This window comes from Solanum lycopersicum, chromosome 4, assembly GCF_036512215.1.
Source record: "Solanum lycopersicum chromosome 4, SLM_r2.1".
In the NCBI taxonomy this organism is placed as follows: domain Eukaryota; kingdom Viridiplantae; phylum Streptophyta; class Magnoliopsida; order Solanales; family Solanaceae; genus Solanum; species Solanum lycopersicum.
In genome coordinates this window covers 13,831,244-13,975,422 of record NC_090803.1, presented here as the reverse complement: position 1 = coordinate 13,975,422, position 144,179 = coordinate 13,831,244, and the positions used below count along the sequence as shown (strand labels likewise).

The window sequence follows — 144,179 nt, the reverse complement described above, 5'->3', positions numbered from 1 at the left end:
ATAAGCATGTGGATTACTATGATAGGGCTACGTATACGTACTCTATCAATGAATTATTAATTATTAATGATTAATGACCCCTACTTATTTATGCCTATATGAATATGTGATTAACTAATGTTAGGAGTATTTGATGTAATGTGAAGTTATCTTGTCTCCCATACTAAATTGTGATGTGTGGTCTATGCATGGATGTGAATTGTGGTCTTAAGAGGGTGGCATCCTCAATATTATGTTCATAGACATTATGTGATCATGTTGACAACTGTATACGTACTCACACCTCATGCTTTCTTACAAGTAGTATAGGTTCATGGTGTCTGCTAAAAGGATATTCGTATATGAACTAATGTCTTCTACTATACATGTAAAATATATGTCCGTGAATTATGTTACTTATCCATTAACTTGGAGGACTTGATAGGTGCACTAGTATGGACAAGTGTATAGGACCTTGTCTATGCATTGCACATGTGTGCCTTGATGGGATACTTCCTAGGGTTGTAATCAATGTATATGAATATGACTACCTGATTGAGATATGAACATGTATTATATGGTATAATAATGTATGAATATGCAAAATTTCTAAATGTGTTTATCTGAATGGATTGCTCATATAGTTACACCTATACACATGCATGAATAAAGTACAAGTATGAACGTGTGTGGTCAAAAGTTGTTTATGTGAAATGTTTTCTCAGATATATGTTTACATAGACACACATTAAAGCATTTCTATGAGGCTTGATGATGATCTAGTAAATAGTGGGTCTCTTCAAAGGTGATCTCAACTATATCCTAAACTAGATGGTTCTTGATTATTCTATGTCCATGTTTATAGTTTTCTCACATGATTTAGGTTGATCAAAGGACTCTCTCATATATGACCTATGAGCTAAGAATATAAGGGGTTAACTCTCCTAACATCTATGTTCTATCAAGTAATTATAATAAAGGCTTTTGAATAAGGGGAACTAAGGTTAGAACCAAGTGAACTTAGATGAGGGGTGCTCCTTCCCAATGTGGGAAGGATTGTTCATTATAGTCCTCACTAGGTGGATAACTACAATACTTCAGAAGGCATTAGGAGGGTTTACATATATGCCTCCAAGTTCCTTTGCCCCATAGGATCTCGCAAGTGATAGCACCTACTATCCTAGCATGATGCTAATGTTTTGCCTTGACAAGGTAGAGCACCTCTTTAGGGTGTGAGGTTCTACAACACATGATTCTATGTTTTGCACCCATGGTATTTGTGTCATTTAAAACTATAGTTTTCTTAAAGTAAAATGGAAAAAGTAAGTAAAGTAATGAATCCTTACTAGGATAACCTAAGGAAAGTTGCTTAGAATAGGTAAGAGTAATGAACTTACCTTATGCATTGCACAAGTAGCTCTTTATGTTCCTTATGCATGATATGGTAGTGTTATCTACTTCTTGTTAGGATATGCATGGTATAAGTCCTATTGAAAAATATGGCTAAGGTCCTACTTGGTATGCATGTAGTTTACTATAGCATCATGGTTGATGTATGAAGTACATGTTAAGGCTTGTAGTCTCTGTTAGATTTACTTAGTATGTTTGAGGTTATGGGACTTCACATGAAAATTTCACTAGTAGGCTTTGAATGAGATAATGATTAGGGTTCTATAATGTCTCTGTGAAGTGAAGTACAAGTATGTTAATGTTGACTACTATCTTACTATGATGATGTTGGATGTCTTGACTTATATATGGTATTGTAATAAGTTCTTCTATGTGGTCCATAAAGTATGTTGGATAATTTTTGAAGTATATGTCTTATTATATGAAATGGTTTTATAAATGTATGTGATGGGTTAATGAATGTCATATGTATGAGTACCTAGTGTCTCTAAGTGATGTTTGAGTGTTTATAGTGTAATGGGACATTATTAATATATTGCACCAAGTATAACTAGATGTTTACTTGGAAAGTTAAGGAATTGATAAGAAAAAGAGTTTACTGTAAAGTGAAAAAAAAAGTTACTATAAAGGAAACATAGTTACTGTAAAGTTATGTTAATTATGCCTTAAATTCAATATATGGGTTTATGTGATGTTATGACTACTTGATATGCCTAAATGAAGTATGTGTATGTTATGCTTATGGTCTCAAAGTTTTATGAAGTTTTCACAAAAGGCTTGATGCATGATTTCAAAGAAAAATATCCTCTTTAAATGAATGTTTTTGCATGGTTTCCATACTTAGTGCATTCTTGTACAAACACCATTTTTTCACCTTTTTACACAAAGTTTAGGTTATAGATGCTTAAAGGATGACTTTAAGGTGAAGGGCTTGATATGTGTTTCCCATGATCAAGGAAACAGATTCTTATGTTTAAAGGATTTCCTATATTATGTTTATGTAAAGTTAATAGATTAGTAATATTTTATGTTATAATGGTCGTGACCCTAATGTACTCTAAAGATGTTCAGTCAATGATGTCAATGAGACTTAATGTCTAACTATGTAAATACGATATTTTATCTACATAATGGAAGTAATGTTCTAGCATATGATGTTTAATGAATGTTTTAAATTTTGTGCTAAATTTACCTATGATAATGCGATGAATCATAATTATCGGCTTGTATAAGACCTTCGAGAGGTCAAGTTCATTTTCTTATATGTCTACATGGAATATAGTCTACATATCTTAGCTTATGTACTCATGTATCATGCTATGATATAGTCCATTGATACATTCCTAGAGTTCATTCGGTCACACGTTACCTTATAGCTTGTATGCACATCAACACCATGTATTCATATATCTTAATTTATGTATAACTTTTACACTCCCTTTTGGTATAGTATGCCTATATGTCATGTCCAACATGACTTATTCATCTGTATACTATGCCCTTGTGCTTATTCATTTGAGTTCTTAAAATTTTGCGAAAACATTTCCTTGTATCATTGTTATAAGGAAGATATTTACCAGAAAAGGTTGGACATAGATATGTAAATTTAATCAACCATAGGTATATAACTTAGCATAATTCCCTATTCGAAGGTGCGGCATAAAAATTTAGAGATTATATTAATAGCTATGCAATTTTATAAGATGAGCCTCGAAAAAGCATTATGAGATAAAAAAGAAGGGAAAGTACTACCCCAATAGGTTAGGCCTATGACTTTAACCGTCCATTCCATATTCAAAAAATTGGGAGTTACTATATTTATTCTTAATTGTTAAGGCCCAGAAGCTAAACTCAAAATGTGTAACCTCTATTGAAGTATTGGGGATGGATTAGAATATGACAAAATATACTTGGGAAAGAAGATGGTAGTGATCCTAATTAACCCTCCTCATTCAAAATATCAACATAAGGATGTGATATCATGTGGTCCCTTTATATGATCATAAGTCCTGCTACCATTTGTTTATTTGATATGTCATTTGCATGTCTTGTGTTTAGTAGGTGTATTAAATTCCTTATTTCTATGAGTTCTATTTGTGTATCATCAATAAATTATATAATTAATAAAGCGGTTTAACTTGTCATTTTAATACTTTATGAACCATATCTATTGAGACTTCAAGCTAGAGTTCTCAATGCATGTTTTAGATTAGTCTATGTAATATGCATAGTCTTATTTATGATGCGAACACTGACAAATCTCCAAATCAAATTCCTTGGTTAACAAAACAATAAGCTTCACCCATCATTCGAGGATGAATGATAATAAGGAGGGGAGGATGTAACACCTCTTATTCTACGTGAACTTGTTCTATGTATATTCGCTTAAAAATTTCCTTGTGGTATAGTTATGGACTCGGTTTCCTACGCGAGTGGTGATAATAGAATTTGTTTGAAGTTGTATTACCCCATTCCTTCCAACACATAGACGAATCAATGAAATCAAAGACAATTTGAACTCGGGATGGTAAAATGTATTATTCGATATAGAAGTCAAAGTGGTCAAGTGTGTATTTAGTGCTATGGTCTTGTAGAGAACTTAAGATGGGGAAGATGGTATAAAACAATTGAGGTGCTTCCTTGACTAAACTATGCTAGTTGGTGACCAGTAGGTGACACACCTACTCAGAACTAGTGGACTGCATTTTTGGTGAAAAAAGGAAGTAGGTGATGCACCTATTTAGAATTAATGGACTAAATTTTATGTTAAAAAGAGCAAGTAGGTTATTCACTCCTGTAGAATAAGTGGATTGAATTGAAGTGAAAAGCCAGTGCTCCCCAAGGTGACGTACTAGGCCTGATGAAGCCCTTTTCTAGGAAATCCCTCAATTGCTCTTTAAATTCTTTAAACTCAGCAGGTGCCATTCTATAAGGAGGTATAGATATAGGCTGGGTATCTGGCAGTACATCTATAGTAAACTCTATCTCTCGTTCTGGAGGAAGGCCTGGAAGTTCCTCTGGGAATACATCGGGAAATTCATTAACTACCGGGACTGATTGAAGAGTCGGTGTCTCTGCCTTTATGTCATGCACCCAAACTAGATGATAAATATAGCCTTTTCTAACCATCTTCCCGGCCTTAAGGTATGAAATGAACTTACCTTTCGGCGAAACTATACTCCCCTTCCACTGTATAATCGGTTCCCCTGGAAATTGAAATCGAACTATCATTCCTTTGCAATCAACATTAGCATAACAAGCAGCCAACAAATACATGCCCATGATAATATCAAACTCAATCATATTCAACTCTATTAGATCTGCTACGGTACGACGACTATATATAACCACTGAACAATTCTTATATACTCGCGTAGCTCTGACAGTATCTCCTACAGGTGTAGCTACCTCAAATGGTTCTGTCAACTAAGAATCTATTCCAATCCTACTAGCAAGGAAGGGAGATATAAATGATAAGGTGGAACCTGGGTCTATCAATGCATACACACTTCGGGAGAATAGTGATAATATACCTGTGATCACATTAGGTGATGCCTCCTGATCCTGCCTATTAGTCAAAGCATATATACGGTTCGAGGGATCACTAGAACTAGAAGCTCCACCACATCCTCTACCACGGCCTGCTGACGCCTGAATACCCTGCCCCGTAGGGAGCATAGCCACAAAAGAAGATGAACTAGAAACGGACCCGGTAGGCTGTGCCACACCACCTGCACTACCTCTAAGGTGACACTCCCTCATAGTATGGCCCTGACGGCCGCAAGAAAAACATGCACCTGTAGCCCAATTACATTCCCTAGGATGGGACTTACCACAACGAGAACACCGAGGCAAAGGTGTCCTCGACTGGCTCAAACCCCTGCCCATCTGTGACCCTGACGCCCTAAAGCTCTAACCAGCTTCCGAATATCCCATACGATCAAACCCCCTACCCATGAAACGTGGGGGTTCACTCTATGCTGGCTGGGAAGAAAATCTAACATGCTGCTGAGACTTCCTGCTTCGAAACTCGTCAGGATAACCTGTTGATCTAGCCCTCTTATGCTGGCCTCTATTATAATCCCTATCTGGCTAATATCCTTGGTGCCGTTCCTCTACCCTCTGTGCATATGCCTGCACCCGAGCAATGTCCATACTTGGCTGAAGAGTCACTGCCATACAACCGACAATCAGATAACGATCCAATCCCATCACATAACGATGTACCCTGTCTGCCATATCAGCCACAATAGTAGGCGCATGCCTAGCCAATAAATCAAACTCGAGGCTATACTCTCGAACGCTCCTGCCATTTTACTTCAAACGCAAGAATCTATCGACTTTAGCTCGCTTCATCTCTGGAGGCAGGAAGTGGCCCTGGAAAGCCTCCACAAATTCATCCCATACCGCGGAGGATCACCCTCACCCCTAGATAACTCCCAAGACTCATACCAATTAATAGCTACATCCCGCAAACGATACGTAGCCAACTCAACAGACTTAGTCTTTGAAGCCCTGATTATCCTTAATGTGCGCTGCATCTGACGAATAAACTCTTGCGGATCATCCTGGGGCTTTGACTAATAGAACTCTGGAGGATTACAACTAAAAAAGTCACGAGCCCTTAAGCTATTAGATCCGTCCGCATGATCAACTCCTAGTCCATGTCTGCGAGCCTGACATGCCACTAATCTAGTCAGAATCTGAACCGCATCTCTCATGGCCCTATCCTCCGCTCCTGGCTGAGGAGCTGAAGGTTCAGGTGCTGGGGCCTCGGGTGCTGGTGGTGGTGGTGTAGCAGAGCTCTCCGACTGGAGCATAATACCAGTCATAGACTGGACACGGGCCCTAGTAACTATCTGGGTCTGACTAGTACCTTCTGCTACCGATTTGCCCTTCAAGGCGACTGTCGCTTTCTTTGGAGGCATAGCTAAAAACACAGGGATTCGTTAGAGAGGGATTATCCTGTTAATAAAGCTCTATCGCATGCTCTAGAATAAGAAGAAAGGATGACATCCTAAATGTCCTGTAGCTTCCTATTTATAGATGTGGTGCACAACACACCGATAAACAAGACTCTACTAGACACGGTCTGTAGACACTTCCGAGGAAGAATCGCTCTGATACCACTCTTTGTCACGACCCAACCCTATGGGCCGTGACTAGTGCCCGTTTTGGACACCCACATACAAACCTGCTAAGTATAACCAACTGAAACTAAGACAATATGGAATTTAATCAAATCAAGCCAACCCCAACGTCATATATATATAAAGAGGACCTGTCTCATAAGGAGTCATAACCATTCAACCATAACAACATACGCGAGCCGACAAGGCCGCCACTATTCAATGCATAATAACATACGTAAGCCGACAAGGCTGCCCCTGTACAATTGGACATCCCAAACAAACCATGTCCAGACCATTATCCAAAACATATATATACAGCCCACATAATGTCCACAGACCTCTAAAAGTACATTAGTGAAACTCGACGGGACAGGGCCCCGCCATACCCACAGACGAGCAAAAGACTACACAAAAGTTATGTACCAAAACGACTGGGCTCCGGAACAGTGGAGCTCTCCCAATCAGCAGAATAGATATCCTAAGTGGGAGGATCACCGAACTATGCGTCTACACCTGCAGGCATGAAACGCAACCCCCCGAGGAAAGGGGGGTCAGTACGGACAATGTACTGAGTATGTAAAGCATAAGGTAAATGATAAATGACTCTATGCACGAGCAGAATATTATGAGCAACCATATGCAATTAAAATCATTTCTTATAACTCAATAGAACAATCAACGTGAACCAGCAAGGAGTATTACCAAAGATTAACGTTTTATCAAGATTATGAACCTTTAATACGATATGGAAACGTAAAATCTCAATGACTCTAAGAAGCACTACCATAGATTTGAGAAATCATTAAGCCTTAGACATAACCGATATATAGAGGAATAGTTGTGGAAGCAAGAATATACGTCACCTAGATGCTCTAGAAGTAAGTATCAAACCTGTCCGTTATTCGCTCATTTTTAAAAGTCACGCCAAACAAAGAAAGAAAGGATAGCGTTACATACCGTATAGTCGAGCTGCACGTTTAATATTTACTGCTCAAGCTATTAATCTATAACAAGCAACAATCGTGCCGCAATTAGATAAACGTCGCGCTTTACTATCTTGTAAGCAAGCTAATAATCTAACGAAAATCTGGCAGCACTTTCTCTATTTTCCTTTCTTCGTCCCAATCCGGCAACAACCCAAATTATCCATAGCAATACCAATAACACATATAACTCAACGAATCATATTAAACTTCCCCCTCCCAAAAACAGTTCCGTTTCGGCAACGATAGCAGCGAAGCAATGACACACCGAGCGATAACTCATTTTATAATTCGCAATACATCTACCTTATCGTATTCATACTTTTGAGTATATACTCATAATCACATTTAACATATACAACGCCAAAACAGAATTTTCCCACAGTTTGCTTTACTCAAAACAACCCAAGCACCAACAAGACACCACTAATAATCCGATAATGGTTTCCGTTCATACTTAACACATTCAATAACTAAAACAAACTTCCTAAGCTACTGGTCACGCCCCCTTCTTAATATTAATGGGTAATTAACAAGGTATTCTAAAGAATTAACACACCAAGCAAGGAGATTACTAACCAAATTATTTGCAACTGCTGGCCAAGAGTTGCAGGGTTGGTTTCTCCATTTCCATGGCTGCCTAAGCCAAGTGGTGAAGAAGATGATATGTTGCAATGCATTTCACCACCTCATTTATAATATGAAGTGGAGGCAGCCCCCTCTACATGTGTCCCACTAAGGCCAGCTCCCAATTTGACTCCTTTTAATTTGCCTTGAGTGGTGGGGCCCACTAGATAAATTTAATCGTTAATCAGCCACTAATTAATCCCACACTTAAAGTTAATGGCACTTACATCAGCCAAATCATACATAATATCACATTTGGAATTAACATCCTTGCCTAATATTTCTTTAATCACTTTGAACTTAAATTAAAATCTCATTCCCCGGACTTACGTTTACTAGATCATGATGCGCACTACGTATAAAAAAATACGAGGCATAACATCAAGCTTCTCAATACATATCAACATGAACCTCATCATTATCACTTCATTTAATACCTTACGCCTTCAAAGAAATACTCACAACACACACACACACACACACACACACACACACACATATATATATATATATATGTATGTATGTATGTATGTATGTATCCAAATATATCAAGTAAATACAGCCACCAAGAAGGTGGACCATACCACTCAAGAGAATTTCAAAATAAGAGTTATATAATAAAACAAACTCACTCTTTAACCAAGCTTTCATCACCTATAACTAATTCTTCAGTATTTCATTAAAAATATGGCCCTTAGGGCAGTACATAAACCATAATAAAAACATAAGAAAACCAAAGTTCATACCCTACACAAAAATGGTCATTTATCCCATTTTTTAAGCTAAAAGTTTGAAATAGGCATAAATTTAGTTCATTAGGGTCTTGACATTAAAATCATCAAAAAATTACTAGGAACAACATATTTGAACAATTAAACACTTTTACCTGAAGACCTATTCTTATGATCAAAACAAGGAGAAGATAAAGTTTTAAAATGCTATTTTAAATCTTTTATAAATGGAATAGGGTTCAAGGATGACTGCCTTAACTCAATGAAAAGGATAACCACTAATTTTGATGAAGAAACACTTCCAACAATCCCTCCTAACTCTTCCTTGAGTCTTATTTCTAATGGTGACTTGGGAGAGTTTGTCTTTAGAGAGAGAGTTTGAATATTTTATGTGAGGCGTCTTGTCTAGGTCTAGGACATAAATATAATCTAATATAACTTAAAAACACTAAAAATATCATTCTAGGTTCATAAAAGACTTGTGGAAAATTTCCAAAATACTCGAAGCTAAGGCTGTTGTATCCAGCAGCTTTTACGGGACCACCATCGACTCCCATCAAAGAACGATTATCGATGCATTGAAATCCCATTGGTGTGGTCTCGTGGTTTGGTACAATAGCTCCCAGATTGTGCAAGATGCAGGTCCAATCAACAGACCAAGTCAACAAGCCGTCGGCGGGTTTGTTGGATGACAGTGTTTTTGCAGTTTTTGGTCCAAGTCTTGGGTCCTTCTCTAGGTCCCCTCGTGGGTCCTAAGTGAAGTTCATTCAAATGTTTTCAATAAGAATTCATGATGAAATTGTCTATCTTTAAATATATCCGTGGGTTCCTTGTAAAAATAATTTCAAAACAATACTTATGATAAATAAAGGTTTAGCTACTATTTTTAAAGTGAATTTCAATCCTATTCCATGATGAGGCTATGTCCCTCCCAAATCTCAATTTAGCCTATGTGATGGTTATTATGACTTGATGTTAGGATGATTGTGATGTGATTCAATTATATTAAATTTATTATAGCTACTTCCTATGATGTAAATTGATGGTGAATTATGTGTAATTGATCAATTAGAATCATGGTTTGATGATTTGGTAAAATTGACCTATGTTTCCCCACTTTCTATGAATTGATCATGTAGTGTACATAATGTTATCTTTTTTATCATATAGTTCTAATCAAGATTTTGTGTAAGTGATGATACTTTTAGATACTACCCTAAATTGAAATGTGGATGAAATATTTGTACTGATCAATGATGATCAAAGCTTTGAGAAATTGTAAGTTGGCTTTAATCTTTTTATTGCTATATAGAAATGCTAGTTTAATTGGCCTTTTATGACATTGTCTTGTAAGGTCCACTTATGGTGGAGGTGTTTACCTTATTATCATATATATATGTGATGTGAACATGGCCTTGAAGGAAATTGTATTATGAAGGCTTAGTGGTTATGATCACCAAATATGAAGTATATGCCTAGTCTTCCATTCTAGTTTTGATCAAGGTTGTGTTTGTAATGTTATAAGCTTGTGGATTACTATGATAGGGCTACGTATACGTACTCTATCAATGAATTATTAATTATTAATGATTAATGACCCCTACTTATTTACGCCTATATGAATATGTGATTAACTAATGTTAGGAGTATTTGATGTAATGTGAAGTTATCTTGTCTCCCATACTAAATTGTGATGTGTGGTCTATGCATGGATGTGAATTGTGGTCTTAAGAGGGTGGCATCCTCAATATTATGTTCATAGACATTATGTGATCATGTTGACAACTGTATACGTACTCACACCTCATGCTTTCTTACAAGTAGTATAGGTTCATGGTGTCTGCTAAAAGGATATTCGTATATGAACTAATGTCTTCTACTATACATGTAAAATATATGTCCGTGAATTATGTTACTTATCCATTAACTTGGAGGACTTGATAGGTGCACTAGTATGGACAAGTGTATAGGACCTTGTCTATGCATTGCACATGTGTGCCTTGATGGGATACTTCCTAGGGTTGTAATCAATGTATATGAATATGACTACCTGATTGAGATATGAACATGTATTATATGGTATAATAATGTATGAATATGCAAAATTTCTAAATGTGTTTATCTGAATGGATTGCTCATATAGTTACACCTATACACATGCATGAATAAAGTACAAGTATGAACGTGTGTGGTCAAAAGTTGTTTATGTGAAATGTTTTCTCAGATATATGTTTACATAGACACACATTAAAGCATTTCTATGAGGCTTGATGATGATCTAGTAAATAGTGGGTCTCTTCAAAGGTGATCTCAACTATATCCTAAACTAGATGGTTCTTGATTATTCTATGTCCATGTTTATAGTTTTCTCACATGATTTAGGTTGATCAAAGGACTCTCTCATATATGACCTATGAGCTAAGAATATAAGGGGTTAACTCTCCTAACATCTATGTTCTATCAAGTAATTATAATAAAGGCTTTTGAATAAGGGGAACTAAGGTTAGAACCAAGTGAACTTAGATGAGGGGTGCTCCTTCCCAATGTGGGAAGGATTGTTCATTATAGTCCTCACTAGGTGGATAACTACAATACTTCAGAAGGCATTAGGAGGGTTTACATATATGCCTCCAAGTTCCTTTGCCCCATAGGATCTCGCAAGTGATAGCACCTACTATCCTAGCATGATGCTAATGTTTTGCCTTGACAAGGTAGAGCACCTCTTTAGGGTGTGAGGTTCTACAACACATGATTCTATGTTTTGCACCCATGGTATTTGTGTCATTTAAAACTATAGTTTTCTTAAAGTAAAATGGAAAAAGTAAGTAAAGTAATGAATCCTTACTAGGATAACCTAAGGAAAGTTGCTTAGAATAGGTAAGAGTAATGAACTTACCTTATGCATTGCACAAGTAGCTCTTTATGTTCCTTATGCATGATATGGTAGTGTTATCTACTTCTTGTTAGGATATGCATGGTATAAGTCCTATTGAAAAATATGGCTAAGGTCCTACTTGGTATGCATGTAGTTTACTATAGCATCATGGTTGATGTATGAAGTACATGTTAAGGCTTGTAGTCTCTGTTAGATTTACTTAGTATGTTTGAGGTTATGGGACTTCACATGAAAATTTCACTAGTAGGCTTTGAATGAGATAATGATTAGGGTTCTATAATGTCTCTGTGAAGTGAAGTACAAGTATGTTAATGTTGACTACTATCTTACTATGATGATGTTGGATGTCTTGACTTATATATGGTATTGTAATAAGTTCTTCTATGTGGTCCATAAAGTATGTTGGATAATTTTTGAAGTATATGTCTTATTATATGAAATGGTTTTATAAATGTATGTGATGGGTTAATGAATGTCATATGTATGAGTACCTAGTGTCTCTAAGTGATGTTTGAGTGTTTATAGTGTAATGGGACATTATTAATATATTGCACCAAGTATAACTAGATGTTTACTTGGAAAGTTAAGGAATTGATAAGAAAAAGAGTTTACTGTAAAGTGAAAAAAAAAGTTACTGTAAAGGAAACATAGTTACTGTAAAGTTATGTTAATTATGCCTTAAATTCAATATATGGGTTTATGTGATGTTATGACTACTTGATATGCCTAAATGAAGTATGTGTATGTTATGCTTATGGTCTCAAAGTTTTATGAAGTTTTCACAAAAGGCTTGATGCATGATTTCAAAGAAAAATATCCTCTTTAAATGAATGTTTTTGCATGGTTTCCATACTTAGTGCATTCTTGTACAAACACCATTTTTTCACCTTTTTACACAAAGTTTAGGTTATAGATGCTTAAAGGATGACTTTAAGGTGAAGGGCTTGATATGTGTTTCCCATAATCAAGGAAACAGATTCTTATGTTTAAAGGATTTCCTATATTATGTTTATGTAAAGTTAATAGATTAGTAATATTTTATGTTATAATGGTCGTGACCCTAATGTACTCTAAAGATGTTCAGTCAATGATGTCAATGAGACTTAAAGTCTAACTATGTAAATACGATATTTTATCTACATAATGGAAGTAATGTTCTAGCATATGATGTTTAATGAATGTTTTAAATTTTGTGCTATATTTACCTATGATAATGCGATGAATCATAATTATCGGCTTGTATAAGACCTTCGAGAGGTCAAGTTCATTTTCTTATATGTCTACATGGAATATAGTCTACATATCTTAGCTTATGTACTCATGTATCATGCTATGATATAGTCCATTGATACATTCCTAGAGTTCATTCGGTCACACGTTACCTTATAGATTGTATGCACATCAACACCATGTATTCATATATCTTAATTTATGTATAACTTTTACACTCCCTTTTGGTATAGTATGCCTATATGTCATGTCCAACATGACTTATTCATCTGTATACTATGCCCTTGTGCTTATTCATTTGAGTTCTTAAAATTTTGCGAAAACATTTCCTTGTATCATTGTTATAAGGAAGATATTTACCAGAAAAGGTTGGACATAGATATGTAAATTTAATCAACCATAGGTATATAACTTAGCATAATTCCCTATTCGAAGGTGCGGCATAAAAATTTAGAGATTATATTAATAGCTATGCAATTTTATAAGATGAGCCTCGAAAAAGCATTATGAGATAAAAAAGAAGGGAAAGTACTACCCCAATAGGTTAGGCCTATGACTTTAACCGTCCATTCCATATTCAAAAAATTGGGAGTTACTATATTTATTCTTAATTGTTAAGGCCCAGAAGCTAAACTCAAAATGTGTAACCTCTATTGAAGTATTGGGGATGGATTAGAATATGACAAAATATACTTGGGAAAGAAGATGGTAGTGATCCTAATTAACCCTCCTCATTCAAAATATCAACATAAGGATGTGATATCATGTGGTCCCTTTATATGATCATAAGTCCTGCTACCATTTGTTTATTTGATATGTCATTTGCATGTCTTGTGTTTAGTAGGTGTATTAAATTCCTTATTTCTATGAGTTCTATTTGTGTATCATCAATAAATTATATAATTAATAAAGCGGTTTAACTTGTCATTTTAATACTTTATGAACCATATCTATTGAGACTTCAAGCTAGAGTTCTCAATGCATGTTTTAGATTAGTCTATGTAATATGCATAGTCTTATTTATGATGCGAACACTGACAAATCTCCAAATCAAATTCCTTGGTTAACAAAACAATAAGCTTCACCCATCATTCGAGGATGAATGATAATAAGGAGGGGAGGATGTAACACCTCTTATTCTACGTGAACTTGTTCTATGTATATTCGCTTAAAAATTTCCTTGTGGTATAGTTATGGACTCGGTTTCCTACACGAGTGGTGATAATAGAATTTGTTTGAAGTTGTATTACCCCATTCCTTCCAACACATAGACGAATCAATGAAATCAAAGACAATTTGAACTCGGGATGGTAAAATGTATTATTCGATATAGAAGTCAAAGTGGTCAAGTGTGTATTTAGTGCTATGGTCTTGTAGAGAACTTAAGATGGGGAAGATGGTATAAAACAATTGAGGTGCTTCCTTGACTAAACTATGCTAGTTGGTGACCAGTAGGTGACACACCTACTCAGAACTAGTGGACTGCATTTTTGGTGAAAAAAGGAAGTAGGTGATGCACCTATTTAGAATTAATGGACTAAATTTTATGTTAAAAAGAGCAAGTAGGTTATTCACTCCTGTAGAATAAGTGGATTGAATTGAAGTGAAAAGAGCAAGTAGTTGTTCCAACTACTTAATGCTAGAAAATAAGGAGGTGATGCACCTACTTGCTTTAAAGTAAAGGACCATATTATTTCACCAATTGATTAAGTGAAAACGTCAAAAAGGGACCTCGAAAGCACTCAAGCTTATCACCTCTCCCTCATCACTTATTTTCAAGAAAATAACTCCTAAGGAAATCCATAGAAGCTCTAAAGTGTTTTCTTCTACAACTTCACAATTAGAATCTTAAGGAAACAGGTGATTTTGAAGTACAAGTTGGTAGAACATCTCCATCTTAAGGAATTAAGTGAATAATATAAATAAACATTAAGGTAAAGGGAAGAGGACAACCTAAACCTTAAAGAATCCAGGTCTTGGTAATTGAGGTTTCTGTCTAGAAAGGTAAGAGTGGAAATTTTCATCCCTCTTTTGTTCTTACATTATTTGAAAATTTTTGTTGTGTTAATGAAATGCTGAGTGTTGCCTATGTATGGTGTGATTATGGTGAATGTTCAGGTTGGAGGTTATTGTTCTGATATACATGGAGTGGAGTCCCTTTCAATTTTGATAATGAGCTTGTTTGAGAATCAAAATGTTAGTTGGAATTTACAGGATGTTTATCTGAAGTCATGAGTTCATATTGTTATTTCAACATTGTGAGGCTTAGGGACTGTTTTGGGTACCATAAAAAATAAGAGGATCTGGCTGAATATGTAGAGATGTCATGAAAACTAGTTAGAGGATAGAAAATTTTAAGTGTAGTGATACACAACTTCATTAAGTGTTGCATTAGATTACTCCCTGTAATTTCTTTAATACTGTTTTGTAGACGTGATGAAGCCTGAGGGGTTTCAGAGGACCTTATAAAAGAGATTAGGGGAAAATGGATGGTAAGAACTCTGTATGGGATCAATTATATATATACTGCCAATTACTTTTTGGTGTGATCAAGTAGCCCAAACTTGTATAGAAACTGATATTAGTTTTTATTATTTACTCCATAGTAGATAAATAACCTGAATGAAGGCGGTTAACTCAGTATGATATCTATTGTTGTACAGGATATTTGATTTCCAATTTTCTTTGGATGAATCCAACACTTATTTCTTAGTGCTCTACTATGACTGTTACTAAATGTGTGTTTTTGCTCTACCAAGTGTTAGCATGAAAGGTTTAAACTTGTTTCAATGTCAAAGTACTCCTGGCACGTATTTCCCTTATTTATGTCAAAGTGATCCTAGATTACACATGGTACATATGTTCAAAGGATGGAAACACGATCTGCCCATATCTTACCAACTTGCTTCAACAGTCTATTCCATTATATATGTCATCTTTTCACATGTTCATGTGTTTCGTGTATTAGTTATTACTCCCATTGTGTTAGACAACTATGTTACCTCACAAGATGTCTACTTATTCAATTGTACATTTATATGTATGTACTTACTTGGAATACGTATTCGTCTTTAAGTTGAAATTGTCCACATTCTTCCTTGGTTCCACATTCATGTATGCTTTATCTTTTATATTAGTTGGTGCATATTTGGCTATGATAAAGAGTTCATACCTCTTGAATGAAATTTATCTGTCTTCACTACTTATATGCTTCAGTTTAAGATATAAAGAATGCGTACTGAGTCATAGAAGAAGTATTATGTTAGTGTCACATTTGATTCCCAAGTCATTGTCATTATCGTTACTCCTTATTCGTATGCCTTCTACTACTGGTTCATAGTTCCAAATCTCAACAATGATTATAATCACCAAAACATCAATCCCAAATGAGTTATTATCGACAAAAAAATCTCAAAAGAGTTATTATTATACAAAGTATAGTCTTAAAAGAGTTATAAACATCAAAGAAACAATCTCAAAGATTAAAAAACATCTAAGTGCAGCAATTTGTTTAACTATGGGTGGCAGCCTAGGGGCAAATCCTAGTGTATAGAAGGGTGGAAGCTAAGGGGCGAAAGTGTAGCATGGTACGATCTCAATTAGTATGGAAAGGTGGAAGCTCAAGGGATAAAGCCTAGTATTGGACAATCCAAATTGGTATGGAAGGGTTGCAGCTCAGGGGCGAAAGTCTAGCATGGGCCGATCCCAATTTGTTGAATTATGAGGACATCATCCCAGGGGTTACAATGCCTAGAATTAGTCCTCCGCTCATACCATTGATCAACTTTTCATTTGTAGCGTATGACTTACAAAAATTATAAGGCGCAGAAAAATAAGAAAAGAATGTAACATACAAAATTCCACAAGTATAAGCAAATATGGTCTCTAACCCTTATCTATTGATATTTAGTTTCACTTGAGCCTTCATGTCACGCATGGTTGTATTATTCCTTACATATTCAATACATTCTTTCGTACTGCGTCCTTTATTGGGGCTCTTCATTTCATGTTGCAGGTTTAAATATTCAAAAGTAGATCTCCCCGATAGAATAACATGATATTCAACAATTTTTGGTGAGCTCCAAGTTGATTCGGGTCTTTGCCGATCCTTTACTATGTGTATTTTCATAGCACAGATTCCAATAGAGGCTGTGTAGACATTGTAAAGCTATCATCTGTATTCATAGTTTAACTTGTCACACATGTGTTGGTTCAGCAAGTCAACATGTGTTGTATATAAAGTTTCTCATCAGTAATCTACATAGTAGTTTACATTCTCATCATATGTTACTTGTAAGACATTTTTCATAGGGTACTTGTCCGCCTCACCTAGGGTTGGGGTCTGACATTAGCACATTTACAGAGTCACATCATAAAAAGGCACATTTGTAAGTTATCACCACCCTTATAACATTTACATCTTAGAAAACAACTCACAATCCATAGTTAATACTTTTTAATTCAACAATACACCAATCCTATCAATCTTAATATAATGTATACTTCAATACTGTCATAGCCGACGATTACATCCCAGATGCAACCGGCATCATCGTCTTGTCAGAGGACTCAGACAAGCCTCTTAACATTCGTCATAACATGTCATCAGTTTGAAATTTGTGGAAAATTAAAAACTTTTACAGAGTTATGTGAAGTGTACTTATACTTCCTACCTAACTTTCATAATAGCATACGATATTCTAAAACTTCTTCTTACATGTATAAAACCATCTAAAGAGTGCAAATGTGGACTTAGCCAATAAATAGTCAATATGTCATATAGGTCTTAGTAAAAAAGAATCCAAAAAATATACTGGAAGTCGAGTACTCTTAAAATCTACTAAAGTCATCGTAATCTAGAATACGAAAAGATAGCATCACGGAACATGAGGACCTACCAACACTTTGAGAAAGAGTTCGAAGATTCTTTAATTGACCTTCTTAATCTTCAATGGCCGGACCCTACATTTGTAGTAATATAGAGTAATGGTTTTAGTATGCCACATGTACTAAGTATTGATATATGCATATAAAATTTAAGGACATGCAAGAAAAAGGATCATTTATAATTTGTTTGGAAAGCATGCTCAGTCATATGAAAGTCTTCAGTGCACATACCATAGAAAATATACAAGTTAAGGATTCAATCAACATATAACATGAACATAATCAAAGACATATTATCATAGAGTCATGTTAATATTTCATATCCAAAGATCATATAAAAATAACATACAAAACACTTACCAAGGATCCCATCCCCAACCTACAAGTGCAATGGTTATGCGAAGCCCCATAACCCTATACAACCAAGTAGATAAGATAGGAGATTATAATTAAAGCTTTGATTCATATAAAGTGTAACATGGTAGACATCATCCCACATAGAGATATAGACTAATAAGATGTTCAGGAACATAGTCAACATTATAAAAGAGTAAAATAATTTAACATAAGCATCATACCTTTCATGTTATTATATTACATGAGAACAATCTCCTAGGACATCCCTTAGAGTCAACGTGTGCATTGTCTTGTTAGAGACCCATACCCCTACCTATACTAAGTAATTTCCTCAAGTGGACCTAGTTAATGTACACTTACTTACTTGTATTTCATTTTACATGAGGGAACATTCTCCTTAAATAACATAGCCATGTTAGCTGAACATTGAATCCAGTGTATAAAACCCCACATTGAAAGAAGGGGGTCTACCATCTAAAGTAGAACCAAACATGACATATCTTTCTAGGTGGATCCACTAGCTAATACTCTATGGTAGAAACATAGTTTAAGAACTAGAAGATGTAACAGAGACCCATAATTCAACATTACATGGCAGCCTCAATCTCATGAGGGTCATTGTGACCTACCATCCAACAAGGGAAGGAAAACATCTCATATCTAGTTCGCTCAGTGCAAAGCTTAAGTCCCTTTTCTTGAATGACGATTAAGTTATCTCACACATCCAGGGGCCACCCCATAGAAGTAACATGGAGTACTTGACCTCTCAGAGGTTTTATACAATCCCATAGTTATCATTCACTACATCAACATAGTAAATATAGCAGAAAATTTAACACTTTTCATACCACATCATATGCTAGAAACTTTACTTCATATACATATAAAATATAATTCATAATACATATATAGACTCTAAGTCTCTTTGTCATCTTAGACTCAACGACATTAGAATACATTAGGGACATGACCCTTAAGACATAATACAAACCTATACAATATTTAATAGACTATACAATAAGTACACATTAGGACATCCTTGGACTTAAGGATTCCTTTCCTTGACCATGTCAAATCACCTATCAAGATCTTCACCATTCAAGACATCCTTTAAGCATCCATAAACTACACTTGTGTAAAAAATAGAGAAGAATTAGATTAGGACAAGAATGCACAAAGTATGGAAACCATGCAAAAAAATGCTTTTAAAAGGGACATTTTCTTGAAATCATACGTCATGACTTTTTGAGTAAATACTTATGAAAACTTTAAGAAATAGCATTTACATCATTTTCATACTTCATAAAAGTACAATCAAAGGACAACTATCATAGAAAAACACATATAGAATTTAAGTCCAATTTAAGGTCACTTTACAGTGAGCTCATTCCTCTTTACAATGAACTATTTCATTTAATTTATTAGTGTCCCAATTAATCCTTTAGGGATACTTGGTGCAATGTATCACCTTAGGACCATCATACATATTATCTACACAAGGAAACACATACCATCATAAAAGTATAATACATCATAAACATAGTTATTTGAAGACCTTCATCATATAGTCAACAAGATCAACATCATGTATAAATACTCATATCATGCACATCTTCATAACAAGTAGACAAATACTACAATGTCATGCATATGGAACACATACATAGTTACATACATCAAAACACCTTCCTAGAACTTCCTAAGGATCTACTTGTGCAATGTCTAGATGGGTTCATTACTTCCACCTATCCTAAGTAACCTCCATGAAGTTATTCTATTTACGGTCCTAGTCATTTACTTCTATTGTCCATTTTACTTTAGGGAAACTATAGCCTTAATCGAAACTAAGACCATGGGTTCTAAACACGGAATTTGGTGTTGTAGAGCCTTACACCAAGAAAAGGTGTTCCTACGTAGACAAGGTAGAACATTAACATATATCCTAGCATATTAGTTGATATCACTTGCTAGATCCTATGTGGCAAGCATAGTTTATGTAACTAAGATATATATATTCCCTATACATACCATTTGGTAATTGGGGCCTCACCTCATGAGAAAACATAGGTGAATCTTCCTCCGAAGAAAGTCAATACCTCATGTGGATCCGTAGATGAGTATTCCTTTAGGAGAAGTCAACACTCTATAAGGGACCAATGGTGAATCTTCCTCCAAAGAAAGTAAAAACCTCTCAATGTCAAGTTCACTCAGTACTAAGATAAGTTCCATTTATTGAAAACCCTTTATTATAATTTTTTATGAAACATAGGCTTACAATATTTCATTGTCATATGCTTAAAGAATACTCAAGCACCTATCTAGTTTAGAGTATTCTTGGGAAGACCTATAAAGGCCCCTCTACTTACTATACCATCATACATGTGCGTGAGTCTATACATGGATGTGAACAACCTTTCACATAACACATTAAAACTACAAATGACCATACATTCATATTCATGTACATATAGAAACCAAAACTCGAACTATCCTATCAAGGTAAACAAGTGTAATGCATAGGCAAAGTCCCATACGCTTTCCCAAATTAGTACACCTAACAAGTCATCCTAACTAAGGAAACACATATCATGCTTTCATAAGCATCATGTTAACATACATAGTAGTCGACACTAGTGAATTATGAGAACTACCTTTCATTTAGGCACCATGACCTATACTACTTGTAACATGCATGTGAGTGAGTTTGTGTGTAAATTGGTCTACATGATCACATAATGGCTATAAACAACATATTGAGGCATCCCTCCTATTAGAACATAATACTCTTTCAACCATAAACCGCAAAACACACAATAGCATAGGAGACAAGTAGACTTCATATTATAGTTAGGACTCCTAACTTGTGCTATTCATGCGTTCACATAAGGGTACACAGGTAAGGGATTATTAACTATTTTAAATTATCAATTCCAGAACCTATACTTTACCCTAACAAGGATATATATACATGCTCATGCAATAGCCATACACCCTAGATAACAACTAGAACAGGAAAGTAGTTATAGTCTTCGCATAGTAGCATCACAAGCATATGTTAATATATTCATCAATTTTCATTCACGGACATGGTCAACACATATAGAATTACAATAAAGTAAACACCGACACCATAAGTGGACCATACCACGCAATTCCATACAACGGTTTATCAACTACAATACTATAAGGAAAGTAGAAGAGATAAGCATTTTTAGAAATTTCTCACCCTTTGATCATAATTCTCAACACCTTTTTCATCAACAATTCATATATAGGACAGTATCTAAATTTATTTTAATCATAAAAGAAACCATGTACAAGTCACCACAAGATCATACTATAACATAATACAAGGCATCTCACATGTACTAGGAAGTAGAAGAACATAGACATTATCCAATTTCTTTTATATGGATTATAGATTATATTTCACAAATAAAGTACATTCTAGGAAATAGCTAATTAAATCATAGTCCATATGGATCCTTCATCATAAAACCATGATCAGTTCATGTAAATGACAGTAGATATATCAACTTCAACGTAATAGAATCATAATTCAATGATAAAAAATCAAGATAACAAAGCCATACATAGGTTAAAATTGAGTTTGTGAAAGAGCATGGTTTAATCATGCAATATGTTTGAAAATCACATAAAATCAGTAAATAACCATCAATACGTTCATATTATGATATTAAAATCAATTTAAGAAAGCACCCATGGCTAGAATGAAGAAGAAGCACTTGATCATATTTTTTCTCTTTGAAAACTTTGAGATTAACTCTCTAGATGGAAGGGTAACTAGAGATGAAGGATCACCAAAACTTTGTCTAGTTAAAAACCTCTAAAATTTTATGATTCATCCATATAAAAACCATATCCATGCAATTCTTGAGGTTCAAAAATAATGGAGATTTGAAGGGAAATATTTTAGGAGGGAAAGGCTTCAATTGTGTAAGAGGATTCTAGAATAAGGTGATCACGTTTTTGATGACTTATATACACCAATAAATATGTAAATAAACCTATCAGGGTAATATTAGGACGTGGGGTTAATTTCCCATTCAGCCCTTTTTTTTAAATAAACATAGGCTACAGATTGTAGGCCACCATCGACGGACCAGCCTACTGGCCGTAAGTCAGTGAACGGGCCTTGCCTTGCTTCCGTCATTGGGTACATAGACAATTTGTTTATTGAGACCTTCCAAAGGTGAATTCTAGTCGATGAGACCTTACCAACGGGCCGTTGGTTGACCAACGAGCCATCATTTGGTCCGTCGATTGACAATGCAAGGAAGTGTCTCTTCAAAGGTCATACCCTGACGTTTGAAACGTAAAACAACCCTTAAGAAGTTGTAGCCCTTCCAATTAAGTTTCACCTAAACATCTGCAAGTTGTCCAAACAGGATAAGTCCCAACAAGACACACATTGAGCTCTTAAGGGTATCTTGCGAATGACATGGGCGTTCTTGACCTCCAAACTTCTCGAAGTTACATATAACACCATTAGAAATCATTATCACAAATTTAAAGATTGACAATATCATGAAAAGGAAATATAAGAATGCATAGACCCATGAGGCACATAGGTGACTAGTCATCGAACGTTTTGGTCGTCCTTTGATGTTCGACTTCTAAATCACCTCAAAGTTTACACACTGTCCATATAAAATACTATAAAATATTTTAGGACCTTAGAACCATGAGACACACATGTTAGGCTCTGGACACCCTAACTCATCTTGGGGTCTTACATTGTCAATTTTCATAAACATATCATATGTCATATGAGATTAACTAGTTATATAAGCATGATCATGATATATTTGGGATTATATTAGAATTTCCTTTAATTCTCACCCTTCTTTTGTGAGATTAACATAACATAATTATCTTATGTAAAGCATACACAAGAATATCATAACTTGCATTTATAGTTTTCTTATCATGATCTCAGAAGTAAAATGTTCATATCCCAACATATACACATATATAAACATCATACATACTTCAATAACCTAGCATCATGATTTATAGTCTAACCTAAACATTGTATAGAAATCACAACTTCAAAAGACTTACCTCTCGCTTCCAAGTTCCTTATTCAAGAATTTAGGTTCAACTTACCACATTCATAACCATAATATAGTGAAATAATCAATAACATAACCAAGAACCACTATTAAAATCATATACAAGACCAATATGTAATGTAGGATAAGGGAAGGGGTCATTTAAGAGTTCATTCAAGCTTTAATTCCAATCTCAACGTTTTCATTTTATTCAGTAGTAGGTATAAACCATTTGAAACCATAAAATTTATAATAAACATACTTCACACGAAAAATGTATCATTATAAGTCAAACACTCAACAATACATGCATAATTAACCATAGAAAACAATTACATTTCATCGAGAATCATAAATTCATAGTTGGGAAGAAAATCCATTATGTAGAGTAAAAACCCTGCAGTTGAATTTATTAAAAACTTATCTTTGAAAGGACCTCCTGGGGAAAGGAATCCAAGAGTGAAAACCCTAAATGAATAATCCACGAATATTTGGATCAAAACTTTGAAGTCTTCATCTTCTTCCTTAAACCCTTCTTGTTCTTCAATGGAGTTTGGAAAAAGATAGTGTTTCTTAAGAGGGATGGGAAATTGGTTTGAATCTGATTTACGGTGTAAAAAGTGGTCCTTAATTGCCCTAGAATATATATATATAGTCGAGCTATAAAATACAGAAAATATCCTCCCCTTAAATGGGTCTTTTTATGAAGTTAAATTGCAAAAAATACGATTTTAACAATTTTGGGAAGTGGTTGAGCATCGCGGGGCCAAATCCTATCATTTTCTGAAAATTTTGGTTGAGACAGTGTGGTGCGTGTCAAGCTCGCGTCTCGAGGCTGCACCTCGCAACTTGAGGCAGAACGCCCTGTGAAGGCTGCTAGGAAGCCTGCTCACCCATGTTATGGTCCTCCACAAGGACCCTTCGGGTTTTCGTTGTGGTGTTATTACCAGACGTTTGGACCATTTGTAATACATAATTCCTATCCAAGGTATTTTTGCAAATGTTGTACCTCATTTCAGTCTTAGAAACCTCCCAAACATAGGGATGTCAACTAGTTCAAATTAGCTAGTTTCCCGACGTCAAGGTCCTTGGGGTGTCGTTACAAGACGTTTGGACCCTTCGTACTACATACTACCTATCCAAGGTCTTTTTTGAAATTTTGTACCTCATTTTATACTTCGAAACCTTCACCAATCATAGGGACGTCAACTAGTTCAAATTAGCTAATTTTCGGATGTCAAAGTCTTTCTTTGTTGTTTTTGCTGTATCCTTTTCTAAATGAACTTATTACATTGTTATAGGAATGGAACATAATTTTTAACATTATTTAATAGATTAATATGTAGTCTCAGTAATGGAATATCTGGAGTTTTACAAATACAATAGCATCACTTAATCACAAGTAACCAAAATTGAAATAAGGAATAAAGATCACAAAACTTTCTCTTTCACAATGACATCATTAAGATCTTCTCATCAAACCTCAAATTAACACAACAAGGGTGTATATAAACGCACTATAGTATCAAACATGATAACAAATCCAATAAAATCATGATACAACAACTCATAACTAGGTCATAGCCTAGAATTAGAACTTAGATCAAGTTCAAAATCTACTTTACAACCTGGATAAATTACTCAAGAATTAGCATGGTCGGACTACAATTAATATCAATCTATTTAAAAATTGGTACAATAACATCATATGATAGTAATTCACATATTAATCAAGACAATTACATCAATACATGATAATTCAATTCAAGATCACAACCTAGGGTTAATGGGAATCAGTCATCTTCTACAAGCTAGACCAATACATAAAGAAATCACATAATTGAGTCATAATACATGTTAATTTACTCACAATATACAAAATAAATCACAAATAAAACAATTCACAAGATCAATTTCGTATTGGATGAAACCCATTTGAATTTCATGTTTTGGAAATCATTTTGATGGAACCTGTTATGCCTCGTATTTTTTATACGTAGTGCACATCATGATCTAGTAGACGTATGTCCGGGGAATGAGATTTTATTTTAAGTTCCAAGTGATTAAAGAAATATTAGGCAAGGATGTTATTTCCAAATGTGATATTAAGTATGAGTTGGCTAATGTAAGTGCAATTAACTTTAAGTGAGGGATTTATTAGTGACTGATTAGGATTAATTTAATCCAATAGGCCCCACCACTCATAATTGGTGGCTGATTAGGATTAATTTAATTCAGTGGGCCCCACCACTCAAGGCAAAAAAAAGATCAGATTGTGAGCTGGCCTTAGTGGACAGGTGTAGAGGGGGGCTTCCTCCACTTCGTACTATTAAATGAGGTGGAGAAATCCACTCTATGCTAAATAAAGTGGTGAAATGCGTTGCTGCATATCATCTTCTTCTTCACCACTTCTTTTGGGCAGCCATGGAAATGGAGAAACCAACCCCGTAACTCTTGGCCAGCAGCTGCAAATAATTTAGTTAGTAATCTCCTTGTTTGGTGTGTTAATTATTTAGAATACCTTTGTTAATTATCCTTTAATTTTAAGAAGGGGGCGTGACCAGTAGCTTAGAAAGTTTGTTTTAGTTATTGAATGTGCTAAGTATGAACGGAAACCATAATCGGATTATTAGTGGTGTCGTGTTGGTGCTTGGGCTGTTTTGATTTAAGCAAACTGCGGGAAAATTCTGTTTTGACATTATGTATATGTTAAATGTGATTATGAGTATATACTCCAAAAGATGAATACGATATGGTAGATGTGTTGTGAATTATAAAACGAGTTATCGCTCGGTGTGTCGTTGCTTCGCTGCTATGGTTGCCAAGACAGAACTGTTTTGGGGAGGGGGCTATTTAATATGATTCATTGGGTTATATATGTTATTAGTATTGCTATGGATAATTTGGGTTGTTGTCGGGTTGGGACGAAGTAAGGAAAATAGGGGAAGTGCTGCCGAATTTTCGTTAGATTATTAGCTAGCTTACAAGAAAGTAAAGCGCGATGTTTATCTAATTTCAGCACGATTGTTGGTTGTTATAGATTAATAGCTTGAGCAGTAAATATTGGACGTGTGGCTCGATTATACGGTATGTAACGCTGACCCTTCTTTCTTTGTTTGGCATGACTTTTAAAAATTAGTGAACAACGGACAGACTTGATACTTACCTCTAGAGCGTCTAGGTGACGTATGTTCTTGCTCCCCCAATTATTCCTCTATATATCGGCTATGTGTAAGGCTATGATGATCTCTCATATCTATCGTAGTGCTTCTTAGAGTCATTGAGATTTTACGTTTCCATATCGTATTAAAGGTTCATAATCTTGATAAAACATTAATCTTTGGTAATAATCCTTGCTGGTTCATGTTGATTGTTCTATTGAGTTATAAGAAATGATTTTAATTGCATATGGTTTCTCATAATATTTTGCTCATGCATATAGTCATTTATCATTTCACCGAGTCCCGGGCCAGGTAATTTTCATGCGGAGTTTCTTGCATATGTCACCGAGTTCCTCACTAGAGGGCCGGGTATGTATATTATATATAAGATTGCTGATGAGAATGGTTATGATGATGATGATGACGGAGATGACGTGATGATTTTTTTGCCGATCCCCTTACTAGGGAAGCTGGGCACCTTATATGTTAAATATATGCATGATTTTCACTTAAAGGGTATATGTGTAGCGATATTTTGTTTCGACTTGACATATTGGAATCCTGTCATCTTTACCTTATGCTTTACATACTCAGTACATTGTCCGTACTGACTCCCCTTTCCTCGGGGGGGGGGGGCTGTGTTTCATGCCCGCAAGTGTAGACGTGCAGTTCGGTGATCCTCCCGTCTAGGATATCTACTATGCTGATTGGGAGAGCTCCACTGTTCCGAAGCCCAGTCGTTTTGGCACATAACTTTTTGTGTAGTCTTTTGCTTGTCTATGGGTACGACGGGGCCCTGTTTCTTCGAGTTTCACTACTGTACTCTTAGAGGTCTGTGGACATTATGTGGGTTGTATATATATGTTTTGGATAATGATCTGGACATGGTTTGTTTGGGATGTCCGCTTGTACTGGGGCAGCCTTGTCGGCTGCGTACATCATTGTGTGTTGTGTAGTGGCAGCCTTGTCGGCTTACGTATGTTATCATGCTTTGAATAGTGGCGGCCTTGTCAGCTCGCGTATGTTGTTACGGTTGAATGGTTATGATTCCTTATGATACATGTCCTCTTTATATATATATCACGTTGGAGTTGGCTTGATTTGATTAAATTCCATATTGTCTTAGTTTTAGTTGGTTATACTTAGCAGGTTTGTATGTGGGTGTCCAGAACGGGCACTAGTCACGGCCCATCGGGTTGGGTCGTGACAAAGAGTGGTATCAGAGCAGTTCTTCCTCGAAAGTGTCTACAGATCGTGTCTAGTAGAGTCTTGTTTATCGGTGTGCTGTGCACCACATCTATAAAAAGGAAGCTACAGGACATTTAGGATGTCATTCTTTCTTCTTATTCTAGATCGTGCGATAGAGCTATATTAACAGGATAATCCCTCTCTAACGAATCCGTGTGTTTTTAGCTATGCCTCCAAAGAAAGAGACAGTTGCCCAGAAGGGCAAATCGGTAGCAGAAGGTACTAGTCAGACCCGGAGAGTTGCTAGGGCCTGTGCCTAGTCTATGCCTGGTATTATGCTCCAGTCGGAGAGCTCTGCTACACCGCCACCTTCAGAGGAGCTTAAAGTAGCAGCAACTCCAGTTCGGGGGACACCACCAGCCCCTGAGGCCCCAACACCTGAACCTCCAGCTCCTCAGTCAGGGGCGGAGGATAGAGCCATGAGAGATGCGGTTCAATTGCTGACTAGATTAGTGGCAGATCAGGCTCGCAGGCATGGACTAGGAGTTGATCATGCGGACAGATCTGATAGCCCCAGGATGATCCGCAAGAGTTTATTCGTCAGATGCAGCGTACATTGAGGATAATCAAGGCTTCGGAGACCGAGTCTGTTGAGTTGGCTATGTGTGTTTGCGTGATGTAGCTATTAATTGGTATGAGTCTTGGGAGTTATCTAGGGGTGAGGGTGCTCCTCCAGCGGTATGGGATGAATTTGTGGAGGCTTTCCAGGGCCACTTCCTGCCTCCAGAGATGAAGCAAGCTAGAGTCGATAGATTCTTGCATTTGAAGCAAAATGGCAGGAGCGTTCGAGAGTATAGCCTCGAGTTCGATTCATTGGCTAGGCATGCGCCTACTATTGTGGCTGATATGGCAGACAGGGTACATCGTTATGTGATGGGATTGGATCGTTATCTGATTGACGGTTGTATGGCAGTAAATCTTCAGCCAGGTATGGACATTGCTCGGGTGCAGGCGTATGCACAGGGGGTAGAGGATCGGCACCGGGGACGTCAGCTAGATAGAGATTATAATAGAGGTCAGCATAAGAGGGCTAAATCAGCAGGTTATCCTGATGAGTTTCGAAGCGGGCAGTCTCAGCAGCATGTTAGATTTTCTTCCAAGCCAGCACAGAGTGCACCCCCACATTTCATGGGTAGGGGGTTCGATCGTATGGGATATTCGGAAGCTGGTCAGAGCTCTAGGGCGTCAAGGTCACAGATGGGCAGGGGTATGAGCCAGTCGAGGCCACCTTTGCCTCGGTGTTCTCGTTGTGGTAAGCCCCATCCTGGGGAATGTCGTTGGGCTACAGGTGCATGTTTTTTTTGCGGCCGTCAGGGCCATACTATGAGGGAGTGTCACCTTAGAGGTAGTGCAGGTTGTATGGCACAACCTACAGGGTCCGTTGCTGGTTCATCTTCTTCTGTGGCTATGCGCCCTACAGGGCAGGGTATTAAGGCGCCAGCAGGCCTTGGTAGAGGACGTGGTGGAGCTTCCAGTTCTAGCGGTCCCTCGAACCGTATATATGCTTTGACTAATAGGCAGGATCAGGAGGCGTTACCTAATGTGATCACAGGTATATTATCACTATTCTCCCGAAGTGTGTATGCATTGATAGACCCAGGTTCCACCTTATCATATATATCTCCCTTTGTTGCTAGTAGGATCGGAATAGAGTCTGAGTTGATAGAACCATTTGAGGTAGCTACACCTGTAGGAGATTTTGTCATAGCTACGCGAGCATATAGGAATTGTTCAGTAGTTATATATAGTCGTCGTACCGTAGCAGATCTAATAGAGTTAAATATGATTGAGTTTGATATTATCATGGGCATGGATTGCTTGGCTGCTTGTTATGTTAATGTTGATTGCAGAGGAAAGATAGTTCGATTTCAATTTCCAGGGGAACCGATTATAGAGTGGAAGGGGAGTATAGTATCGCCGAAAGGTAAGTTCATTTCATACCTCAAGGCTGGGAAGATGGTTAGAAAAGGCTATATTTACCATCTGATTCGGGTGCATGACATAAAGACAGAGGCATCGACTCTTCAATCAGTCCCGGTAGTTAATGAATTTCACGATGTATTCCCTAAGGAACTTCCAGGCCTTCCTCCAGAACGAGAGATAGAGTTTACTATAGATGTACTGCCAGATACCCAGCCTATATCTATACCTCCTTATAGAATGGCACCTGCTGAGTTGAAAGATTTGAAAGAGCAATTGAGGGATTTGCTAGAAAACGGCTTCATCAGGCCTAGTACGTCACCTTGGGGAGCACCGGTACTATTTGTGAGGAAGAAGGATGGGTCGTTGCGGATGTGCATTGATTATAGGCAGCTGAACAAAGTAACAATAAAGAACAGGTATCCCCTCCCAAGGATTGACGATCTATTTGACCAGTTGCAGGGTGCAAAGTGTTTTTCAAAGATAGACTTACGGTCAGGTTATCATCAGGTGCGGGTAAGGGAGGTAGATATTCCAAAGATGGCATTCCGGACCCGATATGGGCATTATGAGTTTAGAGTGCTGTCTTTTGGGATGACTAATGCTCCAGCGGTGTTCAGGATTTAATGAATCGAATATTTAAACCATTCCTTGATATATTTGTTATTGTATTTATAGATGATATTCTGGTCTATTCACGTTAGGAAGAGGAGTATGCAGACCATTTAAGGACGGTACTTAGGGTGCTTCAGCACCAGAAGTTGTATGCTAAATTTTCTAAGTGCGAGTTCTGGTTGACTTCAGTGGCATTCTTGGGGCATATTATTGGAGCTGATGGTATTCGGGTAGACACGCAGAAGATTGAGGCGGTAAAGACTTGGCCCAAACCTATGACACCTACTGAGGTACGCAGCTTTGTGGGGTTAGCTCCTTACAGGAATTTCATAGAAAAGTTTGCCTCAATTTCAGCGTCTTTAACAAGGCTAACTCAAAAGGCAGCCAAGTTCCAGTGGACTGATGCTTGTGAGCGAAGCTTTCAACTATTGAAAGACAAATTGACTACTGCTCCAGTCCTAACTCTTCCGGATGGACCAGACGACTATGTTATTTATTGTGATGCTTTGGGTGTTGGGCTAGGATGTGTATTGATGCAGCATGGCAAAGTTATAGCCTATGCCTCCCGACAACTTAGGAAGCATGAAAAGAACTATCCTACTCACGATCTGAAGTTAGCGGTCGTGGTTCATGCCTTGAAGATATGGAGACATTATTTATATGGTGTCCATGTGGACATCTGTACAGATCATAAGAGTCTCCAATATATCTTTAAACAGAAGGAGATGAACTTACGACAGAGACGGTGGTTAGAGTTGCTAAAGGATTATGATGTTGATACTTTATATCATCCAGGGAAGCGAATGTTGTAGCAGATGCTCTTAGCCGTGAGTCCATGGGTAGCTTGACAGATGTACAACCAGAAAGGAGAGATATGGTTCAGGAGATTCAGCGGCTATCCAGCCTTGGAGTCCATCTAGCTAATTCAGAAGATATTGGAGTTTCTATTCGAGAGGTTGCTGAGTCCTCAATCATAGATGAGGTAAAGAGACACCAATACAAGGACCCTATTCTGGCACAATTTAGAGATGCAGCTCTTCAAAAGGAAAAGACCTCATTTAAGGTTACACCTAATGGAGTGTCACGATATGAAGGCAGATTGTGTGTACCCGATACTGCAGGCTAAGACGGTAGGTTATGGGAGAGGCACACTCTGCCCATTATTCTATTCACCCAGGGTCAACGAAAATGTATCATGACCTCAGATGCTTATATTGGTGGGATGACATGAAAAAGGACATAGCGGAGTTTGTTGTTCAGTGCCCGAATTGTCAACAAGTCAAGATCGAACATCAAAAGCCTGGTGGATTATTACAGGAGATAGAGACCTCGACTTGGAAATGGGAGATGATTAATATGGACTTCATTACAGGCTTACCTCGCACTCAACAGAAGTATGACTCTATATGGGTTATTGTAGATAGGTTGACGAAATCGGCCCATTTTCTTCATGTCAGGACTACCTATTTGGCTGAAGATTATGCGAGGTTATATGCCAGGGAGAAGTGAGACTTCATGGGGTTCCCACGTCCATTATATCAGACAGAGGAGCTCAATTTACAGCCAACTTTTGGAGATCATTTCAGAAGGGATTGGGGACACATGTGAACCTTAGCACAACATTTCACCCTCAGATTGATGGGCAAGCTGAGCGTACTATTCTGACATTAGAAGATATGTTGCGGTCCTGCATTATTGACTTCAAAGGTAGCTGAGATGACCACTTGCCGCTCAAAGAGTTTGCCTATAACAATAGCTACCATTCTAGTATCCAAATGGCACCGTACGAGGCCTTATATGGGAGGAAGTGCAGATAACCTATTGGTTGGTTTAATGTTGGCGAGACTACGTTAATAGGCCCGGATGTGATTCAGCAAGCTGTTGACAAGGTGAAGCTTATTTAAGAAAGATTATTAGCAGCCCAGAGTCGACAGAAGTCATATGCAGATAATCGGCGTCGAGATTTGGAGTTTCAGATTGGTGACTGGGTATTCCTGAAGGTATCACCCATGAGGGGTGTGATGAGATTCGGCAGGAAGGGGAAGCTCAGTCCGAGATACATTGGGCCTTATCAGATTGTTCGTAGGATAGACAAGGTTGTCTATGAGTTGGATCTACCATCTGATTTGGAGGCGGTACATCCAGTCTTCCATGTATCGATGCTACGTAAATGTATTGGTGATACTTCTAGAGTATTCCCCGTAGATGATGTTCAGGTAACAGAGGAGTTGTCATATGAGGAGAAACCCGTAGCTATACTTGATCGCCAGGTTAGAAGGTTACGTACTAAGGATGTGTCTTCGTCAAAGTGTTGTGGCAAAATAACAATAGGGAGGAGATGACTTGGGAAGCGGAAGACGAAATGAAGAATAAGTATCCTTACTTGTTCCCCGTACCTGCACGTAATTCAATTCCTAGCTTGACTACATTGATAGATAAACAAGATTATGTAGCTGTGAGGCATCTATAAGTTACGAAATGCAGGTTGATAGGTATAACTTTTAGAGAGACCTCACTGGAATTTGTTTTTACAAGACGCTAACTTAACATTCGAGGACGAATGTTCCTAAGGGGCGAAGGATGTTATGCCTCGTATTTTTTATACGTAGTGCGCATCATGATCTAGTAGACGTAAGTCTGGGGAATAAGATTTTATTTTAAGTTCCAAGTGATTAAAGAAATATTAGGCAAGGATGTTATTTCCAAATGTGATATTAAGTATGAGTTGGCTTATGTAAGTGCAATTAACTTTAAGTGAGGGATTAATTAGTGACTGATTAGGATTAATTTAATCCAATGAGCCACACCACTCATAATTGGTGGCTGATTAGGATTAATTTAATCCAGTGGGCCCCACCACTCAAGGCAAGAAAAAAGATCAGATTGTGAGCTTGCCTTAGTGGACAGGTGTAGAGGGGGGCTGCCTTTACTTCATACTATTAAATGAGGTGGAGAAATCCACTCTATGCTAAATAAAGTGGTGAAATGCATTGTTGCATATCATCTTCTTCTTCACCACTTGTTTTGGGCAGCCATGGAAATGGAGAAACCAACCCTGCAACTCTTGGCCAGCAACTGCAAATAATTTGGTTAGTAATCTCCTTGTTTGGTGTGTTAATTATTTAGAATACCTTTGTTAATTATCCATTAATTTTAAGAAGGGGGCGTGACCAGTAGCTTAGGAAGTTTGTTTTAGTTATTGAATGTGCTAAGTATGAACGGAAACCATAATCGGATTATTAGTGGTGTCGTGTTGGTGCTTGGGCTGTTTTGATTAAAGGAAACTGCGGGAAAATTCTGTTTTGGCATTATGTATATGTTAAATGTTATTATCAGTATATACTCCAAAGGATGAATACGATAAGGTAGACGTGTTGTGAAATATAAAACGAGTTATCGCTCGGTGTGTCGTTGCTTCGCTGCTATGGTTGCCGAGATAGAACTGTTTTGGGGAGGGGGCTGTTTAATATGATTTGTTGGGTTATAAGTGTTATCGGTATTGCTGTGGATAATTTGGGTTGTTTTCGGTTTGGGACGAAGTAAGGAAAATAGGGTAAGTGCTGCCGAATTTTCGTTAGATTATTAGCTAGCTTACAAGAAAGTAAAGCGCGATGTTTATCTAATTGTGGCACGATTGTTGGTTGTTATAGATTAATAGCTTGAGTAGTAAATATTGGACGTGCGGCTGGATTATACGGTATGTAACGCTGTCCCGTCTTTCTTTGTTTGGCATGCCTTTTAAAAATAAGCGAATAACGGGCAGATTTGATACTTACCTTTAGAGCGTCTAGGTGACGTATGTTCTTGCTCCCCCAATTATTCCTCTATATATCGTTTATGTCTAAGGCTTTGATGATCTCTCATATCTATGGTAGTGCTTCTTAGTGTCATTGAGATTTTACGTTTCCATATCGTATTAAAGGTTCATGATCTTGATAAAACATTAATCTTTGGTAATACTCCTTGCTGGTTCACGTTGATTGTTCTATTGAGTTATAAGAAATGATTTTAATTGCATATGGTTGCTCATAATATTCTGCTCGTGCATAGAGTTATTTATCATTTCACCAAGTCCCGGGCCAGGTAATGTTCGCAGTTTCTTGCATATGTCACCGAGTTCCTCACTAGAGGGTCGGGTATGTATATTATATATATGATTGGTGATGAGGATGGTTATGATGATGATGATGACGGAGATGACGTGATGATTATTTTGCCGAGCCCCTTACTAGGGAAGCTGGGCACCTTATATGTTAAATATATGCATGATTTTCACTTAAAAGGGTATATGTGTAGCAATATTTTTTTTCGACTTGCCATATTGGAATCCTGTCAGTTTGTATGTGGGTGTCCAAAACGGGCACTAGTCACGGCCCATCGGGTTGGGTCGTGACAGAACCTCTTTGGGAAGAAGTCCTAAAGGTTAAAGCAATCCCATAATTTGTTGATTGGTGAAGTTTGATGGAGAAACTTTACCTTTTGCATCCCTACAGCCCACATCTAGCTTGGTACTGAACGATGTTTCTTTGGGAGAGAGAAAGATGAGCTATTTGGGTTTGGGTATTATGAGGGATTAAATTAAGTAATTATAAAATCAAGGCATTGGGGCTCGATCTTGGGTCCCCAAGTCGTCTGGATCAAACCATAATAAAATTTTTTTTAGTGTTGTCCAAGGTTTTGAAATCGGGTTCCCTTCCCAAATTGCATATTGATACATAAGTCATACGTGAATAAAAATGTTCAAAATTAATGTTGTGGTCACAGGTATGTGATACGCAAAAACTTACTACTCAAATAAGAAGTAAAGCGGTCGTATCAAGTAAAGAACCCAACTAATGAGGTTGGGATCGTTCCAATGAGGAAAATATTTCAGACTTAACTTTATTCTATTATTACTATTATGTAGTCAATTATTTTCCCAAAAAACAAAAGACAATAAAGGGGGATTTTTATATCTAAATTAATGAAAATAATTAACTAAATTAAAATAAACAGCTAACAGATAAATCTTGGAGCTTAATGAATTAATAAAAGTAACTAGGGCTTAAGTGTTCCCCACATGTTCCTAACTTAATAATCCTAACTATAACAACTCTTTCAAAATATCTTTCATGTAAACTGATAGGTTATGTATCTTTAACTCCTTGGTCTTGCATCTAGAAAATTTCACTTTGCACCTTGGTCCGGCTACGTGTGTTGCTATACTAACCTTTACCTTTACCTCATATTAAGCATTGTATTTGACATTTGACTATGTTATTACCTCGCACCAATCGACACTAGCCTATTAGATAGTGTACACTAAATCTATGTTGATAATTGTTTTCATATAATCTACCTCCTTGGTCCGGCAAGTAGCGTTCAGACGAGTTCAAATGTTGGCCATCCGTTAAAAAGACTTCTAAACGAAAAATTATTAATATATGCAAGACACTATTCTAGAATTGCTATTTTGGTTAGATTTTACCTTTTTATTAACCCATTATTCCCACAACCCTAGTTATGGACTTTAATTACCCATAGTCATAATCACACTATTCATATATTTAATATAAGAATTCATGCACTTACTTTAATAATAAAGAATAAAATCAAGAAATTTACTTGATTAATCAATAGAAGAATCAACAATTAATTCCAGAATAAGTGTAACAATAACTGAAATTAATCCTTCAATACTTGAACAAAAAAACTAAAACATATCCAAAAGTCTAACTTTTGAAAAGTCTAACCCAAAAATGAGGTTTTATGAACTATTTATAATAAAAACAAAATCCTAATAAAAGAAGGATTCTAATTACTGAAAATCTGTCAAAATGCATATGGGTCGACGGACCGTCGTAGTCACGACTAGCCGTCATGGCCTCCGTCATCCCATACTTCACAAATTTTTCTTCTACTATCTTCATTACCCTCAATGGACAGTTATGATGGACCGTTCCAAGCACAACGTTCCGTCGAGGTCTCCGTTCCATAATATTTAACTTGTTGCAATTTGGGTACTGGACTACTCTATGATCATCACGACGAACCACCAGGACGAACTGTCGGGCCTATGACTGTCCGTAATCCCACACTAGGTCAGACTTCCCCATCTTCCTTCAACAACTTCACTATGATGCCACCTATGGACCGTCACAAGCTCGACGGACCGTTGTGGGTTTCGTAGGTGGTCTCTTCTGCATTTCTCTCTCAAAAACTTTGTTCATCTTTGGATAGATTACCTGCAAATAATGAGAAGCTTACATAAAAATCAATACCAAAAAGCTTTTGGACAAATACTAAACTTAATGAAAAAGCATTACAAATACCGTGAAACCATGGGTACATCAACACCCTCAATTTAAAATCGTTCTTTGTCCTCAAGCGACACACTATGACTCACTACAAATATTTGTGCAAGAGTATCTATATTTTATATTTCTCAATCATTTGGCTATGAATCCCGATCATTCTCATCATGTTTATGAATGTTATTACTATTAGGTTTGAATTATGTGGAATCAGACCATGACATAGACTCACCATGCACTGACACCTATGCTCTTCAATTTCTTACCGAGGTTCTAATATTTCCGGTATTGTAACTAGTATCCTCACTACAAAACATCATCCTCATTTTTCACACAATGATTTCAGTTTGAGTATAAGGATTATTTTTCAACACTCACTCTCAGAAAAAATTCACAACTCATTCATATATATTGCCATAAGCTTGTCCTTATTTTCACTGCTTTAAGTTTGCCATACAACTCTTAGGACCACAATAGGACTTTCTTAGCTTCTATCATAGGCTCAGGGTTAGGTAGGGTATATTAAGGTATACTTTAGTGACTTTTTTCCCTCCTTGACATATCGGTTAAGCGTCCTACCTTTTTATCATTTTATTCCGCCCTTTTTCTCATATTCTTTCACCTTGCTATTTTCCCTTTTTTCTTCATTTGTGTAAGTGAATCTTTTCTTTTGTTGCTTGAATTTATTAAATTTTTTTATTTCACTTTTCTTTCAACTGGTTCTTGAGTCACTTTACTTTTTTTCTTTCTATATCTTTGTTCTTTCAACCCCACTTTCCAGAGCATTCTTCATAATAGTCACCCTTAACTCATGGCTTTGTCACGAGTCAAAGTACATAATACCCAAAGTTGGGGCAGGGCCACGAAAAGGTTATTTTATTGCATTAGCCACCCTCAACTTATGCTTTTGGCATAAGATGAGGTCAACATGTCCAAGGAGGGACCAGGGCCAACACATTATTCTCTGAAAAGATGAGTTGGGTTGAAATAAAAAGGTCTAATTTAAGCTCAAATCATTTGGATCAAAGAGGGATTAATTTCATTTTTTTTATTTTTAGGCTAAAAATTGGCTATATTGAACAAGGTCCTATGATCCTTTCATAATTGTCTATTACATATAACTTTTATCAGGACTAACAAGGCAAGTTCTAGCTCAGTACAAATAGTGGACTATTCAAATTTTCCTCACACTCACTTTACATCTCATTACTCTACCAGATTATCAGACACCTAGTTTGAGTCTTAGACTTAGGGCCATGTAGTTGTGTATCTCTATATCATGCTTAGAGCAACATATTTATCAATTACTGTGCCTGGCAATGCATCATTTTTATTACATCAGGATATCATTTTTGTTTTAGCCATCATGCGTCAGTGTTATACTATGTGCACAAGATATAGACATGTCACTTCAACAATAAAAATAACCAGCCTCTTGGGGAAAAAACACAGACAAGAAAACCCCAAAAGAGATCGTGAATTCGGCTTCTCAGACTTCACCCTAGCACTCACTTTCCATTTACCCCACCCCCAACAAAAATATATGCAATTGTCCCCAATGCATAAAAAACTAAAATACGAGAGTGGTAGGTGAAGAAAACATGGGGAGCAAAGTGCTGGTGATCAGCAAGTTGGTGGTTCCGGTTCCCCGTAACCCATGACATATGTAGTCTGGACATACTTAGTTGTGTCCTCATCTACAACAACACTATCAGTAGTGCCTCCCGCTGACTCAACATTTCTTGAGCTAGATGCCCCAGCAGCTGACTCTACAACCCTAATCCTACGTGCCCCCTCATCATCAATCGAGGCTCTTCTCACATCCTCCATCTCACGGTGCTCTTTCTTCCTTGCCATAGCCTCATCCTCCTCACGACCCCTGTGCCTCTTGGCATACTCTCGAGGGGGAGATGGTGTAATCTCAGAAGTGCAGAGTAACGCAGCAAACACTATGTCCTAAGCATTCTCTGCAGATGGGGCCTCAAACTCAGGCACCCTAGCCTTAAGGATCAAATAAATATTTGCTCACAGACTCCCAACCGCAGCTTAAAGGGTCGACACATCCATCGGAGTGGCTTGCCGGTCTAGCACCCGCAACTCAAAAGCGTCCAAGTGCTGATGAACCTAAGCAATCTTCCGCTCTGTGTGCTGTGCCATTTTACGCTCCATGCGCTCCTCCGCCTCAGCAGTAGACCTCTGCATCCAACGCTGGATGTGATGCAAAAGTGTAACTATCTGAGCCTCTAGTTTCTTGACCCTATCAAGCGGGACAAGAGCGGGGAAGGGGGCTGAGCGAGAGGAGCTAGGGGCAATGCTACTACCTGAAATAGACTCGACAGGGGTAGTGTCAGTGGTTTCAGAAGCAGCCTGCATAGCCGTTCAAGCATGCGCTATAGTGTCATCCAAATTCTTAGCAAGTGGAGGCACCTTTGGACGGGGCCCTCTGCGTGGAGCAAACTCATTGGCCTCATACCTGATGAAGCCGATATCAATAGTGCCCAACAGAGTCTTGAGCCGATCAATGTGCCATATGGGCACACCTGCGGACCTGCATAAGGAAAATATCATGCACGGAAAAGGGTAATTAGTGGTGACCTTGAAAGCCCTCTAGTGCATGACCACCTGTAGAAGCCATGTGAAGTCCACCTCAAACCCGGCTATCATCGCCGCCCTAAGAACTGCACGATCTCATATAAATATAGTATCAGCAGCCGTGGGGGGAAGGCAGTGACATACAATCAACCATAAATTCATAGTCGTGATGGTAAAGTTAGCCTTCCTGATGGATCCCTTTGGCTCCGTTACCCAATCTGCACCCTCTCCATCAATAGATAAGTGCATGACAATCCAGCTCTTGGTGGCCTCTATTAGCGATGACTCACACAAGAATTGGCCATGTTTAATAATTTGCCACCGGTAGTCGAACTCGACAGTGAGAGGGGTCCTGTTGGCATCAACATCCTACCCGTACAGATATCGGGAAGATAGCTGGTAGGGAAATGTCGACCTGTATGCCACGTAATCTAACATGCTCAAGTGGGTCCTACTTGGCGGGGGCATCCCATCTATTGACCTGTAATCGGAGAGTAGCTACGTAAGAGGCGTAAAACTCTCGGACAACCTCCTCATTGTAGCGGCCAAAAGAACGAGATGTCCACTCTAGCCAGTGTATGGTGAATAGATTGTGGATATCTCACATGGTGGGGAGACTTTCCGTAAGGACCCGCCTCTCCAGTGTAAGGGTCCGTGTCATGACACCTTCATCATTTAGAAACTTGGCATATGAATACAATTGGTATTTCCCGTTGACACACCAGCGGTTGGGCTAGTCGGAAACCAGGGCAAGAGCACCAGTCGGTGAGCATGGAGTGAATTCAGGACCGTCATCCGCATCAGACGAGGCAAATTGTGCAGCCGTGGTGGGTGCAAGGACTTCTGCGGACCCGAAGTATTCCTCTGACTACGAAACTCCTAAGGAACCATACACTCCTTCTTCTTGTGTAGCTGACCCAGAAGGTGTGTCGATCAGCGTGCGATCCTCATCAGACTGGGTGGTAGTGATTACACCGGATGCCAGCTTTTTAGGCGTAGCTCTTGTTTCAAGTGTCGGTCGTAGTGGAGTTGCAGTTCCTGGGGGTACGTACTCGGGATTATGATCATCACCCGAGCCTATAACCAGTCGGGCAGACGGGGTGAAAAACTTTGAACGCCCACGTACGTAAACTCGATCTTATTTCGGTTCCATTAGAGGTACCTATAAAGAATCAATATTAGTACTAGAAGGAGAAAACAAGACAAGCAAAAATTACACAAAATACACATAAAATCAAAGCGGTAATGACATCTATGTAGTAGTAGTGAAATACGCGGACCAAGTGATGGCTCGTCGTGAGGATGACGGACCGTCATGGGGTCCATCATGTCTTACTTCAATGACATGTATGTGGAGACCCCTGAAGGAAAAACTCTAATAGTTATGAAGGATAAGAAGGATGGGTCGTCATGAAAGTGATGGTCTTTTGTCGATGTCCATCGTGAGGCACATAGAAAAATTATACAGACCCTTAGGAGAGGGGTATCTGACCGTCATGATGATTGTGCAGGACGGACCGTTAAGGGTATGACAGTACATCATAGATGTCTGTTAAAGGACACTTGGAAAAAAATGGGGATCCTTAGGAAAAGGGTCTCTGACAACCATGACCGTTGTGCAGGACCGACCATTGTGTTAATGATGGTTCGTCATAGATGTCCGTCAGAGGATAGTTGAAAAAAATATAGAGACCCTTAGGACAAGGGTCACTGACAACCATGACGGTTGTGCAAGATGGACCATCGTGTTAATGACGGTCCGTCTTAGAGGTCCATCATAGGACGCTTAGAAAAAGATGGAAAACCTTAGAAATAGGGTCTCTTACAACCATAACAGTTGTTCTTGACGGACTGTCCAGGGTATGACAATCCATCGTAGATGTCCATCAGAGGACACTTAAAAAAATGGAGACCCTTAGGACAAAGGTCTCTGAAAACCATGACGGTTCTGGAACGATAGTCCGTCGCATGAGTCTGTTGGTGGACACTTAGAGAAAATGAATAGTGGGGTGTTGGAACAGACCCTATGACGGTTCGTCGTGGGTATGACGGTCCGTAATCAGGGTCTCGTTCAGTTATTCAGTGACAAAACTGAGGATGCCACAATCATCCCTTATGACTCAAACGGGATACTTAGTAGGAACCTACATGTTTCTAACCCAAATAACTATGTGAGAAAACCTTTCTAATAGATCATCACTTTCATAACATTGTCTTATAAAAATGATTGCCTCTTCATTCGTCATATTTCAAACTCATGCTTCACAGGATAATAAAGTTCCTTTAGACATTATCTATAGCAAACTTTACACAACAAGTTGCTTCATAAAAGAACATAACCAAGAACAATATCATTTTCATCATACTTCACATATTATGCCTTAATTGCCTCATTCATACTACATATGTAGATTCTCATTCGTATATTTCAAGTAAAGAGTGCAAGCAAAAGTGGACAGTACCACACTTCAAAATAAGAGAAGGTAAATAACCAACTTTCCATTAATTCAGGCTTTTGCCAACTAAATTCTATTCCTCAATAATAATTCATAAACTAACCCTTAGGGAACTATCTAAGTCACAATATAACCATAAAGAAACTCTAATTCTAACATCATCAAATCATGTTCATTAAACCCATTTCTTAAGTCAAAAGTTGATAAAAAGAAATTGTATAGTTTCATAGAAGTTTTAGCATTAATATTAACAACTAACATTAGAAATAATATATTTGAATCCTTTAAAACATTTTCATGTAAGATCCATACTTAGAGCCAAAGATAGAATAAGTTAGGGTTGGAAAACTCTTTTTCAAATCTATTAAAAAGGGGCTCCTTGAACGGAAGTGAGTTCAAGGAAGACGACAATACCTCACATAGAATAAAAACCATATTTTTTTTATGAAGAACTTGACCACAAACAGTCCGTTCTATCCCTCCTTGACTTCTAGCTTCCATGGAGACTTGAGAGAGAGAGTTTTAAGACAGAGGGATTTTGGGTTTTAGGAAATGAGGTCTAAAATTTGGTCTTAGGGTTCAAAATATGGTTTCTCATAATATTTTGCTCATGCATATAGTCATTTATCATTTCACCGAGTCCCGGGCCAGGTAATTTTCATGCGGAGTTTCTTGCATATGTCACCGAGTTCCTCACTAGAGGGCCGGGTATGTATATTATATATAAGATTGCTGATGAGGATGGTTATGATGATGACGACGACGGAGATGACGTGATGATTTTTTTGCCGATCCCCTTACTAGGGAAGCTGGGCACCTTATATGTTAAATATATGCATGATTTTCACTTAAAAGGGTATATATGTAGCGATATTTTGTTTCGACTTGCCATATTGGTATCCTGTCATTTTTACCTTATGCTTTACATACTCAGTACATTATCCGTACTGACCCCCCTTTCCTTAGGGGGCTGCGTTTCATGCCCGCAGGTGTAGACGCGCAGTTCAGTGATCCTCCCACCTAGGATATCTACTCTGCTGATTGGGAGAGCTCCACTGTTCCGGAGCCCAGTCGTTTTGGTGCATAACTTTTGTGTAGTCTTTTGCTCGTCTATGGGTATGGCGGGGCCCTGTCCCGTCGAGTTTCACTAATGTACTCTTAGAGGTCTGTGGACATTATGTGGGTTGTATATATATGTTTTGGATAATGGTCTGGACATGGTTTGTTTGGGATGTTCGCTTGTACAAGGGCAGCCTTGTCGGCTGCGTACATCATTGTGTATTGTGTAGTGGCAGCCTTGTCGGCATACGTATGTTATTATGCTTTGAATAGTGGCGGCCTTGTCGGCTCGCGTATGCTGTTATGGTTGAATTGTTATGACTCCTTATGAGACAGGTCCTCTTATATATATATGACGTTGGGGTTGGCTTGATTTGATTAAATTCCACATTGTCTTAGTTTCAGTTGTTCATACTTAGCAGGTTTGTATGTGGGTGTCCAAAACGGGCACTAGTCACGGCCTATTGGGTTGGGTCGTGACAAAGAGTGGTATCAGAGCGGTTCTTCCTCGGAAGTGTCTACAGACTGTGTCTAGCAGAGTCTTGTTTATCGGTGTGTTGTGCACCACATCTATAAACAGGAAGCTACAGGACATTTAGGATGTCATTCTTTCTTCTTATTCTAGATCGTGCGATAGAGCTATATTAACGGGATAATCCCTCTCTAACGAATCTGTGGGTTTTCAGCTATGCCTCCAAAGAAAGCGACAGCCGCCCAGAAGGGAAAATTGGTAGCAGAAGGTACTAGTCAGACCTGGAGAGTTACTAGGGCCCGTGCCCAGTCTATTCCTGGTATTATGCTCCAGTCGGAGAGCTCTGCTACACCCCCACCGCCAGAAGATCTTAGAGCAGCAGCAGCTCCAGTTCGGGGGACACCACCAGCCCCCGAGGCACCAACATCTGAACCTCCAGCTCCTCAGTCAGGGGCGGAGGATAGGGCCATGAGAGATGCGGTTCAATTGCTGACTAGATTAGTGGCAGATCAGGCTCGCAGGCATGGACTAGGAGTTGATCATGCAGACAGATCTGATAGCTTAAGGGTTCGTGACTTCTTAAGTTGTAATCCTCCAGAGTTCTTTGGGTCAAGGCCCCAGGATGATCCGCAAGAGTTTATTCGTCAGATGCAGCGTACATTTAGGATAATCAAGGCTTCGGAGACCGAGTCTGTTGAGTTGGCTACGTATCGTTTGCGGGATGTAGCTATTAATTGGTATGAGTCTTGGGATTTATCTAGGGGTGAGGGTGCCCCTCCAGCGGTATGGGATGAATTTGTGGAGGCTTTCCAGGGCCACTTCCTGCCTCCAGAGATGAAGCGAGCTAGAGTTGATAAATTCTTGCGTTTGAAGCAAAATGGCAGGAGCGTTCGAGAGTATAGACTCGAGTTTGATTCATTGGCTAGGCATGCGCCTACTATTGTGGCTGATATGGCAGACAGGGTACATCGTTATATGATGGGATTGGATCGTTATCTGATTGACGGTTGTATGACAGTGACTCTTCAGCCAGGTATGGACATATGCACAGGGGGTAGAGGATCGGCACCGGGGACGTCAGCCAGATAGAGATTATAATAGAGGCCAACATAAGAGGGCTAGATCAGCAGGTTATCCTGACGAGTTTCAAAACGGGCAGTCTCAGCAGCATGTTAGATTTTCTTCCCAGCCAGCACAGAGTGCACCCCCACGTTTCATGGGTAGGGGGTTCGATCGTATGGGATATTCGGAACCTGGTCAGAGCTCTAGGGTGTCAGGGTCACAGATGGGCAGGGGTTTGAGCCAGTCGAGGCCACCTTTGCCTCGGTGTTCTCGTTGTGGTAAGTCCCATCCTGGGGAATGTCGTTGGGCTACAGGTGCATGTTTTTCTTGCGGCCGTCAGGGCCATACTATGAGGGAGTGTCACCTTAGAGGTAGTGCGGGTGGTATGGCACAGCCTACAGGGTCCGTTGCTGGTTCATCTTCTTCTGTGGCTATGCGCCCTACGGGGCAGGGTATTCAGGCACCAGCAGGCCATGGTAGAGGACGTGGTGGAGCTTCCAGTTCTAGCGGTCCCTCAAACCGTATATATGCTTTGACTAATAGGCAAGATCAGGAGGCGTCACCTAATGTGATCACATGTATATTATCACTATTCTCCCGAAGTGTGTATGCATTGATAGACCCAGGTTCCACCTTATCATATATATCTCCCTTTGTTGCTAGTAGGATCGGAATAGAGTCTGAGTTGATAGAACCATTTGAGGTAGCTACACCTGTAGGAGATTTTGTCATAGCTACGTGAAGATATAGGAATTGTTCAGTAGCTATATATAGTCGTCATACCGTAGCAGATCTAATAGAGTTAAATATGATTGAGTTTGATATTATCATGGGCATGGATTGGTTGGCTGCTTGTTATGCTAATGTTGATTGCAGAGGAAGGATAGTTCGATTTCAATTTCCAGGGGAACCGATTATAGAGTGGAAGGGAAGTACAGTATCACCTAAAGGTAAGTTCATTTCATACCTCAAGGCCGGGAAGATGGTTAGAAAAGGCTATATTTACCATCTGATTCGGGTGCATGACATAAAGGCAGAGGCACCGACTCTTCAATCAGTCCCGGTAGTTAATGAATTTCCTGATGTATTCCCCGAGGAACTTCCAGGCCTTCCTCCAGAACGGGAGATAGAGTTTACTATAGATGTACTGCCAGATACCCAGCCTATATCTATACCTCCTTATAGAATGGCACCTGCTAATTTGAAAGAATTGAAAGAGCAATTGAAGGATTTTCTAGAAAAGGGCTTCATCAGGCCTAGTACGTCACCTTGGGGAGCACCAGTACTGTTTGTGAGGAAGAAGTATGGGTCGCTGCGGATGTGCATTGATTATAGGCAGTTGAACAAAGTAACAATAAAGAACAGGTATCCCCTCCCAAGGATTGCCGATCTATTTGACCAATTGCAGGGTGCAAAGTGTTTTTCAAAGATAGACTTGCGGTCAGGTTATCATCAGGTGCGGGTAAGGGAGGTAGATATTCCAAAGACAGCATTCCGGACCCGATATGGGCATTATGAGTTTAGAGTGCTGTCTTTTGGGCTGACTAATGCTCCAGCGGTGTTCATGGATTTAATGAATCGAGTATTTAAACCATTCCTTGATATGTTTGTTATTGTATTTATAGACGATATTATTGGAGCTGATGGTATTCAGGTAGACACGCAGAAGATTGAGGCAGTAAAGACTTGGCCCAGACCTACGACACCTACTGAGGTACGCAGCTTTTTGGGGTTAGCAGGATATTACAGGAGGTTCATAGAAAAGTTTGCCTCAATTTCAGTGCCTTTGACAAGGCTAACTCAAAAGGCAGCCAAGTTCTAGTGGACAGATGCTTGTGAGCGAAGCTTCTAGCTATTGAAAGACAAATTGACTACAGCTCCAGTCCTAACTCTTCCAGAGGGACCAGACGGCTATGTTATTTATTGTGATGCTTCGGGTGTTGGGCTAGGATGTGTATTGATGCAGCATGACAAAGTTATAGCCTATGCCTCCCGACAACTTAGGAAGCATGAAAAGAACTATCCTACTCACGATCTGGAGTTAGCGGTCGTGGTTCATGCCTTGAAGATATGGAGACATTATTTATATGGTGTCCATGTGGACATCTATACAGATCATAAGAGTCTCCAATATATCTTTAAACAGAAGGAGCTGAACTTACGACAGAGGCGGTGGTTAGAGTTGCTAAAGGATTATGATGTTGATATTTTATATCATCCAGGGAAAGCGAATGTTGTAGCAGATGCTCTTAGCCGTAAGTCCATGGGTAGCTTGACAGATGTACAACCAGAAGGGAGGGATATGGTTCGGGAGATTCAGCGGCTATCCAGCCTTGGAGTCCGTCTAGCTAATTCGGAAGATAGTGGAGTTTCTATTCGGGAGGTTGATGAGTCCTCAATCATAGATGAGGTAAAGAGACACCAATACAAGGACCCTATTCTGGCACAGTATAGAGATGCAGCTCTTCAAAAGGAAAAGACCCTATTTAAGGTTACACCTGATGGAGTGTTACGATATGAAGGCAGATTGTGTGTACCCGATACTGCAGGGCTACGACGGCAAGTTATGGGAGAGGCACACTCTGCCTGTTATTCTATTCACCCAGGGTCAACAAAAATGTATCATGACCTCAGATGCTTATATTGGTGGGATGGCATGAAAAAGGACATAGCAGAGTTTGTTGCTCAGTGCCCAAATTGTCAACAAGTCAAGATCGAACATCAAAAGCCTGGTGGATTATTACAGGAGATAGAGATTCCGACTTGGAAATGGGAGATGATTAATATGGACTTCATTACAGGCTTACCTCGCACTCAACGGAAGTATGACTCTATATGGGTTATTGTAGATAGGCTGACGAAATCGGCCCATTTTCTTCCAGTCAGGACTACTTATTCGGCTGAAGATTATGCGAGGTTATATGTCAGGGAGATAGTGAGACTTCATGGGGTTCCCACGTCCATTATATCAGACAGAGGAGCTCAATTTACAGCCAACTTTTGGAGATCGTTTCAGAAAGGATTGGGGACACAGGTGAACCTTAGCACAGCATTTCACCCTCAGACTGATGGGCAGGCTGAGCGTACTATTCAGACACTAGAAGATATGTTGCGGGCCTGTATTATTGACTTCAAAGGCAGCTGGGATGACCACTTTCCGCTCATTGAGTTTGCCTATAATAATAGCTACCATTCTAGTATCCAGATGGCACCGTACGAGGCCTTATATGGGAGGAAGTGCAGATCACCTATTGGTTGGTTTGATGTTGGCGAGACTAAGTTAATAGGCCTGGATATGATTCAGCAAGCTGTTGACAAGGTGAAGCTTATTCAAGAAAGATTATTAGCAGCCTAGAGTCGACAGAAGTCATATGCAGATAATCGGCGTCGAGATTTGGAGTTTCAGATAGGTGACTGGGTATTCCTGAAGGTATCACCCATGAGGGGTGTGATGAGATTCGGCAGGAAGGGGAAGCTCAGTCCGAGACACATTGGGCCTTATCAGATTGTTCGTAAGATAGGCAAGGTTGCCTATGAGTTGGATCTACCATCTGATTTGGAGGCGGTACATCCAGTCTTCCATGTATCGATGCTACGTAAATGTATTGGTCATCCTTCTAGAGTATTCCCTGTAGATGATATTCAGGTAACAGAGGAGTTGTCATATGAGGAGAAACCTGTGGCTATACTTGATCGTCAGGTTAGAAGGTTACGTACTAAGGATGTGGCTTCCGTCAAAGTGTTGTGGAAAAATAACAATAGGGAGGAGATGACTTGGGAAGCGGAAGACGAAATGAAGAATAAGTATCCTTACTTGTTCCCCGTACCTGCAGGTAATTCAATTCCTACCTTGACTATATTGATAGATAATGAGATTATGTAGCTGTGAGGCATCTGTAAGTTACAGAATGCAGGTTGATAGGTATAACTTTTAGAGAGACCTCGCTGGAATTTGATTTTGCAAGACGCTAACTTAACATTCGAGGACGAATGTTCCTAAGGGGGGAAGGATGTTATGCCTCGTATTTTTTTATACGTAGTGTGCATCGTGATCTAGAAGACGTAAAGAAATATTAGGCAAGGATGTTATTTCCAAATGTGATATTAAGTATGAGTTGACTAATGTAAGTGCCATTAACTTTAAGTGAGGGATTAATTAGTGGCTAATTTTGATTGATTTAATCCAATGAGCCCCACCACTCAAGGCAAAAATTAAAAAGGGATCAGATTGTGGGCTGGCCTTAGTGGACAGGTGTAGAGGGGGGCTGCCTCCACTTCATACTATTAAATGAGGAGGAGAAATCCACTCCATGCTATATAAAGTGGTGAAATGCATTGCTGCATATCGTCTTCTTCTTCACCACTTGTCTTAGGCAGCCATGGAAATGGAGAAACCAACCCTGCAACTCTTGGCCAGCAGCTGCAAATAATTTGGTTAGTAATCTCCTTGTTTGGTGTGTTAATTCTTTAGAATACCCTTGTTAATTATCCATTAATTTTAATAAGGGGGCGTGACCAGTAGCTTAGGAAGTTTGTTTTAGTTATTGAATGTGCTAAGTATGAATGGAAATCATAATCGGATTATTAGTGGTGTCGTGTTGGTGCTTGGGCTGTTTTGATTAAAGCAAACTGCAGGAAAATTCTGTTTTGGCATTATGTATATGTTGAATGTGATTATGAGTATATACTCCAAAGGATGAATACGATAAGGTAGATGTGTTGCGAATTATAAAACGAGTTATCGCTCGGTGTGTCGTTGCATCGCTGCTATAGTTGCCGAGACGGAACTGTTTTGGGGAGGGGGCTGTTTAATATGATTCTTTGGGTTATATGTGTTATTGGTATTGCTGTGGATAATTTGGATTGTTGCCAGATTGGGACGAAGTAAGGAAAATAGGGGAGGTGCTACCGAATTTTCGTTAGATTATTAGCTAGCTTACAAGAAAGTAAAGCACGATGTTTATCTAATTGTGGCACGATTGTTGCTTGATATAGATTAATAGCTTGAGCAGTAAATATTGGACGTGCGGCTCGATTATACGGTATGTAACGCTGTCCCTTCTTTCTTTGCTTGGCATGACTTTTAAAAATAAGCGAATAACGAACAGATTTGATACTTACCTCTAAAGCATCTAGGTGATGTATATTCTTGCTTCCATAATTATTCCTCTATATATCGACTATGTCTAAGGCTATGATGATCTCTAATATCTATGGTAATGCTTCTTAGAGTCATTGAGATTTTACGTTTCCATATCGTATTAAAGGTTCATAATCTTGATAATACATTAATCTTTGGTAATACTCCTTGCTGGTTCACGTTGATTGTTCTATTGAGTTATAAGAAATGATTTTAATTGCATATGGTTGCTCATAATATTCTGCTCGTGCATATAGTCATTTATCATTTCACCGAGTCCCGGGCCGGGTAATGTTCGTCGGAGTTTCTTGCATATGTCACCGAGTTCCTCACTAGAGGACCGGGTATGTATATTATATATATGATTGGTGATGAGGATGGTTATGATGATGATGATGACGGAGATGACGTGATGATTATTTTGCCGAGCCCCTTACTAGGGAAGCTGGGCACCTTAAATGTTAAATATATGCATGATTTTCACTTAAAAGGTATATGTGTAGCGATATTTTGTTTCGACTTGCCATATTGGTATCCTGTCATTTTTACCTTATGATTTACATACTCAGTACATTGTCCGTACTGACCCCCCTTTCCTCGGGGGGCTCCGTTTCATGCCCGCAGGTGTAGACGCGTTGTTCGGTGATCCTCCCGCCTAGGATATCTACTCTGCTGATTGGGAGAGCTCCACTGTTCCAGAGCCCAGTCGTTTTGGTACATAACTTTTGTGTAGTTTTTTGCTCGTCTATGGGTATGGCGGGGCCCTGTCCCGTCGAGTTTCACTAATGTACTCTTAGATGTCTGTGGACATTATGTGGGTTGTATATATATGTTTTGGATAATGGTCTGGACATGGTTTGTTTGGGATGTCCGCTTGTACAGGGGCAGCCTTGTCGGCTGCGTACATCATTGTGTATTGTGTAGTGGCAGCCTTGTCGGCATACGTATGTTATTATGCTTTGAATAGTGGCGGCCTTGTCGGCTCGCGTATGTTGTTATGGTTGAATGGTTATGACTCCTTATGAGACAGGTCCTCTTATATATATATATGACGTTAGGGTTGGCTTGATTTGATTAAATTCCACATTGTCTTAGTTTCAGTTGGTCATACTTAGCAGGTTTGTATGTGGGTGTCCAAAACGGGCACTAGTCACGGCCTATCGGGTTGGGTCGTGACACTTCCTTGACTTCTAGGTTCCATAGAAACTTGAGAGAGCGTTTTAAGAGAAAGGGTTTTAGATTTTAGGAAATGAGATATAAAATTAGATCATAGGCTTTGAAACACTTTAATATAACTAATAAACCCTAAAATAAACGTTGAAGGTTCATAAAAGACTTGGGGTAAATTTACCAAATACCCTAAGCGTTGGCAGGAAAATGAAGCTTTCACAGGCACAATCGACGAGTCCACACTGACGGAGAGTCTTCCCATCGACGCCCTGTTAGTGGGGATCCGTCGATGGGGAATTATTTTCTTACTGATTCAGATAGTGTAACTTTCATGGACAATCGATTCCCAAGTTCTACATGCCGTCGTTTGACCAATGGTCCGTTCTTTGTGGGCGTCATTTAGTCATTTCTTGTCAATTTCTTACAAAAAGAAGGGGTCCTCTTCTAGGGCACCTTGTGGGTCTTAGGTGGTGTTGTACCCGGACATTAAACCCTTAAATATAGTCTTCTAGGTCTTCGTAACATACCACACAAATTTTTGTTAAAACTAACACGTAAAACACACTCAAACACATCAAGATACATAAACACTTTCTATGGCACACCTTCCAAACGTCACAGACTTTTGACCTTCAAAATTAACCAAAATTCACACTTTGCCTAAGAACATAAATATAAATAATTTTAAAACAAAATTTACTCATGAAATATTCATGAAGATATAGTTCACCTTAGTATGTTTTAGGGTGTTATAGTTTTATCGATGACGCACTCAAGGATGTAGATACTATGGGGGTGACTCATAGAGTGAAAGTTGAACTAGTTGCTTACCATGTAAAAGATGTGTCTCAAGTGTTGTTTGATCAATGGAGTAATGAAATACTCCTAAGGTAAGGCTTGATAGAGTGGGAAGTGTTTCAGACACCTTTATTGATAAGTTTTTCCCCATAGAGTTGAGGGAGAAAAAGTTGGTAGAATTCACAAAACTTCGCCAAGGGGAGATGAGTGCGAATGAGTATTCTCTAAATTTCATCCAATTCTCTAAGTATGCACAAATCATGGTAGCCAACTCTAGGGCTACAATGAATAAGTTCATGATAACGGTGTCTAGTATTATTGAGAAGGAGTGTTTTACGTCAATGCACCATCATGACATGGACATGTCTAGATTCATGATGTATGATCAACAAATTGAGGAGTCTAAGATTCAGAATATGAATATATATGGTAAGAGGTATAGGTCAGATGAACCAAGTAAACATAAGTCTAAGAAGTGGTTTTATAATCAAGATTCCTCCATTGGCAACATGTATAAGATTCCCAACAAAAATTCTCAAGGAGGGAGTGGAGGTGACAATACTTTTGAGAGGTCTAGTTGTACTACACGTCGAAAGAAACACTTATGTAAGTTTCTTGTCGATATGGATGGTTCTTTTGGATGTGGAATTAAGGGTCATAGCATGAGAGTTTGCCCGGCTGTTAAGGAACAAATGAAGGAGACCAATCAAGCTCATAGCGATGTCCCAGATCCTAATGCTCCAAAAAAGAACCGTTTCTATGTGCTTCAAGATAACAAAGGAGATAATCCAGATAAAGGGCCCCATAGGTTAGTTCCTTATGGTTAATTTGCATTATATGGGTTTACCCTAAGTAGGGGAGAATGAGTTATGTAGGAGGGTGGTTGATATCCTTATCTTTTCCTTCTAATCTTACTCAAGATTGTAACCAAAATCCTTAGTAGTTTGGTTGTGTTATGGAGTCTTGCTTATTAGTATGAGTTGCATGTATCCTTATATTATGAGAACCTTTTTGTGGTATAATTTTTTGCATACTATTGATGCTATTGTGATTATATGGGAAGACTGGTAGTTAATCTACATTTCTCATGTCAATGTGCATACACTGACATATGGCTCAATTACTTCAAAGTTGTTATGTTTATGTGCCAATGTGTGATTTAAAAGTTATTACATGTTAAGAGTTATATTTAAGTGATTAGAATGTATAATAATGGAGAAGGTATTTTATCCATCAATGAAATGAAAATGATGAAGTATGTGTGCCCTTTGAATTGTGCAAATATTTCCAAATTTTCTTGTATTGCTTAAAGTACATAATGATGTGTACTTGGTGTTCCTCGTAAGATTGGTGTATTTACTATGAATGATATGTCCATGATAATATGTGTGGTAAGCTTCTATTTTTGTCCTTGGTGTCCTTGAAAATGTTTAGTTTATTGGAGGACGAATGTTGTTCTAAGTGGTGGTGATTGTAACGACCCTCAATATGAAATAGGTTTAAATATAGCTTCACATGTGTTTTGTGAGTTAATAATGTGTTGATGTAATGAATTTTACCATTTGAATTTAGTTTGTAGAGTTTGGAAGTAAAGTGTCAGGGAACAACCAAAACGTTTAATGATTAGTCATCTATGGCTTGTGTGTGATCTAGTGTGACTTTGCATGTAATGTGTTTTTTGGTGTCTAAATTTGATATCAAAGGACCCTAAGACCTAGATGGTATGCTTAGGGTTTAAAATTCTGGGTAAGACTCCCCAAGAATCACCCTAAGGGTCCTTCCGGAGACCCAACACTTCGCAAAAAATTGGCCAAATGGCGCCCCATCGTTTGGGGGCGTAGATCCACACTTAGTGATGGTAGATTATCCCCCAAGAATTTAGACTCTCACCCAAATGGCGTCCATCATGATGGTTCGTCGTTCAAACAACGCCCAATTGATGGGTTCATCATTTGGAGTATGCCAAAGTTGTCTACAATTCGGCCATGTTTGGGGTGATTTCGAAAATTCACCCCAAGTCTTCTAAAAGGTATGGACGGGTTTTAGATGTTTTTGAGTATTTTAAGTTATTTTTATACACTAATAACAACAATTAGAGTCCACTTTTCAAAATTAGAACCCTCTCCCAAGAAAAGGTCTCTGTGTTGAACTAAAGGTTGAGATACAGTTGAAAATTTTAGGTGGTTAATTAACCATCTCGTGGGATTTATTTCATATAAGGTATTGTATTCCATCCTTGATTCGTTTCTCAGTAAAGGATCCAATCCAAAGGCTTTTCGAAAATGTTTCAAAATCCTAGATTCTTCTATTTCAAATTATATGTATTGGTTCTTGCCTGAAAATGTTTTAATGGATGAAAGATGACATTATCAATGTTTGTTGATCATTTTTAAGGTAAAAAAAATCGATGAACCTTTAACGACCTAAAAGTAACCTCTTGAAGAACGGAGCACCCATAGGTTGAAACAATTGTGTACTTGACCTTTCGGAGGTCTTCTACAAGACTTTGCTATCATTCATTACATAAGTTATGAAAAGTAGTGTGGAATTAAAACTTTTCACGAATAAATTAAGAAATAAAACGTATTTCATAAAATCTAAGAATTTGATCTTGTATACACAAGTTTATTTAAATACACGATATAAATATCTTAGGTACACGACCCTTTACATTAAATGAAAAATACCTAGAAAGTCTTTACAATAGAAACTAAGAAATACGACTATGCCTCGAATATATGAGGACATGCTTATTCGTGGCAGAATATTTTCCATGCTTGTCTTCTAGTATTCAAACATGTATCCAACATTAATTATTAAGTATATAAAATTATGGGTTTAGTACAATACAATGTACTATGTATGGCATGTACAAAAACGTGTGAAAAAGAACATTTTAGTAAATTAGGCTTTCATCCAAAATAAGTAAAAAGTTTCATCATTGAAGAGTTGTAATAGTATAAGAATCATAATTTAGCAAATAAATTAGTACTCTCAAAATTTTATAAACAAAACACACTTTAGAGTAACATTAGAAAATCTTAAAGTGAACTTACAGTGAATAACATTATAATGAGCATTTTCTCAGAAGCACAATGAAGTCATTTTCTTGTGAGGTTTCACTAACAAAGTTATACTAAGACTCCCTAAGGTTAGACAAGGAAGGACCGCCCATACCCAACTTTCATGACACACAAAAGCGGTCCTTAAAACTACCTACCCTGGGCTTTTTTCATCCGGGAGAATAAATCCACACTCTTGGTCAGATATTTGAAAGACATTTACACAAGAAGTATTTCATGTAAATACCCTTTCCCAATAGGACCTATAAGTGACACTAAGTGCAATGTGAGAGTAGCATCCTATACTAATACTCCCACTTATTTCTCCTTGAGGATTCCCTTCGATTAAGCACCATACATTAGTCACTCGTAACTTCATCACATAGAACTTATTTCTAACATACTTCATTAATATTAGACCTTAAGGTATCTAAATCCATTTTCAGCACATGATAGAGCCCACCAAGACTCCCCTTTCTGACCGTCTACTTAGTGCCATTGATAGATAGCATCTCATATACCACCTATCCTAAGTAGTACATTCTTTTAGGAGACTTAGTTCATATATTTTATATAAAACACACCAAGACTCCCATTTCGCAAGGTCTATTTAGTGCAATAGATATATAGCATCCCATAACACCACCTACCCTAAGTAGTACATTCTTATAGGAGACTTCGTTATTTCATTCTGTAGTGGAGAAATCTCTTTAACCGAATTATACCATGAGAGCTAGACATGGAATCCCGATACTACCCTTATTGCATGAGGTCTCCCCCTTGCGTAGGGTGGGGTCTTTCTCTTATATTCACATGGCTTTTCTAATAGCTAAACCTATGCAGGCGATTAGTTAAAAGATAAGTAGATTGCTACTAAGTATATCGGTCTCTACTAACAAGGAGTAATCATCTCAAGAGGTACATTGGGTATAACATCTCAACTCACAATCTGCACCATCTATTATTCAAATCATCATGGTGCTAAGCATAACTTTTCGACAAAGTCTTAAACATTTATTACTAAGTTAAAGGATAACTTTTTGACATCCCATCTCAACTCACAATTGGTATCAATCCTCCAACTTACATTAGAAATCTCTTGGGAGGTAGTTAGGTTGGTACTAAACACTTTATGTCAACTCACAATTAGTGCTCACCCCAAAACTCTCATGTTTCATTCACATTCTTTAACTTCAATCGTTCATTCATTCATTCAAAGTGTGAGTGTTTGTGTTTATGTGAGCACATCTTTAATATAAATCAACTTTCCTAACATAAAAATCTAGACATGCTTACAGTCTCAATCTTTATTTCTCACATACTAGCTTGCCCAAGATATACATATACTTCATTTAGGCAAAATCTAAACAAAAAATACAATTAAAGTTTTGTAAAGCACATCAACATGAATCTCATCATTTTAACTTTAATTCACATATTAGGGCTTCAAAGCCATACTCACAATACATATCAACTATATATATCCAAATATATCATGTAAACACCGCCACGAAGATGGTGGATCATACAACTCAAGACAATTTATGATAAAAATTATGCAATATACGTTACTCACCATTTGACCAAACTTTCACTACCTACAACCAATTACTCAATTATTCATCATAATAAGTACTTTAGAACAGTAGCTAGAATATATAAACAACATAAAGAAGCCACACCTCCAAATACTACATAAACATGTTCATTTAATCCATATCTTAAACTAAAAGTTGAAAATGTGAATAAGTATGAGTTAATTAGGGTTTTGATATTCATATCATCAATTAATATTAACATAAACCTATTTGAATCATTAAAAAATTTTACATGAAGAACCATGCTTAGTATCAAAACTAAGAGAAGATAGAGTTTGAAAACCCTTTTTGAAATCTTTTAGAAATTACTCTTTGAATGAAAGAGGGTTAAAGGATTACTAACATAAAACAGTGAGAAGGATACCCACTAATTTTGATTAAGGAACACTCCTAACAAGACCTACTAATTCTTACTTGATTCCTAGCTCCAATGGTGACTTAGTTTTTCTTTAAAGTGAGAATTTGAATATTTGAAGTGAGGGGTCTTGTCTTGGTCTAGGATAAAAATAATCTAATATAACTTTAAAATCCTAAAAATATAATAATACAGTCTTAAAATAATTGGGGTGAATTTTTACAAGATACAACAAGCTAGCAGCGTGTCCCACAACTTTTGTATGACTCGATGGACCCAAGAAATGGGGTGTCGACTGAACGACGGCCGTGTTGCTGGGCGTTGTTTCGGTCTACAACTGCTGAATGAAGGGTTGATACCACTATACTATGTCCCAAATTACTACCCTGGATGATGGGGTTTCGTTGAGTCTATGGCCAGTAGAATGTGGGCGTCGATTGCAAAGCTTTTGGCAGCTTAGTTGCCAAGTCTTGGGTCCTCTTCTACGACACCTCGTGGGTCTGAGGTGGGGTCATACCCAGACGTTTAACCACTAAATATATTTGTATAGATCTTAGGAATATCTCACACCAATTTCGATTAAAACTAACACATACAACTCACTCTAACACATGAATACAAACAAGTATTTTCTAAGGAACACCTTCCAAACGTCATGGACGTTCTTGGACGTTTTACCTCCAAACGACACCAAACTTCACATACTGCATAATAAAATCATTGTAACTTATTTTAGAAAAAAATAAACTGAAGCAATATTCCTGAAGCTCTAGTTCACCTTAGTTCGTTTTAGTTGTAACATTCTTCCCCACTAAGAATAACATTCGTTCTCGAATGAACCTAATCTCTTTTAAGAACATCAATGACTTACTAGCAGAAATTTAAACACAAAATCAAGGCTTAGACATTCACTATTAGTGCTCCAAACTTACACATAACACAAATTCACAATTATAAGCACTTTGCTAAGCAACACAAGAATTTTTTAGGAGGAAACTTCCAAATTCAAGCACACACTTGATTCTTCATTTTATGGAGGAACTACCTTCTCCAAAATAAGACATTCTCATAAAAATCATTTTAGACACATTGGAACCATTATTCATGAAAATGATGTTTTTTCTCAAAACTTGATATTTTACAGTGAGTATCACTTTCAACAGTGAAACATGCATGATTTTTTTAACATTTTCTTCTTTAATAACTCTTTCAAGAAAACATGAACATATGAAAGACAAAACCATAAAAAATCATCTTATAACATACACACAACAACCATAAAGGGTTAAGACTTACCAGGACTATAAAATGAGGATTAGTTCTCCCTCCTAGCTCCCATCCCATGGGAAGGGTTCTTCTTGGGAGCATTAGGATCTAGGGGAGCTTGATTGACCACTTTTTCTTTTGCATTGATTTTGGGGCAGTCACTCATATTGTATGTTTTACTACCACATGCAAAGCAAACATCCGTTCTGGCAAGGCACTTACCCAAGTGTTGCTTACCACAAGTAGTACATTTAGGTCTCTCAAAAGTATGGCCACCACCTTGGGAATTTTTGTTGGAAACTCCAGCCTTGTTCCCCATGGATGACTCTTGGTGATAGGACCTCCTCATAGGTTTTGCTTGACTAGATTCACCAAACCTAGGCCTCTTCCCCACTTGCCTTAGCTCCCTAATTTTGGAATCCTCAATTTCTTGTGCATACACCATGAGCCTAGAGATATCCATGTCATTAAGAAGCATTTCCTTACGACATTCACAAATTCGTTCATGCTAGATCTTGGGTTTGCTACCATGGTTGAGGCATACTCATAGAGTTGGGTGAATTTAAGGTAGCACTCTTGCACACTCATTCCCCCTTGACAAAGATTCATGAACTCAACAATCTTTTTTTCCCTACACTCTAAAGAAAAGAATCTCTCTAGAAAAGCATCTTTGATCATTTCCAGATATACTGCACCATCCCTGAAAGGTCTCTACTCCCTTCATTGCTCAAACCACACTTGAGACACATCCTTGAGTTGGTAAGAGTGTAGATCCACTCTCTCACTAGGGTAACACCCAAAGCATGTACCACCTTGAATTTCCCATTTATGAAGCTTTATGGATCTTCATCCACCTTAATTCCATGGAAAGTAGGAGGGTTCATTCTCATGAAATCTCAGATTCTAGAACCGGGAGTAGTCACATTAGGTTGAGATCTATCCGCTTGGTTTCCCTGGGTGACCAAATGATTAGTGATAACTTGAGCTTGAGTCGTCATGAGTTGGGTAAAATTCAATAGGGAAGACCTCAACTCTGCATTAATCATATCACCTTAAACAAATGGAGATTCAGGAGCTTGAGGCATAGGGGGCATTTGAGGTCCTTGGGTCCTTTCAGGTTCTGGAGGGGGAACCACCTCATTCACATTCTCTAGGCCAACTATAGGGACTTGGTGAACACAAGGATGGATCATCTCATTAGCTACACCTTCCTCATCCTTCCCGGCGGTTGCTCGCCTCATATTTATGTCCTATAAACACAAAAAGAAGAGGTTGAGATAGACATATTAAACAATTCAAGTCTAAGGCACGACATTATCATAATGAAGAAAGTGAAACTTCTATCATCTTATAGTCTCTCATCCATGGATTTGTCGCGTCTACTAGACATGGCTTGTAAGACTTTACACTTTAAACTATTTCTCATAACTTTTTATCTAATACCAAGTTTGTAATAAGATGAAAGTACCCCTAGAAGAAGGGATCACCCACAGGTCAGACAATTGTGCACTTGACCTTTCGGAGGTCTTATACAAGCCTTAGCTATCATTCATTACATAATACATTAAAATTAGTATGGAATTAAAGATTTTCACGAATACATTATTAAAGAAAACATTTTTCATAAATTCTAAGGATTTGATCTCGTCAATAGAATGCAACATAAAACCACGATATAAATATCTTCGGGACAAGACCCATTACAATAAATGAAAAATACATAATAAGTTTATAGAATAGAAACTAGGAAATATGACTATGCCTCGAATATATGAGGACTTAGTCTTGAGAGAATCTTTCTCAAGCTTGTCTTCTTTTTATCGAAATTGCGTTGAACCTATACTTATTAAGTATAGAAAAGTATGGGGTTTGTAGAAAATAATGTACTAAGTATGGCATATGCAACAACATGTGAAAATAATGTACTAAGTATGTCATATGCAACAACATGTGAAAATAATGTACGAAGTATGACATATGCAAAAACATGTGAAAAGGCACATTTTAGTAAATTTATCTTTTATGCCAAATAAGTAAAACTTTCATTATTTAAGAGTTGTAATAGTATAAGAACCATCAATTAGCACATAAAGTAGGAATATCAAAATTATAGAAACAAAACACACTTTACATTAACATTAGAAAATCTTCCAGTGAACACAGTGACACATTACATTGAATAACATTATAGTGAGCATTTTCTCCGAAGAAAAGTGAAGTCATTTTCCCGTGAGGTTTCCCTAACAATATTATCGTAAGACTCCCTAAGGTGAGAAAAGAAGGGACGCCCATTCACTCTCTTCGTGAAACACTAAAGCGATCATTAACACAACCTACTATAGGCTTACTTCAATCGGGAAAACAAATCCCCACTATCGGTTAGATATTTGAAGACATTCATACAAGGAGGATTTCATGTATGTACCCTTCTTCCAATAGAACTATAAGTTACACTAAGTGCAATGTGAGAGTAACATCCCATACTACTACTCCCACCTAGTGCTCCTTGAAGATTCCCTTAGATTAAGCACCCTACATTAGTCTCTCCTAATATTATCACATAGAACTTAGTTTAACATAATTCATTAACATTAGACCTTAAGTTATCTAACTTCATTTATAACACATTGTAGAGCCCACCAAGAGTCCTCATTCAGAAGGACTACTTAGTACAATGGATAGATAGTGTCTCATACCACCACCTATCCAAAGAAGTACATTCTTTTAGGAGACTTAGTTCATACCTTTCATATAAAACACACCAACACTCCCCTTCCACAAGGTCTACTAAGTGCAATGGATAGATAGTGTCACATACAACCACCTACCCTAAGTAGTACTTCTTTTAGATGACTTAGTTCTTTCATTCTTTTATGGGAAAATAGCTTTAACCGACATAGACCATGAGAGATAGACATGGAATTCGGATATTACCCTTATAATATGAGGGCTTTATACTTGCCAAGGGTGGGGTCTTTCTCTTAGATTTTACATGAATTTTCCAATAGCTACACCTATGCGGGTACATAGTTATGGGTAAGGAGATTTCTACTAAGTAAATTGCTCTCTACTAACAAGGAGTAATCATATAAAAAATACAATGGGTAAAATATCTCAACTCACAATGGGCACCCACCCCTTCTTCAAATCCCCTCGGTAATAAGCATAACTTCCCCACAGTGTCTTAAACATTCATTACTATTGTCAGTAATAAAACTTTTAGACATCCCAAATAAAATCACAAAGGGTATCATCCTCCAATCAAAATTGGAAAGCTCCTGAATAGTGAGGTTGATTCTAACACTTCATATCAACTCACAAAGAGTGCTCACCCCAAAACTCCCCTTTTTCAGTTGCATTATTTAACTTCAATGATTATTTCATTCATTTAAAGTGTGAGTGTGTGTATACATGTGACCACATCTTTCATATAAATCATCACTTTCACAACATTAAACTCTAGACATGTCTACAGTTTCATTCTTCATTTCTTACGTACTAGCATGCTCAAATTATTCACGTACTTCATTTAGTCATAATCTAAACAAAATATACAATTCAAGCATCATAAAGCACATTTACATGAATCTTATCATTTTTACTTCAATTCACACATTAATACTTTGAAGCCATACTCACAATATATATAAAATATATATATCCATATACATCAAGTAAGCACCACCACCAAGAAGGTGGACAATACCACTCAAGAGCATTTTATAATAAGAATTATACAATATAAGTAACTCACCATTTAACTAATCTTTCACCACCTATAACGAATTCTTCAATACATCATCATAATTCGGCCCTTAGGGAAGTAGCTAGACCATATCAACAAAATATTGAAAACAAAAGCTTCAAATACTACATAAACAATTTCATTTAACCCATATCATAAACTAAAAGTTGAAAATGTGCATAAATATGAGTGTATTAGGAGTTTGACATTCAATAATTAATTAACACTAGAATAAACCTATTTGAATCATTAAAACACTTTTACATGAAGACCCTTACTTAGAATCGAAACCAGGTGAAGATAGAGTTTGAAAACCCCTTTTTAAATCTTTTAGATATGACTCATTGAATGGAAGAGGGTTAAAGTATTACTACCATACCTTAATGAAAACTATAGCAACTAATTTTTATGAACAAACACGTCAACCAGCCCTCCTAGTTCTTCCTTTACTCCTAGCTCCAATAGTGACTTTGAGAGTTTTTCTTTAGAGTATGAGTTTGAATATTTCAAGTGAGGAGTCTTTTCTAGGTCTAGGAATTCAAAATAATCTATTATAAATTAGAAACACTAAAAATATAATCCTAGGGTCTTAAAATACTTGGTGTGGGTTTATAAAAAAAACACCCCAAGCAGGCAGCGTGTCCCACAGCTTTTGCAGGACACCATCGACGGACCCAAGCAATGGGGCATCGAATGAACGATGTCTTGTTCTGTTGGGTGTCGTTTTGATATGCAGATATTGAATTTAGGGTTAACGCCCCAATAATAAGTCCCAAACTATGTCCCTAGATGATGGAGTTTGGATCTACTGCTTTTAATACATTGTTATGACGAATTATTAGAGAATTGAGAAAAGGTGGTGAAAGCTTGGATTGTCTAATTATTGTTGCATTGATCTTGAGTGGTATGTTCCACTCATGGTAGTGATGTTTACAGGATGTGTATTATTATGCATGTGAACTTTGAATATGACCTTGAAGGCATTCTATTAAAGTAAGATGAGGCTAAGATAAATTTGCATCTAATGTCTTGTGAAGTTGTGCATATGTGTCATCTGAAGTAGTACTTGTGTGTCTTAAAGATACTATGTGTAACAACCCTCAGAATTAAATAGGTTGAACTAGTGATTTAAGGGCGTCTAACTAGTTTGGTTAATGCATATATGAGTTTTGAAGTCTGTCCACTTGAGTTTGAAGTCAAACATCAAGGAATGACCAAGACGTTTCATGACTAGTCACCTATGTGCTTGTGTTTGTTTTAGTATGCCTTTGCATGTTTCGTGAGTTTTTTTGTGTTTAAAATGATAGGAGAGGACCCTAAGACCTAGATGAGAAAGTTTAGGGGTTTAAAATTTGGTCATGACTCAACCTAGGACCCACAAGGGTCCCTAGAAGAGGACCCAAACTCTAAAGATAGAAGTTATCAGACAACCTCCATGTAGTGTAAATCAACGACCTAAACAACAGCCAGTCGATCGAACGACCGGTCATCGACTTTGCATGTTAATTGAGCCTGCAGGACTTCCAGTTTCGAAGTTATAGACCAAAACCACGAGTCCTCATCAAGGTGTAGTCGACCAAACGACGGTCCGTCATTGGTGGGCGTTTTTTGGTGGTCTGCAATCTTCTTGCAACTTGGCTAAGCTTGGGGTGCATTGGCAAATTCACCCCAAGTATTTTATATAGTACGGACCATTATTTTAAGTGTATTTGGGTATTTTAATAGTATTAAAGTGATTTAACTCGTATTTAAACTTTAACACATAGATCGAAACCCTTCTCTCCAAAAGATTTCTCCAAAAACCTCTATGGAAGCTCAAAGTCATTATAGAGCTTAGATGATGGATTTTGATTGAGTTCTTATTCAATTATCTTGGGAATTCTTATACAATGGTATGCCTTTTCCTTTTATAAGGTTTGATATAACCTTAAAGCCAATTTCAAAGTGATTTCAAAGATCTCAAAAGTTTATGAAAAAGTCCAATTTGTACTCTCAGTCATGTGTTCTTGAATTAAACGTTTTCAAACAATAATATATAATGTCAATTATTTATAATTGATGTTTTATAGTGAAAACCTCCATGAACCCTTGATCTTCTCAAATTTCTAACTTTTACTATAGGGTGGGTATATTACTTATGATCTAATGATGATGTAATAGATAAGATTATGTTGTAATTTTGATTTCTATAATTAATTATTCTATTATATTGTGAAGTTTTTGTGATTTTAAGTAATGATTATCTTGGCTATTGGTAGAAAGTAAGTTGACCGAATTGCCTTAGTTATTGTAGAATTGATATAGAATTACTATGTATTGGTATGGTCCACTTATGGTGGCGGTGTTTATGTGTTGAATATGTGATGATCATGTCTTTGTTGGTTTTATTAAGTAAATTGTAGTAGTATCATGTTAGGGCTTAGATGAAGGTATAATAGTAAGATGTTTATATGAAGTAATGTGATCCTGTATGAGATGATATGGCTTGAATGAAATTTAAAGTGAAGGATGATATGATATATGTGTGATCTTATATATTGTGAAAGTATGAAAGTGAAGTATTCTAGTGATGTCTATATGATCTTATATGAGTGTAAATGTTGTGATTCTTTTTTAAGTGATGTTATATGGCAATGGAAGACTAAGGAGAGCCTTATTTAATAATGTGGTATCTTGTGTGGTAAACTTAGTGTCCCTACTTGGTACATGAATAATAGTGAATATGTCATATCATGATGTGTCTTAATTGGTGAACAATTTCTCCCTCTTCTTGATGCATGAAAGTTATGTAAATGTGTGATCTCTTCACTTGGTAGGGTTAAGCACCCTTGTCATGTATGTGAATGAATGATGAATGAATGTTTAGGATCGGTAGAACTTATATGGTTTCCTTCTAAGGATGACCAATATAGAACCTTGAATATAGAAAATAATGATTAATATTAACCTTGAAATGAAAGCGTTCAATGGTATCCTTTTTCAGTTGAATGATAGACTTAGGGATAGGTGGTTGGAAAGGCATTAAACCATCTCTAAGGAAGTCATAAGAGATATGCTAATAAGTCTTGGTCAACATCCCTATTGTACCTATCCTTGGAAGAGAAATTTTTATACATTCGTAACACTTAGAAATGGTACCTTCTCTAATACACATAAGGAATGATTACACAATGAGAGTAAAGGTAAAGCACCGAGTGAATATGCTATTAGTAGTAGCTCTACTTAATATAAGACTAGAATAAAAAGAAACCCTTCATATTCCTTAACCTTGTGCGAATATGGGATGTGTCCTAGTTCTACCCTTGGAAAGTAAAATATCCTCCCTCGGAGTAGGTAGACTCTGGATTCCATACCTAGAAAGTATGATCTATGTCAATTAATCCCTATTCTCATCACGGAGGATGTACATTCTTTTTATTGGATATGTTCTACAACGTGTATGTAATTGAATGGGATGCTATCTATACATTGCACGAGTAGGCTTTGAAGATGCTAGGATGAGTTCCCTAATATTTTCAAGATTGTTATGCGAAGTCCTCCAAATGTACGGTTATAACTTAAAATGATTTTACTAAATAAAGTTCTTTTCAATGGAAGTACGTTTTTATTATGAAGTATGTTGAATAAAAAGGTTCTTATTTAGGGTATCTTCAATGATTGCTTAGGTAGGCTTAAAGAGTGTGTAAGGGCGGTCTCTTCATGTCTTTCTTAGGTGAGTCTTATAGTAACCTTAGGTAGAGAGTCTAAATAATGTAAAGGCTTATCTTATTGAATATGAATTTTGTGATATGTGATGAAATGGAAAAAACTTTTTATAGGTAGTTTTAAGGATTACTGTGGTTTTCTTGAAAAGGGTCTATGGCCAGTTTCTTCTTGTCTTACTTAAACGAGACTTGGGATAACATTTTATAATGGGGTGTAAGTGTATATAATTATATGATTGATGTTACATGGATTATATATGTTATTATTGAGTAGTATTGTGTCTATTAACTCTTCTTATGATTGTTTTATCGTAATTTCATGAAAGAATGTTCTATACTAAATTTCCTTTTTCCATGGTTTTTGGATGACTTCCATACATAGTGTAGTCAATGTTATAACCCCTTATTTTCCCTTTTTTGACTAAAGTGTAGGGAATTGGAAGTCTTTGTATTCCATAGATGATGGATAGGTTTCTAAGGGTTGAAGATGAAGTATTGGTAAGTCCTGATAGATTTGAGGACAAGAAGCAGATGTTCCTTTTATGCTTTTGGTCTTTATTTCAAGTCATGTATGTGCTTAGTCCCAATGTTGTAAACTCAAACAATAAAATGGTTTAATGAAACATTGTTAAGGTTAAATATTTTTAAAAGTCTTCTGCTTGCGTATTAATGAAAGTATTCTTCATATGTTAAGAAAGATTTGAATTCTTATTTATTTTTGAGTATATTGTTAAATGAATGATACAATAGGCTTGCGTGAGACTTCTTGAAGTCTCCTACGTCGTGTGGCGACTTGAGAGTGCTCTAACTTCTATGGTATACAGTTGACCGTTACATTTTTTTATCAGAGCATTAGGTTTGGGAGTGTCTTAGGTATCTCAAAAACAACATGTACTAGAGTCTTGTTCATACTTTTAAGTGCACCACATTATGAATAGGAGGCTATTGGGTGCTAAGAAAGTTTCACTTCTTCAATATTCTAATCGTGCCTAAGAGATTTGTTATACAATGTCTTTCCATTCTTCCTTATGTGATTGTCCTTAGAGTGTGAACTTTGAGAATTTTGGGTTGAGGGAGAGAAAAATATTATATGTGACTTATTATATGGGATATGGAAAGTTGGTATTGATAACCTTAGGTTGGATGAGTTACCTAGTAATGGTTATTGTTGTCGATAAAACATAATGTGAATATGTTATGTTTTGAGGTGGATTGAAAGAGATGATAAAATATAATTTTAGAAATGTGGAGGATTGACAGTTGATATGGTTTGTAGTTATTTCTATTCGACCTTAGAAATGGGGGAGGATATGTTTGAAATCGTTAGTTTGAGTTTGTCCTAGTAGGGGATGTTGTGACTAGATTAAGAGACTTTTGAGAGTATTTGGTGTTCATTAAATACGCTTGTTGTTGTTATGAGAAGTCTAGTGTATTGAAGGTTAGGGTGAGATGGTGTTGATAATGTTAAACGTTTCTTGAATGAGATCATTATAGTATGTTCATGTTGACCTCTGATGGGTTTCTCATGAGTGGGGGAGTATGGGGATAAGTATGGTTGTTGGGAGTGAGATATCGTTATCTTTTCCTTATATGCTTATTAATGCCTAAAACTAAGAATTCGTAGTATGTTTGTTAATGTTGGATTCTTTTGTGAATAATGAGTTTTCAAATGTTCTCCTTATGATATGCACTCTTTGGTTGAGTCCTTTATAAATGAGAAAATGAGTTTTCATGCATGGTATCTCCTCATGTTTATGTGCATTTAGTGTACGTTGTCTATTTGCTTCATGAGGTAAAATAATGAGCATGCCTAAATTGTTATATGAGATTGACTTTTTGAGCATGCCTAAAATGTAATAGAGAAGTTGTATGATGAGTTTTGATAAGAAAATTGCTTAAATTTGCATTAATGAAAAATGTTGCAGGATTATGCTTTGTTGAGAACTTGCATGATGTGTTATATGAGGTTTATATGACCACGATGTAACCTTGAGAAGGAAGTTCATCAAATATAATGAGAAAAGGTAAAGAATGATGTAGAAGGAGTTGGTAGATGTATGGTTTATTCTATTGTATGCTTGAATGTGGGTTTTTTGCTTTGGTCGTTTTTCTTTTAAGTATTTAAGTGTCATTTAACGACGAATATTTTTCAATAAGGAAGAATGTAACGACCCTCAAAATGAAATAGGTCAAACTAGAGCTTCACTAGTGTTTTAAGGGATTAGAACTAGTTAAACTAATGTTTATATAAGTTTTGAAATCATTCCAGTTGAGTTTAATGTCAAATTTTCAAGGAACGGCCAAGACGCTTTCCACTAGTCACCTATGTGCTTGTGTATGTTCTAGTGTTCGTTTTCATGTTTCTTGAGTTGTTTGGCGTCTAAATTTATAGTAGAGGACCCAAAAATCTAGATGACATAGTTAGGGGTTTAACGTCCAAGTAATACTCCACCTAAGACCCAAAGGGGAGCATAGAGTAGCACCAAACTCTAAGGCTAGAAACTTCCAGACGACCTCCATGCAGTGTCAATCAACGACCTAAACGATTGCCAAGTGATCAAATTGTAATACCTCGACAGTGACTTGGGTGAAGCTAGATCTTAACATGGTTTTAATAATGGTCTAAGATCAGAAAATTTTCTATAATGTGGTATTGAAGCATTTTCTAAGAGTTAAAGTTACTTAGAAGTGAAACGTCAAGGGACGATCCAAACGTTCGACGACTATGTTATCTATGTGCCTCATAAGTATTTTTATGTGTTTGCGTGAATCATGATATTATAAGGCTATTATATGATTTATTATAGTGTACATAAGCAGTGTGTCAAATTTCGTGAAGTTTTGGTGGTCAAACCTTCAAGAACCTGCAAGACGTTTCAACGGTTTGCGTGGAAACGACCTTGTGTGTCTATGAGTATTTCATTCAGTTTTACACGTTTGTTTTGGATGAAAATAACTTGAGAGGTACTAAACTTGTGTTACATCATTTCTCGGGTTGGATTAGTCTGGGTAAACATCCCCAAGGACCATCCAAGGGTCCTTGAGGAAGGACCCTTCATGAGTACCCAAGACTACTAAGACAACTCAAACCACGAAGGAAATTGACGCCCTGTAGGTGAGGTGTGGTGGGTGGATACATAGGCATGAAGAAGTTGAGGCCAAAGACTATCCTTAGTCTTAACCCACAAAACAATAGGACGGTCTGTTGGTTAAGGGACGGGCCGTCGATTGGCTAGTCCTTGGTGGACTCCCTTCTTAAATAGTTCATTGTAAGTTCTAGGGGTAATTGGTAAATTCACCGCACGTCCAAATGAGAGAAAAGGCGCTTACTTAGGGGTCTTTTTGGTATTTTAAACACGTTTTTAATCCGAAACACTTAGAAAATTTCATTTTTCAAAATTAAAACCCTAAATCCCTTAGAAATTCTCTTGAACTCCATTGGAGCCAAACCTCAACGAAGGGCTTGGATTGGAGAATTAAGTGGAAATTCTTCATCAAATTGGAGAATTATCTTTAATAAGGTATGATGTTTGATCCCTGAAACTCTATTTATCAAGCAGCCTACTTTCAAAGAAGTTTTCTGATGTTTTCAAAGATTAATTGTCAAATTTCATTATTTGTCTATGGGTTTTTGAATTAAAGGTTTTAAAGCATTTCATATTGAATTTATTTTGATGATTTTAACTCAATTAACCTATGGACCCATGGAATTGATGAACCCTTGTTTTTGACTACTTTATGGGTTAAGTGATTTGGACTTAATTCATATGAATTCTAGTGTAATTTTCTATGGGCTATTTATTAATGTATAAGTGTATTGAATTGATATCTAGGTTCTTTTATATTGATAATCTATATTTAATTTACCTAGTTTTATTGATTATGATAGTTTTTATACTTAATTGATGTTCATAAGCATGAGTAAGGGCCTTGTGGTAATGAATTGGATGGTTTAGCATTTGATTGAAGTATTGAGGATGGAGTTGTGGTACGCTTCCCTAATTACCTTTATTTTATGTTAATAAGACTTCAATTATGTTGTGATTGGTATGGTCCACTTATGGAGACGGTATTATGTGTTTTAGTTGTAATTGATGTGGCCTTGTCATTATTACTTCATATAATATGACGATCATGGCCTTGTCGGCACTACTTGAAGTATTTTAATGATTTGTGTAGTTGATTTTGTGGATTTTGATAATATATATCTACATGATAAGTAATGTGAAAGTATATTTATTCTTCTATTGATGATATTTAGAGGATCATGTTTGACTATAACTATGTCTTTATGTGTATAGTCTTAGGGTTGAAGCATGAGTATTCCTAATTGACTATATAAGTCTATGATCGTCATATTTCTTATGATATGTTAGTGTATAGGATGACTTAAAGACGATAATGGTTATTTGTGTGTGTTTCTTGGATGACATGTAATATGTGTTAAAGTGAAGTAGGTTGTGTCTTGTCTTGGTTGACTTGTATCCCTTACTCGATGCATGTAGGATTGTGAATATGAGATTTCTAGACTTAGGATGATAAATCCTCTTATTCTTGTATGTATGATTGCATGAGACCTTAAATGATGTTAAGAGAGTCCTTTATGTGAAACCATAAAACTAGTGGTAAGGTTATGAATGTTGAAGTCGAAAGTTGTAATGGTATCCTTCAAGTAGAGGAATCATATAATTAAGGTTGGTTGGATGGAACGACATCATATAAAACCTTAAGAAATTCATTAGTATCTTCTTGTCACCATTGTAAGATAGCCCTAGTGGACCTCATTAGTAAGGTAAATATGATTGAGTTATGAACTAGATATGGGACCCTTTGTATGAACCTTTAATGTAAATTACTTTATGATAAAAAAGGCTAGAACCGAGTGAGTATTGCAATGGAAATAGCTTTAGTTAAAGGATGAGACAATATTACATAGAACACCCTTCATGTTCCTTAACTATGTGCCTACGTGGGATGTATCCTAGTTCTACCATTGGAAAGTAGAACACCCTTATAGGAGTATTTTAGAACTCTGTACTCCATGTCTAGTTATCATGGTCTATGTAATTTATTGTCGATTCTCATAATATGGGATATTTATTAGCATTAAAGAAGTTCTATGAAAGTTTAGGTGGTGGTATGAGAGGTTACCTTGACATTGTAAAATAGGCTTTGAAGGTGTTAGTTATCATCCCTAGGTCTTTTCCAAGACCATTACTTGAATGTCTTTATATAATGAATGAGTCTGAAATGAACTAATGAATGTAATTACATAAGTTATGAAAAAACATGTTAAATCAGCAAGTACTTTTCTAGAGTAGTTAAGGGTTTTCTAGTTAAGGTGTGAAGGGGGGATACGAACTGTCAGTTCGTATCTTACCTAGATAAGTCTTAAGAATGCCTCTAGTTAGGGAAGATGTTGATTATGTGGACATGATCTAATCCTTAGGTAGTCTTACGTATTATTTAGGTAGTCTTTAAGAGGTCAATCATGGATGTTATCTTCTTGATTAACTTAAGTAAGTATTTGATAGGCTTCGGAAGGAGAATATCATAGTATATATGTGTTGAATGTTTTAAATGAGAATGATTCTATTTTATGTAGTCTATAGTATCTCTTAAGTGTGTGTGTAAGGGATTGTATGGGCAATCACTTCACAACCCACTCAAGTGATACTTAGAATCACCTTTGGTATAAGGATCTCATGTTGATCTGTATGATGTCTTGCAAATGTGTGTTGATCTCATTATAGGTGGTTTTAAGGGTCATTTAGGTGTGCCAAGAGAGGGTGTATAGGCGGTCTCTCTTTGTCTTATTTAAGTGAGTCTTGGTATAGCTTTTACTGAGGGAATTACATCCTAGGAAGTGTCTAAATTGAAGGTAAGGCCCTTCACTGTGCACTGAATAAACTTCACTATAACAGTGAAATGGCTTCACTGTAAAATGACCTTAAAAATGTGTTAAATTGCTTAAATGTTATCTTACGTGTTTGTAAGGTGTTAAATTCTTATGATTAATGATATGATGTTTAAATGAAAAAGATGTATATTTCTAATATATGTCTGTTTTCATGATTTTATGCATTTTGTCATAATTAGTACATGTGTTTGTATGAATTCAATGCTTTTACATATCTCTATAGTGGTTGGTAGGTGAGGATCATTTGAGAAGTATATGTGAAGTTAAAGTATGTCCTCATTGACTCGAGGGCATAAGATGTCTTATATTTCCTTTATTAGTTTATAGTAATAGACTAAGTATTTCTATATTTTGAAGTATGGGTCGTGTCCCAAACATTCTTCTGTCTAAGCTTTGATGAGATTGAGACTTAGTATTTCCTATGATTTCTAACGAAAGATGTTACTAAAGATATTCTAATGTTTTGTGAAAGTTTCAATTCAGCACTACTTTTCATTATGCATATGCAATGAACGCTATGAAAAGGACTTGAACAGGACCTCCGAGAGGTCAAGTACGCCAGTTGCATTCCGAGAATGCCATATATTCTAGGGTGTCATTTTTGGATGCGAAAAACCTTGGTATCAGAGCATAGGTTATGAAAGTAGTCCTAGGAATCAAAAAGTCTCATCAAGTAACGTCTAGTATATTCTTGTCCATCGGTGTGAGTCGCGACATATCTATGGGAGAGAGGCTAAATGATGATAAAGTTTCCCTTATTTTCTACTACTATTTTGCGCCGTAGAGTAAAAGTTATGAGTAATATTTTCTTTTTGTTTTCATTGTATTTTTATAAAAATGAATACGAGGAGGACACCGGTTAGGAGAGTTGAGGAGAATGATGTGCATGAGGAGATTCATATTCAAGTTGAGAAAGTAAAGCATGTTCTTTAAGGTTTTTAAGGTGCTCAAGTGATTAAGTCCCTACTGGAGTTCAAGGTAAGTTCTGGTGGTTCTCTCGGAGTTGAGTAATAGTGATTTAGAGAGTCATTGATTACTTTAGTCCAAGCTGTGAATACTCAAGAGAATATTATTATGGTTCCTAGGATGAATCCTGTGGAGATTACTATGACATCTAAGATGAGAGACTTTTTAAGGATTAATCCTTTTATCTTTCTTGGCTCTAAAGAGGGAGAGGATCCCCAAGAGTTTATGGATGGAGTATACAAGGTGTTGAGTGCTATGGGGTTACATCTTAGATGAAGGCGATGTTAGCTTCATATAAATTGAGGGAGGTTTCTCAAGTGTGGTACACTCAATGAAAGGATAATAGGCCAGTGAAGTTGGGTTCTATTTATTGGGAAGAATTTAAGGAAGATTTTCTTGGATAATACTTTCCAAGTTAGAGGAAGGAAGTAAAGTTAGAGTAGTTTATCAATATCAAGCAATGCAATATGAGTGCTGAGTAATAATCTTTGAAATTCTCAATGTTATCTAGATATGCCCCATCCCTTGTGTCTAATCTGAGGGATGATATCAGTATATTTGTTATCCGGGTCGCCGATCTAGTGAGGGAGATATCTCGTACGTCCATATTACATGATAATGTGGCCCTAGCTACACTCATGGTGTATGCCCAATAAATTGAAGAGTCCAAACTTAAGAGGATGTCTAGAAACTTGAAAAGAAGTGGTTCTAGTGACCAAGATTAGAATAGGTTTCAAAAGAGGGCTCAAGTTCAAGTAGAACCTAGAAGTTCTAAGGTGAAATTGGAGAAAGAAGGTTGTTCTGAAAATGGAAAACCTACATGTGTAACTTATGGAAAAAGGCACTATGGAAGTGTCTAGCCGGTACTAGTGGTAGCTATGGGTGTGGACATGATGATGATGATAAGGTGAGATATTCTCCTACCATTGCGGCTAGAGGAAGAGAGGGTAAACAAGTTGCTCCTAACTTTCAAAAAGATGATTCTCCAAATGAGAGGTGTTTCTATGCACTCCGGACTAGAGGAGCAATGCCGGATGGAGAGGATGATGATTTTAAGTCCTTGTATCTCTTTAGTGGTATGAGTTCATTCTAAGTGGGGGAGTGTTGAGTAAGGAATGTTTATTGATTGTCTTATCTTTTCTATTCATCTCAAGTTTGAGAGAATAATGTCATAGAAGTATGTTACATGTGCATTGTATTAAGGGGTCTTGTTAAAATTGAATTTCACTAATTCCTTGCATTGTGCATTTATAAAGTTATGATTAGGTTGTAATATGTGTGTATGTGGTTGTACATTGTAAAATAGAATGTTCCATCATGAATTACTTAAAAGTTTCATTTATTAAAAATGTTGAAAAATTCACTGTAGCATTGCCTGCTTACTACATCATTCTAGAAAATATACCCGTCTATTAAAGAGCCCAGTAAGTTCGTTGAAATATGTATTGAGGTACATAGGCATGTCAACTCCCAATACTGAGAAATATTGGGAATATTATAGAATATTGACTAAGGGGTGTTAGCAATTTCTATATGTAAACAAGTACTTAAGGTAACTATATCTTTCAGATATAATCACATCAAGTAATAGGCATCCCAATGCCCAATATTGAGAAATACTAGGCATAGTATAGAAAATTGGATAAGGGATGTCTAAATATACCCAAATAAGCAAAATAAATTCCAAGCAAGTTTAGAATTGTACGTTAAAAGAATAGCCTAAACTAAGAAAAATATTTTTTAACTGTACCAACATCAAGTACTAGGCATCCAAGTGTCAAAGCCTAGTACCATAGTACATAACCATTTAAAATGATCATGTAGATTAAGCAGTGCCCAAGGACATAGTGAGGATCCTTGGGACAATAAGTAAACATACCCAAATGAATTATAAATAATAGTTAGTTATGGAAGTACAACCAACCCATGTGCAAGCACATGTGAAAAACATGTGAAGAAGCCCCAAAGGAGGGACCACCCTAACCGAATTCGGTTAGGGTAGTTAAGGGAAGAAAACGTTCATAAGGAAACACTCCATGTAGGGACTAAATTCTTAAAAAACATTACAATCTAACCTAATGCCCCAAATATATAACTAACCTAGTACTAACCCAAATGGACCCACTAGTGCACCCGACAACCTAGTACAAAAATCGGGTTGACACTAACCTAGTACTAGATAAAGAGACAACCTAATACCTAACCTAGGATGGTCCAAAGGTTAGTTATGGTGCTAAATACATAGGTTTAATTTATTAATTCCCATAGGTTAATTAATTAATTAATTTAAAAAGTCTAAAACCAAAACTAAAAGGGAAATTTTCAAATTCCGGTTACGACAAGAAAGGGACAACCTAGTACCTAACCTAGGATGTCCAAAGAGTTTGTTAAGGTCCTAATAACCTAGGTATACTTTAGTAATTACCCTAGGATAATTAATATTTAATTTAGCATATTAAAATTAATTTAAAGGGGCAAAACCGAAATCACAAAGTAATTTAAAGATTTCGATTGAGACAAGAAAAAGACGACGTAGTATTTAACCTTTGATGGTCCAAAGGATTAATTATGGTTATAACGAATTGAGGGTAATTTACTAATTATCCTTGTATATTTACTTAGTTAAATTATACATTTAATTAATTAAATTAAAGGGGTCAAACCGAAATTTTTATGCTAACCTAGTATAATGCAAGAAGCATCCTAGTAATTAACCTAGGATGGTCCTAAAAGGTTGATTATGGTTCCAATGACTTACAGGTACTTTAGTACTTACCCTAGGTCCCTAAATTAATTAAATTAAGGATTTAATTAATTAATATAAAATCAAAATTTTGATCTATACCATAGTCAACACAATAATTTCAAATTTTAGGTATACTGAACATTCTCCTATGTTTAGTCAACGTAGGAGGGTTTTTTTAGTGATTAGTTCATTAATTTTTTTAATTTATTTATTAAACCCTAAGTTTAATAAGTCAAGGTCAGTTCCTAAACCTAAAAACCACGTTCAAACTCAAACAAATACATGACTAAACCCATAAAAGAAGCGTGAGAAAACACAGTGAACAAAGCGCAAGAAAAAATAGAAAATTTCTTAGACGATTTTCAAAGTTTCATCAAGTTTTCTTCAAGGTTCTTTCAAGGTGGTCTTCGTAGATTATGTTATACTGAAGGTATGGGATCCTTTAATTCATTCTCCAAGATTATTTTCCTTCAAACGATTCACAAGATCTTGAAAACTAGTGTTGTTCCCATCGTTCTCGTCGAACTTCCCTTCCCTAATATCCTTTTTGATTTCAATGTTGAATAGGTTAGAGATCATGTTGTTGGTATGTGGTGCTGGATGTTCTTAACATGTATTGTTCTTGAATGATGATTATCGAATGAACTTATGAACTTTTAATTGCGTTAAGTTAATCTTATCATGATAATTAAGACGCTATAATATGCTAACTTAAGTCCGTAATGTGTTAACTGAATGTGTCTTTGGCTAAATGTTGACTTGCTGGTGTTTTGATGTTATGAGATGTTAAAACCATCAAATCATAAATTAAAGCTTTCCAATATGTTCTTAAAACATTAAAATAAAATCCATAAACTAATAATTGGCTCAAAGACATCTATGAAATCATATCTTGAATAAATTGGCAATCTGGTTCCAATAAAGATGCGTAACTCTATTTCGTCAAAATGAATATATGCTAATGGCTAGGAATTTATGTAAATGACAATAAGATTGGCTAAGGTTTCATACATATAGCAATTTAAATTTGAACATACGTAAAAATTGGCTAATGCCACAAAAATGATTTGCTAGTCTAATTTCCCAAATATTGAGCCAATACTAATCATAGGCCAATTCTTGTGTAGTAAGAGTGTCTAATATATATTAAACACCTCTAAAGTAATATACATGAATCCATAAACAAGGGCATGGTATTCATTGGGAATATGTAGTTACTACACTAAAGTAAGTAACGTGAGTTATAACATAATAAAAGGGGTCTAAATTAAGTAAGTGATTAGAATGGTCTGTTAAAGGAAGTGAGACAAGTCTTACTTACACAAAAGCTAATTTGTCAAAAGAATACTCGTGAATTAAGGTATTAGAATGTGTGAAACTAATCTCATTAACACCTAAGTATGATATGTAAGGACAATTAACATTCAACAATGTAAATTAAGGATGATATGAATGAAAAATTCACATTTCATCAATATAAAGTAAGGATGACCATTCATCAATAGAGTAAGTAATCACAATCTAGAAGCAAGCCTTCATAATGCTTGAGTCAACACTAAAAGATGATGAAACGAACATTTACGTAAAAAGGGATGAGTAACTAAGATGTATGTTATGAAATAATGAAACCCTAGAAGGGTTAAGTAAGAACGTGAAACACACTAAATGGCCAAGTGCATTGGCATATGATGAAATGAACATTCACGTAACAGGGAGGAGTAATTATGAAAAGCAAATGTGCTTATGCTAATGAATGCGGCGACAATATGATAAGAGGCTAATGTGAAAGATGAGAGAAATCTCAAATGAGCCTAAGTAAATGTAACCAAAATGTACTCACCTGTGAGAGTGTAAACATAATGAAGAGATTGGTCTCTTTGTACAATCTAATGAAAGTATTAGGACTGACTTATACTTAATACTAATGATGTGATGAGAAATCATCTATTGAGATATGATGTCATCATACTATAAACCAGCTTCCATGACGTATGAGTTGAATGAAATTGAACTTTATACTAAGCAGATAGGTAGCTATGAGCGGTGATGCCTTCTTTCGAGAAGGGCGGAAGTTCACTTAACTCTCATGAAATTAGAGTATCCGGCATGTCGGGTATGGGTCTTCTTATATCTCCTAGTATTTGAACCTATAGAGCCAACATACGGATCAAGCGGAGTTCAATTCCCATGTACGCTAGAATGTTTTGGGTCACTTTGGCCTGTTATTCCACCTCTTTTCGGTGTAGGGTAGGCACTGGATTTCATGATGCTCGTATGATATATGTAGGTTATGGTTGGATTTCCTCAAATTATGAAAGATAATGAAATGAACGATACTGAAGGTGTTTGTGCAAGAAATCAGGAGGTGAAATCCGATTCAAGTAATGACATTAGGTCATTCTTTGTCATTACATTTCATGACCTCGATGAGAGTTTTAAACTTCATCATAGGTATAGCTGGTGTTTACTTCATGCTACAAATGAATGAAATGAATAATGTGAAGTACGAATGAACGAATAAAGCAAACTCTGTGTTTGCTAAAGAATGACCTCGGGTTGAGGTCCCATATGTTGGGCCCTCATTTGAGATGTCTTATGCTACATCAACATTTCCAATGTCTCATGTATATGAAATGTATTATATATATAAAAAATGAAAGTAATTAAATCAATGGAATACTTAATAGAGAACTGCTAATGAAAGGTAATGAATATATAGTGTAAAGAATGACTCACTATAAGGTAGGAAAATCATTCCTTAGTCCTTGGATCACTTACATTGTTTCACTGTGGGTATAGGACTAGAATGAATCATTGAAATTTTAAGTAAAACATAGGTTCAAAAATATTATTGAACTACACAGCAAGAAGAAGAAAAAGACTGAAAAATAATCTCTGTGTACAAAGAGGAGCTCTCGTCCTAAGAGGATCAAAATCTCAAATCATCGCCGAGTTGTTCTAAAATTATGTGGATGATACTAATGTTTTGTTATCATATATAAAATGAGTTGTGTGCTTTGAATGCATTAAAATACATTATATTTATACCAAAATTAACATCTAACATTTAGGAAAGTCTACTCATTAGGCTTTCCAGAAATAGTATGTTGTTTAGGAAGAACTTTCTTTGATCATGCATAGCGTTATGTGTATATGTGCATACACCCATACTTAGTGCAAGTGTTGTACTAACCCCTACTATTTACTATTTTATAGATGCAAGTTAAGCGAAAGATTGACAACTCTTGCAATGGTTTGGATATCAACATTTCTAGACACCATTTGGTAGGTCCTCTTGATTTGGAGGATGCTACAGTTTTAGTCTAGACATAGTTTTAGACATAGCTAGTGGATGTTGTCCCTAGCATTTATTTCACACACTATTTGAAGCTTTGTAATAAGGTCATTTTTGTAAACTACTGATATGTTATTCTTTGATTTGAATTGATTTTGCAATTGTTAGATGGTTGTTTCTTTGTGTTGCGACTAGTATATGATTAATTCATGAACTAACTATATTAAGTCAATGTATGCTTTATAAGTTTAAAAGTTTTAATTTTTCTGCTTAAATTAACCATATGAATGTGATGAATGCAAGATGAGGCTTATTTGCAACCTTTGAGAGGTCAACGACATCGGTTGCGATTTGAATTCCAAAATCCAGTTCGTTAAAAACTGGGTATCACAGAATGAGGTTAAATTACCTCGGATATAAAGCTCAACACAACCACGTTGCGTAGTTTCTAACTTATGGCTGTGAAGCGAGCCACAATCATGACTTAGAGACTACACGATGATAGGAAATTAACCCTTCGTCTACTTTTTATCGTGTTATCTAGAGCTTTGACACTTTATGTAATTATAAGTATCTAACTTCCCTCTTGTGTGAACGTGTAGAAGAATACACACAAGAATTAGGAAGGCCAAGTGGTCTAAGGAGCTAGGCTCAAGATCTGACCTTCCTAGGAAAGGGCAATAATGCAGATGCCCAACATGGACGAAAGACGTGTGGTGAGTATGGATGTTTGCATGGAGGTGAATGCATGGTAAGTTCTAAAAGCCTGTGACAAGTACTAATGAAGAGGATAAGGATAAGTTTGTTGCATACCAACTCAAGGATATGGCTAAGGTATGAATTTGCTACATAAGTGTAATGCTAAAATAGAAACAGGGTAGTGAGGTTTCAGTTTCCAAATGAGCTAGAGTTTAGATGGAAAGGACATGGTTCAAAACCAACAAGCCAAATAGTTTCAAATCTAAATGCCAACAAGATGTTATATAAGAGGTTAGATGTTCTCTTCCTAAATCTGGTTTATTTTTAAGATACTCTAAGTTTATGTGCTTTAGTGGATTTGGTGTGATAAGTCCCTAATCGCATGTCTTATAATAGCACTATGTGAGTTAAACGAAGTTTTGTTGAATTTTGTTTTGTTGTTTTTTGTGTAGCATAGGAATGTTTTCTGTGTTGCATGATTTGTGATGTGAATAAAGTGAAGTGTGATTAAGAAGGAAATTCCTCAATTTCAAACATGAAGCTTCAGACAAGCTGGAAAGATTTGCGTCATCCTAATAAGTGTGAATCAAATATACATAAAAGAGAAACCTTTAAGTACGAAAAAGTAAGTAACCCTCATTGTTTTGATGATTTATAAGTGTCATTAGGGAACAAATATTCGTAAGGAAGGGATAATATAACATTCTAGAAAATATACCCGTCCAGTGAACAAACTAGTAAGTTCGTTAACATGAGTATTGAGGTACATAGGCATCCCAAAGCCCAATATTAAGAAATATTGGGCATATTATAGAATATTGGCTAAGGGGTGTTAGAAATTTCTATGTGTAGACAACTACTTAAGGTAAATTTATCCTTCATATATAACCATATCATATAATAGGCATCCCAATGCCCAATATTGTGAAATACTGGGCATAGTATAGAAAATTGGATAAGGGGTGTTAGCCAATTTCTATATATACCCAAATAATCAAAATATATTCCAAGCATGTTTAGAATTGTACTTGAAAGGAATACCCTAAACTAAGAAAAATATTTCGTAACTGTACCAATATCAAGTACTAGGCATCCAAGTGTGAAGCCTAGTACTATAGTACATAAATAGTTAAAATGATCATGTAGATTAAGCAGTGCCCAAGGACATAGTGAGGATCCTTGGAACAATACGTAAACTTAACCAAATGAACCATTAATAATAGTTAGTTATGGAAGTACAACCATCCTTTTTGCAAGCACATGTGCAAAACATGTGAAAAAGCACCAAAGGATGTGACCACCCAAACCGAATTCGGTTAGCGTAGTTAAGGGGACAAAAACATGCATAAGGGACCACTCCATGTGGGGACTAACTTCCTATAATGTTTTAGTCTCTAACGTAATGCCACTAACCTAGTACTAGTTAAGAGACAACCTAGTACCTAAGCTAGGATGTTCGAAAAGGTTAGTTATGGTCCTAAAAACATAGGGGTACTTTATTAATTCCCATAGGTTACTTAATTATTTAATTTAAAAGGGCTAAAACTGAAACTATAAAGGAAATTTTTACCAAAAGATACTCACCTATGATATTGTAAAGATAATGAAGAGACCAGTCTCTGTTTACACTCTAATGAAAGTATTGAGACTGATGTATACTTAATATGAATGATGAGATGAGAAATCATATATTGAGCTATGATTTACTCAAGCTAGAAGCTAGCTTCCATGACGTATGAGTTGAATGAAATGGAAATTTATACTGAGCGCTGATGGGCTAGCTATAAGGGGTGATGCCTTCTTTTGGGAAGGGAGAAGGTTCACGTAACTTTCATGAGATGAGACTGTCTAGCATGCCGGTTATGAGTATCCTTATATGTCCTAGTCTTCGAACCTATAGTGCCAATATAGGGACCAGGCGGGGTTCAATTCCCATGTACGCTAGCATGTTTTGGATCACTTTGGCCGGTGGTTCCACCTCTTTTCTGTGTGGGGTAGACTCTGGATTTCATGATGCTCACATGATATATGTTGGTTAAGGTTGGAGTTCCTCAAAGTATGAAAGATAATGAAATGAACGATACCAAGGGTCTTTGCGCAAGACAATCAGGAGGTGAAATCAGATTCAAGTAATGACATTAGGTCATTCTTGGTCATTGCACTTCATGATCCCAATGAGAGTTCTAAACTTCCTCCTACGTATAGTTGGAGTTTTCATCAGCCTAAGAATGTATGAAATGGATAATGTGAAGTACAAATGAACGAATAAAGTAGACTCTATGTTAGCTAAAGAAGGCCCTCGGGTTACGGTCCCATATGTTGGGCCCTCATTTGAGATGCCTTCTGCTACATCAACTATTCCAAAGTATGGTGTATATGAAATATATTATGTATAAAACAAGAAAGTAATGGAATCAATGGCATGATCAATAGAGAATTGCTTATGAAAGGTAATGAATATGTAGTGTAAAGAATGACTCACTGTAAGGTAAGGAATTCATTCCTTAGTCCTTGGATTACATACATCGATTCATTGTGGATATGGGACTATAATGAATCAGTGCACTTGTAAGTAAAACATAGAACCAAAATAATTATTGAACTACACAACAACAAGAAGAAAAAAACTGAAAAATAATCTAAGTGTACAAAGAGGAGCTCTTGCCCTAAAATGATTAAAATCTCAAATCATCGCCCGAGCTGTTCAAAAATTATGTGGATGATACTAATGTTTTTTTAATCATACAGAAAATGAGTTTTGTTATTTAAATGCATAAAAATACATCTTATTTATACCACAATTAATATCTTAGGATTCAGGAAAGTCTAGTCACTACACTTTCCAGAAATAGCATGTTATTTAGGAAGAGTTTTCTTTTATCATTGATAGACTTATATGTATGTGTGCATACACCCATACTTAGTACAAGTGGTATAATAACCCCTACTATTTATTAATTTATAGATGCAGGTTAAGGGATAGATTGACAACTCTTGCAACGGTTTAGACATCAACTTTTCTCGAGACCATTTGGCAGGTCCTCTTGATTTCGAGAATGCTACAGTTTTAGTCTAGCCTTACTTTTAGACATAGCTAGTGGATGTTGTCCCTAGGGTTTCTTTCATACATTTATTCGAAGCTTTGTAATAAGGTCGTTTTGGCAAACTACTATCATATGTTATTCTTTGATTTGAATTGATTCCACAATTACTAGATGGTTGTTTCTTTATTTTGAGCTTAGTATATGATGAATTTATTGAATAACTTTATGAAATCTATGTATACTTCATACTTTTAGAAGTTTCAAATTTTCCGTTAAAATTAACCATATGAATGTGATAAATGCAAGATGAGGCTTGTCTGCGACCTCTGAGAGGTCAACGATGTCGGTTGCGATTCAAATTCAAGAACCCGGGTCGTGATTACTTTGATGTTTTTTGAGAATTTGACTTATTCATTCTTTGGTTTAAAATTGTTGTAATGTGGTTATAACTAATGTATATGAGTATGATATTGAATATAAAATGAGATTTTGCTATTTGGAATGAAGCTTGTGTGTTTTATAGCATAATGAGTTATAGAAATTATTTTAGTTACTTGTTGTGTTGTGATCCTCTTGATTATATGAAATTGATGTTCTATTAGATTTTTGTATTGTATGATATGTTATATGGTATGGTCATGAGTCGATCATTGAATCTATATTCTTGGAAGTGTTCGGAGAGTTGTAAGTGTCATTCGAGGACGAATGTTGTCCAAGTGGGGGAGATTGTAAAACCTCAAAAATGACTTTGGTGAAGCTAGGGCCTAAGCTGATTGTCATGATATTCTAAGGTCCTAAAATTGTCTATAATATTTTATTAAGTCAATGTATAAGAGTTTAGAGATTTGAAAGTGAAACGTCAACAAACGACCCAGACGTTCGACGTCTAAGTCACCTATGTGCCTCATATATGTTTTTACGTATTATTTGTGATTCATAAGTTTGTGAGGTCGTTATATATGTTATTATTGTATATATAGTAAGTGTGTCAAGTTTCATAAAGTTTGGAGGTTAAATGGTCAAGACTGTCCATGACGTTCGAAAGATTTGCCTTGAAATGACCCTGTGTATCTATGCGTGTTTTATTGAGTTTTACGTGTTGATTTTTGATGTAATTTACGTGAGAGGGCCGAATCTTATATACGAGCATGTACAGGTTTTAAATGTTTGGGAAAACATCCCCATGGACAATCCAAGGGTCATTGAGGAAGGACCCTTCATGAGTGCCTATGATTGCCCAACACAACTCAAACCACGGAGGCAATCGACACACAGTGGGTCAGTCGACGCCCCTTAGGTGAGGATTAGTGGGTGGATAATTATTAGTGGAGAATTAAAGGCCAAATACAAGCCTCAGTACAAAAACATGGACTAATAGGATGTTCCGTTGGTTAAGGGACGGGCCATCGATTGGCAAGTCGTTGGTGGACTGCCTTCCTGCGCAGTTCACTGTATGTTTAAGGGGTGATTGGTAAATTCACCCTACTTTAAAATGAGATAAATGGACGTTACTTAGGGTTCTTTTGGGTTTTAACAAATTTATAAGACTAAAACACATAGAAGATTTCATTCTTCCAAATCAAAACCAGAAATCCCTTATAGAACTCGATTGGATTCAAAACTCAAGGAAGGGCTTGTATTGGAGAATTGAGTGGAGATTCTTCATCAAATCGGAGGATTATATTTATTAAATTATGGGTTTTGATCCTTGAAAATCTATTCATCAAGGATCCCAACTTCCAAAGAAGTTCTCTAAAGTTTTTAAAGATGAATTGTCCATTTTCATGATCTATCTACGGGTTCATGTATTATAGGTTTAAAAGCATTTTATATTGATTGAACTTTGATTAATTTTATGATTCTATGATTTGAATGAATCAGTAACAACAAATTAGTGGAATGAGGGATGAAGACACAGATAGAATTTTAACTCAATTAATTTATGAACTCTGTAATTGATGACCGTAGTTTTTGACTACTTTGTGGGTTAAGTTATTTGGAGTTAATGCTTATGAATTGTAGTTTAGTTTTATATGCGGTATTGATTGGTGTAATAATTGTATTGAATTGATATCTAGGTTTTCTAAGATTGATGAATCGAAATTAAATTGACCTAGTCTCATTGAGTATCATAGTTTTTTACATTGAATTGATGTTCATGGCCATGGGTAAGTGCCTTATTGTATTGTTGGATGGTTAGCATTGGATTGAAGTATTAAGGATGGAGCTGTGGCACGCTGACCTTATTCCGTTTATTTTATTTTAATTGGACTTCAATTATGTTGTCATTGGTATGGTCCACTTATGTTGCGGTGTTATGTGCTTTACTTGCAATGTATGTAGCCTTGTCGGCGTTACGTTATATAATATGATGATCATGGCCTTGCTAGCACTACTTGAAGTATTTTAATGATTTGTGTAGTTTATTATGTTAAGTTTGATAATATCTATCTACATTATAAATAATGTGAAAGTATATGTTTTCGTTTATTGATCATATTTAGGTGATCATGTTAGACTATGACTATGTCTTTATGTGCATAGACTTAGGGTTGATGCATGGTTATTCCTACTTGACTATATTAGTCTATGATTTTCATATTGATGATGATATGTTAGTGTATAGGATGACATAAAGATGATAATGATTATATATATATATGTGCTTCTAGAATCACATGTAATATTGGTTAAGGTGAAATTTGTTGTGTGTAACATTCCGGAAAATCATACGTTTAATGAAAATCCCAATAGTTTCTTAACATTGTGTATCACGCATAAATAGTCATCCCAATGCCCAGTATTTAAAAATATTGGGCATATTGGAAATTATGGGCATAGAAAATGTTGGCTTAGAGAGTGATAGCCAAATTTTCAAATAAAGTTTGTGCAATAAATGTAGCTGAAATGAAGACCCTATTCAAATTAAAAATTTGTCTATACAAATTACATGAACTGCTAGGCATCCATGTGTAAAGCCTAGTACCAAAACACATGACCATTTTAAAGGATCATGTAGATTAAACATTGCCTAAGGACATAGTGAGGATCCTAGGGATAATAAGTACACATTACTAAATGAACCATAAATAATAGTTATTTCGGAAAGTACGACCAACCCATGTGCAAGACATGTGAATAACATACCAAAGGAGAGGACCACCCTAACCGAATTCGATTAGGGTAGTTAGGGGGAAAAACGTGCACAAGGGACCACTTCATGTGGGACCAACCTCCCTTAAAATTCTAGACCCTAACCTAGTGCCCTGAATAACTAAATAACCTATAGCTAACCTAGTATGGTCCAAATGGTTAGTCATTGTCCTCACAACTTAGGTGTACTTTATTAATTCCGCTATGATACATATTATATTAATTTATAAAACAAATTAATTAATTTAAAAGGTCTAAAACCGAAAAGAAAAAGAAAATTTTAAGATTTCGGTTAAGACAAGAAAGAGACAACCTAATTGCGGTACGATTGTTGCTTGTTATAGATTAATAGCTTGAGCAGTAAATATTGGACGTGCGGCTCAATTATACGGTATGTAACGCTGTCCCTTCTTTCTTTGCTTGGCATGACTTTTAAAAATAAGCGAATAACGGACAGATTTGATACTTACCTCTAAAGCGTCTAGGTGATGTATATTCTTGCTTCCACAATTATTCCTCTATATATCGGTTATGTCTAAGGCTATGATGATCTCTAATATCTATGGTAATGCTTCTTAGAGTCATTGAAATTTTACGTTTTCATATCGTATTAAAGGTTCATAATCTTGATAAAACATTAATCTTTGGTAATACTCCTTGCTGGTTCACGTTGATTGTTCTATTGAGTCATAAGAAATGATTTTAATTGCATATGGTTGCTCATAATATTCTGCTCGTGCATAGAGTCATTTATCATTTCACCAAGTCCCGGGCCGGGTAATGTTCGTGCGGAGTTTCTTGCATATGTCACCGAGTTCCTCACTAGAGGGCCGGGTATGTATATTATATATATGATTGGTGACGAGGATGGTTATGATGATGATGATGACGGAGATGACGTGATGATTATTTTGCCGAGCCCCTTACTAGGGAAGCTGGGCACCTTAAATGTTAAATATATGCATGATTTTCACTTAAAAAGTATATGTGTAGCGATATTTTGTTTCGACTTGCCACATTGGTATCCTGTCATCTTTACCTTATGCTTTACATACTCAGTACATTGTCCGTACTGACCCCCCTCTCCTCGGGGGGCTGCGTTTCATGCCCGCAGGTGTAGACGCGCAGTTCGGTGATCCTCCCGCCTAGGATATCTACTCTGCTGATTGGGAGAGCTCCACTGTTCCGGAGCCCAGTCGTTTTGGTACATAACTTTTGTGTAGTCTTTTGCTCGTCTATGGGTATGGCGGGGCCCTGTCCCGTCAAGTTTCACTAATGTACTCTTAGAGGTCTGTGCACATTATGTGGGTTGTATATATATGTTTTGGATAATGGTCTGGACATGGTTTGTTTGGGATGTCCGCTTGTACAGGGGCAGCCTTGTCGGCTGCGTACATCATTATGCTTTGAATAGTGGCGGCCTTGTCGGCTCGCGTATGCTGTTATGGTTGAATGGTTATGACTCCTTATGAGACAGGTCCTCTTATATATATATATGACGTTGGGGTTGGCTTGATTTGATTAAATTCCATATTGTCTTAGTTTCAGTTGGTCATACTTAGCAGGTTTGTATGTGGGTGTCCAAAACGGGCACTAATCACGGCCTATCGGGTTGGGTCGTGACAAAGAGTGGTATCAGAGCGGTTCTTCCTCGGAAGTGTCTACAGACCGTGTCTAGTAGAGTCTTGTTTATCAGTGTGTTGTGCACCACATCTATAAACAGGAAGCTACAGGACATTTAGGATGTCATTCTTTCTTCTTATTCTAGATCGTGCGATAGAGCTATATTAACAAGATAATCCCTCTCTAACGAATTCATGTGTTTTCAGCTATGCCTCCAAAGAAAGCGACAGTCGCCCAGAAGGGAAAATCGGTAGCAGAAGGTACTAGTCAGACCCAAAGAGTTACTAGGGCCCGTGCCCAGTCTATGCCTGGTATTATGCTCCAGTCGGAGAGCTCTGCTACACCCCCACCGCCAGAAGAGCTTAGAGCAGCAGCAGCTCCAGTTCGGGGGACACCACCAGCCCCCGAGGCCCCAACATCTGAACCTCCAGCTCCTCAGTCAGGGGCGGAGGATAGGGCCATGAGAGATGCGGTTCAATTGCTGACTAGATTAGTGGCAGATCAGGCTCGCAGGCATGGACTAGGAGTTGATCATGCGGACAGATCTGATAGCTTAAGGGCTCGTGACTTCTTAAGTTGTAATCCTCCAGAGTTCTTTGGGTCAAGGCCACAGGATGATCCGCAAGAGTTTATTCGTCAGATGCAGCGTACATTGAGGATAATCAAGGCTTCGGAGACCGAGTCTGTTGAGTTGGCTACGTATCGTTTGCGGGATGTAGCTATTAATTGGTATGAGTCTTGGGAGTTATCTAGGGGTGAGGGTGCCCCTCCAGCGGTATGGGATGAATTTGTGGAGGCTTTCCAGGGCCACTTCCTGCCTCCAGAGATGAAGCGAGCTAGAGTCGATAAATTCTTGCGTTTGAAGCAAAATGGCAGGAGCGTTCGAGAGTATAGCCTCGAGTTTGATTCATTGGCTAGGCATGCGCCTACTATTGTGGCTGATATGGCAGACAGGGTACATCGTTATGTGATGGGATTGGATCGTTATCTGATTGACGGTTGTATGGCAGTGACTCTTCAGCCAGGTATGGACATTGCTCGGGTGCAGGCATATGCACAGGGGGTAGAGGATCGGCACCGGGGACGTCAGCCAGATAGAGATTATAATAGAGGCCAGCATAAGAGGGCTAGATCAGCAGGTTATCCTGACGAGTTTCAAAGCGGGCAGTCTCAGCAGCATGTTAGATTTTCTTCCCAGCCAGCACAGAGTGCACCCCCACGTTTCATGGGTAGGGGGTTCGATCGTATGGGATATTCGGAACCTGGTCAGAGCTCTAGGGCGTCAGGGTCACAGATGGGCAGGGGTTTGAGCCAGTCGAGGCCACCTTTGCCTCGGTGTTCTCGTTGTGGTAAGTCCCATCCTGGGGAATGTCGTTGGGCTACAGGTGCGTGATTTTCTTGCGGCCGTCAGGGCCATACTATGAGGGAGTGTCACCTTAGAGGTAGTGCAGGTGGTATGGCATAGCCTACAGGGTCCGTTGCTGGTTCATCTTCTTCTGTGGCTATGCGCCCTACGGGGCAGGGTATTTAGGCACCAGCAGGCCGTGGTAGAGGACGTGGTGGAGCTTCTAGTTCTAGCGGTCCCTCAAACCGTATATATGCTTTGACTAATAGGCAAGATCAAGAGGCGTCACCTAATGTGATCACAGGTATATTATCACTATTCTCCTGAAGTGTGTATGCATTGATAGACCCAGGTTCCACCTTATCATATATATCTCCCTTTGTTGCTAGTAGGATCGGAATAGAGTCTGAGTTGATAGAACCATTTGAGGTAGCTAAACCTGTAGGAGATTTTGTCAAAGCTACGCGAGTATATAGGAATTGTTCAGTAGCTATATATAGTCGTCATACCGTAGCAGATCTAATAGAGTTAAATATGATTGAGTTTGATATTATCATGGGCATGGATTGGTTGGCTGCTTGTTATGCTAATGTTGATTGCAGAGAAAAGATAGTTCGATTTCAATTTCCAGGGGAACCGATTATAGAGTGGAAGGGAAGTACAGTATCGCCGAAAGGTAAGTTCATTTCATACCTCAAGGCCGGGAAGATGGTTAGAAAAGGCTATATTTACCATCTGATTCGGGTGTATGACATAAAGGCAGAGGCACCGACTCTTCAATCAGTCCCGGTAGTTAATGAATTTCCTGATGTATTCCCCGAGGAACTTCCAGGCCTTCCTCCAGAACGGGAGATAGAGTTTACTATAGATGTACTGCCAGATACCCAGCCTATATCTATACCTCCTTATAGAATGGCACCTGCTGAGTTGAAAGAATTGAAAGAGCAATTGAGGGATTTGCTAGAAAAGGGCTTCATCAGGCCTAGTACGTCACCTTGGGGAGCACCAGTACTGTTTGTGAGGAAGAAGGATGGGTCGCTGCGGATGTGCATTGATTATAGGCAGTTGAACAAAGTAACAATAAAGAACAGGTATCCCCTCCCAAGGATTGACGATCTATTTGACCAGTTGCAGGGTGCGAAGTGTTTTTCAAAGATAGACTTGCGGTCAGGTTATCATCAGGTGCGGGTAAGGGAGGCAGATATTCCAAAGACAGCATTTCGGACCCGATATGGGCATTATGAGTTTAGAGTGCTGTCTTTTGGGCTGACTAATGCTCCAGCGGTATTCATGGATTTAATGAATCGAGTATTTAAACCATTCCTTGATATGTTTTTTATTGTATTTATAGACGATATTCTGGTCTATTCACGTTCAGAAGAGGAGCATGCAGATCATTTAAGGACGGTACTTAGGGTGCTTCAGCACTAGAAGTTGTATGCTAAATTTTCTAAGTGCGAGTTCTGGTTGACTTCAGTGGCATTTTTGGGGCATATTATTGGAGCTGATGGTATTCGGGTAGATACGCAGAAGATTGAGGCAGTAAAGACTTGGCCCAGACCTACGACACCTACTGAGGTACGCAGCTTTTTGGGGTTAGCAGGATATTACAGGAGATTCGTAGAAAAGTTTGCCTCAATTTCAGTGCCTTTGACAAGGCTAACTCAAAAGGCAGCCAAGTTCCAGTGGACAGATGCTTGTGAGCGAAGCTTCCAGCTATTGAAAGACAAATTGACTACAGCTCCAGTCCTAACTCTTCCAGAGGGACCAGACGGCTATGTTATTTATTGTGATGCTTCGGGTGTTGGGCTAGGATGTGTATTGATGCAGCATGGCAAAGTTATAGCCTATGCCTCCCGACAACTTAGGAAGCATAAAAAGAACTATCCTACTCACGATTTGGAGTTAGCGGTCGTGGTTCATGCCTTGAAGATATGGAGACATTATTTATATGGTGTCCATGTGGACATCTATACAGATCATAAGAGTCTTCAATATATCTTTAAACAGAAGGAGCTGAACTTACGACAGAGGCGGTGGTTAGAGTTGCTAAAGGATTATGATGTTGATATTTTATATCATCCAAGGAAAGCGAATGTTGTAGCAGATTCTCTTAGCCGTAAGTCCATGGGTAGCTTGACAGATGTACAACCAGAAAGGAGGGATATGGTTCGGGAGATTCAGCGGCTATCCAGCCTTGGAGTCCGTCTAGCTAATTCGGAAGATAGTGGAGTTTCTATTCGAGAGGTTGCTGAGTCCTCAATCATAGATGAGGTAAAGAGACACCAATACAAGGACCCTATTCTGGCACAGTATAGAGATGCAACTCTTCAAAAGGAAAAGACCCCATTTAAGGTTACACCTGATGGAGTGTTACGATATGAAGGCAGATTGTGTGTACCCGATACTGCGGGGCTACGACGGCAAGTTATGGGAGAGGCACACTCTGCCCGTTATTCTATTCACCCAGGGTCAACAAAAATGTATCATGACCTCAGATGCTTATATTGGTGGGATGGCATGAAAAAGGACATAGCAGAGTTTGTTGCTCAGTGCCCAAATTGTCAACAAGTCAAGATCGAACATCAAAAGCCTGGTGGATTATTACAGGAGATAGAGATCCCGACTTGGAAATGGGAGATGATTAATATGGACTTCATTACAGGCTTACCTCGCACTCAACGGAAGTATGACTCTATATGGGTTATTGTAGATAGGCTGACGAAATCGGCCCATTTTCTTCCAGTCAGGACTACTTATTCGGCTGAAGATTATGCGAGGTTATGTCAGGGAGATAGTGAGACTTCATGGGGTTCCCACGTCCATTATATCAGACAGAGGAGCTCAATTTACAGCCAACTTTTGGAGATCGTTTCAGAAGGGATTGGGGACACAGGTGAACCTTAGCACAACATTTCACCCTCAGACTGATGGGCAGGCTGAGCGTACTATTCAGACACTAGAAGATATGTTGCGGGCCTGTATTATTGACTTCAAAGGCAGATGGGATGACCACTTGCCGCTCATTGAGTTTGCCTATAATAATAGCTACCATTCTAGTATCCAGATGGCACCGTACGAGGCCTTATATGGGAGGAAGTGCAGATCACCTATTGGTTGGTTTGATGTTGGCGAGACTAAGTTAAAAGGCCCGGATGTGATTCAGCAAGCTGTTGACAAGGTGAAGCTTATTCAAGAAAGATTATTAGCAGCCCAGAGTCGACAGAAGTCATATGCAGATAATCGGCGTCGAGATTTGGAGTTTCAGATTGGTGACTGGGTATTCCTGAAGGTATCACCCATGAGGGGTGTGATGAGATTCAGCAGGAAGGGGAAGCTCAGTCCGAGATGCATTGGGCCTTATCAGATTGTTCGTAGGATAGGCAAGGTTGCCTATGAGTTGGATCTACCATCTGATTTGGAGGCGGTACATCCAGTCTTCCATGTATCGATGCTACGTAAATGTATTGGTGATCCTTCTAGAGTATTCCCTGTAGATGATATTCAGGTAACAGAGGAGTTGTCATATGAGGAGAAACCCGTGGCTATACTTGATCGTCAGGTTAGAAGGTTACGTACTAAGGATGTGGCTTCCGTCAAAGTGTTGTGGCAAAATAACAATAGGGAGGAGATGACTTGGGAAGCGGAAGACGAAATGAAAAATAAGTATCCTTACTTGTTCCCCGTACCTGCAGGTAATTCAATTCCTAGCTTGACCATATTTATAGATAATGAGATTATGTAGCTGTGAGGCATCTGTAAGTTACGGAATGCAGGTTGATAGGTATAACTTTTAGAGAGACCTCGCTGGAATTTGTTTTTGCAAGACGCTAACTTAACATTCGAGGACAAATGTTCCTAAGGGGGGAAGGATGTTATGCCTCGTATTTTTTTATACGTAGTGCGCATCGTGATCTAGAAGACGTAAAGAAATATTAGGCAAGGATGTTATTTCCAAATGTGATATTAAGTATGAGTTGGTTAATGTAAGTGCCATTAACTTTAAGTGAGGGATTAATTAGTGGCTAATATGGATTGATTTAATCCAATGGGCCCCACCACTCAAGGCAAAAATTAAAAAGGGATTAGATTGTGGGCTGGCCTTATTGGACAGGTGTAGAGGGGGGCTGCCTCCACTTCATACTATTAAATGAGGTGGAGAAATCCACTCCATGCTATATAAAGTGGTGAAATGCATTGCTGCATATCATCTTCTTCTTCACCACTTGTCTTAGGCAGCCATGGAAATGGAGAAACCAACCCTGCAACTCTTGGCCAGCAGCTGCAAATAATTTGGTTAGTAATCTCCTTGTTTGGTGTGTTAATTCTTTAGAATACCCTTGTTAATTATCCATTAATTTTAAGAAGGGGGCGTGACCAGTAGCTTAGGAAGTTTGTTTTAGTTATTGAATGTGCTAAGTATGAATGGAAACCATAGTCGGATTATTAGTGGTGTCATGTTGGTGCTTGGGCTGTTTATATGATTCTTTGGGTTATATGTGTTATTGGTATTGCTGTGGATAATTTGGATTGTTGTCGGATTGGGACGAAGTAAGGAAAATAGGGGAGGTGCGGCCGAATTTTCGTTAGATTATTAGCTAGCTTACAAGAAAGTAAAGCACGATGTTTATCTAATTGCGGCACGATTGTTGCTTGTTATAGATTAATAGCTTGAGCAGTAAATATTGGACGTGCGGCTCAATTATACGGTATGTAACGCTGTCCCTTCTTTCTTTGCTTGGCATGACTTTTAAAAATAAGCGAATAACGGACAGATTTGATACTTACCTCTAAAGCGTCTAGGTGATGTATATTCTTGCTTCCACAATTATTCCTCTATATATCGGTTATGTCTAAGGCTATGATGATCTCTAATATCTATGGTAATGCTTCTTAGAGTCATTGAAATTTTACGTTTTCATATCGTATTAAAGGTTCATAATCTTGATAAAACATTAATCTTTGGTAATACTCCTTGCTGGTTCACGTTGATTGTTCTATTGAGTCATAAGAAATGATTTTAATTGCATATGGTTGCTCATAATATTCTGCTTGTGCATAGAGTCATTTATCATTTCACCAAGTCCCGGGCCGAGTAATGTTCGTGCGGAGTTTCTTGCATATGTCACCGAGTTCCTCACTAGAGGGCCGGGTATGTATATTATATATATGATTGGTGACGAGGATGGTTATAATAATGATGATGACGGAGATGACGTGATGATTATTTTGCCGAGCCCCTTACTAGGGAAGCTGGGCACCTTAAATGTTAAATATATGCATGATTTTCACTTAAAAAGTATATGTGTAGCGATATTTTGTTTCGAGTTGCCACATTGGTATCCTGTCATCTTTACCTTATGCTTTACATACTCAGTACATTGTCCGTACTGACCCCCCTCTCCTCGGGGGGCTGCGTTTCATGCCCGCAGGTGTAGACGCGCAGTTCGGTGATCCTCCCGCCTAGGATATCTACTCTGCTGATTGGGAGAGCTCCACTGTTCCGGAGCCCAGTCGTTTTGGTACATAACTTTTGTGTAGTCTTTTGCTTGTCTATGGGTATGGCGGGGCCCTGTCCCATCAAGTTTCACTAATGTACTCTTAGAGGTCTGTGGACATTATGTGGGTTGTATATATATGTTTTGGATAATGGTCTGGACATGGTTTGTTTGGGATGTCCGCTTGTACAGGGGCAGCCTTGTCGGTTGCGTACATCATTATGCTTTGAATAGTGGCGGCCTTGTCGGCTCGCGTATGCTGTTATGGTTGAATGGTTATGACTCCTTATGAGACAGGTCCTCTTATATATATATATGACGTTGGGGTTGGCTTGATTTGATTAAATTCCATATTTTCTTAGTTTCAGTTGGTCATACATAGCAGGTTTGTATGTGGGTGTCCAAAACGGGCACTAATCACGGCCTATCGGGTTGGGTCGTGACAAGTAATTACACTAAACTACATAATTAATTAATTTGGAAACTTAAGGAAATAATATAAAGGGGAAAAACCGAAAATCACAAAGCAATATCCTGATTTCGGTTAAAACAAGAAAAAAACAACCTAGTACCTAACCTAGGATTGTTCAAAGGATTAGTTATGGTTATAACGACTTAAGGATACTTTATTAACGGTTAAAGCTTAACAATTCATATAGGTGAGGTTAACACTTTAGTATTTCATAACATATTAAGGTTCATTGATAGTTTTCACCATCTTTATAGCACATACACCTCAATCAACCTCACAGAATAGTTAAGACATTTCAATTCAGCATCATACCACCCTATAATCCTAGTATAAGGCATACTCCAATATAATATCATGTCTTAATAACAATTAATCACAATTGGAACTAAACATAGAGATTCTAAGACTTACCAAGTGTCTCTCATAGTCTATCATCAAGGTCTTACCATCAACCCATTACTCAACCCAACTTGGGGAGTAGCATCATCGCACAATGATAACCAATAGAATAACAAGGCCAATTGCATCTCTATAACACAATTCATCTTTAGATCACAAATTGAGACAAGAAACATTGGCTAATTTCACATTATAATTCATAACCTAAATCACATCTCAAAAACTAGAATGATAAGCCTATAATTCATCTTAATTTAATCATAATAGCACCATAATATAGTAATCTAATCAACAACAAACTCAATTGAATGATCACCATACAACATAGGTTAAGATCATTACCTAGGGTTAGGGATAGAGGATCAGATTCTTCAATTTAGACCAAACCATCAACAATTATCACAAACAAGTTGAATTACATGTTAATATACTCAATATAACCCTAATAATTCATTAACAACTCAATCCATGACTTCAATTTCGTAATTGAATGAAACCCATAAGAAAACTCAACTTTTTGAAATCTGTTTTTGAAAGAACCCTTTGAGGAAAGAATCTCAAAGGTGAATAGAACCCATACCTTAATGTTTACAAAAATTTGATGAAGAATCCACCCTTTTATGAAGTCCCCAAACCCTAGTTCTTGATAGACTTCAATGGTGAGTACATGTAGAAAGAGAAATAAGAGAGAAGGAAGAGAGTTTATTTCGATAGTTGTCTTTAGGTTAATGAGGGTTAAAGCTATTAATAGAGGGTCTTAATTAACTTAATTTGTCTCCCTTTAATTCCTAACTAACCCCTAAACCACTTAATTTATTAAATGAAATCATTTAAAATTTATCTGTGAAACTCGACCCTAATTGATGAGACCTCGATTGATGGTCTGTCAATGAGTCGACAGACAAGCCCCTCTCCGTCTTGAACTCCATCATCTCAGTCAGAGACTTTGCAAGTGAGGGCTTCCTCCAATTTTCTATGTTTGGGATGACGATGTCCTCGACGCCCCGTCAACCCTCTTCTGTTGCGTGTAATAGTAGCTAGGTAAGCAAGAGCCTTCATGAATCTTTCTAAGTGTGGGAAGACAGTGGACTCGACCCCCCCTCGAGCCACGCATGGACCTTCATCTGTCCCATCGATGCACATGCCAGGCAGTGCTGCTCAAACTGCAGGGGTCCTCCTCAAGGTCTCTTGGTTGGTCCTTGGGGAATCGTACTCAAACGTTTCAATCATGAAATAACTCAACCACCCATTAGCTACCTTTCCACCCATTTTCACACATTTCTAGATCCTAAAAGTTAGTAAAAAGGCTAAGGCATACTAACATACCTTTAAACCAACTTCTCGGATGTTTTTGGACGTTCTGGTTCTTAAACCACCAAAATGACCTATATTCATTAAAAATGGACTTAGACACAGTGTTTAGACTTTATACACCTATATTAGGTTTTACCATGAGCCTTGGATTTTCAAGGTGTTACATTATCCCCCCCCCCCCCCGCCTCTTAGGATCATTCGTCTACGAATGACACTAAAATTCTTTTGAAGGAAGGAATAGACCCAAGACTAAAAGCCCAAACAATCAACAATATCCATTTAACATAAATCATGTCACTTCAACAAGGAAATACTAAAACTTATATTACCACACCTAAGGCTCAAAACACTTCATCTTGAGGCATTTTCTTATCACAACACTTATGAGCTCAACATACATCACATCACTCAATTAGCACAAAGTTCAACTTAACAATAGGCTACCTATAATTTCATTAACACTCGCCATATAAAAATGAACAACATAACTCAAATCAAGCAAAAAGCAAAATTTCAAGTTTTTAATGGCAATACTACACTGACCTCACTATATAACTTACTGTGAGGTTTTAAAAAATACCATTTTTGTAAAACTTCACCCAAAAAATAACAAACCACAAATCTTTGTCATAATTATATAATTAAAAAGAATGGCTAACCTTAATTCTCAAAAACATGAGGATAATGGGACTTGATATCGGCCTCGGCCTCCCATGTAGCACCCTCATCTAAATAATTTTTCCATAGAACTTGTACGGATACCACCTTTTTATTCCTCAGCTTCTTGACTTGCCTATAAAGAATTTGAACCAGGAATTCCTTATAAGAGAGGTTATCCTTGACAAAAAGACCCTCAATAGGAATAATGGACTCGGAGTCACCGATACACTTTCTCAACATAGAAACATGAAAAACTGGATGAACCGAAGCCAATTTACTAGGAAGTTTCAATTCATAGGCAACCTTACCAAACCTTTGCATGATTTCATAGGGACCCACATAATGAGGGCTCAATTTCCCTTTCTTTCCAAACGTAACCACCCCTTTCATTGGTGAAATTTTTAAATACACCTTAACACCTTCTTCAAACTCCAAATCCCTTCTCCTATTATCAGAATAAGACCTTTACCAACTATAGGCCCTTTAAAACTGATTCCTTATGATATGAACCTTTTCAAACGTCTTATAAATAAAATCTCCACCCACTTCAAACCATCCAATAGGAGACCTACACCTCCTACCATACAAGGCTTCATAGGGAGCCATGGAAATGGATGAATGAAAATTGTTATTGTAGGTAAACTCCACTAAAGGTAAATGCCTATCCCAACTCCCTTTAAAATCAATAATGCATGATCTAAGCATATCTTCAAGTGTTTGTATCGTATGCTTCTCTTGACGTCCATTTGGGGATGAAAAGCGGTGCTCAACTTCACCGTAGTACCTTACCCTTTTTGTAACGGCCTCAAAAATGTAGATGTGAATTGTGCACCCCGATCCATATGATGGATAACGGAGTGCCATTGCATCACACAATCTCATCTAGGAAGATTCTTGCATAATACTCTACTGAATAAGAAGACTTGACGAGGATAAATGGAGCAGATTTAGTCAATCGATATACAACCACCAATATGGAATCATAGGACTTTTGGGTCCGGGGTAAACCTAATACAAAGTCCATATTGATGTCTTCCCACTTCCAAGTTGGAATTTGGATCTCTTATAGTAAGTCACTCGACTTTAGGTGTTCGGCTTTTACTTGTAGGCAATTTAGACACTTAGCGACAAATTCCACTATGTCCCTTTTTAGACATTCCCACCACTATATTCCCCTTAGGTCATGGTACATTTTTGTCGACCCTGGATGAATTGAGTAGCAGAACTCATGTGCTTCTTCTAAGATCCGAACCCTCAACCCATCTACATCAGGAAAACATAATCTCCCATGCTACTTTTACACACCATCCACCCTCGGGAGAATGATTCATTCAACTTGCAAAGAACCGATTCTTTCAACTCCATCAAGGCTAAATAAATAAAGGTGTTGTTTGGACTTTACCTCAACCACTAAATATGAATAGAGTTAGGATGAACTATGGCATCCCCATCCTGAGCACTCTCCAACCTCATCCCCGACCCAGCCAACCTATGCACTTCCCTTGCTAGGTCCTTCTTGGATTCATCGAGATGATATATACTACCCATAATCATCCGACTTAAGGCATCCACAACTACATTAGCCTTGCTCGGGTGATAAAGGACACTCATATTATAATCTTTCAACAACTCATGCTACACATGAACCCCATACAAATAATGCCTCCAAATTTTCAAAGAAAACACCACGGACGCTAATTCAAGGTCATGTATGGGGTAATTTCTCTCATGTAACTTTAGTTACTTTGAGGCATAATCTATCACCTTTCCATTTTGCACAAGCGCACACCCCTAACCCACTCGGATGCGTCACAATACACCACAAAACCCTTTGTACCCTTCGATAAGGTCAACACGGGAGCGGAAGTAAGCCTTTCTTTCAATAATTAGATTCTCTTTTCACTTGCCTCCGACCACTCAAACTTTTTACTCTTTTAGGTCAAAGTAGTCAAGGGAGACGCACTGGACGAGAAACCATCCACGAACCTCCGATAGTAACCCGCTAAACCTAAGAAATTCTTGATGTTAGTTTGAGTCAATGGTCTAGGCTAATTTTTCACGCTTCAATTTTCAGTGGGTCTACTTCAACTCCCTTACTTGAAAAGACGTTCCCAAGAAAAGTAACCGATCTCATCCAAAACTCACAATTATTATATTTGGTATACAATTAATGTTCTTTAAGGGTTTGCAATACTACCCTCAAATGATCATATGATCAACCTCATTCTTTGAATATACCAAGATATTGTCAATGAAGACAATGACAAACGAATCTAGGTAATTTTGAAATACTCTATTCATTACGTTTATAAATGTCACCAGAGCAATAGTGAGACTGAAAGACATGACCAAGAACTCATAATGCTCAAACCTAGTCTGAAAGGCCGTCTTCGGTATACCCTCCCCTCTCACCCTGATTTGATGATACCCCGACCTTAAGTCTATCTTTGAAAAGTAACTCGCCCCTTGGAGTTTGTCAAATAAGTCATCAATCTGAGGAAGAGGGTACTTATTCATAATGGTGACCTTGTTGAGTTGGTGATAGTCAATACAAATTCTCAAAGACCCATCCTTCTTTTTGACAAATAACACCGGAGCACCCCATGGAGATATACTAGGCCTTATACAGCCTTTGTCAAGAAAATCCTTGAGTTGAACCTTCAAATCTTTCAATTTGGCCGAAGCAATGTGATATGGAGTGATTAAAATGTGATTTTTTTTTGGTATCAAATTGATACCAGCATCCATTCCCCGTTAGGGAGGAATACCGGGAAGGGCATCAGGAAAAACCTTCAGAAATTTATTCACTACGGGGACCAACTCAATAGGAGGAAATTCAGAATTCAAATCTTGGATTCTTACTATGTGATAGAGACAACCCTTTGAGATTATTCTACATGTTGTTAGACGACATATGATGCGACCTGTAGGAATAGAATTCACTAAAAAAATGAGTTCATTTAGAAAGTTAAACCTCACCACTCTAGTCCAACAATCAATGGATGCAAAACATGCATGCAATCAATCCATACCCAATATAATATCAAAATCAAGCATATCGAGTTCTTCTAGATCAACATAAGAAATACTATTGGGCAATGAAATAGCATAATTTTGATAGAATCTTTTACCAACAACCAACTCTCCCACAGGAGTAGACACTAAAACAGTCTCAAGCAAAATAACGGGTAAAGCATCACTAGTGGTATAACAAATGACAAAGTAGTACCCTGATCAAGAAAAGCATACACATCAAGAGTAAATATTTTTATCATACTGGTCACCACGTCGAGAGAGGTCTCTTGCTTACCCCTAGAGTGGAGAGCATAGAAACGGTTCTTCTTTTGATCATCACTTGAACCACTTGCTTGAGATTGGCCACTACCCTTGTCTTGACTCTTCAAGTTTGAACAATCTCTCATTTTGTGACCACTCTAGCCAAAACTAAAGTAATTATCTTTCCCCTAAAGACACTCACCATAGTGCTCTTTACCACACTTTCCACAAGTTGTCTTCTCCTTTGGTGAATTAGAACCTTTTCCCTTCTTAAATTTAGGGTTAGACTTAACAACTAGCTCTTGGGAATTTTGTAGGGACTTAATTTGAACCCCGCTTCTTAAATTTAGGCTTATTTTGTATCTCAAGCCTATTCTTTGAGGAGCCTCCATCAAATGACTTATCCCTCTTAGCATCTCTACTTTTTATCTTAGGTCTTGCCTCTTCAACCCTTCTTGCATAAACCATAAGATTGGAAATGTTCATGTTGTCATGTAGCATGGCCGATTGGCACTCCTCTTGTAAGTTCTCCAACACCCCCATCACCAAATGACTCATTTGGTTTCTAGGATCGGAGACTAAAGAAGGAGAATATTTGTACAACGTAACGAATTCAGAAGAGAACTCATGAACACTTTTCTCTCCTTGGCGAAGATTGATGAACTCCATCACTTTCTCCTGCCTCATCTGTCTAGTGAAGAGCCGATCTAGAAAAGTTGCTTTAAATATCTCCAAAGTCACTAGACCACCCCTCAATGGCCTATTGTCTCTCAATTTCACATACCAAGTTTGTGCCACATCCTTGAGTTGATATGAGTACAACTCGACCTTCTCACTTGAAGTCACCCCCATAGCATTTAGCACATTGTAGACCTGATCAAGGAATTCTTGGGGGTCTTCATGAACCTTAGACCCATAGAAAGTAGGAGGGTTCATCTGAGTGAAGTCCCTTAGAGGGTAAACAATAGTAGTGACTTAATGATGAGGATTAAGAGCAACATCCCTATTGGCTTGAGCCGTCATATCTTAGGTTTGAACCGTAGCGGCATGTGCTTGAGTAGTCATGTATTCAGCCATTTGATCAAGAATAGCCTTTATCTAAACCTCTGTCATAGGTGGAGGGTTAGCCGGGGCTTGATAAACATTAGAATTTTCCTCAAGTGGAGGAACTTTCTCATCATGGGGAGGAGCTCTCGCATTAGCAACTTCCTTCTCAAGTCTTTTAGCCACATTCCTTCATGTGTTAATGCTTCCTATAAGTACAACAATATGATAAGATGCAAGGCATACAAAAAATATACACTTATTGGCATGATATAAGACTTCTAAGAACAAGAGCAATTCCTAAGAATCATACAGGTTCATACTCCTAAGTGTGGCTTGGTTCAATATTATGAATAAAAACATACACAGACATAGTAGAGAGAGAGAGAGACATAACTCAATGGTATTCAACCTCATGCTCTGATACCAAGTTTGTCACATCCAGTTTTACCCCCAAGATGTAACCGGCATTGTCATCCTTTTTAAGGACTAAGAATAGCCTCTTAGTTTCATGGCATCACATTCATAGGCTGAAAAATGCGGAAAAATTTAAAACTTTTATTTTCTCTACTTGGAGGTTTACATAGAGCTCTACATACACATAATATGTATTCATATCGAGTATAAATAGACCTTTCATATAAGAAGGTTACATAGCCTTCTAATTTTATTGCACATACACACACACACATATATAGTCTCAATGATTGTCTCGTCTCATACCATCTAAACGGATATCACAATATGGGTGTAGCCCTTACATCAATTCACTAAGACCATGTATAGGTCATACAGAAGTACAATATTCAAATAACAAGGAAAAAAATGATAGACTCAATAAGCTCATAACGAAACCCAAAGCTAGAAGATGGCATTGCCCTCAAAAGTTGAGGACCTACCCCATTTGGATGAAAGGAAGAATCCAAGCCTTCAGCAATATCGCCTTCCAAACTCTTCAACGACAAAAACCTAAAATTTTCGGGACAAGGGAATAAAACAAGATTAGTACTCCACATGTACTAAGTGTGAGATCTTATGCACATACACTAGCAAAACATGCCAAAAGGGACTTTTTATCAAAGCATGCCATTCTACCCCTTTTAGGGGTTTAATGCAAAGTTAAGTAAGTCATATTAATCAAACAAACATGCTTACTATCTCAACAAGAAATATTCATTCCAACACACTAAGAATAATTATTTACTACAACCCTACTTCAAGGAATAATATCAGAATAATGAATCAGAGTAAAACTAATCATATCACAAGTCCTTATTAAGTCAACAAGTGTAATTACCAAGTAAAGACCCATAATCTTACTCAATCAAGCATCCTCAAAAAGAAAACACGACCAATGTCCAACTTTACATATCATGGCATTTAGGCTTGCATTTCATCATATATTATCATTATAATCCAAGGCATATTCATAAATGAACTAATTAACATATAGTTTGAACAATATGACATGATAATCACATATATACATCATATATTATAATAACATATACATATAAGAACCTCCTCCTGAGACTCCCCTCAAGACTAACTAGTGCAATGTCTAGGAAGAGTCCCATACCCTTACCTAGACTAAGCTAGACCCCTTAGGTTATCCAAGTTAGAGTTCAAGTCCTTTAACTCTTTATACCTTTTGAGAACATTTTGCCCTAACCGACATAGACCACATGTGCTAGTGTGGAATCCAGTGTCATAAAACCCTACACCGAAAGCATGAGGACTACTTGCCAAGGTAGTACCAAAATATAAAATATAACAACTACGTGGATCCACAAGCTAGTATTCCTATGGAGGAGACCTAGTTCAAGAACTAGGAGATTTAGTTGGGACCATCTTTATCATCATGCATTATAGTATCCAATCTTAAGGGTAATGTAATGTTCCTGCCTTCCCTATGACGGAGAGGACATTTCTCTATGTAGTTCACTCGGTGCTAAGCTAGAGTCCCTTTTTGAAATGTCTTTAAACCTTAAGTTATCAATCATAACTTAATTTTGGCCATAGGATCTACCCCTTGTATAATCATCATAAATAACACAATAAGAATTCTAAAAGTACAAGTCCTTTCATTACAATTCATATAAGTGAGGTTAACATTTTAGTATTTCATAACATATTAAGGCTCATTGATATATTCACAATATTTATAGCACATACACCTTAATTACATCACAACATAGTCAAGACATTTCAATTCAACATCATACCACCCTATAATACTAGTATAAGGCATACTACAATATAATATAACGGCTTCACAACTATTAATCACAATTGCAACTAAAGATAGAGATTCTCAGACTTACAAAGTCTTTCTCATTGTCTATCATCAAGATCTTACCATCAACCCATAACTTAACCCAACATGGGGAGTGACATCATCACACACTAATAACCAATATAATAACAAGGCCAATTGCATCTCTATAACACAATTCATCTTTAGATCACAATTTGAGACAAGAAGCATTGGCTAATTTCACATTATAATTCATAACCTAAATCATATCTCAAAAACTAGAATTATAAGCCTATAATTAATATTAATTTAATCATAATAGCACCATAATATATTAATCTAATCAACAACCAACTCAATTGAATGATCACCATATAACATAGGTTAAGATCACTATCTAGGGTTAATATTCTTCAATTTAGACCAAACCATCATTAATTATCATAAACAAGTTGAATTACATGTTAAGATACTCAATATAACCCTATAATTCATTAACAACTCAATCCATGACTTCAATTTCGTAATTGAATGAAACCCATAAGAAAACTCAACTTTTTTAAATCTATTTTTCAAGGAACTCTTTGAGGAAAGAATCTCAAAGGTGAATGCAACTCATACCTTAATGTTTCTCAACAATTTGATGAAGAATCCACCCTTTTTCCAGCCCCCAAACCCCAGTTATTGCTAGCCTTCAATGGTGAGTTCGTGTAGAGAGAGAAATAAGAGAGAAGGAAGAGAGTTTATTTTAAGAGTTGTCTTTAGGTGAATGACGGTTAAGGGTATTTATAGAGGGGCTTAATTAAATTAATTAGTCTCCCTTTAATACCTATCTAACCCCTAAATCACGTAACTAATTAAATGAAATCATTTAAAAAGTTATCAGTGAAACTTGACCCTCACTAATGAGACCCTGATTGACGGTTCATCGGTGAGTCAATGAAAACGCCCCCCCCCTCCTATACTCCATAGTCTCGATCATAGACATTGCAGGCAAGGTATTCCTCCAATTTTCTATGTGTGGAATGACGCTGGCCTCGACGCCCCATCGAGCCACAGATGCCCCGTCAACCCCCTTCCATCGCGTGTAACAGTAGATAGGTAAAAATGTTACTTCACGAATCTTTCTAAGTGTGGGATGACGGTGGCCTCGACTCGACTCCTCGTCGACCCACGCACGAACTTTCATCTGTTCTGTCGATGCATACTGCTAGGCAGTGTTGTATCAAACTGTAGGGGTCCTCCTCAAGGGCCCCTGGTCGTTCCTTGGGGAGTCGTAACCAGACATTTCAATCATGAAACAACTCAAACACCCATTAGCTACCTTTCCACCCATTTTTTGTACATTTCAGACTCCTAAAAATTAGTAAAAAGGTGACAACACATTAACATCCCTTTAAACCAACTTCCCGGACGTTTTGGATGTTTTGGTTTGTAAACCTCCTAAATTATGTATATTCATTAAAAGTGGACTTAGAAATAGTGTTTAGACTTGATGACACCTATGTTAGTCTTTATCATGAGTCTTGGACTTTCAAGGTGTTACAAAGAACAAAATCAAAAGTTCGTCACTCTTGAAGAACTTGAACGCTAAAACTCAAAAGAAAAACTAAAAGAAAAATGAAAAGAAAAACACATTTTTCTTGACGGGTTGTCATTGAAGTTTGGTGTTGAGGCTTTGGTGTCGTGGAGTTGTCTGCCATCGGAGAATATTTGGAGGGTTTTGATCGACAAAAGGTATGAGTTTTTCTTCTTCTCGGTCCCTTTCCCAAGAGACCCGTAGGATTCAGTCGAATTCTAATCTGAAAACTAGGAATGTTACCCGTTGCATGTCCCTATCACTAGCTCCGATCAAATTTCGTAGGTTGGGTATGTTTTGCTGGTAGAATTTATGGATGTGATGTGTTTTCGTGATGATTATGTTCATTTATTTAATTCGGATATATGTAAGTAATAATCATACTTTCCAAAACTATGTGTTACACGTGTGTGCATTATGTATGTCGTGACCTTGGTCACTGGTTGAAGTGTTTAATATGCATGTTAAATTCATTTGTTTTGTATGCAATTACTTGAAGTAAATCGTGATGGTCATAAGTGGTGTACTGTTGTTGAATTGAGTAAGAACCCTTAATCAAACGTAAATTCGAAAATGCTCAAAATAAACGTACGAAATGTCAAATAAAATGTCCAAATTTCCAGATTTGCTGGAAATTTGGTTTCAATGTTACTTAAAGAATTGGAGATTTCTTTTTTAAAAAAATAAGTTAGGTAATCAAAGATTGAACCAGAGACCTCACTATATAAAAGCTGCTGAAAATTTTAATATTTAAAGTAAGGTGAGGGTATTCGATTTGGGTTAATGCTGGTGAAGCAACAAGAGAAAAAGGGAAGATTAATAAAAAGAGGTGTGTGGGGATCGAACCCACAACCTCCAGGATAGATAAGGAAGTTTGGAGAAAAAAATTAAATAAAATAAAAATGAGGTTGTGGGGATCGATCCCACATCCTCCTGGTATAAATTGAAGAATTAAGGATAGAAAGAAAAAAAAAGGTATGTGGGCATGGGAATTCGATCTTGGGTCTCCAAGACGAGATGTTTAAGACAAAGTGAAGAAAATAAAGAAAAGAAGTGTACGTTTGGGGATTCAATCTCGGGCCCCCATGCCGAGAACACTAAATCAAGAATTTATTTTAAAAAACTAAGTATTATATAAGGGATTCGAAATTGGGTTCCTTTGCCCAAATTTCTTATTGACACATAAGTCTTACGTGCTTAAATATTTAATGAATGCTGCCTATAGGAATCAAAATTGAGACCTTGGCATACATACAAGATGCATAAGTATTTTACCTACCATATAATATTGGGTAAGTATAAGTTACTTAAACGAATTATGAATGAAGCCTCATGGCTTGTACATATGGGTTCATAAGTGCAGAATACGTTAAAAGTAAGTGAACCTAAAATGTATGTGATGAATTGATGTGACCCATGAGGGTTAAGTAAGGGTGTAAAACACACTAAAAGGCCAAGTGCATTGGCATATAATGAAATGAACATTAAAGTAAAAAGGGTGAGTAATTATGATGAGCTAATATGCTAAAATTAATGTGATAGATGACATCAATCTTAAATGAGCCTAAGTAAGTCTTACCAATAGCGCACTCACCTATGAGAGTGTAAAGTTAATGAAGAGACCAGTCTCTAAGAAATACTCTAATGAAAGTATTGAGATTAATACACACTTAATACTAATGATGAGATGAGAAATCATCTAATAACCAATGATGTCCTCATGCTAGAAGCCAACTTCTATGATGTGTGAGGTGAATGTAATGCAACTTTATACTGTGCACTGATAGGCTAGCTATGAGTTGCGATTCCTTCTTTTTGGAAGGCAGAGGTGTGTGTAAATCTCATGAGGTGAGACTTTTAATTTAGGCATCTATGTGTCTCCTTATATCTCCTAGTCTTTGAACCTATGCAGCCAACATACGGATCTAGCAGGGTTGAATCCCCTATATACACTATCATGTTTTGGTTTCACTTTGGCCAGTAATTCCACCTCTTTTCGGTGTGGGGTAGACACTAGATTTCATAGAGCTCACATGATATATGTCGGTTAAACTTAATGTTCCCGAAGAAAGAATGAGGCCAGCCTCAGTAATGCACAAAATGAAATGAATGATACCAAAGGTGTTTGGTTAGGATAATCAAGAGGTGAACTAAATTGAAGTAATGACACAAGGTCGATCTTGGTCGTTACACAGTGAATCTGATGAGAGTCTTAAACTGTATCCAAGGTATAGTTGGTGCTTGCACCAGACTATGAATAAATGAAAATGAAGTATGCATGAATGAATGAAGTAGACTATGTGTTTGCTAAAGAAGGCTCCCTAGTTTAGGTCCCATATGTTGAGCCCTAATTTTTGGAAGTCCTAATGTTAAGTCCATGATTCCAAGGTCTCATGGAATATGAAAAAAATTATATGTTATCTATGTATGTGCGATGTGATATGGTATGTGGTGTGTGCAATATGAAAAGAATGATGATGCATGTTACTCTCATAGCATGACTTTCTTAAACCGATTTGGCAAGTCTAACTGACTAGCTTTCCATAACTCATATAGTTAGGAGAGATCTTTCCTTAGTCATTCATGTCCTTGGTGTGTACTTTCATACACCCATACTTAGTACAAGTATGTACTGATAACATACAATACTTTACTTTTAGGTGTAGATGCAAGTGGACGCTAGAGTATACAAGATTACGTTGAAGCTATCTAGATGTGGAGCATTCATCCGGACTTGGTAGGCACTCATGTTTTCGAGTATGCTTATCTTTTTAATTCTAACTTAGACGTAATCATGAGCTAGTGGAGAGTGTTCCACTACTGTTTCATTACTTATTTCAGACATTGTATTGGTGCCATTTTGGCAAGTTTATATTTATGCAGTTATGAACTATTTCCTTCATTTGAATATATCATTATTTGATGGTTGTGGTGAACTGATGTGATATATTGCAATTCTTACTATGAAGTCTATGTACACTTCAAAGAAAATAAAATTTTTAAATTTTCCGCTAAAGTTAACCTATACTATGTATGATGATGTATGTAGACTTCTCTGCAACCTCTGATAGATCAACGACACTGGTTTTGACTAGGGTCTAGACCCCCGGTCGTGACAAAAATGGTATCAGAGCATTAGGTTAAGTTCCAAGGATAGTAGGTTCACATTAACCATATCGAGTAGTTTCTAACTTATGGTAGTGAAGTGCACCACTATCATGGAATAGAGACTGCATGATGCGTAGAAAAATCTCCCTTCTTCTGATCTTATCGTTCTTTCCTTAATGTATGATTTCATGGTGCTATGAGCGTATCTAACATCAATTCTTATATTTTCTGAAAATGAACACAAGAAGAAACGTTGGCCGGGGAAGAGTAGGAGCAGAAGCAAGGGAGAACCAAGTTCCACCCCAGGCTCTAGTTGCAGGAGTGGCCATGCCAGTTAACCCAGTTAGGTTGATTGATGCTTAGGTGCGGACAACTTTAGCATAGATGGATCGAGAAATCACTGTGCAGGCTCAGGCTATGAAGGCCTAGGCCAACATACAGTAGGCCCGTCGGGAGAACCAACCATCCCATAACATGGCAAACAGGTTGCGAGATGTTACTTGGATGAATCCTCCAATCTTTACATTATCTAGGACTGCAGAGGATTCTCAGGAGTTTGTGGAGGAGGTCCTGAAGATTATTATGGCGATGGGGGACATGGAGATTAAGAAAGCTGAGTTGGCATCATACCAGCTGAAGGATTTTGTAAAGGCTTGGTGCATGATGTGGCAGGATCGCAGGGTGTTGGGTGGAGGTCTGATCACATAGGAGTTTTTTAAGACAACCTTTTTGGAGAGTCTTTCCTAGAGATATGAGAGAGGATAAGGTATAGGAGTTCATCAAACTTAAGCAGGGATCGATGATGGTTAGGGAGTATTCCCTGAAATTCGTTAAATTGTCCAAGTATGCAACTTATCTTGTGTCGAACAGCAGGGACAAGATGAGCAGGTTCCTTACAGGAATCTCAAAGGAATTGGAGGAGAAGTGTTGGGCTGCGATACTCCATGACAGCATGAACTTGTCAAGGCTGATCGTTCATGTCTAGCAGTTTGAGGACAACCAGAAGAAGAGGAGAGTTCGTGAGGTCAAGAGGTCTAACCCTTCTGACTAGAAAGGTTACAGCAGAGGTGGTGGCAGGATCATTTTGGAGTTTGTGATCAACCCAGATTTAAGAAGGGGAATCAGAGTTAAAGGAAAACTAACTCTCAAAGGAGTGCATCACCTAGAAGAGACAGACCCAAGCCCAAGAATGGAAATGAAGGTGATGTGCAGCGTCCCAGAAAGGAATGTGGAAAGTCTGGCCGTATTCACAGTGGAGAGTGCAAACAATGAACATATGCCTTCTTCGGTTGCGGAAAGAGCGGACACATGGATAGGTACTTTCCATAGAATAGGGGTCAGGGTGGAGGTAATGCTCAGCCTAGGCCTAATCACCAGAATGTTATTGAGGGCGAACCTCCTAAGAGGAACAAATTCTATGCCTTAATGGCAGGGAGGAGCAGGATAAGTCTGTTGATGTGGTCACTAGTATGCTGCAAGTTTTCTCAACTTCTGTTTATGCTTTACTTGATCCAGGGTCTACGCTTTCTTTTGTGAATCCCTTGTTTGCTCTTACTTTTGAAACACTACTTGAGGTTTTGCATGATCCTATCATAGTTAGTACTCCCTTTAGGAGAAAATGTAAGAGCTGATAGGATTCATAAAGAATGCCCAATAGTAGTATATGGAAAGACTATGTGTGCAGACCTTGTTGAGTTACCCATGAATGACTTCGATATTATACTTAGTATGAACTGACTCCATAAACCTTATGACTTCATGGATTTCCGTTGTAGGGTTGTGATATTTTGTTTCCTAATTAAGTAGAGTTAGTCTGGGAGTGGTAAAATTTGTGTCGTTGAGGTTCCTTGATATGATCTAGATCATGACATTCCTTCCATAGAATCTGTGCCTGTAATGAATGTGTTCCAAGATGTTTTCCCTGCAGATTTGCCTGGATTCTTTCCCCCTCGAGAGATTGATTTTGGTATCGACCTAGATCCCAATACCAAACCGATTTCAATTCCTCCCTACAGAATGGCTTCATTTGAACTCAAAGAGTTGAAAATCATGTTAAAAGATCTCAATGATAAGGGCTTCATCTAGCCGAGCATATTCTCTGGGGGGGGCTCCAATGTTGTTAAAGAAAAATAAAGATAGAACCCTAGGACGTGTATAGATTATCGGCAGCTCAATAACTATAAAGAACCAAGCATCCACTTCCCAGAATAGATGACTTATTTGATCAGATCCAAGGGTCTAGTTTATTGTCAAAGATTGATCTTCTTTTAGGGTATCATAAACTTAGTGTTAGGGAGGAAGATATCCTAAAGATAGCCTTTCGTACCCGTTATGGTCATTAAGAGTTCCTAGTCATGTAATTTGGTTTCACTAATGCACCAGCTATATTTATGGAACTCATGGACCGAGTCTTCCTTGAATAACTTGATTCTTTCATCATAGTATTCATTGATGACATCCTCATCTACTCTAAGACCAAGGAAGAGCATGAACAACACTTGAGACTAACCTTGTAGGTACTTAGACAACATCAGTTGTGTGCCAAATTCAGCAAGTGTGAATTCTTGCTTAGATCAATGACATTTCTGGGTCATGTTGTGTCTGATTAGGGTGTGGAGGTGGACCCCAGGAAGACTGAGGTTGTTAAGAAGTGGCCAAGACCTTTTACTCCCATGATATCCATAGCTTTCTGGGATAAGCTGGTTATCACCGCAAGTTCATGGAGGGTTTTCCTTCCATTGCTGCCACACAGATAGCTTTGACTAAGAAAAAAGCCAAGTTCGAATGAGCAGACACTTGTGAGAAGAGTTTCCATGAGCTCAAGGACAGACTCACTTCAGCCCTAGTGCTTATGTTGCCTAAATGTTGTGAGAATTACACTGTTTATTGTGACCCATATAGGGTTGGTTTGGGTTGTGTTCTTATGCAGGGTGGTAAGGTGATAGCTTATGCGTCCAGACAGCTGAAGGTTCATGAGAAGAATTACCTCCCTCATGTCCTGGAGTTGGCAGCTGTGGTATTTGCATTTAAGCTTTGGAGGCATTACTTGTACGGCGTGCATGTGGATGTGTTCAAAGACCACAAGAGTCTCCAGTACGTGTTCACAAAGAGGGAGTTGAATCTACGTCAGCGGAGATGGTTCGAGCTGTTGAAGGACTATGACATGAGTGTCCACTACCATCAAGGGAAGGAAAATGTTGTAGATGATGCTTTGAGCAGGTTTAGAAAGAGGAGTACAACCCACATTGATGATGGGAAGAAGGAGTTGGTGAAGGATGTACACAGACTAGCTAGACTGAGTGTACAGTTGACGGGCTCTACTAGTGGGGGTGTTTCAGTTCATCCTAATTCATAATCATCCTAGGTAATTGAAGTCAATAAGGGTCAGCATCTTGATCATGTATTGATGGAGTTGAAGGAGTCGGTGTTGATAAAAAGGAATGAGTAACTTACCTTGGGAGGTGACAGCATACTTAGGTATCAAGAGGTCTCGAGGAGAGGTATGAAGTCACTCGACTGAAAGGAGAGGAAGAAAAACCAAGTTTTGTCAGTCAGACCTCCTCACAGACCCATGGTTACAGGTATTCGATACATCCAGGTTCCACCAGGATGTATCATGACCTTAAGCAGATCTACTGGTGGAATGGCATGAAGAAAGACATTGTTGATTATGTGGGCAAGTTTCCTTATTGTCAGCAGGTTAAGGCAGAGCACCTTAAGACTGGTGGCCTCACTCAGATAAATGAAGTTCCAAGTTGGAAGTGGGAGGCCATTAACATGGACTTCGTGGTTGGTCTTCCGAGGACCATGAGACCGGATGACTCCATATAGGTTATTGTGGATAGGATGACTACGTTTGCCCACTTTATCCCTGTGAAGTCTACTTACAGGGTTGAGGATTATGTGAGACTCTACATTGATGAGATTATGAGGTGGTATAGGATTCCTTTGTCTATCATTTTGGTAAGGGAGATCAGTTCACTTTAAATATCTGGAAATCATTCAAGAAAAGCTTAGGTACGCTGGAAAAGCACAGTACTACCTTCACTCCTCAGACAAATTTGTAGGTAGAGCGAACCATTTAGACATTGGAGGATATGTTGAGGATGTGTATGATCCACTTCAGAGGTAATTGTGACGACCATCTGCCATTGATAGAGTTCTCGTACAATAATAGATATCACTCAGGCATTGGGATGGCACCGTTTGAGGCACTATATGGTAGGAGGTGTAGGTATCCATTTGGGTGGTTTGAGGTTAGAGAGTCATCCATTTTGGGTCCATAGATCATTCATGAGGCCTTAGAGAAGGTAAGGGTGATTAGGGACAGGTTGGCAACTACATACAGTCGGCAGAATTCTTATCCATATAACAAGAAGCGGACCTTAGAGTTTGATGTTGGTTACCAGGTTTACTTGAAAATATCACCCATGAAGGGGGTGATGAGGTTTTTCATGAAGGGGAAGTTGAGTCCGAGGTACGTTAGGCTTATGAGATTCTACAGCGTGTGGGTGAGGTGGCCGATGAGTTGGCGTTGCCTGCGGAGCTAGCTTCATTTCTTCCAGTCTTTCTTGTCTCTATGTTAAAGAAGTGACTTGGTGATCCAACATCAGTTCTGCCTGTTGAATGTTTGGGGGTTGATGAAGAATTGTCCTATGAGGAGGTTCCTGTTGAGATTTTAGATCGGTAGGTAAAGCGGCTGAGAAACAAGGAGGTTTCCATAGTGAAGGTATTGTGAAGGAACCATCCTGTTGAGGGTGCTACGTGGGATGCCAAGGCTTATATGATATCCCGTTGTCCTCATCTTTTCACCTCTTGAGGTTAGACTTCCTACTCTTAAATCTAAATTTCTTTGCCTCTTATATTTTTTGTTGATATTGCTTGATTGTGTAAAGTACTTACGTTATGATATGACCAACATTGTTCTAGAAAATTAGGAGTTTCATTCGGGGATGAATGTTCCTAAGGGGGGATAATGTAATAACCCAAAAATGACTATGTTATATAATGCCTAAACGTACCTAGAATGCCTAGATTAGATCGATTCCACATGGCTTAATATGCAGGGAATCAAACCTCAAAACCTATGCACCAGCTAAGCTAACTAACTTGGTGAGTTAGTTGAGCTTTTCAAGGTTGGGTTCGGCCATGTAGGGCACCGGAATATTAAGATTCACCCGGATGATTCTTAATCAAACTTGAAAGGGGTAATCTTAAGTTTGGACTATCTAGGGGTAAAATGGTCTTTTCTAGGCAAGGGTAGTATTGTAATTACCATAAGTATTTAACTAATTTGACTTTTCGAAAGTTAAGCTTAACCATGGTTCGATACTTGGTGGAAGCAATGTTAAATCTAATAAATTTATATTAATTATATGATTTAAGAAAGGCCATGATAAGTCATTTCACGTAAGCCTTTAAAAAATCATATTTTTAATAGTGAATAGCAAGGAGTCCTAGTTTGACTAAGTCTTCAACAAAAACTCCTACTCCCACACTTACTCCCATCTGTGTCCACTCTCTTTCTCAAACTTATTTACCCTCATTCTCATGTTCATTATCATTAAAAAGAACAAAATTAAAAGTTCATCACTTTTGAAGAACTTGAATGTTAAAACTCAAAAAAAACTAAACTAAAAATGAAAAGCAAAAAAACATTGTTCTTGACGGGTTGTGCTTGAAGTTTGGTGGTGAGGCTTTGGTGTCGTGGAGTTGTCTGCAATTGGAGAAGATTTAGAGGGTTTTCATCGACAAAAGGTATGGATTTTTCTTCCGCTTGGTCTGTTACCCAAGAGACCCCTAAGATTCAGTCGAATTCTAATCCAAAAACATGGAATGTTCCCCGTTGCATGTCCTTGTCACTAGCTTCCATCGAATTTGTAGGTTGGGTGTGTTTTGCTGGTAGAATTTAGAGATGTGATGTGTTTTCATTATGATTATGTTCATTTATGTATATTAAGATATATGTGAGTTAGCATGCTTTCTGAAACTATGTGTTTAACGTGAGTACGCATTGTGTATGTCGTGACCTTGGTCACTGGTTGAAGTGTGTAATATTCATGTTAAATTCTTTTGTTTTGTATGCAATTACTTCAATTAAATCGTGATGTTCATAAGTGGTGTAGTGTTTCTAAATTGAGTGAAAACCCTTAACCAAACGTAACCACGAAAATGCACAAAATAAACGTACGAAATGTCCAATAAATTGTCCAAAAATCTAATGTATAAAATGTTGCTTGAAGAATCAGAGATTTAAAATTGTTTCTTAAAATAAGTGAGGTCATCAAGGATTGTACCCAAGACCTCACTATATGAAGGTTGCTGAAAAATTTAATATTTAAAATAAGGTGAGTGGGATTCGAAATGAGTTAAGGTTGGTGAAGCAACAAGAGAAAAAGGGAAGATAAATAATATGACGTGTGTGGGGTTCGAACCTACAACCTCTCGGATAGATAAAGATGTTAGGATAAAAAATTAAATAAAAGAAAAATGAGGTTGTGGGGGATCGATCCCACAACCTCTCGGTCTAAACAAAGAATTAAGGAAAGAAAGAAAATAAAAGGTATGTGGGCGTGGGGATTCGATCTTGAGTCTCCAAGCCGAGATGTTTAAGACAAAGTGAATAAAAGAAAGAAAGGACGTGTAGGTGTTGGTATTCAATCTCAGGCCCCCAAGCCGAGAATTCTAAATCAAGAATTTATATATAAAACAAACAACAAACTATTATACAAGGGATTCAAAATCGGGTTCTTTTTCCCAAATTCCATATTGACACATAAGTCTTACGTGATTAAATGTTTAATGAATGCTACCTATAGGAATCGAAATTCAAACCTTGGCATACTTACAAGATGCATAAGTCATGAGATGAGACTGTCCGTTTAGGCGGGTATGGGTCTCATTATATCTCCTAGTCTTTGAACCTATGCATCAAACATACAGATCTAGCAGGGTTCAATGCCCTATATACTCTAGCATGTTTTGGTTTCACCTTGTCCAGTGATTCCACCTCTATTCGATGTGGGGTAGACACTTGATTTCATAGAGCTCACATAATTTATGCCGGTTAAAGTTAAAGTTCCCAAACAAAGAATGAGGCCAGCCTCGGTATTGCATAAAATGAAATCAATTATACAAAAGGTGTTTGGTTAGGATAATTAAGAGGTGAAATAGACTCAACTAATGACACTAGGTCATTCTGGGTCATTGCACAATCAACCCGATAAGAGTCTTAAACTACATCCTAGGTATAGCTGGTGTTTGAACCAACCTAGGAATGAATGAAATGAATTAAAATCAAGTATGCATGAATGAATGAAGTAGACTCTGTGTTTTCTAAAGAAGTCTCCCTAGTTGAGGTCCCATATGTTGAGCCCTCATTTTGGGAAGTCCTGATGTTAAGTGCATGATTTCAAGGTCTCATGGCATATAAACGAAAAAAATGTGATATATGTATGTGCTATATGAAATATTTTATGTGTTGTGTACAATATGAAAATAATGATGAGACATGTTACTCTCATAGCATGACTTTCCTAAACCGATTTGGCAAGTCAAACTAACTGGTATTTCCATAACTCATATCGTTAGGAGAGTGATTTCGTTAATCATGTATGTCCTTGGTGTGTACTTGAATACACTCATACTAAGTACAAGTGTGTAATAATCCTATACAATACTTTACTTTTAGGTGCATGTGCAGGTGGACACTAGAGCTTATGAGACTACGTTGAAGCTATCCATACGTGGAGCATTCATCCGGACTTTGTAGGTCCTCATGTTTTCGAGACTACGTTGAAGCTATCCATACGTGGAGCATTCATCCGGACTTTGTAGGTCCTCATGTTTTCGACGATGCTTATCTTTTATATTCTAGCTTAGACGTAATCATGAGCTAGTGGAGAGTGTTCCACTAGTGTTTCTTTATTACTTATTTCAGACAGTGTATTGGTGCCATTTTGGCAACTTTATATTTATGCAATTATGAACTATTTCCTTCATTTGAATATCTCATTATTAGATGGTTGTGGTGAACTGATGTGATATATTGCAATTCTTACTATGAAATCTATGTATATTTCAAAGCAAACAAAAGTTTTAAAGTTTCCACTATAATTAACCTATGCGATGTAATTATTATGTATGTAGGCTTCTCTGCGACCTCTGAGAGGTCAACAACGCCAATTTCGACTAGGGTCCAGACCCCCGGTCGTGTCAACTTTAGAAAACATCTTGAGAATTTTGACTCCTTGATGAAGAGAGATTCAAGGATCAATATCCATACCTTGATGAATCTAATTCTTCACTTTGATGAAGAATTTCCACTCAAAATGGCACCCGAAGTTGTTCCTTGATTTTGGACATCAATGGAGATTTTGGGATTTCTTAAGGGATTTTGGGGTTTTGATTTGAAGAATGAAACATTCCAAGTGTTCAAAACTTATATAGACATTTAAAATACCCAATATACACCTTAGGAACCCCCAAAGCCTGTTTTTGGAAGTGGAATGAATTTACAAATTCACCCTAGTTGGCAGTGAAACTGCACGCAGGGATAGCCATAGACGACTTCCTCATTGATGGGGCGTAAGCCTATTTACAGGTCGTGCTACAATCTTGATGGGTTCAAAGGCTTGGAATAGGTAGATTATCCACCCATGCTAATTATATACCCACGAACATCACCCACGGACCGTCAACCAGGTCATTGGCCGTCGATTGGCTTGTATAGGTGAACTGCCTTTTGGCAGTTTTGGCCACCAACTTAGGTCCTTCCTCAAGGACCCTTTGATGATCCTTGGGGATAGTTTCCCAGAAGTTTCCAATACAGATACGACAGTGTATGATTTTATCACCTCTCACATAAATTTCATCCAAAATGAACAACTCGACGAAACATGCCTAGAAACATAAGGTCATTTCAAGGCACATCTTTCGAATGTCATGGACATTCTTGGACGTTTGACCTCCAAACTCCACGAAAATTGACACACTGCCTATAAATTCTATAATAACTCATATAAGCACCTTAAAACCTCATTAATCACAAATAAACACATAGAACCACATATGAGGCACATAGGTGACTTAGTCATTGAACATCTCGGTCGTCCCTGGACGTTTGACTTCAAATGAACCTAATACTTTAGAAACTTTCTCAATACCATATATTTGAACTATGTAGGACGTTAGACCATCAATACAAAAATGTTAGGCTCTTGTTAACCGAAGTCATTTTTGGGGTCTTACAGTCTCCCCCGATTGGACAGCATTCGTCCTCGAATGACACTTGCCACTCTCTAAACACTTTCAAGAATAGATATTCAACTAGCAATTAATAATTATTCAATACAAAATATTATCAATAAGAAAACATAAATTTCACATAGTCAAGAGATTTACAACACAACAAGAAGTAGGAGATAATTCTATAACTCATTATGCTTCAAAACTCACACGCTTTATTCCAAATAGCATAAACTCATTTTATATTAATATCATACTCATATACATTATTTATAAGCACATTACAAAAATTTTAGACCAAAGAATCAAATAATCAATTTTTTCCAAAATTTTACAGAGAGCAATCTTAATGCTTCAGGATTTTTACCAAATTTTTCAAAAATCCATTTTTTAGGCAATTTATGATATAAACATGCTAATATGCAAAGTAACATCATATAAAAACATTTTTAAAATAATCATAACTTCATAAAATACACAATACAAGAAGTTTATGAATTTCAATTTCAACAAAACTCCTAAACATCATGCACATGCAACATGCTTCTATACAATTCCATCTCATTTACTAACCATACTACCCTACTTAAAAGGAAATCATATTACAAAAAAGAAAAAAGAGAACTTACCAACATCATTATCACTCTCATTCTCATTCTTTTTTGATCCTCTTGCCTGTAGTGCATAGAAATGCCTATTTGTTGGAGCATCTTCCTTTGGGGCACTAGGAGCCACTTGCTTACTCTCCCTTCCTGTAGCCGCAATGGTAGGAAAATATCTCACCTTATGATCATCCTTACCACAACCATCGAAACCACTAGTACCGGCTAGACACTTCCCATTGTTTCTCTTCCTACAAGTGACACATGTAGGCTTTTCATTTTGAGAAGCACCTCCTTTCTCAAATTTCATCTTAGAACTCCTAGGCTATTCTAGAGTTTGAGCGCTCTTCTTAATCATTGTTTTCTCATGATGACTAAAACCACCCCTTTTTAAGTTTCTAGCAATCATCCTAAGTTTAGACTCTTCAATTGCTCTTGCATACACCATGAGTCTAGATATGTCATCGTGCGACATTCTTCCCTTACTAAGTTGGCTACACCCATCACGAAATGACTCATTTCATCCCTTGGATTTGCCACAAGTGAGGGAGCATATTTGGACAACTTAGATAACTTCAAAGAGTATTCCTCAACATTCATATTACCTTGCTTGAGATTGATAAACTCCTCTACCTTAACTTCCCTTATCTCACAGGGAAAAAATTTACCAAGAAAAACTTCCTTAAATTCTTCCCACTCAATAGGACCCAACTCATTTTGCCTATGGCATTTCCATTGCGTGTACCACACTTGAGCAAAATCTTTCAATTGATACGAAGCCAACTCCATTTTCTCCCTAGATGTTACTCCCATAGCATGCACTATCTTGTACACCTCATCTAAAAACTTTTGGTGATCCTCTCCCACCTTAGTGACAGAAAAGATAGGAGGATTTATCCTCACAAAATTTCTTAACCTAGAGGTCATAGTGCTCCCCACCACATTCACCCTATGCACCATACACAAATTAACTTGCATAATCATGGCTCGGGCTATAGCAATCAAAGCTTCTATAATCTCCCTATTAAACATCTCTGGAACCTTAATACCTCCTTCCACATTAGGAATAGGATCACCTTGAGGAGTCACTTGGGCACCTTGGACTCCTTGACCACCTTGAGGAACTTGCTCAACTTGAGGAGGAATCTGTTCATCCATCCCTTCCTCTTCCAACCTTATAGCGGCCATCCTTATAGTATTCATCTCCTAGAAACACAAGGAAACATATTAAAAAGGGTAATCATAACATTTCCTCTACCGCACGACATAGGAGTAGAAAAAAGGGAACCTCTATCGTCCTATAGCCTCTCGCCCATAGATGTGTTGTGACTCACACTGATGGTCAAGACTCTACTAGATGTGACTCAAATGAGACTTTTTGATTCCTATACTACTTTCAAAAACCTACACTCTGATACCAAGATTCTCACATTCCAAGACCACACCCTAGAAGTTAGGGTACAATCTCGGATGGTAACCGGTGTACTCGACCTCTCAGAGGTCTTATACAAGCCCTTTTATATCATGCATTGCATAAACATAGTGAAAAGTAGGGCGAAATTAAAAGTTTTCACAAAACATATCATAGTCTTTAAAATATCTTTCATATAAATCAATAGGAAATATCAAGTCTCAATGTAATTATCTTAAGACACAAGAATACTTGCGACACGACCCATACTTCAAAATACGAATATAGAAATACTTAGTCTATTACAATACTTCAAATGGAAAATATAAAAGACATATATGCCTCGAGTCAAATGAGGACTTACATAGATTTCTCTTGAACGATGCTATGGTCCAAGTCTTCACTTCTCAAAGCTCCCCACCTACCAAGAACTATATAGATAGATAAAAGCATGGAGTTAGTACAACCACATGTACTAAGTATGGAATTATGGATAAAAATCATGAAAATGGACATTCATTGGAAATATGCATCTATTCATTTAAAATCATAGTATAATCATAAAAACAACATTTAACAACTTGGAAACACATAGGATAACATTGAAAATAAAAATCAAATTTTAGAGATCACTTTATAGTGAACTTATTCACTGTTACAGTGAATTATTTCACTGTACAGTGAAGATGCTTATTCTTCACTTAAGACCACCTTTAGCATGTAATTTTCCCAATCAAAGCTATCCTAAGATTCACTTTAGTCACACAAAGAGATAATTCCCATACACCCTACCTATATGTGCCTAAACGACCCTTAAGATTACTTATAATGAGTCACATATACATTTCAAGACATCAAACATATCAACATATAGACAATATGACATTTCCTCATCAAACTCTATCAAAAGATAATGTCCATGATTGACCTCTTAAAGACTACCTAAATAATTCTTAAGACTTTCTAAGTTCAGATCATGTCCACATAATCAACATCTTCCCTAATTAGAGTCATTCTTAAGACTCATCTAGGTAAGATACGAAGTGACCATTCCTATGCCCCCTTCACACCTTAACTAGACAACCCATAAATACTCTAGATAGGTACTTATTCCTTTTACATACTTCATAATCATAACATAAGTCATTAGTTCATAAGTTGATAAAGACTCATACATCACATAAAGGACATTCAAGTAATGCTCTTGGACATGACCTAGGGACTCTAACTAATATCTTCAAATCCTATTGTGAAATGTCTAAATAGTGTCCCATACCACCACCTAAACTTCATAGAACTTCTCTAGTACTCGTAAGTATGCCATATGATGAGAATAGACAATAATCGACATAGACCATGATATTTAGACATGGAAATTGGAGTTCTAACATACTCCGATGAGGGAGTCCTACTTGCCAAGGGTAGAACTAGAACACATATGTAGGAACATGGTTAAGGAGTACAAGGGCTTTTATGCGCTCTAGTCGATGTCCTTCTTAATTCTAAAAAGATCAAGAATTGCGGTCCTTTAGATTCAGTCTTTCTTGATTCATAATCAAGACGAAAGGCCTCACTCTCAAGTAGAGCTATATTGTACTCTAGTCACATTCTCAAGTAGAGATACTTCCAATAATATAATCACTCGGTTCTAGCCTTGGTTCTCATAGAGCAATTGACATTAAAGGGTCACATGAAGAGGTTCCTTATCTAGTTCGTAACCTAATCACATTCATCCTACCAAAGAGTTCCACTAGGGTTACCTTTCAATGGCGACTAAGATAACTCATTATAACTTTCCTAAGAATTAATATGATGTTCTAGCCAATTAACCTTAAGTCCACCATTCCGTTACATGAAGAATAACATTATGGCACTCGACTTCAACATTCATAACATAACCTTTACCACATACATGGCCATCTTAATATCCTCTAAAGTCTCACATATCTTTCCTTTGTCCATGAAAAGGGTGAACAAATCTACCTAGTCAAGGCATCTCGTACTCACATATCATTAATACATAAGTCAAGAAAGGGACACAAGTCTACCAAACAAGACACAACATTCTTTTCCCTTTTCACATATACCATATCAATCTTTTAAGCACTTAGGAATGAACATTATCTTCTTAATGTCATCCCATACATTACTATATAATTAGCAATATAACAATCATAACTCATATAGTCAAGTAGGAACAATCATGTATCAACATCTAAGACTACACATATAAGCACATAGTCATAGTCTAACATGATCACCTACATAACATCAATAGATTACCTATGCTTTCACATTCCTTAACAAGTAATAAATACCATCATACTTTACAAAATAAAAAACACAAATAGCCACATTACTTCATTTAGTGTCGACAAGGACATGATCATCATATTGCATAAATTAACTCCGACAAAGCCACGTCAATTCATATAACACCGCCACCATAAGTGGACCATACTAATCAAAACATAATTGAAGTATAAAAAAATAAAATAAGAGAAATAGGGCACCATACCCTCTCAACATCCTCAATACCTCAACTTGATGCTAATTCATCCAATTCAATAACATAAGGCCCTTACAATGGCCATGAACAGTAATTCAATGTAGAAACAATGATAATCAATGAAAATAGGTAAATCCAATAGAGATTAAACAATATAATATAACCTAGATATCAATTAAACACAATTCTTACATCATCAGAAAGCCCATAGAAATCTACACTAGAATTCAACAACATTAGATTAATATCAAGTAACGCATAACTTAGTCAAAATCTAGGGTTCATATTATTCATGGGTTCATAGGAAATTTAGGTTAATACGATATTAATTAAATCATTATTAAATTTTTAGAAATCATTAATGCAAGAACACATGGTAGAATCATGAAATTGGACAATTAAACTTGAAAACTTTAGAAAATATCTTTAGAATTGGGCCTCCTTGATGCAAAGAGTTTCGAGGATCAATATCCATACCTTGATGAATCTAATTCTTCACTTTGATGAAGAATTTTCACTCAAAATGTTACCTCCAAGCTGTTCCTTGATTTTGGACTTCAATGGAGACTTTGGGATTTCTTAAGGGATTTTGGGGGTTTTGATTTGGAAGAATGAAATATTCTAAGTGTTTAACACTTCTATACACATTTAAAATTCCCAATATACCACTTAGGAACCTCCAAAGTATATTTTTTGAAGTGGGATCAGTTTATAAATTTACCGCTAGATTGGCAGCGAAACTGCACGCAGGAACAACCAAAGACGACTTCACAATCGACAGGGCATAAGCCCACTTACGGGACGTGCTGGCAACCATCGATGGTTTCAAAGGCTTGTAAAAAGTAGATTATCCACCCAGTCTATGTTTATACCCACACCCATCACCCACGGACCGTCAACCAGGCCACTAGCCGTTGATTTGCTTCCGTAGGTGAATTGCCTTTTGGCAATTTCGGCCACCAACTTAGGTCCTTCCTCAAGGACCCTCGGATGGTCCTTGGGAATAGTTTCCCATACATTTCCAACCCAAATAAGATTTTCTATGATTTTAACACCTCACAAATAAATTTCATCTAAAACTAACACGTAAAACTTGATGAAACATGCCTATACACAAAAGGTCATTTCAAGGCACATCTTTCAAACGTCATGGACGTTCTTGGACGTTTGATCTCAAAGCTCCAAGAAACTTGACACACTGAATAATAATTATATAATAACAGATTTATAGACCTTAAAACCTCATAAATCATAGAATATCACATAAAACCACATATGAGTCACATAGGTGACTCAGTCGTCGAACGTCTTAGTCGTCCTTTGACGTTTCACTTCCAATGCAACTAATAATTTTAGCTACTGCCTCTTTACCATATAATAAACCAATTTAGGACCTTAGAAAATCAATACAAACCTGTTAGTATCTAATTCACCTAAGTCATTTTTGGGGTCTTACAAATCCTCTCCCACTTTAGGGCCAAGAAAGATAGGAAGATTCATCCTCACAAAATTTCTCAACCTAGAGGTCATAGTGCTCTCCACCTCATTAACCCTAGGACCCATACTCAAATTAACTTGAATACTTACAGCTCGGGCTAGAGCAAACAAATCCTCCCTAATATCCCTATTACTTAATGCATGGGGATCCTCATTACCCTCACCCACAATAGGGACTTGAGCACCTTGAGGAACTTGATCAACTTCCTCAACTTGAGGAGGGATCTTCTATTGAACCTCATTCTCTTTAACTCTCCTAGCCAGTGTCCTTCTCGTATTCATCTTCCTGGAAACACAAAGAAACCATAAGAAAAGAGTACTCATAATTTTTACTCTACGACAAGACATAGGAGTAAAAAAGAAGGGAAACTCTATCGTCGTATAGCCTCTCGCTCATAGATGTATGGCGACTCACAACGATGGTCAAGACTCTACTAGACGTGACATGATTAGACTTTTTGGTTTCTAATACTACTTTCACAAACCTGTGCTCTGATACCAAGCTTGTCATATCCCAAAACCACACCCTAAAAGATAGGGGCAATCTTGGATTGCAACCGGTGTAATTGACCTCTCGGAGGTCTTGTACAAGCCCTTACATATCATTCATCACATAAACATATTTAAAAGTAGTGCGGAATTAAAACTTTTCACTAAACATATCACAGTCCTCTAAAACTCTTTCATATAAAGCAATAGGAAATACTAAGTCTCAATCTCATCATATTAAGACACTAGAATACTTAGAACACGGCCCATACTTCAAAATACGGATATAGAAATACTTAGTCTATTACAATACTTTGAATGGAAAATATAAAAGACATAAATGCCCTCGAGCCAAATGAGGACATACTTCAACATCTCTTGAATGATGCTATGGTTGAAGTCTTACTTCCCAAAAGCACCTCACCTACAAAGAACTATATAGCATGGAGTTAGTACAACCACATGTACTAATTACATTATGCATAAAAATCATAAAAATAGACTTTTATTGGAAATATGCATATTTTCTTTTAGATATTATATTATAATCAAAAGAAAACCATTTTACAACTTGGAAACACATAAGATTATACTTAAACAAATTAATATATTTTTAGGATCTCTTAACAATGAGTCGATTCACTATTACACTGAAGTCTCTTCACTGTACAGTGAAATGCTTAACCTTTAATTTAGACACCCTTTGGCATCCCACTCAAAGCTATGCTAAGATTCACTTAAGTCACAAAAGAGAGATCGTACATACACCCTCTCTAGACGTGCCTAAACGACCCTTAAGATTACTTATAATGAGTCACATACACACTTCAAGACATCAATCATATCAACATATAGACACTATGACATTTCCTAGTCGAAGGACAACAAAAGACTTACTTAAGTAGATCAAGAAGATAACGTCCATGATTGACCTCTTCAAGACTACCTAAATAATCTTTAAGACTTCCTAAGTTCTTATCATGTCCACATAATCAACATCTTCCCTAACTAGAGTCATTCTTAAGACTCATCTAGGTAAGATATGAAGTGACCATTGCAATGCCCCCTTCACACCTTATCTAGAGAACCCTTAACCACTCTAGATAGGTACTTATTCAGTTTACATTCTTCATAACATAAATCATTAGCTTTTAATTCATTTAAGACTCATACATCACATAAAGGACATTCAAGTAATGGTCTTAGACAAGAACTAGGGACTCTAACTAACACTTTCAAAGCCTATTGTCCAATATCTAGATAGCGTCCCATACCACTACTTAAACTTCATAAAACTTCACAAATGATAGTAAGTATCCCACATGATGAGAATAGGAAATAACCGACATAGACCATGATATGTAGACATGGAATCCGGAGTGCTAACCTACTTCGATAAAGGTGTTCTACTTTCAAGGGTATAACTAGGACACATCCCATGTAGGCACATGACTAAGGAATATGAAGGTCTTTTATGCACTCTAGTCTTATTCTCAAGTAGAGGTACATTGTACTCTAGTATCATTCTCAAGTAGAGCTACTTCCCGTTACATAATCACTAGGTGTAGCCTTGGTTCTTATAGAGTAATTGACATTAAAGGATCACATAAAGAGGGTTCCTTATCTAGTTAATAACCCAATCACATTTACTTTACAAAAGAGGTCCCCTTAGGGCTACCTTTCAATGGAGACTAAGATATCTCATTATGACTTTCCTAAGGATTAATATGATGACATTTTAGACAATTAACCTTAAGTCCACCATTTGTTTACATGAAGGATACCATTACGGCTCTCGACAGTAACATTTATAACATAACCTTTACCACGTACATGACATTCTTAACATCCTCTAAGGTCTCACATATCTTTCATTCATACAAGGGTGCACTAAGCCTACCTAGTCAAAAAATCTCATAACATTCATTCATATATCAAGTAAGGGACACAAGTCTACCAAGCAAGACACTACACTCTTTCACTTAATCACATATAGCATATCATTCTTTAAAGCACTTAGGATTACACTTATCTTGTTAATGTCATCCTAAACATTATTATATCATTATCAATATAACGATCATAACTCATATAGTCAAGTAGGAACAATCATGTATCAACATCTAAGAATACACATATAAGAACATAGTCATAGTCTAACATGATCACCTACATAACATCAATAGATCACATATACTTTCACATTTATTTAAAAGTATATAGATATTATCATAATCACATAATCAACTACACAAATAGCAACATTACTTCAAGTAGTGCCGACAAGGCCATGATCATCATATTGCATAAAGTAACACCGACAAGGCCATGTCAATTGCAAGTAAAGCACATAATACCACCACCATAAGTGGACCATACCAATCACAACATAATTGAAGTATAAATAACATCAAAATAATCAAAATAGGGAAGCTCACCACCACCACATCCTCATTACCTCAATTCAATGCTAAATCATCCAATTCAACCTCATAAGGCCTTTACGAACCATGAAAAATAATTCAATGTAGAAAGTATGATAATCAATGAAACTAGGTAAATTCAATAGAGATTCATCAATGTAAGATAACCTAGATATCAATTGAATACAATTCTTTCATGTGATTGTTGACTCAACATTGATTTCGTGCTTGAGTTGGAGGGCTCTCCCTCCATCTATCGAGTCAAGTAATTCGCTATCGGAAATTTCTTTGCCGCCTATCTCATGCCATGCTTATTCTTTCTCCGGATCGGTTCCTAGTGTCAGTCAATCATGATTCTCCATCAAGAGAGGGAAGATCCTTGACTTTAGGTTAGGCTGGTGATGCGTTCACCCACTTGCACGCTTCCTTGCAAGCACGAATCCTTAGTTCGCCCGCTAACACACGGGCCAGTGTACTCTTATCGCTAACCCCGAGAGAGGCTATACTCTAAGATCCAACCGACTCATTATCCTTGGACGCAAGGATTAAGAAATAGCGATGTATCAGGGACTGAGCGTACCTTCTGTAGCCTTCGGGTCATCCTTGAGGACTTTATGCGGGGTCCTTGGAGAGTTGTACCAGGAAGTTTCCAACATAAATGTAAACCTTAACATGTGAAGGACCTTTCACATCGATTTCACCCAAAACAAACACTCTCAACACGTCCAAACATGCTAGGCCCACTCATGACACATAACGCACGTCTAAAGGCCTAACTTTCTAGCGTCTTGGACGTTCTTGGACGTTTAACCTCTAAACTTCATAAAACTCAAAATACTACCTAGAAACATCATTATTACTCATATAAGGATTTTATAAGCCAATGACACCCACATAAGCACATAAAAACATCTAAGGCCTCTTGGTGACAAGTCATCGAATGTTTGGGTCGTCCCTTGATATTTGACTTCCAAATGACTTCAAATCACTCATTAAAACTTTAAAACAATTAATTAACATTTCAAAAATCTTAGAGGCACATGTGAGGCTCTTGACACCCTAACTCATTTTGGGGGTCTTACAATATCCCCCACTTGGGAACATTCATACTTTAATGACACTTAGAACACTTTAATCACAACAAGGACATCAATGAATCATAGAGCAGCTCACAGCATTCAAAATATAACACCCTAAAATGAACGAAGGTTAACTAGAGATTTGAGATTGTTTTTAGAGTTAATTTTTTTTTAAAAAAGAGTTCTATTTATGTTCTTAGGTAGTTTGTGAAGTTCGGAAGTGAAACATCCATGACATTTGCAAAGTGTGCCTTACAGAGTGCTTGTGTGTCTTTGTGTGTTTGAGTGAGTTTTACGTGTTTGTTTTAATTGAAATTGATGTGGGATGTTACTAAGACTTAGATGAGATAGTTTATGGGTTTAACATTTGGATACGGCCCCACCTAGGACCCACAAGGAGCCCTAGAGAAGGGCACAAGAGAAGAACCCAAACTGCTTTGGCAGTGTCCATCAACGAGGGCAAACGACGGTCAGTGGTCCAACCAACGGTCAATCGACTTGCCCCGTTGATTGGACCTTCAAGGTAGGTTTTCCAGGCTCAAAATGGAGCTAAGTATCAAACCACAAGACCCTACCAATGGACCATTGATGAATAGATGGTCCGTTGGTACTAACCATCGATGGAGGCTGTCCAAAAGCTGCATTTTCTGCCAAGGCTTGGGGTGTTTGGTAAATTCACCCCAAGTCTTTTATGAACCATAGATGTTTATTTTAGGGTTTATTAGGTATATTAAAGTGTTTAAACCCTAATACCCAATTTTAGACCTCATTTCCTAAAACCAAAAATCCATTTCTCTTAGAAGACTCTCTCAAGTCACCATGAAAACTAGAACTCAACAAGGAACTAGGAGGGCTGTTGGTAGTCGTTTATTCATAAAAAAATCATTGGGGTTTCTTCAATTTTAGGTATGGTATATATCCTTGAACTCTATTCCATTCAAGGATCCCCTTTCTAAAAGATTTCAAAAGGAGTTTTCCAAACCTAACTTCTTCTATCTTCAACCCTAAATATGGGTCTTGCATGAAAATGTTTCTAATGATACAAATATGATGTTTCTAATGTAATTTGCTGATTTTAATGCTAAAACTTCAATGAAAACATGTTAAAGCTGTAAATGAAATTTTGGCTTAAGGAATGAGTTAAATGAGCATGAATTGGTAGTCTTTGAGCTTTGGTTTATTATGGTTGGTATTGTTGTTTTGATACTGCCCTAAGGGATATATTATGATGAAATATTGACAAAAATATTATGGGTGAGGGGATCTTGGATTAAAGGGTAAGTAGGATATATTGTTTAGCTTTAATTATGAAATACTCTTGAGTGGTATGGTCCACCTTGTTAGTGGCGGTGTTTACTTGAATTGTATGAATGTGAAGTTACTTGTTTTTTTTGAATGAGGCCATGAAGACTTATTATGTGAAGTAAGATGATAATAATGTTATTCTTGTTAAACATGCCTTATGAAGCTATTATGTGAAGTATGTTAGAGAGTAGCGTAAATGAAGTATATGATTATGTGAAGCATGTAAAGTGTGTGATGTGATGAATGAAGGGCTAAGCATGTTTAGAAGTTAAATGTAAATTAAATGATGATTATGTGCAAGGTGTGTTCATATATACACACTCACTCACACTTAAATGAATAAATTAAGCTAAGATAAGTCGTAAAGGGGAGTTTTGGGGTGAACACCCCCACTACATCATAAGATCTCTCTAAGATAGGTTGGAGGATGAATTCCCATTATGAGTTGAGATGTGGTGTTCACTAGTTATCCTTAACATATAGTTTATAATGTTTAGAATCTGTGGGGGTTATGCCTAGTACCGAGAGGATATGAGGAAGAGGTGGTTACACTTCGTGAGTCTTGATGTTTTTTTTCCAATGTACCTCTTGAAATGTGTACTCCTCGTTAGTATAGAATGAGTTAGTTAGTAACAATCTCCTTATCCCTTAACTATGCGCCTGCATAGGTGTATCTATTGGGAAAGCCATGTAAAGCTAAGAGAATGACCTTACTCTAGGCAAGTGAGGATCCCTCAACCGATAGAAATTTATGTCGAGATTCCATGTCTAGCTCTTATGGTCTATGTAGTTTAAGCTAACTCCCACAAAGGTAATGAAAATGCTAAGTCTAGAGTTTACTACTTAGGGTAGGTAGTGGAATGGGACGCTATCTATCCATTGTACTAGGTAGGCATTCCAAAAAGGGAGTCTTGGTGAGCCTTATGTCAATTGAATAAATTTAGTCTCCTAAAAGAACTTACTACTTAGGTTAGGTATTGGAATGGAACGCTATCTATCCATTGCACTAACTAGACCTTCAGAAAGGGTAGTCTTGGTGCCAAGACTTCTAAAAGAGTGTACTACTCAGGGTAGGTGGTGGTATGGGATGCGATCTACTCATTGCACTAAGTAGGAATTGTGATATGGAAGTCTTGGTGGGTTGTTTGGGTGTTCTTCTAATGTCTTGTCATTGAGTGGGGGCCTTGTTCTCCCGAGGTGAGTAAGCCAAAAAGGAGTAGTTTTGAGGATCAGTTTGGTGTATATTGAAGGAGGCATATGTGTACTTCCTTAATGTCTTACCTTAGTGAAACTTAGGATAATCCTTAGTTAGGTAAACTCCTACGTAAATGAGTTCACTTACTCTTTGTTTGGCCTTGGAAGTTCACTCCTTTAGTATATAATTAGTTCACTGTAATGTCCAAAGTGAGTTCACTGTAACATTTGAAGGCTTACTGTAAAATGGTCTTTTTTGGTTAAATTATGGAAATGCTTCTCTAAGTGTTAAATGATGTTTCTGATAATGTTTTTTTTTCTAAATTTATGAATGCTTTAATTATTCGTCATGAAAGCTTATTTTACAAAAATGTCCCTTTCTACATGTTTTGGCATATATCATACTTATTACATTGTTTTGTCTAGCCCCATACTTTTCTATACTCTATAAGTGTTATGCCTCGTATTTTTTTTATACGTAGTGCGCATCGTGATCTAGAAGACGTAAAGAAATATTAGGCAAGGATGTTATTTCCAAATGTGATATTAAGTATGAGTTGGGTAATGTAAGTGCCATTAACTTTAAGTGAGGGATTAATTAGTGGCTAATTTGGATTGATTTAATCCAATGGGCCCCACCACTCAAGGCAAAAATTAAAAAGGGATCAGATTGTGGGCTGGCCTTAGTGGACAGGTGTAGAGGGGGGCTGCCTCCACTTCATACTATTAAATGAGGTGGAGAAATCCACTCCATGCTATATAAAGTGATGAAATGCATTGCTGCATATCATCTTCTTCTTCACCACTTGTCTTAGGCAGCCATGGAAATGGAGAAACCAACCCTGCAACTCTTGGCCAGCAGCTGCAAATAATTTGGTTAGTAATCTCCTTGTTTGGTGTGTTAATTCTTTAGAATACCCTTGTTAATTATCCATAATTTTAAGAAGGGGGCGTGACCAGTAGCTTAGGAAGTTTGTTTTAGTTATTGAATGTGCTAAGTATGAATGGAAACCATAATCGGATTATTAGTGGTGTCGTGTTGGTGCTTGGGCTGTTTTGATTAAAGCAAACTGCAGGAAAATTTTGTTTTGGCATTATGTATATGTTGAATGTGATTATGAGTATATACTCCAAATGATGAATACGATAAGGTAGATGTGTTGCGAATTATAAAACGAGTTATCGCTCGGTGTGTCGTTGCTTCGCTGCTATAGTTGCCGAGACAGAACTGTTTTGGGGAGGGGGCTGTTTAATATGATTCTTTGGGTTATATGTGTTATTGGTATTGCTGTGGATAATTTGGATTGTTGTCGGATTGGGACGAAGTAAGGAAAATAGGGGAGGTGCTGCCGAATTTTCGTTAGATTATTAGCTAGCTTACAAGAAAGTAAAGCACGATGTTTATCTAATTGCGGCACGATTGTTGCTTGTTATAGATTAATAGCTTGAGCAGTAAATATTGGACGTGCGGCTCGATTATACGGTATGTAACGCTGTCCCTTCTTTCTTTGCTAGGCATGACTTTTAAAAATAAGCGAATAACGGACAGATTTGATACTTACCTCTAAAGCGTCTAGGTGATGTATATTCTTGCTTCCACAATTATTCCTCTATATATCGGCTATGTCTAAGGTTATGATGATCTCTAATATCTATGGTAATGCTTCTTAGAGTCATTGAGATTTTACGTTTCCATATCGTATTAAAGGTTCATAATCTTGATAAAACATTAATCTTTGGTAATACTCCTTGCTGGTTCACGTTGATTGTTCTATTGAGTTATAAGAAATGATTTTAATTGCATATGGTTGCTCATAATATTCTGCTCGTGCATAGAGTCATTTATCATTTCACCGAGTCCCGGGCCGGTAATGTTCGTGCGGAGTTTCTTACATATGTCACCGAGTTCCTCACTAGAGGGCCGGGTATGTATATTATATATATGATTGGTGATGAGGATGGTTATGATGATGATGATGACGGAGATGACGTGATGATTATTTTGCCGAGCCCCTTACTGGGGAAGCTGGGCACCTTAAATGTTAAATATATGCATGATTTTCACTTAAAAGGTATATGTGAAGCGATATTTTGTTTCGACTTGCCATATTGGTATCCTGTCATCTTTATCTTATGCTTTACATACTCAGTACATTGTCCGTACTGACCCCCCTTTCCTTGGGGGGCTGCGTTTCATGCCCGCAGGTGTAGACACGCAGTTCGGTGATCCTCCCGCCTAGGATATCTACTCTGCTGATTGGGAGAGCTCCACTGTTTCGAAGCCCAATCGTTTTGGTACATAACTTTTGTGTAGTCTTTTGCTCGTCTATGGGTATGGCGGGGCCCTGTCCCGTCGAGTTTCACTAATATACTCTTAGAGGTCTGTGGACATTATGTGGGTTGTATATATATGTTTTGGATAATGGTCTGGACATGGTTTGTTTGGGATGTCCGCTTGTACAGGGGCAGCCTTGTCGGCTACGTACATCATTGTGTATTGTGTAGTGGCAGCCTTGTCGGCATACGTATGTTATTATGCTTTGAATAGTGGCGGCCTTGTCGGCTCGCGTATGCTATTATGGTTGAATGGTTATGACTCCTTATGAGACAGGTCCTCTTATATATATATGACGTTGGGGTTGGCTTGATTTGATTAAATTCCATATTGTCTTAGTTTCAGTTGGTCATACTTAGCAGGTTTGTATGTGGGTGTCCAAAACGGGCACTAGTCACGACCTATCGGGTTGGGTTGTGACAATAAGTATAAGCTTGAGGACATAGTCTATGTTTTTCTTAGTTTTAATATTAAGAATTATTATGTATTTTTCTTAGAATGTAAAAGGTTGTGTCCCTAAGATATTATATCGTGTCTTTAAGTTGGCTTGTGAAGATGAGATTCTCTAAATATTTATGAAAGACTAGATTTTTATTAAATTTATTGAAAAGTTTTAATTCTGCACTACTTCTCATGTCTTATGTAATGAATGATAGTTAAGGGCTTGGACAAGACCCCAAAGGGTCAAGTACGCCCAGTCATGAACCAAGGGTTCTCCCTAACTTCTAGGGGGTACTTTCAGGTCGTGACACATAACATCATCACAAAGAAGTCAATGTACGAAACTTACAAGTAACACAAACTTCAAACCATTCAACACTCAATGCAACACAAGCAAGAAAAATCTTTATTCACTCACTCTGTAATGCATCAAACACATAGGCTCTTGTCATGTTCATATGAGGAACATCCTTCTCCTAATCATAACTTGGTATTTTCACGTCATTTAATTAAGAGCTCATTATGCAACCACAGTTAAGTCACACTAGGCAGATTCAACTATACTCAAGAAACAATTAGGCGCTCATACTTCAATGCATACAGACTTGAGTTATGTAAATCAACAAGGGTCTTTCTTAATTAGACATTCTGCCATTAGGGATATACTCAAACATACCAGGCTTAGTTGTGTCCATGGAGGAGTGTACTTATCCTAAACACACTTACATGTCTCATGAAATCATAGGCAAGCAATGCACAAAGGTTAGTTCACTGTAAAAATGAGAATTTCTCAACATCTAACCAAAAGCAGGCTCGCAATTTTCTTCCTAATGTAGTCAAAATGTTAATTTCACATAATCTCAATCTCTAGTATTTTCATGAACATTCATATTTTAGGGAAATCCTTACAATTTATAGGCACACACAAGGACAATAGCTAAACATGCCTTGACTTTTCAAAAGGGAACCTACTATCATGCTTTTCAAACCATACAAGTCACACAATTTTCAAGAGACTCATCATTTTCATTTCAAGGAGACTCAAATTTCTCTTTATAAGGATAAATCTTACCTATCAAAAGTGAATACAACCATGTTTCTTACCTTATCTCGTGAAGTTAAATGCACAACTAACATACCAAGATGCACAATCAACATGAGAAAATCATATTTCAACAAAAAAATCCTTTTTCATGTAATTTAGAATCCTCAAAGCATGTATAACATAGTGTCAACTAAGACATACAAAACATTGGGAGAACATCCGACTCATACTTTAATGCAAGACTCCTATCATGAACAAGCTTCTAGGAACTCTTTAGTTTCAAGCTCAAGTAAGAATAGAAGGACAAGGTAGAAATATCTACAACCTTAATATTCGCATCATCATGTACCACTTAGGTAAATTCCAATTAAGATCAACATAACCCAACCTCAAGAGGATCTTAGCTTAACAACCTTCCTTTTCATCACTTAAAAGCAATTACCAACCTAAAAGGAATACAGTAACTCGACATAGGAACACCAAAGGCATTCTAAACCTTATCATCTATGCAAATTATCCTCAGTTATCAAGTTAGGTAATATTATCTAACGACATAAGGTTTCAACTATACCATAGACACCAAGGTTCAGACAACATTAGAGGAAAATAATAGTGGAAACTTATCCATAAGTTTTCTTTCTTTTATATGAAAATCACACTAAAGTAACTTCTAGATCAATCAAACCCACAACATCACCCTACCAAGACAAGCATGCTACCCTTCCTTATATGATCAAGTCTATATAAATAACACCAATCCAAACAAGGCAACACATATATTTAGGCAACATTGAAATGCTTACACCTATGTCTAGGCAATATGCACATTTAGCTATTTACCACCTACTTCAAAGCATTTGAAGTCTAAACCATATCATAAGACTATCATCATGCAAAGTCATATAGCAACATACCATTGCAAAAGGGGGCTCATTTTAACCATAACAACTTCTACATGCTTTAACTATATCATGACACACATTTCTTAACATAACATGCTACTTCATATAAATCTCATATCTATAACCACAAAGGACATCATATCAACATAACCTATTATTCTCATAATTCACATATATAGCCATAATTGGCATCACATCATCAAACCATCCTAAATTGACCTTCATACATACTCAGCAAACCGTAACACCAAGATAAGCATCAAAATTCACCTTTTTTCCCTTAATCATAGAGATACCATCTCATCCAATCAATCACATCTAAAAGACTACCATACAAGAAAACATAAAAGAGTGATATTATAGAGTTAAGTTCTTTAGCAAAACATGAGAATGATGAAGAAGGGAAACTCTATCATCCAATAGCCTATCACTCATAGATGTGTTGTGACTCACCACCGATGATCGAGACTCTACTAGATGTGCCAATATGAGACTTATGGAACCTAAAACAACTTTCATAAATCTCATGCTCTGATACCATTTTTGTCATGACCGAGGAGCACCCCCTAGACGTAACATGGTGTACTTGACCTCTCGGAGGTCTTATACAAGCCCATAATTATGATTCATTGCATTTTCATAGGTGAATTTAGCGGAAAATTTAAAACTTTCTTAGCACATCATGAACAACACTTCCATTATATATAAAACATCATAATACATAGTTAAAGACTCTTAGTCTCTTTTTGCCATCCTAAATTCAACATTATTGCAATACATTAGGGACATGACCCTTAAAACATAAATCATAAGTACAATATTCAAAGACTTTACTGTAAAGACAAAACTCGGGAAATCCTTAAACCAAAGGATTCCTTTCCTTGAGCTTGTGAATCATATATAAAGTTCCTCACCATTAAAGACATCCCTAAAGCATTCATAACCTACACTTTATGTAAAAAGGTAGACAAGAATAGAGTCAGTACAAGAATGCACTAAGTATGGCAATCATGCAAAGACATACATTTAAATGGGACATTTAACTTGAAATCATGCATTAAGCCTATTCTTCGAGAAATCTTCATAAAACTTTGATACAATAATCATCATATCATTTACATACTTAATATAGGCATATTTAATGATCATACATCATATAAAATCACATATAGTATTTAAGGCATTTTTGACCCATTTACAATTAGTTTATTTTTCACTTAACACTGAACTTCCTTTATATTAACTCATTAACCTCCCAAGTAATCCTTTAGTGACACTTGGTGCAATGCATCACCTTAAGTCCACAAGGTATTCATACACACAATCCAAATAAGACAAACACATACCATCATAAAAGTATAACACCTCATACACACATTTAAGTCAAGATTCTAATGACATTACAGTAAGCTACTTCAACTTGCACATATACTAACTTCACTTCACATAAATCATTATAAGACCTTACTCACAATCCCAATCTAATTCTACTGGTGTAATATACATGTGAAGCCCTATAACCTTACACATAGTTAGTAAACCTATCATGAGACCACAAGCCTTAACACTTTATTTCATACATCAACAAGGCAATATATACAACTTCATTTATGCCAACAAGACCTTCATCATATAGTCATTAATCCCAACATTATGCATATACAATAAGACCACTTCATATAGACTCATACCATGCATTTCATCATAACAAATAGAATGTCACATCCGAGTTTACCCCCTAGACGAACCGGTGTCATCGTCCTTTTCAAGGACTACGACTAGCCTCTTAGTCTCATGACATTACATTCATAGGTTGAAAAATACGGACAAATTTAAAAGTTATCATTATCACTACTTGGAGGTTTACATAGACCTATACATACACATAATATACATTCATATCGAGTATACATAGACCCTTCATATAGGAAGGTTACATAGCCTTCTACTTTTATTGCACATACATATATGTAAAATATAGATATAGTCTCAATGATTGTCTCATCTCATACCATCTAAATGATTATCACAATATGGGCATAGCCCTTACATCAATCTAACAAGACCATATATATGTCATACAAAAATATAGTACTCACTTGAAAAGGAAAGAAATGAAAGAGTCATTAAGCTCATATTAAGTCCGAAAGCTAGAGGATGGCACTGCCCTTAAAAGTTGAGGACCTACCCTACTTGGATGAAAGGAAGAATCCAAGCCTTCAACAATGTCGTATTCCAAACTCTTCAATGACCTGAACCTAAAATGTTTGGGAAAAGAGAAGAAAATGGGGTTAGTACTCCACATGTACTAAGTATGGTATCTTATGAACATATACGAGCAAAACATTCTAAAAAGGACTTTTTATCAAAATATGGCAAATTACCCCTTTAGTGACCTAATGAAAAGTCAATTAAGTCATATAAACCAACCAAACATGCTTACTATCTCAACAAGTAATACTTATCCCAACATACTTGAAACCATGATTTACTACAACCCTAACATCAAGGAATAATATAACAAGAATGAATAAGAGTCAAACATAACAGAATAAACAAGACAACTACTCACAAGTACTTATTAAGTCAACAATTGCAATGACCAAGCAAAGAACATAACCTTACTCAATGAAGTATCCCCAACAAGAAAACATGACCAGTGTCAAACTTTACATATCATGCATTTAGGCTTACATTTCATCATATATTAATATTATAATCCAAATCATATTCATAAATGAACTAATCAACATATAGTATCAACAATGTGCCATGGTCATTATATATACATCATATATAATCATAACATAAACATATATAAGAACCTCCACCTAAGACTCCCCTCGATGCTAACTAGTGTAATGTTTAGGTAGAGTCACATACCCCTACCTTGACTAAGCTAGACCCCTTAGGTTATCCAAGTTAGAGTTAAAGTCCTTTGATTTGTTTTACCTTTTGCAAACATCTTGCCCTAACCGACATAGGCCACATGAGCTAGTGTGGAATCCGGCATAGTAATACCCTACACCGAATGAAGGCGAACTACTTGCCAAGGTAGTACTAAAACATGAAACATAGCAACTACGTGGATTCACTAGCTAGTATTCCTATGGGGCAACATAGTTCATGAACTAGGATATATAGTTGGGACCCTCTTTATGTGTAATGCATTATAATCTCTAATCTCTAGAGTAACATAGTGTTCCTACCTTCCCTATGTAAGAAGGGACACTCCTCAATCTAGTTCACTCGGTGCTAAGCTAGAGTCCCTTTTTGAAATGTCTTTAAGCCTTTAATTATCAATCATAGCTTAAGTTAGGCCATAAGGACTACCCCTTGTATAATCATCATCATCAATTGCTTTTTTGTAAATTGTATGAGTATAAGTCTTTTCATCGTAATTCATATAAGTGAGGTTAACACATTAGCATTTTATAGCATATCAAGGCCCATTGATAGTTTTCACCATCCTTATATCACATACACCTTAATCAACCTCACAACATAGTCAAGACATTTCAATTAAACGTCATACCACTCTATAATCCTAGTATAAGACATACTCCAACATAATATCATGACTTAACAATAATTAATCACAATTGGATGTAAAGATAGACATTCTAAGACTTACCAAGTCTTCGTCATATTCTATCATCAAGGTATTACCCTCAACAAATAACTTAACCCAATTAGGGGAGTAACATCATCACACAATGATAACCAATAAGATAACAAGGCCAATTGCATCTCTATTACACAACTCAACACTAGATCACAACTTAAGACAAGATAAATAGGCTAATTTCACATTATAATTGATAACCTAAATCACATCTCAAGAATTAGCATGATAGGCCTATAATTCATCTTAATTTTATCATAATAACACATAGGATAGTAATCTAATCAACAACCAACTCAATTGAATGATTACAATACAATATAGGTCAAGATCACTACCTAGGGTTAGGGATGGAGGATCATATTCTTCAATTTAGACAAAACCATCAACAATTACCATAACAAAGTTGAATTACATGTTAATATACTCAATATAACCCTAATAAATCATTAAAAACTCAATCCATAACTTTAATTTCGTAATTGGATGAGACCCATAAGAAAACTCAACTTTTGAAAAATATTTTGAAGGAACCCTTTGAGGAAAGAGTCTCAAAGGTGAATAGAACCCATTCCTTAACATTTTTCAATAATTTGATGGTGAATTAGTCCCTGTCCATCCCCCAAACCCTAATCCTTGCTAGTCTTCAATGGTGAGTTCATATAGAGAGAGAAATAAGATAGAAGAAAGAGAGTTTATTTGAGAGTTATCTTTAGGTTAATGAGGATTGAGAGTATTTATATTTGGTCTTAAATAAAATTAATTAGACTCCCTTAACCCCTAAATAAACCATCTAAATCCCTAACTAATTAAATGAGACCAACTTAAATTAATCAGAACACTCGACCCTCATAGATGAAACCCCAATCGACGGGCTGTCTGTGAGTCGACAGACATCCCCCCTTTGTCCTGCACTCCTTCGTCTTGGTTAGATATTGTGTAGGTGAGGGGGCTTTTTCCAATTCTCTAAGTGTGGACAATAGTGGCATCGACGCCCCCTCGATCCACACACGGACCGTAGCCTGAACCTCTGCACTTCGTTGATGAGTTCAGAGGATGTGCGAATGAAGGGGCATTCTCTACCAGCCTAAGTGTGGGATGACGATGGCATCGACGCCCCGTCGATCCATAGATGGGATGTCTTCTGTCCCGTCAATGCAAACTGTTGGGCAGTGTTGCATCAAACTACAAGGGTCCTCCTCAAAGGCCCTTGGTTAGTTCTTAGGGAGTCGTACCCAGACGTTTCAACCATGAAACAACTCAAACACCTATTAGCTACCTTTCCACCAATTTTTGTACATTTCCGGCTCCTAAAAGTTAGTCAAATAGGCTAAGGCACACTAACATACCTTTGAACCAATTTCCCAAACGTCATGGACGTTCTTGGACGTTTTGGTTCTTAACCCTCCTAAATGTTCTTGGACGTTTTGGTTCTTAAACCTCCTAAATGACATATATTCATTAAAAATGGACTTAGAAATAGTACTTTGACCTTATGACACCTATTTTAGTCTTTACATGTGTCTTGGATTTGAAGGTGTTACATTATCCCCCCACTTAGGAACATTCTTCCCCGAATGACACTGAAATTATTTTGAAGGAAGGAATAGGATCAAGACTAGAAGCCCAACCAATCAACATAAATCATATTATTTCAAGAAGGAAAATATCAAAACTCATATTACCATACATAAGGCTCCAAACGCTTCATCATGAGGCATTTCCTTCTCACAATATTTATGAGCTAAACATACATTACATGAGTCAATTAGCACAAAGTCAACTTAACAACATGCTACGAATCATTTCATAAATACCCACCACATCAAAATGCACAACATAACTTAAAACAAGCAAAAAGAAAATTTTCATGTTTTTAAGAGAAATACTGAAGTAGCTTCACTGTAAGTTTTTCAAAAAAGGATAATGTGCAAAAATTCACCCAAAATCAAGAAACTTCAAATTCTAGTCATATTAGAATTATTAAAAAGAATGACTAACCTTAATTCTCAAAACATGAGGGTAACGAGACCTCATGTCGGCCTCGGCCTCCCATGTTGCACCCTCAACTAGATTATTTTTCATAACACCTTTACTGAAACCACCTTTTTATTCCTCAACTTCTTGAGTTGCCTATCATAAATTTGAACCGGAAATTCCTCATAAGATAGGTTATCCTTGACACCAAGATCGTCAATAGGAAGAATGGAGTCAGGGATCATCGATACACTTTTTAAACATAGAAACACAGAAAACCGGATGAACCGAAGCCAATTCACTAGGAAGTTTCAATTCATAGGCAACCTTACAATTCCTTTGCAATATTACATAGGGACCCACATAACAAGGACTCAATTTCCCCTTCTTCTCAAATCTAAACACCCATTTCATTAGTAAAATTTTCAGATACACCTTATCACCTTCTTCAAAGTCCAAATCCCTTCTCCTATGATTGGCATAAGTCTTTTGCCGACTATAGGCCATTTGCAACCAATTCCTTATGATATGAACCTTTTCCAAAGTCTTATAAATCAACTCGGGACCAAGAACCGATGTCTTACCCACTTCAAACCATCCAATAGGATACCTACACCTACTACCATAAAAAGCTTCATATGAAGCCATGGAAATGGATGAATGAAAACTATTGTTGTAGGCAAACTCCACCAAAGGTAAATGTCTATCCCAACTCCCTTTAAAGTTCAATGATGCACGCCCTAAGTATATCTTCAAGGGTTTGTATTGTACGCTCCGCTTGACCATCCATTTGGGGATGAAAAGCGGCGCTTAACTTCACCTTAGTACACTATCTTTTTTGGAACGACCTCCAAAATCTAGATGGGAATTGTGTGCCCTGATCCGATATGATTGATAACGAAATGCCATGGCAGCACACAATCTCATCTAGGAAGATTCTTTCATAATCCCTCCGCTGAATATAAAGACTTGACGGGAATAAAGTGAGCGGACTTAGTTAATCGATCCACAACCACCTATACGGAATCATAGGACTTTAGAGTCCGAGATAAAGCTACTACAAAGTGCATATTGATGTCTTCCAACTTCCAAGTTGGAATTTGGATATTTTGTAGTAAGCCACCCGACTTTTAGTGTTCGTCCTTTAATTGTAGGCAATTCAAACACTTAGAGACAAACTCTGCTATGTCCCTTTTTAGACCTTCCCACCAATATATCTCCCTTAGGTCACGGTACATTTTTGTCGACCCCGGATGAATTGAGTAGCGGACCAATGTGCTTCTTCTAGGATCCGATCCCTCAACCCATCTACTTCGGGAACACATAGTCTCCCTTGGTACCTTAACACACCATCCCTCTTAAGGAGAATGAGCAATTCAACTTGCCGAGAACCGATTCTTTTATCAAGATGTTTTTTCGACTTCACCTTTACCACTAAAGATGACTTTGAGTTATGATGAACTATAGCACCCCACTCCGGAGAACTCTCTAACCTCACCCCCAGCCTATCCAACCTATGTACTTCCCTTGCTAGGTCCTTCTTTTCTTCGTCAAGATGGGATACACTACCCATAGGCATAAGACTTAGGGCATCGCAACTACATTAGCCTTGCCGGGGTGATAAAGGACACCCATATCATACATAATCTTTAAATAACTCTAGCCACCTTCTTTGTCATAGATTCAACTCCTTTTGGGTAAACACGTATTGGAGACTCTTATGATCGGTAAAAACATCAACATGAACCCCATACAAGTAATGCCTTCAAATTTTCAAAGTAAATACTAGGGCCGCTAATTCAAGGTCATGAGTGGGATAGTTTCTCTCATGTACCTTAAGTTTCCTAGAGACATAGGCTATCACTTTCTCATGTTGCATAAGAAAACACCACAAACCCACTCGGGATGCATCACAATACCCTACAAAACCCTTTTAACCCTTAGATAAAGTCAACACCAGAATGGAAGTCAGCCTATCTTTCAATAATTGGAAACTTTTCTCACATTCCTCTGACCGCTCAAACTTCTTACTCTTTTGGGTCAAAGTAATCAAAAGAGACGCAATGGATGTGAAACCATCCACGAACCTCCAATGGTAACCCATTAAACCCAAGAAACTCCAAATGTCAGTCAGAGTCAATGGTCTAGGCCAGTTTTTCACCGCTTCTATTTTCCTTGGGTCTACTTCAACTCCCTCACTAGAGATGATGTGTCCAAAAATGTCACTGGCCTCAACCAAAACTCTCACTTACTATATTTGTCATACAATTGATGTTCTTTAAGGATTTGCAATACTATCCTCAAATGACCCATATGATCATCCTCATTCTTGAATGTACCAAGATATCGTTAATGAAGACAATGACAAATGAATCTAGAAATACTCTATTCATTAGGTCCATAAACGTCGCCGGAGCATTAGTGAGACCGGAAGACATGACAAAGAACTCATAGTGCCTATACCTAGTTCAAAAGGCCGTCTTTGGTACATCCTCACCTCTTACCCTAAGTTGGTTATACCGTAACCTCAAGTCAATTTTTGAAAAATAACTCGCCCCTTGGAGTTGATCAAACAAGTCGCCAATCCGAGGGAGATGATACTTATTCTTAATGGTACCCTTGTTGAGTTGGTGACAATCAATACACATTCTCAAGGACCCATCTTTCTTCTTCACAAATAAAACTAGAGAACCCCACAAAGAAATACTAGGCCTTATAAGACCCTTATATAGTAAATCCTTGAGTTGAGCCTTCAACTCCTTCATCTCGGTTGGAGCCATCCGATAAGGGGAATTTGTATGGGATTCTTATCCAGTAGAAAATCAATTCCAAATTAAATTTCCCATTTGGGAGGAATCCTGGGAAGGTCATTATGGAAGACCTCCGAAAACTCACTCACTACGGGTACCGACTCGATGGGAGGAACTTCGAAATCTAGATCTTGGACTCTTACTAAATGTTAAAGACAGCCTTTTTAGATTATTTTGCATGCTTTTAGACAAGAAATAATACGACCTCTAGGAATAGAATTTCCCTCTTTCAACTCAACAACGGGTTCATTTGGGAAGTTAAACCTCACCACTCTTGTCCTACAATCAATAGATGTAAAACATGAATGCAACCAATCCATACCCAATATAATATATAAATGAAGCATATCTAGTTCTACTAGATAAACATAAGAAACTCTATTGGGCAACATTATTGAACAATTTTCTATACACCCTTTTTACAACAACTGGCTCACCCGCCGGAGTAGACACTATAAAAGGTTCATGCAAAATATCGGGTGAAATATCAAAATTTTAGCTACTAGAGGTCTAATAAATGATAAAGTAGCATCGGGATCAAGTAAGTAATATACATCAAGAGATAAAACTTTCAACATACCAGTCACCACATCGGGAGAGATCTCTTGCTCACCCCTAGAGCGGAGAGCATAGAAGCGGTTCTTCTTTAAAGCATCACTAGAAGCACTTGCTTGAGCTTGGCCACTACCCTTGTATTGAATATTCATGTTTGGACAATCTCTCATCTTGTGACTAGTCTTGCCACAACTAAAGCAATTATCTGTCTTGTTAAGGCAATCACCATAGTATTTTTTACCACACATTCCATAAGTTGGCTTCTCATTTAATGAATTAGTACCTTTTCTCTTCTTGAATTTAGAGTTAGACACCCTATGACCACGCCTTTGGGAATTAGGAAGGGACTTGATTAGATACCCACTTCTTAAATCTAGGCTTGTCTTTCATCTCAAGCCTATTCTTTGAATAACATCCATTGAATGACCTTCTCTTTTAGCATCTCTACTTTTTTTTCTTAGCCCTTGCCTGCTCAACCCTTCTTGCATAAACCATAATATGGGAAATATTCATGTTGTCATGTAGCATGGCCAATTGGCACTCCTCTTGTAAGTCCTCTGACACCCCCGTCAAAAATGGCTCATTTGGTCTCTAGGATCGGAGACCAAAGAAGGAGCATATTTGGACAACTTAATGAATTCCACAGAGTACTCATGGACACTCCTTCCTCCTTGACGAAGATTCATAAATTCCGTCACTTTTTCCTCCCTTATCTCCCTAGGGATGAACCGATCTAGAAAATCTGCCTTAAAGATCTCCCAAGTCATCGGGATCACCCCTCAACGGTCTATTATCCCTCCAGTGCACATACAAAGTTTGAGCCACATCCTCGAGTTAGTATGTGGCGAACTCGACCTTCTCACTTAAAGATACCCCCATAGCATATAGTATCTTATAGACCTTATCGATGAATTCTTGTAGGTCTTCATCAACCTTAGAACCATATAAAGTAGGAGGGTTTATTCGAGTGAAGTCCATTAGATGGGAAGACATAGTAGTGACTTGTATTGAGGCCGAGAAGCAATCTCGCGATTGTCTTGGTCCATCATAGCTTGGTCTTGAACCGTCGCGGCTTGTACTTGAGTAGTCATGGCTTTGGCCATTTTATCAATAACAGCCCCTCATCTAAGCCTCCGTCATAGGAGGAGGGTTAACCGAGGTTTGATCAACATTAGAATTTTCCTCAAGTGGAGGAACTTGGTCATGATGCGAAGGATCTCCCGCATTATCAACTTCCTCCCAAAGTCTTTGAGCCACATTCCTTCGAGTTTTCATTCTTTATATAAGAACAACAATAGGATTAGATGCAAAAT

At 37.4% G+C, this 144,179-nt stretch overlaps 1 protein-coding gene across 29 annotated transcripts; it reads left to right on the top strand.

Annotated features, from left to right (window-relative positions):
- The first annotated feature begins 25,677 nt into the window (after positions 1 to 25,677).
- LOC138348271 (uncharacterized) lies at positions 25,678 to 131,834 on the top strand. Of its 29 annotated transcripts, XR_011220590.1 has the most exons (6): positions 33,232 to 33,340; positions 49,181 to 49,227; positions 85,961 to 86,050; positions 86,676 to 91,509; positions 92,477 to 92,523; positions 93,247 to 93,577. XR_011220590.1 is itself a non-coding variant. In XM_069297086.1 (4 exons), exon 4 carries the CDS (start codon positions 86,678 to 86,680, stop codon positions 87,860 to 87,862), a length of 1,185 nt encoding a protein of 394 aa, XP_069153187.1. In that variant the 5' UTR covers positions 25,678 to 25,786; positions 33,902 to 33,948; positions 85,961 to 86,050; positions 86,676 to 86,677; the 3' UTR covers positions 87,863 to 91,429. The 29 variants fall into 29 exon arrangements, 3 of the variants coding, with proteins under 3 accessions (XP_069153187.1, XP_069153186.1, XP_069153185.1); XR_011220596.1 differs by lacking the exons at positions 33,232 to 33,340; positions 92,477 to 92,523; positions 93,247 to 93,577 and adding exons at positions 25,678 to 25,786; positions 131,382 to 131,834 and having other exon boundaries at positions 86,676 to 88,118; XR_011220594.1 differs by lacking the exons at positions 33,232 to 33,340; positions 92,477 to 92,523; positions 93,247 to 93,577 and adding exons at positions 25,678 to 25,786; positions 131,382 to 131,834.
- Positions 131,835 to 144,179: the final 12,345 nt, after the last annotated feature.

Excerpts from the sequence above, each read along its gene's own strand:
- LOC138348271 (XM_069297085.1), top strand. The coding sequence starts at position 86,678 with ATGCCTCCAAAGAAAGCGACAGTCGCCCAGAAGGGAAAATCGGTAGCA.